This window comes from Nannobrachium achirus, assembly GCF_963921795.1.
Source record: "Nannobrachium achirus genome assembly, chromosome: 10".
NCBI classification, from domain to species: Eukaryota; Metazoa; Chordata; class Actinopteri; order Myctophiformes; family Myctophidae; genus Nannobrachium; species Nannobrachium achirus.
The window spans coordinates 4,065,315-4,188,591 of NC_137819.1; the positions used below are offsets into that span (position 1 = coordinate 4,065,315).

At 41.9% G+C, this 123,277-nt stretch overlaps 2 protein-coding genes across 2 annotated transcripts; one reads left to right on the forward strand and one right to left on the reverse strand.

Annotated features, from left to right (window-relative positions):
• Window positions 1-52,796: 52,796 nt before the first annotated feature.
• LOC308293325 (lens fiber membrane intrinsic protein-like) lies at window positions 52,797-57,947 on the reverse strand (the record flags this gene model as incomplete). Its single annotated transcript, XM_080735786.1, has 4 exons — window positions 52,797-52,858; window positions 53,347-53,481; window positions 54,843-54,992; window positions 57,773-57,947. 4 exons carry the CDS (start codon window positions 57,945-57,947, stop codon window positions 52,797-52,799), a joined length of 522 nt encoding a protein of 173 aa, XP_080591912.1.
• A 10,887-nt stretch (window positions 57,948-68,834) lies between these two features.
• Window positions 68,835-116,219, forward strand: LOC308293323 (ubiquilin-4-like). Its single transcript, XM_080735784.1, has 11 exons — window positions 68,835-69,058; window positions 73,242-73,393; window positions 76,210-76,361; window positions 82,220-82,482; window positions 88,647-88,805; window positions 92,543-92,765; window positions 93,465-93,604; window positions 98,853-98,936; window positions 103,996-104,111; window positions 109,277-109,463; window positions 110,447-116,219. Exons 1-11 carry the CDS (start codon window positions 68,849-68,851, stop codon window positions 110,597-110,599), a joined length of 1,839 nt encoding a protein of 612 aa, XP_080591910.1. The 5' UTR covers window positions 68,835-68,848; the 3' UTR covers window positions 110,600-116,219.
• Window positions 116,220-123,277: the final 7,058 nt, after the last annotated feature.

Genomic DNA, 123,277 nt, shown 5'->3' on the forward strand with positions numbered 1-123,277 from the left:
ATTTTCTCAGTTTTAACTTGAAGATTTTTTCAATTGAAGCGTGAATTGTTTGCCAAAAGGGTTTGATTTTGGAACAAAACCAGAACATGTGTGAATATGTACCCAAAGTTAATTTACATTTATTACATAATGGCGAATACTCCTGGGACATTTTGTTTAAACAAACTGGAGTTAGAAACGTTTTAAAAATACATTTGTAATTGTGTTCCAACACTCTAGCGGGGAGCGAAGATGGATTTACTTTTGCACATATCATTGTCCATGTTTCTTGCTCTATAGTTAGATTTAAGTCTAATTCCCATAGCCTTTTCAGAGGTTGGAAGGATGAGGTCACTCTACCATTAAGAGTTTTATAGATCTTTGAAGTAAATTTAGAGATAGATTGATTACTGAAAAACATTTTTTCTATTTCGTCTACTTGAAATCTAAATAAGTTTTTCTTAATCAAGGATTGTAAAAAGTGTCTCACCTGTAAGTACTGAAAAAGGTTTGTAGAGGACAGACCATATTCGTCCTTTACCTCTGAAAAGGATTTCATGTCTGTGTCTCTGAATAGACAACCCAGATTGTTAACACCTTTAATAGTCCACCTATGTAAGCCTATCTCACTTAAGCTTTCTGGAAAATCGGGATTATGAGACATGGGTGAAAGTACAGATATATGCTTGTTAATTTTGCAGTATCTCTTACAATTTGGCCAGACTGATAAGATACTATTAATTACAAAGGATTTGTTCGGCCCTGCCAAACTCTTGTTTATAAATGGAATAGTTTTTAGTGGAATTGGGTGACTGAATTGGGATTCTATTGGTTTCCAAAGAGAGTCTTCGGACTCATGAAACCATTCAGTCATTCGTTTAATTTGAGCTGACCAGTAGTATAACTCGAGATTAGGCAGAGCTAAACCTCCTTCTTTATAGGGTTTACATAAAGTGGCCAAAGAGATTCGCACTTTTTTGTGGTTCCAAAGAAATTTAGAAATATCTGCGTTTACATTTTTAAAGAATAATGGTGGAATGGGACAGGGTAATGACTGAAATAAGTAGTTTAATCTTGGTAATAAGTTCATTTTTACTACATTTATCCGACCTATAAGTGTTAGAGGTAAGTTGGTCCATACATCAATGTCCTCCTTGATTTTTTGCACAAGCGGTGTGTAGTTGCAGTTGAATAAATTATCAAGTGTTGGAGAAATAAACACGCCAAGATAGGTGAAGCCTTCTTTTGTATGTTTAAAAGGAGATAAAGTGGCGAGTCTGTCATCGTCGATATGGTTAAGTGGACAAAGAATAGATTTTGATAAATTTATTTTATAGCCGGAAAGGGAGCCATATAAGTTAATTACGGATAATACATTTGAAATCGATTGGTCTAAATTAGAAATAAATAGTAAAGTGTCATCGGCATATAAAGAAATCTTATGTTCGGAATTTCCGGCAACTATGCCTTTAATATTGTGATTCAGTCGAACTGATTGGGCAAATGATTCAGCGACGAGTGCATATAAAGAACCGGATAACGGACATCCTTGCCTAGTCCCTCTCGCCAGTTTAATTTTTTTTGAAAGAAAGCCATTGGTGAAAACTTGTGCTGTTGGAGAACTATATAATGTTTTTATGCAATTTATGAACATAGGGCCGAGACCGAAATGTGCCAGGGAGGAGAGGAGAAAGCTCCAGTCCACGCGATCGAAGGCCTTGTCTCCATCAAGCGAAATAATTGCGTATTCATCTCCACTCTTATTTGCATAATCGATTATATTTACCAGGCGGCGTATGTTATCAGCACCATGGCGACCTTTAACAAAGCCTGTCTGGTCATTTTTTATCAAAGATGGAAGAACAAGGTCCAATCGTTTAGCTAAAAGCTTGGCGAGGATTTTATAGTCTGCATTAAGGAGTGAAATTGGCCTATAGGATGAACATTCATGCATATCTTTGTCCTTTTTTTTAATAAGTGTGATAGCTGCCTCTTTCATAGAACCTGGGATAATATTGCAGTCAGCAAATTCCTTTACCATAGGCATAAAGAGTGGCTGCAATTCGGACCAAAAATGTACATAAAATTCTACAGGGAATCCGTCAAGGCCAGGACTTTTCCCAACAGGCATTGCTTTAATGATGTCATAGACTTCTTCAGATGAAAAAGCAGTATTTAAGAGCAAGCGTTCTTCAAGAGTAACCTTGGGTAGGTTAGCAGCTTGTAGAAAAGAGTCAATATTTTCACTAGCTGGAGAAATATGTGCTTGATAAAGGTTATTAAAAAACTTAAAAAAAGCGTCATTAATCTCAATCGGGTCATATGAAATTACTTGATTATGTGTCCTAATTGCTTTGATCTCACGTTCTGTTTGTTCTTTTTTAAGTTGATATGACAGCAATTTTCCTATTTTATTATTAAATTCATAGTGTTTTTGTCTAGAAAATAGCAATAACTTTTTAGTGTCATTAACATATTCAAGTTCCAGCTTAGCTTTAGCAATTGAGAAGGCCTGCCGGTTTTCATCTGAAGGGTTACATTTGTTAATTGCATCCAAATGTTTTACTTGGTTCTCTAGTATTATTCTGGCCTTGTGGGATTCCTTTTTTTTAAATGAAGCATATGAAATGATATAGCCACGAAAAGTAGCTTTTGCTGCGTCCCATAAAGTGGATGCGGTCACCCCTGAGTGTTTGTTATCGTTATAGAAATCAATAATTATCTTCTTAAAATATGAGTCAAAATCCGTGTCATTTAACAATGACGTATTAAATTTCCAGCTCTTAGCCTGGGGCTTGGGTTGGGTCAACTTAATGTTAAGAAAGATGGGAGCGTGATCCGAGATGATTATCTGTCCTATGTCACATTTTGATACTGAGTGGACCATCCTGCTTGGAATTAAAAAATAGTCTAATCTTGAGAAGGATTTATGTGGGTTTGAAAAAAAGGTATAATTTCTGGAATTAGGGTTGAGCTCTCTCCATGCATCTATGAGACCAACCTCCTCGCACAACCCGTTGAGGGCTGTGGAGGATCTTGATCTCACCGCCGCAGGAGGTGCCTTATCAATAAGAGGGTTCATAAGAAGATTAAGATCTCCGGCAATTAAGCCCACGCCTTTACAGTGATAGCTAAACAGTGTAATCATCTCAGCCATGAACTCAGGGCAATCCTCATTAGGTGCATATACATTCAACAGTGTTATATGCTGACCAAACAATGTACCAGTAATTAAAATGTATCTGCCCTCTGAGTCAAGTATTTGGGTTTCAAATATGAAGGGAGTTTGTTTATCAATAATAATAGCAACTCCTCAACTATTAGATCTAAATGAGGACGAATAAACCTGCCCAACCCAGCCCTGTTTAAGCTTTAAGTGTTCTATTGAGGTCATATGAGTTTCTTGTAATAAGGCAATAGAAGTTTTATGTTTTTTTTAGATGCGTTAGAACCGTTCTGAGCTTGATGGGTTGGCCTAAGCCTCTAACATTCCAGGATGTAATATTTAGATTAGACATATTGTACTTGAAGTAAGGTTAACTAATATTCGCAGCTGGCTAGTAGGAGTATATCGGCTGTCAATGGAAAATTCAACATCCACCTGGGGTAACACACAGCTATAATGTTTACATTCAGATTGATAGCAAAACCACTTGAAGTCAAAGAAAATTAAATAAAAGACACATTCGGGGTGGTGAGTAAAAGCAAACAAAAAACAAAACAAACACATAAACGTTACACAGAACAAACATGCAGACATACATTCATTTATGGTGCCGAGTAGCACCATGAGAACACAAATTTCTAAGGGGCTATGTCTCATTACCCGGGAAAGGGGAAAGAAACCCTATTTTTTTTTTCTTTTTTTCTTCTTTTCTTCCCTGAAGCACGTCACTTCCAAAAAGCAAAATAAATAAATAAAATAAATACTAATAAGGGTAATAATAATAGTAATAATAATAATGATTATTAAAAATAAGATAATAAAATCAAACGTTAATAATTAGTTAGATAATAATATAAATTAAATTGTTAGTAAGAATAGAATTTAAATAATAATAATAATGAAATAATAGTAATAAGGGTAATAATAATAGTCTAAATGCAAATCTTGCTTGTCAATGGCCTATTATGGCCTATATTTTCCTCTTCTGTATTTCATATTTCAGATCTTTAATTTAGGAAAACCTGAAGGGTGTCATTTACCAAAGCTTACCCAGGGAGGGTGAAATTAAATAGATCAATTTTAACCAATTACTCATCTTGCAGGAATCCTGAATCCTGAACAATTATTTTATTCAATGATATCAATAGGATCGAAACATAAAGGTAGAGTGGAGCAGAGCAGAGAGGCCTACCCACTCAAAATAAGCACTCAAACTTGATAATTATACAGAGCATAGACTGAGTAATTCATCTTCATCCAATTATGGCTTACAGGCTCTTCTCTTTGGTAGCTTATACAAAAATAATAAAAAAGACAAAATGTATTTATATATTTTTTTTTAGCAAAAAAGAAAAGAATAGGAAAAAAGGCCAGAGAGGAAGTAATAGTAATAATGATAGCCTTTACACAGGTTTGAAATGGTAAATATTCGTTTTGAGGACCATCTTAGTTAATGAAAGATGCAACCTTGCAGTATGTAAAGTCTAGACACTAAAAAAAGAAAAAGACCTCTGCCTCTGACAGTGCACAGATGCGCCCAGACAGGCCATTAAGATCCGCTTGGTTACGTCCATGCACTCCCGAGGCAGAGCACCATAAAAAGGAAATGTAGGAAAAAAAAGAGAAAAAATATATATATAAAAAAGAAAAGTGACCAAACTAAAACATCTATAAACCGAAATATATGTCAAGTATCTGTCACTAGTAGCTCAGTCAGTTCATTGCCAAAGTAGAAAGAAAAGTAGTAAAAATGATAAGCTACTGCATGGATAATAACAAAAAGAAACAAAAACAAAAAATAGGCCTATCTGTAAACAAGATTAGACTGTGGGGCACACATTACCACAATTCACAACTGCCCGTGAGATATAACGTGTGTGAATAAACAAACACGAAACATCTCATGGGACAGAGGTTGATCTTGCAGTTTATCCACATAAATAGTCACAAAGCATTTTCTTATATAAATGCCCCCATCATTTTCCTTGTCAATAAATGGAACGTAAAGGACAGAACGAAACACACACAAGGGCCAGGGATCCATACCACCAATGTCTCAGCTTATGTATAGAATGTGTATGAATAAACACGAAACGTTCCATGGGGAATGGGTTCATCCTGTGGTTTATCCACATAGTCAGACAGTAAAAGCCCTCGTCCTCTTCTTTATCCACGAGTGGAATATAACGTTCAAAGCGAAATAAAGCGAAAGAGGAGAGGGGAAATAAGGATTACTGTGGGTCGCGCCACTCGCATGGACTCACACGTATAACAGTAACAATGTCTCAGTTCTGATGAGTGGATCATAAGCGATAAGCCCAGCCATCGGTTCATGCATCAGACAGTCATATTAATTAAATGGATTGGGGCTTACCACCTCGAATGAGAGTGAAACTCTCTGGTGTGGTTCAGTTCAGCTATGGGCCTGAAGCGAAATCCAAGTCAGGGAAGGCGATTATCAATCCCTTCCTCGCTTCTTCTGGGTTCTTGAACGTGAACATCTCTGTGTCTATCCACACCTGTAACATTCCTGGGTTGCGAAGTTTGGTTTTAATTCCCTTATCGTGGAGCGGCTCTCTCAAAACCCAGTATTCTTGCTCGCGTCGTCTCATCCTTGCGGTTTTATCCGGTTTGATCTTTAGGAGCTGGCCATCAACTTTGATTTCGACTGAGTTTGCAGCCTTCAGAATGTCCAGCTTCTTTTGAAAAAGAAACATTTTGAAGATAATCCTCCGTGGTTTCCCCGTCTGTCTCGCCGCACCTACACGGTGTACGACCTGGATATCACTCTCCTGGATCTGAATTTGGAGCTTATCAGAAAGCAGGGTTGCCAGATATGAAATCATATTGTTTGCTTCACTTGCCTCTGGTGCGAAAAGCAACAATAAATTATTTTTTCTGGAGTGATTTTCCAATCTGTCGATTTCATCAATAGCATTCTCAAGTTTGGACTCCAAGGACTTAATTCGTGTGTCGTGTTGTTCAAGTTCAATGCCTTGGTCGTGCAAGTCTGCCCCCGCCTTCTCCACTGTAGTATCCAAGGAGCCGATCTTTTTCTCCACCAAATCAATCTTCGCTGAGAGTAGTTCTATCTTGTCAACTTTTGCCGACAGCAAGGCGACCTGCTTAACAAGTTGTTTATTCGATGAGACCACTTCTTCCATCATCTTTTCTAATCGCTCCATGTCCTTCTGGTTGCGTGTCATTGTTCCAATTGTTTGGTCGGCCTACTCCGCTTCATGGAGTGCCAGGTTCATTCGAAAAGTGCGATTAGTCCAAACTATATTAACATGGTTCAATTCAGCATCGGTTTTAGGGTTACAGCATGGACTTTAAATCGCAGATTAAAGGGAAAAATAAAGGTTTCTTAATTCCCGAGTAGGAGCCTCTCTCGTGCCTACTCACACCCGTCCGCCATCTTTTTTTATCTCGCAGCAGCTAAATTAAAAGAATTTAAAAAAATGTTTACATATATAAGCCGCACCTGACGATAAGCTGCAGGTGTCCTTCCTGCTTCCCACTAGGGCAGGGGTTCCCAAACGTTTTTGTCTCAGGGCACCCCATGAATATTTATTTAATCCGAGGCACCCTTACCAGCACCTTATATTTATAGCATATCATCGTTGTCGGGTGGAAACCTTATTATGTCCAAAACCGTTTGTTTTGTATTTATCATCTATAAAATGTACTAAACTAGTGAAAACAGCAGATCTACAAGCACACAGTGCTTGTTAGATCGTCTGTTTTTACTAGTTTTGTGCGACAGAGGTTTCTGCCTGACAGTAATGATATTTTAGTGATTATGTTGCAAGGAAAACGTTGAGATAATAGCCATTTTGGTTAGAACTGACTGAAAATAAGTGATGATCTCGCGGCACCCATGGATTGCCGTCACGGCACCCCAGGGTGCCCCGTCACCCACTTTGAAAACCCCTGCGCTAGAGTGCCCCTGGTGGCCGTTAGCTGTGTAAATCTATATAAAAATCCTTGTTAAAGACCATTGTAGAAACAACGAACTGGCCGTTAGCTGTAAAATCTTTATATAAGCCGCACCGTTGTATAAGCCGCAGGGTTCAAAACATGGGAAAAAAACAGCGACATAGTCCATAGTCCGGCAATTACGGGTACCAGGGGAAAATGTGAACAGTCAACCGGCTTCATTTGACTTACACAGTACGACCCCCACCAATGGTGTGTAACCAAAGAAGAAGCCTTTCGCGAGGACCTTGTCACAATCCGCCCAGTAAACGTAAGCCAGGGTAATGACGATGCCAGACAGATACATCTGGATGTTCCTGACCCACAGGGACGTATCGGAGCTCTTCACTACCTTCTCAGTGTACACACCTTCACCAGAGACAACACACAAGAGTTAACCACATTAAAGGCAGGAACACACTTAGTCAAGTCGCCTGTGTAATTTCGTTTTCGGGGGATTATGAAAAGTATATATTTTTGGAAACTTCAGAGTATAACAAATCAGAAAATCCATGATTCCATTTGCAAAATCCCTAAGGGAATTTTTGACAGCTGCTTAAAGTTTGGGTCCCATCCACTTACTAGACACTATACTACTGTATAAAGGAAAAAAATCTGCTTTAAGTAGCATGTGCATGAGGGGTCAAACTAGGGTTTTTTAATTATTCTGAATCCATTGCAAGCTTTTGTTTTGCATGAAAACATTCCTTGGGCTAAAAAAAGGCCCCACAAGACTGAAAAGTGATGATTCATCACTAAACCATAGTTTTGTTGGGGCCGCTTTTAGCCGAATTAATGTTTTTTGTGCAAAACAAATGCTTGCAAAGTCCCCTCAATATTTTTAAAATAGCAAATATACAAGCTCACAATGTGTCGCAATGTGACACATTGTAGCTTGCTGATCTGCTATTTTCAAATGTAAATGTAAATGTAAAGTAGTAAAACTGAGCCTAGTTGCTTCTATTGGGCTTATTTTTCTTAGACCTGGCCGCTTGTTTCTTTGGCAAAATCTGGCAACAGACAATTCCCTGTCACTTCCTTACTTGGGAGGAAGTGAAAAGATGTTTTTGAAGCAGCACACAGAGAAAAACTCTTTAGCACCCTCTGTAAAAGGCAATGGCAGCCTCCCTAGAGAGGGCCAGGAATAAGGTGAGTACAGTATTTTCTGGACTATAAGGCGCACCTGTCTATAAGGCGCACTGTCAATGAATGGTCTATTTTCAAACTGTTTTCATATATAAGGCACACCTGACTATAAGGCGCACATAATAGACGCTACCGTTGCGTTATGCATCAAACAGATGGAGCTGTGCTAAAGGGAATGTCAATGTCAATGAATGATCCATATATAATGCGCACTGGACTATAAGGCGCACTGTAGTTTTTTGAGAAAATTAAAGGCTTTTAACTCTCCCACCGCTTTGAACGTTCACGTTCGCCCGATTGCGCAAGACCTCTCCGCCAATACGGCGCTCGTTCGGTTCGTTCGTCTGATGACTGTAAGCTGATGAGGGGTCGCGCGGCCGTCTACTGTAAACACATTTTCCGCGGTGATGGTGTAAAAAATCCATTATGCGTTAGATCAACGGAGAACAATTCACTTCCTTGTTGATTTCCTCCGGCTGTAAGGCTCTATGGCCAGTGACTGGTCTTCTTCTTCTTCAACACATAACAGGCAAATTCACATTCATTCTCGCATGACGCCGCCCTCTGCTGCCTGGCAGACCAAAGTGCACTATTGCACAACCCAAAAAAATAAAAATAAATAAATAAATGTCTGTCTGTCTATCTACTATAACGTCGCAAAGGTAAGCCGCTTTTTGATGGCACCAGACCCAATAAATAAATAAATAATCTGGCAGTGGGAAAGTTAAGTGCGCCTTATAGTCCAGAAAATACGGTACTGTCTTTATGAACAGATTACGCTGTGAAGAACATACTACCTGCAATTCCAGAACACAGGGCAGCACCAAGAGTGTACAAGATCCCATAAAGATGGTTTTGCTCCATCTGAAAAAGACAGATGCACAGATAATATAATAATAATACATCAGACTTACCGTATATAGCGCTTTTCTATACTCAAAATCGCTTTACAGAACAAAATAAAAGTAAAAAACAACGTTATTAAAATCAAACCTGGTTCGAAGTGAAGCAGTGATTTTTTTATTCTATGTGTTCTAGAGCTATGAAATCTGTGTTCTAGATCTATACATTCTATGTTCTGGATCTATACTTTCTATGTGCTTTAGTTCTATATTTTTATGAATTCTGAATTCTGAATGATTTTATCTGGAGGGCCAAATTGTCATGTGAAGCTTGACCAATCCGCATGCATGGGACATGTACGGGACAGACAAAGCATGTTCATTCTGGACTGGAATGACCATATATGGACATGTACGGGACACACAAAGCCACTCCTTGGAAGCGGCTTTCACCGCTTCAAACATAGTTAAAATCTTAAAAGGCTAAAAAGGACACAAATTTAAAATAGCTCAGAGGGAGAGAAGAGTTAGGAAGGGAAAGCAAGTCTAAAGAGGTGAGTTTTGAGGGAAGCTTTGAACACAGCTAGGGTGGGGAGGGGGCTTTTATATGAGGTGGGAGTGGGTTCCAAAGGGCGGGGGCTGTCGCCCCAGGTGCGTTTATTTGCTTTATGGGTGGAGACCATGGCGGTGGAGGATTTGACCAAGGGGGAGAATGTAAATAATGAAAAGGAGGGGGCCAAGCACTGAGCCCTGGGGGACACCGTGAGTGACAGAGGATGTAGTGGATGTGCAGTTATTTATGGAGATGAATTGCTGTCTGTCAGATAGGTAGGATGTGAACCATGAGAGGGCAGTACCGGTAATTCCAAGGGTGGACTGAAGGTGGTAGAGTATGGGGTGGTGGATGGAGTCAAATGCAGCAGTGAGGTCAAGGAGGATGAGGATGTTGAGTTAACCTGTGTCGGAGGAGAGCAGGAGGTCGTTGGTGACTTTGAATAGGGATAAGGACAACAAAGGTATTACTATGAGCAAATTACACAACTATTACCAGTTGTTGCTTTTTATTAATGGTCTCTGCCAGGCCGAAAGGCATGGCCAAGACTAGGGGTGGGCGATATGGTGATAATTATCGTGGAGACGATACAATGTCTCCACGATATGCCTTTTCAGAGATATCGTATATTGTGATACAATTGAGGGAGCCTTGTAAAAAATCCTGTTTAATTGTTAATACAGAGGTTCATTGCAAAATTCAATTCAAACCTGCATTTTGGTCTAAATCAGTAGTTCTCAAACTTTAAGATGTCAAGGTCTCCACTTAACTCTGACAGTATACAAATGAAACCAAATGGACCCGTAACGGTCCATTTGGTTTCATTTGTATACTGTCAGAGTTACATACACTATGTACCTGTAAAGTTCAATGTAGACCTCCCAAAAGGAACCCAGAGAGTCTAGTTTTTGTCAAATAACTTGAAAAATAACCATCAAAACCAAAGTTTGCAGGATTGGTCCGTTTTGATTTGAACATTTATATCTATAGATATTGTTATTGTTAACATTCTATGACACCATGTATGTGTGTATAGGGCCTAAAGCTTGTCTATTGTGTGTCACTGTCAGTGTCACCTCAAAAAACAAGAAATTGAACAACAAACACATGAAAATAAAAAGTAAAGAAAAATGCTGCAGCCAAAAAGGTCTCTATTCACCTTAGCAGCCTTTTCACATGGCCTATGATAGCGCCACCAGGAGGCCACAATAACCTACATGACCTGGCGGATACCTGTGCTCGGAAGAGCACTGCTTCTAGTTTTATTTTATTTACAGGAGGACAATCTAGTGAGATGGGATGCTAAAGACAAAAGAGGGAAGATATTTAGCTTCAGCCAAAATAAAACCATGGGTATTGGGGACAATACAATATCGTCACAATACCCTTAGAGCCGGGGTCTTCAACATTTTCAGGCCAAGGACCCCTTAGTTGAGAGAGAGATGAAGCAGGGACCCCACAAGCTTTTCATATATTCCATAGTTTCATTGTTTGAAAGCATAATCATCAGTGTATTTTGGATTCATATCAATTTGTGTTTTTAGATATTTAACCACTTGAACCGTCAATACTTAATAAACTTGACCTTTCACTCTGTAATTAGTCTGCTCTTTTACACCAAACCTCTTGCCGAAATAGCAGATCTACAAGCTCACAACGCCTGCTAGGGATGCTAGGGTTCAAGTGGTTAATAGAAAAAATAGAAAAAAGGTTTCTATCACACAAAGACTTGGAGGACCCCCTGTAGTAACTCTGAGGACCCTCTAGGGGTCCCGGACCCCCTGTTGAAGACCCCTGCCTTAGGTATTTAGGTCAAACATATAGTGATTGGTTTTATCCATAATGACCAGCCCTAACAACACACGATCCGCTAATCTAACCATGCAGTGCGCCCCACCAATATTGACTTTTTAAACATGGCACTACCTGGGGGTCAGTGACATCTGCAGGTTTCCACTGGACAAGGACCACCCCCCCGCAGAGCACCAACACAGAGAACCACTGCCATGGGCTGAGTCGGCGACGCAGCATGAAGTAGGAAAGAACGGCTGTGACCGCGGTCTTAGCCTGGTAGGCTGCCTACACGCATGCACACACACACGCACGCACGCACGCACGCACGCACGCACACACACACACACACACACACACACACACACACACACACACACACACACACACACACACACACACAGACAGATAGACAGACAGACAGACATACAGCAGGGAAACCACAGAGAAACCAGTCAGAGCAGCTCCCCAATGCCATGAAATGGGCTTCTTCCAGGGACTGCCCATAAGGTGAACTAAAACAAGCGCTCCGGTCCCAATCTCACTGGTACCTCAAAAACACTAACACTGTAACATATATATATATATATATATATATATATATATATATATATATATATATATATATATATATATATATATATGTATATAATTGCAAAAGTAGCAGATCTAATTAAATTGTAACCTATTTTCCTAATTGATGTTATCAACAATTTTAAATAGAAACAACTAGGTGAAAATTCACAAACTCTCAAATGATGTCAACGTGGCATTCACTTCACACTCATGGGAAACTCTGAACGACACATGGGGATTAGCCACATTACCTGAAACACAGCTGCATCTAGGTTGCTCAGGGCCAGAAAGACCAGGTTGTTCTGAAGCGCATAGAGACAGGATGGAATGCTCAGTTTCAGCAACTCTCCGGGACTTCTAAATACATGTTCCACAAGGGAGTCCTTCAGCCTGCTAGGACTACCGGTTTCCCTGTAGCAAGAAAAATGGGGACGAACGTGTTAAAACAAAAGAATGCCATGGTTGAAAGTTTATATAGATAGGTCTATGCATGACTTCGAGCTATGGATATGGGACAAGTAAGGGCAAAACTTTGCATTTCCTGTACTTCAACATCAAAGGTGACTAAATTGTGCACACATCAAACAGAAATGGCCACAGAATAGCTGCATGTTTCTGCTCTCTTTCTCTTTTCCTCTTTTTCCAACCGATTCCATGATAGGACTTGCATAATATACATTCATTTTTAGCAGGGGCGTCAAGTGGGTATGGCAGGGGTATGCAGCTGCCATACCCTGGGTCCAAGTTACTTTTAAATATGAAACCATGAATATCTCTTTGTCTATCTGTTCTGGTTATTATGCTGTTAAATTACAGTAAAATAACTACAAATGCAAACTACAAAATGGTCACTTTAACAAGGTATTATAATTATATTCACACTTGTATTCTCCCCATCTTGACAAAATGGTATATTCCCAGGTTCAGCAGGTCAGCTGCACCGATGCATTATTGTTAATTGTGGCACGTTTACTAACATGCCAAGTTTAGCTGCACTTGAACAACCGTTCCAGGCTGCCATATCCAGCCCAATAAACCGTAGAAACAGGGGGAAAAATAGAATGTACTTCTTAAAATAAATGTAATGAATGGAAATTCAGATATATCGCAGCCCAACCCAGCTGCTTTATTATTTTTTTATCAGATTTAACCCAGCTGAACTCAACCCAGGGATGCCCACAAGGAGCACAAGGGGAACAGTGGTGGCTGGAGTGGGGAATCGTACCTGCGACTTCTGGGGCCTCCGGAGTCCTAGGTGTGGACACTAACCACTCAGCCACCACTGCTCTAAATGTATCATGCCTGTTGCTAAGGTATGGCAACATGACTGGTGTCTTGCACGTGCGCCTTCACACCAGTCATGTTGCCATACCTTAGCTTTTTCTGAACTGACGCCACTGGAGGAACTGTTTCATACACACACAACTGACACCATATACAGATTGCTTCCATTTGTTTCATACTCACTTTGCCAGCAACCCAAGGCTCGCCATTAACTTAATGACTTCAGCCATGCACACTACAGTAGTAGGGAAGTACAACTGAAGTCCCAAGGATGCAGTCCTTGTGTATCGCTGAGTCAGCGTCAGAGCCGCAGCAACTACTGTCATTACGGCCAAGCACACGGATTTGCACACAAAACCCACAGGTTCTGAGAGGAAAAGAGAGATATTGATGTAAAAGTAAATTACACTAAAAGCTACAAAAGCTACAATTCATCAAATATTCGAAAATCAAAGTCACTATTGTTCTCTTTAAAAAAATGTATAGTTTATAAAGCTTGGCTAGATAGGAAGTCATAAGAATGAGTTTATCAATGCCCCTGGTGGATGAATTTGTTAATGCTCTATACCAGGGCTTCTCAAACCTTTTTAGGCCGTGACCCCCAAAATAAACATATTTGAATCGGGGACCCCCACCCTGACAAGCACTTGGAATTGTAGGTATTACATTTAATGTGACTCGGTTCCACAGATAAATATTGTGAAAATAGCAGATCTACATGCTCACAACGCCTCGCGTTGTGAGCATGTAGATCGGCTATTTTCACAATGTTCGCCTCTTGCTTACTTAATATTTGACAGTTTGGCCAGTCCTGTAGAATATTCGACTATTCGAATACTTGGTTGAAAAATTCGAATACTAAAAATCACCAGGCCGTGTTTTTTCCATAACGTTTTCATGTATTTTTTATATATTCTTTTTGTATTTAATTTTTTTCCATTTTCCCTGCTCATGTATTAGGAGGGTAGTATGAGTCACCAGTAAAAATAATGGGTGTTTTTAATGAATCTATCGTGGTTAAAATGGAGTTTGAAGTTACAATGAGTGTGTGTGGGGAGAGGCCCTGAGCCTAGAGGGCCAGATAACATTTACATCAAATATCTAAATACTGAATGAAGACAATTAAAAACTGTTCAGGGTGTTCATACAAGCCTGATTAGACCATACAATGACAAAACGTTTTTCTGAAAGTGGAATATCCCTTTAAAGGACAACTTTGTTTTTTTACAACAAGGGTTCATATTTTAGATTGTAATTAGAGAAAAGAAAAAGTGAGTGTTAAAATGTTTTCATTTGCTTCATTCTATTGTTTTATCGCGTTTACCTTGCTAAAATGTGGGGCATGCGTACGCATGGGCGCATGCGTACAAGTGGCTATATATGTCTTTTTTGACACAATAAGCCAGCAGTTTCTTTATTGCTATTTACAGTAACACTTCTAGCCTCCATAAGTCACATCCAACCATGAAAGGTTGCGTTGTATCTTGGGAATGGGCTTATTCTGTGTAAAATGACATATTTAGCCACGTGTACGCATGCCCCCAACCACTGAAATGAGAATCTCTAAAACAATAGAAAGAAGTAAATGAAATCAATTTAACACTCATCTTTTATATTCTTTAATTACAATCTAAAATATGAACCCTTGTTGTAAAAAACTAAAGTTGTCCTTTAAGTACAATTTTGAGTACTTGAGTATTTCCCATTTTCAATAATTTGACTTCTACGCGCGTAGCCTAAACTGTTGCAAAATGTACACTTTTTGTTGTTTTTATCTGTTCACAATGTACCTTAGAGGGATATTTCTCAAGTCTTGTACCCCTATTAACGTGGGAGTGGAAAGAATATACTGGCTTTATGCAAAAGAATGTTAAACTTGTATTGGAAATCAATTAAAAAACCCAAATAAATCATAACGGTACGGCATCAAACAGGCGGCAGCACATGGGTATAAGGATCTGTTAAATTGACTTAGTAATATGTGTACGGTATATGTCCATTTTTAAAGTATAGTTTGTTGATTACTTTAAACAAAATGAACAAAAGAAACAAATAAACCATGCTAGAGGTATTAATAAAATAATTAAAAGTCAATAGAGTGTCACTTTAGAAATGTGCAGATCATTAAGCTGATCATTTGGGGACCTCCCAAAATACTTGCTGTAATGATAATAATGTTGAGAACCACTGTCCTAAACCACAGGTAGGCCAAATGGCTAAAATAAATAAATATGCGATACATGTCTCTGCTCATCTTCCTTTATAAACCTGTGATTTGGATATTCAATATACTGTACATGATCTATGTGGTATTCTTTGGGTGAAATTGCCAGAATGGCATTGTCTGGTTGCCTGTTGTCCAGTAACCAGGCCTATAAGTGCCCTGGTCACACATATATAAATGAATATATTATAAAACATAGTAGGCCCTATTTTATACCTAGGCCTGGGGTATTCAACAGGGGGTCCGGGACCCCTAGAGGGTCCTCCAAATCTTTGTGTGATAGAAGCTTTTTTTTATATTAACCACTTGAACCCTAGCATCCATATTCGGAGAACTTTCGCCGAGAATAGCAGATCTACAAGATCACAACGCTTCGCGCTACGAGGCGTTGTGAGCTTGTAGATCGGCTATTTTCGGCAAAGAGCTTTGGGGTAGAGGGGAAAAAGAGCAGACTAAGTACAGAGTGAAAGGTCAAGTTTATGTATTGACGGTTCAAGTGGTTAAATATCTGAAAACACAAATTGACATGAATCCAAAATACACTGATGACTGTGCCGTCAAACGATGAAATATGGAATCTATGGGTTGTGGGGGTCTCTGCTTCATCTCTCTCTCAACTAAGGGGTCCTTGGCCTGAAAACATTGAAGACCCATGACCTAGGCTATTCATGTTTCCATTCCGACACGAACCCTATCTCTAAACGGACTCTACGGAAGTGCTGCCACTCCGACAATAAGAATTCACTGTCGGGGTGGAGACATGTCGGAATGGAGAGCAGTCAATTATTTGAAAATAGACGATCTACAAGCTCACGTGTCGTGCTGCAACGCTAGTGAGCTTGTAGATCTGTCATTTTCAAACATGTACTTTTACTTGTTGTACTTTAAGTATATTTTGATGCCAACACTTTTACTCAAGTACATTTTTAATTCCAGACTTTTACTTGTAAGGGTGCCCACACACCAAAATACCTATGAGAGTGGAATCCGCGTTCCGCCAATGCATTTCAATGAGAAGGGGGCGTTTTCATGTCAGTGGAGGATATAGCGTTTATGCTGGAGCAAATAAATTCTCCACACAGATTCCGGTTTCCCCCCTCTGTCCAATCGGGTGAGTCGAAGGCGTAACGTTCCGAGACTCAGGAAGGGAGATGTTTCGTTTTGAAGAGTCTCATGCATAGTATAGGTTATAATTGTCGCCACCAGCCGAAGGCAGGGGGAGAGTATGTTTTTTTATATCTGTTGTCTCTCATGCACCCAAACTCATCTCTTTTTAGCTTGTTGTTGCATCTCCCCTTCCAATAAAGCAAGGGCGAGTACCCTTCGCCTGTCCATTATAGAGTTGACACATAAAGATGATGATAATAAAGGTTATTTACCCATTTAGGCCTAGAATTATTGAATGCTTTAACCAGTGAAAAATAGATATACAAGCTCATAGCGCGGCACCGAGTGCCGCGCTGTGAGCTTGTAGATCTGCTATTTTTGAAAAAGTTGTGAAAGTGTGTGCAAATCTTTGAATATATGTATTTTCAAAGCGAACGTTTGTAACTCAAATTTTGCTTCTGGGTGGTCCCTGGAACTAAATATTTTGAGATGGGGGTCCGTGGCCAAATAAATATAATTTTGGGGGTCGTTCACATGAAAAGGTTTGAGCACCGCTGACATAGTAGTCTCTCAAGAACAGACTAACTGAGCTCCATTTAAGTGAAAAAGACCTTTTCTTTGACGATGGCTGGCCAGATTGCTGACATAGAAACAGGTTTTTCAAAAAAAGATTCAAAAGACACTTATAGAATCGGGTCAAAATTCTTATTTTCACGATTTAAAAAAGAATTGCAGATCTATTATCTGTATATCTGCTATTCTTCAATAGTTAAAGCATAAAATAATGATAAACAATAATGTGTAGGCCCTACCCGTTCTAAATGGGTTAAATTGATAACCTCGCAAGTCCTCTGCAGACAAAGGATCTACCATAGAGTTATAATAATAATGGCTCATAGAGTTACGCTAGGCTACAGGGAGGGAGGGAGCCTGGCAACGTCAAGACAAGGCGGTGCGGGAAGTGAGTGACAGGTGCGTCACTGGCTTTGGGACTGTAGTAGAAATGATTTATACGACTGTCAATATGTAATATTGTGTATTTCCCAAACTTACTGTATGCTATATTAGATGAGTCACCTTCCACATAAGACTAACTCGACAGCAGCTGTGATACGAACAGCTGCCAAATGCTGACTGGCTCCTACGTCACCAGTCCATAAACGGAAGACTCTTCACAACAGAATTGTATCTTTAGACACTGTTTAGTAGACACCCTTTCACCTATTCTTGTCACACTGTCTTGTATAAATGAGAGACGGCCCAGAGAACGGGAGCGACACTAGCATGCGTGTTGTCTCAGAGCTCTTGATCTTGTTGTTAATAAATATATTGTGCTCATTGTCACTCTACCTTGTGGAAATTAAATTTCTATATTATATACTATATACGATCTGAGAATTTACATAACAGGACGGAATACGCTCTCTGCGTTTTTAGTCAGCTGTGCATCAAAAGGGTTTATCCGTTGCCGACCATATTTTGGTGTGTGGGCACCCTAACAGAGTATTTCTATAGGTCTAATGGAGTATTGATACTTTTCATTAAAGGGACTATGTCACCTTAAGGGTTACTGTCACCTTAAGAAATCATCTTAAAAACAAGTTAATATTTTTTTTGATGTCATTGTGGGAATGCACGATAAGCCAATCAAATTAATGAATTGACTGTTACTTACTGTACGTCTGCACAATGTACATTTTCTTCCCATTGCCCGCAGGCTCGCTCAGAAACAACTTCTCTGCTAGCTGGGCTAGCACTAAAAAGCTAAAGCTAAAGACACAAATTTATATATAAATCTGTGGATATAAAAATATATATATATTTCCGGTGGTTACTGGTTGTTACTTCCCCATTGTTCATGGGAATATGCTTGTTTATGTTTATTCATTGAAATGGAAAACACGATGTTTTCACTGAGTTGGGCAGCTGCGCTCGAACTGCGTGGGGCTGGCCAGTATAGATGTGACGTTCGCGAACGAATCAAGTCTTTTGAACGGCTCTTTGAAATGAACGATATGATTCGGTTCACAGTAGGGAGCCGTTCCTTTCTAATGAACAGTGGTGGGAAAAGTACTCAATTTCAGAGATCCAGCTGCTCACTTCAAATAGCCATAAATCCCATATCTGCTGGCCAGGCTGTCTCCTGTCTGTCTCTCTACTCCTCCGAGTGGAGGGGGCTGCGCTACGGGGGATGGGATCATTTGATTCAGAGATTTCAGACCGTTTTAAAAAAGACTACGTGACCTACTGTATCCTACTGTATCATACTATTATAATTTCGGGGCGTGACAGTGGATCTTTAAGTTAAAAAATCAGAGTACTTTTTCCACCACTGAGAGCGGAAACCAACCTCTTCACCCTCCCAGCCGTTCCCCCTTATTTTTTTTGCAGGCACACTTAAAGTTTCGTAGGACTTTTCTTTTCTAGTTCAATGCTAGCGTCCGTAAACAAGCCATCAAGCTGAGTTTCAGTGACGGTTAATATTTTGACCTTACCAGTTGTTGGTTCCTCTGTGGTCAAATCGACCTGACTTGACTCTGTGGTCATGGTGACTGTAGGTTCGTCTGGGGATGAAATTAAATAAAAATTGTACTTTTCAGGAATCCAATTAAAACACCTAAAAAATAAATCCAGATTCCAATTCCAGAATAGCCGATCTACAAGCTCAAAACGCGTCACAGCGTGACGCGTTTTGAGCTTGTAGATCAGCTATTTTTTGACTTGTGCATGCATCGTGGCCCTCTGGAGTGAACGTGGAAACATATTGGCCTTCTCCATCATCAAAGTTGCCCACCCCTGGTCTATATGGTATTCTTTGGGTGAAATTCCCTGGTGCCCTGGTCACACATATATAAATTAATTCCCTGGTGCCCTGGTCACACATATATAAATTAATTGCGACCGAAGGTCGCATATACCCTGAGAAATCTCGTAGCTTGTCTGACTGTCTGCACAGGAAGTGATGTCAGTGAGTCACAGTGATGTGGTACAGAATTACTCATATATGGGCATAAAAAGGATGTCACGTGATATCACTTCCTGTACTGAGAGTCAGACAAGCTTCGAGATTTCTCAGGGTATAAAAGTCCATATATGGTCATTCCCAGAAAAAGAAAAAACCTTTTATGCCCATACATGGAGATTTCTGATGTCATAAATCCCAGGCCGAAAATGAGAATGTTAGGGTACCCCCTTATGCCCATATATGGAGATCATCAAACCAAGGCCCTAACTCACCAAGGCCCTGCTTGGCATTACTAATTAACGTACGTTTTATGCCCATATGGAGATTCCTATATTGTCAATATTAAGGACATTATTAAGGATATTATGTTATCAATATTAAGGACATATATGGGAATGCCCATATTTGGTAATGTCCATATATGGGCATGTTTTGACCTAACATAACTATCATGAAGGGGTCTCCATATACCGGTTACCGGTATGAGTAACTGGTCCGATATACATCACTGGCCAGATGGCCAAGAACTCGCATGTCACCCTGAGGTCGCAAGTCACCCTGAGGTGTATATAGACGATCTACAAGCTCACAACCAGGGCAATATTAACCATTGGGCCACTGGGGCCGTTGCCAGGGTTCCTTGGCTCTTAGGGGCCCTTGGGGGAACTGGGCTACGTGATCATTAACAATTTCCTAAAGTTAAATGTATAGGTTAATTAAAAATCAAATGTGTGGGGCCCTCCTCTGTTGTCTACAGGTGCTTTCTTTGCCCACAGATGATCATCATGGCTTAAAATCTGAGCTGGGTAGTGCGAGTCGGGAGGGAGGGGGGGTTATAGTGGAGGGTAGGGGGGGCCATAAAAAAATATAAGCCAGGGGCCCTCACTGGGGTTAATCTGTCCCTGCTCACAACGTGTCGTGCTGCAACGCTAGTGAGCTTGTAGATCTGCTATTTTCAAACACTTTGTACTTTTACTTGTTGTACTTTAAGTATATTTTGATGCCAACACCAGACTTTTACTTGTAACAGAGTATTTCTATAAGCCTAGTGGAGTATTGATACTTTTCCCCTTATTTCTTTGCAGGCACACAGTTTCGTAGGACTTTTCTTTTCTAGTTCAGTGCTAGCGTCCGTAAACGAGCCATCAAGCTGAGTTTCAGTGACGGTTAACATTTACCAGTTGTTGGTTCCTCTGTGGTCAAATTGACCTGACTTGACTCTGTGGTCATGGTGACTGTAGGTGTGGGTGGTGTTGGTTCATCTGTGGAAGAAAACAAATAGAGGTATTAATAAAATATTTAAAAGTCAATAGAGTGTCACTTTAGAAATGTGCAGATCATTAAGCTGATCATTTGGGGACCTCCCAAAATAATTGCTGTAATGATAATAATGTTGAGAACCACTGTCCTAAACCACAGGTAGGCCAAATGCTTAAAATAAATAAATATGCGACTGATTGCGATTAATATATTATTGATTTCAGCTGTTACAATTCCAACCATTCAAACATGACTCACTTTAATTAGGCCTACTTCAGTCTACTGTATATTGGTAGCTTAGTCACTTGGCACAAGTCTTTGTTATGTCCAATGTATTTGAATTTAAGTTCATGAAGTTAGCATTCTATGAAAAGAACATTTTGAAAATCGCTGAACAAAGGGTAGCTATTAAATGTAGTATATCAAATAATGTAATATTAAAATATGTTTTCACATAGGATCAAATGTTTTATGGTCATGATTTACTGCCATCCTGGATGGCTTGGTTCTAGGCTTAACATAATTATTATAAATATTTTTGTAAAAGTCTATGGGGGAAATGAATGACGATTATTAAGTGGCACCAGTAAACCACTTCCGCTGCGATGCTCTATAATAGTGGTTCTCAACCTGTGGGGTCCCCAAATTATTTTGGGGGGTCCCCAAATGTGTAGCTAAATGTTAACATTGTTTTCTCACTCAACAGTAAACAGACCAACATAGAATATAAGTGTATACAGGGTATCTGCACATTTTTAAATGACAATTTAAGGATTTTAAGACCTTTTTAGTACCTCTGGTCAAACATTGGTCAAATAGTAAAATATTAGAGGCAGAAAATGTGAAAATAGCAGATCTACATGCTCACAACGCCTCACGATGCGAGGCATTGTGAGCATGTAGATCGGCTATTTTCACAATGGAATAGATGGGGTCAAACTAAATGTAATGCCAACTCCTACAATTCCATGGCTCGTCAGGGTGGGTGGGGGGGTCCCCAGTTAAAATGTGGTTATTTTGGGGGTCGCGGCCTGAAAAGGTTGAGAACCACTGCTCTATAATAAGAGATGGCACTCCTTAGATATTAGGAATCGCCACTAGATGGAGTGATGGCTCTGCTCTTAAATGAATTGTGTGTGAACAAAGTTTTCCAAAGCTGTCTTGATCACCCAGCACAGTGAAAATTACCATTGCTGTTACACATTATCATAGACTGCTAAACAGATCAATAGAAGCATAGAATAATAGTCACAATTTCAATTATGAGAAATAGTAAATAATTTAGAATGAATAATACATTTTGGATCGTTCTTTTTGTTGACAATGATTATTATGTAGGCCTACATATAGGTCTATGTAGGCTATCACGTGTTCGCTCTTAAGAAACAATTCCAAAAACAACTATTAAAAAGTACACAGAACCAAATTTAAGGAGAAGGGGATGTTATGTTGTGTCAACTTGTGTGTTACTGGCATATTGATGACTTGTCATTGCGGGCTCTGGACAAGAGGGGGCACAGTTACACCAGACTAGGGGCAAAAGGTAGCGAGTACAGAGCTGGTGTGTTGCTCAAGCAATAAACAAGAAGCCCATTATAACTCAAACCGTGTACTGTTGTCTTCACTATATATTATAACTAGTATTTATATTTATATTTATATTTAACCTATATGCGTGCGCAGCGCAGGTGCCAGGTAGCACCAAAGTCGCTGCCCATAGGATAGGCCTACAATAGCGGTCACGTTTAAAAAAGCATTCCATCAAACTTTCAGATGCTGTTTTTCTCCCAGTGTGGAGGACGAATGCTTAGGATTTTTGCAGTGATTTCTCACTGTTGAAATATAGGTCTAATAAGTTTCTGTTGATTGTAAACAATAATAGCAATTTTAAAACAGTTGTCCTTCACACCCCACCACGTCATGATCACCAGAGCGTCTGGTCGTCTACTGCTCGCCCAACTGCAGTCCATGTAACCTCGCGTCACCAGGCTTTCCGCTGACAGAGTGACAGTCCATGAAGCCTAATTTATGCTCCGTCCTGCGACGGTGTCGCGCGCAGACCTCCAAGCTCAGAACGGTTGCGTTGCATTGGTCAAAGGTTCTCAACCTGTGGGTCGGGAGCTCGGGACCAAATATATTTGGGGGGTCCCCAGATGATTGATTTGATGTGCAACATCATTTTCTCTCTCAACAGTAAACAAACTAACATAAAGCTTAAGCGTATGAGGGTGCCCATTTCTAAAGTGACAATTTAAGGACATTTTAAAACATCTAAAATGACAAATTAAACATTGGCCAACTATTGTGAAAAAAATAAAATCACAATAGAATCGTGTTCTACAAAATGTAATGCCTCAACTCTTAGTGCTCGTCAGGGTGGGGGGTCCGGTCCCCAGTTAAAATATGAATATTTTGGGGGTCGCGGCCTGAAAAGGTTGAGAACCACTGGCATTGGTGACGCCATGTGAGCTTGTATATCTCTCGACGCGCAATACCGTTGCGCAATGAAGTATAGACCTATATGTCTCGATAAGGGCGCACCCATGGGTGCACCCCATCTCACTAGCCAACACAGAATATGTTGAATGAACTGAAACCAGCGCTCCCCAAAACAAGAGTTTTGGGGATCTGTTGGGAATTGATTAGGCCTACATGAAACAGCCACCCAGTCTCAATGTTTGTAAACAAGAAATTGGTCTATAGGCTACTCTTTCATTGAGCAGACACATAGATGTTATATTTCCTCACTAGTTCAGCCAAGTTCTCCTCAAATATAAACTGATATTATCCTGACATCGATAAAGTATTATGTTCTATCCGTCTGTCTTTCAATGTTATGTGAGATACTTAAAGTGTGGTTCCTGTGGAAATAAGCCTCGGCTTTCTAGGATCTCCTTTTAGTTGACCTTGTACCAGTGATTTGCACTGTCATGAAACTGTACTTTTCAATCAATCAATCAATCATTGTGTTGGATGTTCGCGCTTTTTTCTCCTGCTCTCCCCTCACACCCTTTCTCGAACAAAAACAAACACTAAATTAATTACAAACGTAGGCTACTACTACTACTACTAAAAAAAAACATCACCGTTAACATATTTATGTATATAAAAAAGATAACAAAGTTACAACGTGGAGACTGTGGAGTAGAAGAAAAAAATCCGCTGCCAGCAACACCGCGTGATTTAGTGTCCGTGTGCGTGTGCGTGTGCGTGTGCGTGTGTGTGTGTCCAGTCAGCGCGAGGGTCACCTGACAATGCATTCGCTACAATGGCTTCGAGCGCAGTGGCGTCAGTTCAGCAAAAGCTAAGGTATGGCAACATGACTGGTGTCTTGCACGTGCGCCCCCGTGCGCGTGCAAGACCAGTCACGTTGCTATACCTTAGCAACAGGCACGATGAAAACTACATGTTATTATTTCCCCCTGTAGCCAAGGTGTGGCAGCTGCCATAGCTTGCCATACCCATTTGACGCCTCTGCTGCACAGTCTCACCTGCCAACCCAACCCTGAATACGGCCGCTGACAATATGACGATCGTCATGGATTAGAATTCACCTCGGTTGGCGGAGGCGAAGTCAAAAGCGTCTAAAAACTACACAAACATTCAAATTTCACAAACAAAGTAATTAATAAAGTCACAACCCATTGTGAATCTTGTCCGGCATTGTACAATTACCCGGAACCTCCGTGTTCTTTAATAAGAAGCCTTTTTATCCCATATTTTTACTGTTTTCCCATGAATTTCCTGGTGTTACGCATGCGCACCAATGCAATCTATTGAACACTGAGAACCAAACATGGGTCCGGAAATACATGGGATAACAGAAACATTTCGGATAAAAAGACTTCTTATTAAAAAAAACACAATGTCGGCCAAGACTTACAATGACTTTATTAAGCACTTTGTTTGTGAGATTTTAATGTTTGCGTAGTTTGTAAACGCTTTTGAATTCTCGTCCTCCAACCGAGGTGAATCTCATCCATGACATGTCATGTGAATGCGAATGAACAAATTTGCGAAAAGCGCTTCCCAAAACATTCATACACGCACCTTCATACCTGCGTATCAAATATTGGTAAACAAGCAATATGTTTATATAATGCTGCGCACTGTCTATAGGTCTATAGCCCATATAGCCCATCCAATTAAACAGGTGAGGGAACTTTGTTCCCCCACAAATTAAGCACTGATTATAGCACACGTGAACGATCTCCACTCACCCATTGTTGTTTTGTTGTTGTTCTTGTTGTTGTTGTGTCTTCAAGTCTGTTTTACTAGTAGGCTAGGCTAGGCTTAGAAGCCCTTTCAGAAGTTAATTTAATGTTTTCCTATATCCTCATCTTGCGCTAATGCACGCAACTGTTCCTCATAAACTCGCGACCCTCCTTGCCCATCGGCCCCCGCCGTTGCGCTCAGGTTCACCGGGAAAACTGCGGTTGCGTGTTGGTCCGTGCGGCCGCTCCCAAGGCATAGAGGGACGGACAGGGGTGTGCGTGCACACATAGACATCAAATGGTTCTTGAGCACCTGCCCTTTTAGTCGTCAGGAAAAAGAGCCCTTTTTCTATGGTGAAGGGGAAAAAAAGATACAAATGTTGCACTAGCTGTTGTGATGCCTAAAGTGGCTACAGAAGACCACTGTTTCCAAACACTGGGGTCGGGACCCATGCGTGGGTCGCGTTGCGGACACATTAGGGGTCCTGAAAATAGCAGATCTAGAAGTTTATATAATTGTTGTGTTATCAGTATTACATGAATGTGAATGTATTTGTTGGAACTGGCACATAATAATAATGATAGTGATTATTTTTACATCTGTAATGGGGCAGATGAAAGTAGTCAGATCAGAGTGTTATTATAACTGTTGTAACTTTTGTATGAATATTATTCAGTGTGTGAAGTAATCTTTTCAGTATAATCCTGAATTCCTAGTGTTATTTTAAAAGTCATTTTGGGGATGAACTACTCCTTTAAAGGAGTAGTTGGAGCAGTTCACCCCCAAAATGACTTTTTTTCTATCCATTATACTCACCCAATGGAGACTTGAGTTCAATAATATTGTTGTTTATGTCATTCCTAAGCCAATGATTTGATTATTATAAATGTACCCCCATTGATTCCGGAAGGAGACCCAAGTGCATTTGGGTCTCCATCCGGAATCAATGGGCCTACAAAGATTCTCCTCATATTATTGGCTTAGGAAAGCGAAAAAATACTAAAACATATTATTGAACTCATGTCTCCATGGGGTGAGTAATCGATAGATAAAATCAGGGACATGCTGGGCCCCTAATTCAGCCCGGGAAAAAGAGTTGGAGAGGCCCTCATTGCGCTCAAAGATTTGCCATTTCAGATCATGACAAGTGTCAAGCCAGTGGGCCAATTACATGAGTTATATTTCGTCATTGTCGGGTGGAAACCTTGTATGTCCAAAACCGTTTGTTTTGTATTTATCATTTAAAAAATGAATTAAACTAGTGAAAACAGCCAATCTACAAGCACACAACGCCTCGCACCGCGAGGCGTTGTGTGCTTGTAGATCTGCTGTTTTCACTACTTTTGTGTGACGGCCTTGTATGATGAAGCAGGGCTTTGCTTCACGAAAAAATTGACACATTTGAAACTTGGAGATACGAGGTTTCTGCCCGACAGTGACGATTTACTTTGTTGGCTGCCCAGCCCCCAAAATGGAACAAAGGCCGGCATTTTATTTTTTATTTTTTTCCTACTGGCCGGCCTGGACCGGCCGGGAATGAACCGGCCGTTCGGGAGTTTTTTCCCAATGGCTAGCACGTCCCTGGATAAAATGTCATTTTGGGGGTGAACTACTCCTGAGGACCCCATTCTATAAATGCCTTCGAAATCACCTGGTGGTTCTCAAACATTTTAAATCAAGGACCCCCAGAAGTATATTTGACCACATGGACCCGCATCTCAAAATATTTTGTTCCAGGGAGGGAAAGAAAGATTTGAGTTAGGATACAAATGGTTGCTTTATAAATAATTTATGTTCAAAGATTTGCATACATTTTCATGATCTACCACATACATGGGCAACTGGCGGCCCGGGGGCCACATGCGGCCCCCACCATCACTTATTGCGGCCCGCAGGTTGATATTGGAGTACTGATATATTATTGATTTCAGCTGTTACAATTCCAAACATGGAAAAAAATACCCACTTTAATTAGGCTACTTCAGTCTATTAGTAGCTAAATGACTAGTATTAAAATGTTATTGTATTTTTTATGTCCAATGTATTTGTATTTAAGTTCATAAAGTTAACATAAGAACATATAAATGTATTTGAAATTTAAAATAAAATAAAAAAAAAAGTTACTTTTCAGGATTCCAATTCAAAAATAGCAAAAATAACAGATCTACAGGCTCAAAACGCGTCGCAGCTTGTAGATCGGCTGAGTTAGGGCCCAAGGTGGATGGGCCCTTTAGATAGTGAAAAATACTCGCGCTTGTAGATCTGCTATTTTTGAAAAGTCGTGAAAATGTGTGCAAATCTTTGAATATATGTATTTTTTAAGTGAACATTTGTAACTCAAATTTAGCTTCTGGGGGGTCCCTGGAAGTAGATATTTTGAGATTGGGTCCTTGACATGAAAAAGTTTGAGCACCACTGGCACTGACAGAAAGATTACAAAAAAAAACCTTTGAAATATTCAGACTTTTCACGATTTTTCAAAAATAGCAGATCTTCAAGCTCGCACTCGGTGCCGCGCTGTGAGCTTGTATATCTGCTATTTTTCAATAAAGCAGTCCCCAGTTCCCAGTCTAAAGGGTTACACCCCCTCCTCCTATGAAGAACATTCATGGGGGGCCCGCAGTGGATACTTGTAGGCCTACCCAGGGTGTGACACCCCTGCACATCATGTATATAAGTAAGGCCTAATGCATGCTTTATGCTTACTTACGGGGAATTGTTTAAATATAAGCCGTGAAGCTTACTAGGATCTCCTTTTTGTTGACCTTGTCCCAGTGATTTGTGCTGTCATGAAACTGTACTTTTTTCCTATTGCAAACGTCTAATAAACTCTTCAATCAATCAATCAATCAATCAATCAATCAAACGTACTTGTTCTGCTCCTTTTCCTCTCCACACCAAGCCTCTTTGCCGAAAATAGCCGATCTTCAAGCTCACAACGCCTCGCAGCACGAGGCGTTGCGAGCTTGTAGATCTGCTATTTTTGGCTACAGTTCTCAGAATATGGACGCTAGGGTTCAAGTTGTTAATATAAAAATGTTTCTATCACACAAAGATGTGGAGGACCCCCTGTAGTAACTCTGAGGACCCCCTAGGGGTCCCGGACCCCCTGTTGAAGAGCCCTGTTGTGGGGTGCTCTGGTTAGATGAGTGGATAATGTCTTGTTGGGCTGGTCATTATGGATAAAACCAAATATCACTATATATATATATATATATATATATATATATATATATTTTTTTTTTTTTTTTTTTTTTAACAGAATGCCTCTAAGCCAGGGTATTGTGAAGATATTGTATTGTCCCCAATGCCCCTGGTTTGATTTTGGCTGAAGCTACATTACATGTCTTCCCTCTTTTGTCTTTAGCATCCCATCTCACTAGATTGTCCCCCTGTAACAAAATAAAACTAGAAGCAGTGCTCTTCCGAGCACAGGTCTCCACCAGGTCATGTAGGTTATTGTGGCCTCCTGATGGCGCTATCATAGGCCATGTGAAAAGGCTGCTATGTGTTCTTTGGCCTTTCACGGCAATTGGACGCTGCATTCATGATTTTCTTTGCAGAGGTCGACCTGCTGGTGGCACTATGGAGTGGCATTTCTTCCTCTGCCAATAGAAATGTGCTTGCAACACATCGCATGTCATAAGCTTGTAGATCTGCATTTGTTTTCTCATTTAAAATAACTAAATACGTTAAGGCATGTATGTGGGTTCTGTATAAATATTGGAACAAAAGTAAACATGAGCTTGTAAATAAAATAACTTCTAATAACATAATTATTATAACATATTATAACTAATAACATATTATAAATAACTACATAATAACATATCTGAATGTATTCTGCTTGAGGTGCATATACATGCACCTCAAGCAGAATACATTCAGATATATTATAATAGCAGTATAGAGACAAATAGCAGTATAGAGACAAATAGCAGTATAGAGACAAATTAAATCTCTTTTTTTTTTAAACAAGGCCACAGTCAGTGGTGGGAAAAGTACTCTCATTCCTTACTTAACCCTTAAGTGCTGTTCGGGTCATTTTGACCCGTTTTACATTTTCATTTGGAAAAAAAAGGTAGAAGTTGAAAATGTTTCCACCTGAAACTCACTGGCCTTAAAGATTCTTCTGAGATGAACATGTAAAAAAAATATGTTTGCACTACACCCATGCTACACCCCCCTCATATTTTTTGAACCTTAAGTGCTGTTCGGGTCATTTTGACCCGGAAGCACAGAAATACACAGTATTATGCCAAAACACAGACACACAGTCACCCCCACTTCTAACACCCCCCTTCCGAAGCCCCATTCCGAACCCTCCCCCCCTTCCTATAAGCATGAGCAATATTGCCCAGTATTAAATGAAGTAGTTTGTTTTACATGGATTTCAGCTAAATCAGTAAAAACGCCTAGCTCTTTCAGTGTTTAATGTGATATAGCAAAGCAGAAATGCAAACATTTACCAAATATATCATATGAATTGTTTGGTATTGAGTCAAAATCAATGTATCATGATGATTTGTTAAGTTAAAATTTATATTAGTGTTGTTTTTTTTAAACCAAATATCCACCGGGTCAAAATGACCCGAACAGAACGAAGGTGTAGTGAATCTGAACAGAACTTAAGGGTTAAGTAAAAGTATCAATACTGCAATATAGAAATACTCTGATAGGGTGCCCTCACACCAAAATACCTAGAGTGGAATCCGCCAATGCATTTCAATGAGAATGGAGCATTTTTTGCAGAAATCCTCTACTGGCAAAAAAACGCTCCCATTCTCATTGAAATGCATTGGCGGATTCCACTATAGGTATTTTGGTGTGAGGGCACCCTTACAAGTAAAAGTCTGTAATTCAAAATGTACTGGAGTAAAAGTACTAAAGTATTGGCATCAAAATGTACTTAAAGTAGAAGTACAACATGTTTGAAAATAGCAGATCTACAAGCTCACAACGCGTCGCATTGCGACAATCAGCTATTTTCAAATAGCCTAGTTATAAAATAAAGGCTAAAGTAATTTATGTAAGTTTTATAATATTATAATTTATATCTGCAAAGTAACTCTGAAACTGTAGTAACTGTAGTCGAGTAAAAGTAAAGAATTTGGATCCGAGATGTAGGGTAGAAGTAAAAGTATTGGAAATTGGAAATACTCAAGTACAAATACCTCAACATTGTACTTAAGTACAGTAGGCTACTTAAGTAAAATCTACTTAGTTACTTTACACCTCTGGCCACAGTGAACATGTGCTATCTGAAAGGTAGCCAGATAAGACGACCTCTTTTCAAGTCGACCTTAGTCGCGGAAAAGTCACTCGGGAAGTGTCGACCCCCATTCTAGGAAATCACGACCTAAAAAATTGGAAGTGTCAACCCCAGTATAGGGAATCCCCGACCTCATGAAAATCAAGAAAATTGGAAATCTCATCCCCCATTATATGAAATCCTGACCCGAATATTTTCTCCCAGCACGCAGCAGCTGTGTGAGACACAGAGGGGAGACTGAGAGGGAGAGAGAAGTTTAGGCGTTCTCTGTTTGAAAGAGAAAATATTATAACCTCTCTCTCTCCCCATCTTTCATTGCTGTGACTCATTTACAGCTTTTCACAGTTATTGTCCACGACATTGCAAGCGGCGCGAAGGCCAGTGGACCTTGCTCTTCGTCCTGCTCTTCGCCCCCGAGCGCCGCAGGCGCGAGTGGCCGCGAAGAGCGGGCCAGGGCCGCGCGGCCGGCGGAGCGCCGCGCGAGTTACGAAGCCGTGGTGAATGCAATCGTTATATTTATGCCCAGGCCGTAAGGCCTGGGCAAGCGCACGATAAACGCCATGATAATTGGGGTTTGGTGCACCTCGCGCGGTCCAAGGGACTACAACGGAGCGCTCCCTACGTCCGGTTCAGCCAATCACAAGCTCAAAATGAGCCCGGGGGCGTGGTTATCCATCTTTCCCAGTGGGATCCATAATCACGCGTCTCTCTCCCCCTCTCTGTCTCCCCTCTGTGTCTCGAAAATATTCGGGTCGGGATTTCATATAATGGGGGATGAGATTTCCAATTTTCTCCTGGGTGGGTTTTCTCTGGTCCTGGGATGACTTCTCCCAACCCTAGGTTGACTATTCCGTGCCCTGGGATGACATCTCCAATTTAAAAAAGGTATGACTTTGAAAAGGGATGACTCTTCTGGCATTCATCTGAAATTCTGCATGGCTTTGTGTCCTTGAGATAATCTCTACAGAGCTACAGTGTTTCTATTCCTGCACAGCAAACGGCTGGAAATAATATTACATTATTCTTGTTGGTCACACCAATACTGCTGAATGACCAGTGGTGTAAAGTAACTAAGTACATTTACTTAAGTACTTAAGTACACTTTTGAAGTATTTGTACTTTACTTGAGTATTTCCAATTTCCAATACTTTTACTTCTACTCCACTACATCTCGGATCCAAATATTGTACTTTTACTCCACTACAATTATTTGAAAACTTGTTACTTTGCAGACATAAACTAGAAGCAGTGCTCTTCCGAGCACAGGTCGCCACCAGGCCAGGCGTCCTGGTGGTGCTATAATAGGCCAATGTAAAAAGGGTGGCATGTGTTCTTCACCAAGAAACCACGAATCGGCCTGTTATAGCGCCACCATGAGGCTGATTTAAAAAATTTGAAGTGGCATTTCTTCCTCGGCCTAGTGGGAACGTGTGTGCGCAATTTCATGTTAATTGCACTCTGCGTTTGTGATTTGAGGCATTTTGTCCAAAACGGATCAATCTTACAAACTTTGAAAGCCAATCTCAGCCAATCAGGATGGTATATGGACAATCAGACAGATCCATGTCGATCACATGACTGTAGAGATACTGTCTACCGATTTGCGTGATTTTTGGACAAAATCTGTAGGAGTACTGGCCAAAAGGTAGTTTTGCACAAATTGGCCTCCTGGTGGCGCTAGAACAGGCCCATGTGAAAAATGTGGGGCAGAGGTTCTGAATTGGCATCCAGGGAGTGCGCTTACAAAGTTTAAAACTGATCGGTCTAGTTATAGGTAAAACCACAAATCGGCCTGTTATAGCGCCACCATGAGGCTGATTTCAAAAATTTGAAGTGGCATTTCTTCCTCGGCGTAGTGGGAACGTGTGTGCGCGATTTCATGTTAATTGCACTCTGCATTCGTGATTTGAGGCATTTTGTCCAAAATGGACCAATCTTACAAACTTTGAAAGCCAATCTCAGCCAATCAGGATGGAATATGGACAATCAGACAGATCCATGTTGATCACATGACTGTAGAGATACTGTCCACCGATTTGCGTGATTTTTGGACAAAATCTGTAGGAGTGATGTACAGAAATGTGTTTTGCAAACATCGGCCTAATGGTGGCGCTAGAACAGGGCCATCTGAAAAATGTGGGGCAGAGGTTCTGAAGTGGCATCCAGGGAGTGTGTGTGCTCATTTTGGCAGCAACCGGGCCAACGGCGCCGGAGATTAGCTGGTAACAAACTCGGAGGACGGACGGACGGACGGACGGACGGACGGACGGACGGACGGACGCACGCACGGACGGACGGACAGGGGCGAAAACATACTCTCCCTCTGCCTTCGGCTGGTGGAGACAATTATAATATTATAAAACATACATAACCACTTTAGCCCTATTTCATACCTAGGCTGTTTGAAAATAGCCGATCTGTAAGAGCCATTATGACTTGCTATATACTGTATGACATCACTGTGCAGGGAGTGGTCAAGGACAAGGTTGCCCTGGTTACAGCCAGGGTATTTAAACCACTCCCTAATCAAGCAAAGGTGTTGCTGATGGCAGGCACACAGTTTTTCAACTGTGTTTGTAGGCTGGTGGTCTGTATCGTTTGGCCCTATGTGCTTATTTATTGTATCTGTTTGAAGTATAAAGTATAGGGCTTTGGACTGCGAATAAATATAATTTATATGCTATATGGAAACGTTTGGACATCAGTTCTTGAGCACACGTCTGAACCTGAATCCCTAGCCATCGGCATCCGTGCTCCAGGTATTGGACCTGGGCACTACAAAAGTTGAAAAACTGCCTTGTTTCAACGGCGATTTGTATTGGCAAACAAATCAAACCAGCGGGGTTCATTTGGACACACACAGGCTGTGGCGTGGCGTGTGTTGGTGGTGGAGTGTGCTGTGGAGAGACCAGACGTACACAGCAGCGATCTTCTGAATCTGAGGGGGTCTTCTGGTGTGATCATTGCAACCCGGGGACAGAGCTATTGGGGCTCTTGCCTCCGGATCGTCTGCAAGCATCTTCTGCTGTTTGAGTGGATTGAATAGGAGCTATTGGGGCTCTTACCAAGGACCTCAGCAGCAGCCCAGCAGAGATCATCTGGACTTGACCCGGACCACACAGCGGACGCAGATCATCAACGCTAAGCTGACCAACATTCAATCATGTGCGGTATGTTCAGCAGCACCGGCGCAGCGTCGACAAAAACAGATACACACCACACTAAGTTTTCAAAACAAGCATCTCCTCAGAGACAATCCCTACATCCTGTCCTTATTGTACACCTGAGCATGCTTTGCAATTGCAATGTCCACAACTGGGGGGGAAAGGCACACAGAGAAGCTGGACTTTCTACAGGAGAAAGGCCTGTGTTTGGGTAGAATGTGCACAGGGCACATGAGCAAGAACTGCGACAGGCGCATTACTTGCTCACACCGCAACATACACCCCCCAGACCCAGTGTTCTAATAATCTGCATATCAAGAGGAAGGAAATGGGGATCATTTGAGTGGAGATGCCGGATGGACAAAATAAAATCAGACTTTGCCTTTAAATCAACTTGTGCCCATACAGGGGCCGGCAACAACATGGGCTCTTGTTCTGCACAGCTGGCAAAGAAGATGAACACTCATACACTGCCTTTTATGGGAAGGTACAGAAAGACAATTTGAGTGTGGGTTTTGTAATTATGAATATTGATTTATTATTGCATAAAAGCTGTTTTGTATTTTGATTTTGTTAATGGCTCTTTTGTAATTTGTTTTAGTAATTGCTCTGTTTCTTTTGTACCAGTAGCAATTAGGGGCCGGTGTAAGAGCCATTATGACTTGCTATATACTGTATGACATCACTGTGCAGGGAGTGGTCAAGGACAAGGTTGCCCTGGTTACAGCCAGGGTATTTAAACCACTCCCTAATCAAGCAAAGGTGTTGCTGATGGCAGGCACACAGTTTTTCAACTGTGTTTGTAGGCTGGTGGTCTGTATCGTTTGGCCCTATGTGCTTATTTATTGTATCTGTTTGAAGTATAAAGTATAGGGCTTTGGACTGCGAATAAATATAATTTATATGCTATATGGAAACGTTTGGACATCAGTTCTTGAGCACACGTCTGAACCTGAATCCCTAGCCATCGGCATCCGTGCTCCAGGTATTGGACCTGGGCACTACACGATCTGCAAGCTGTGCGACACGTTGTGAGCTTGTAGATCTGCTATTTTCAAACATTTTGTATTTTTACTTTTGGTACTTTAAGTACATTTTGATGCCAATACTTTCTTACTTTTACTTTTTTTTTTTTTTTTGTACTTTTTTAAGTACATTTTGAATTCTGGACATTTACTTGTAACGGAGTACATCTAGAGTGCAGTATTGATACTTTTACTTAAGTAAAACATGTGAGTACTTTTTCCACCACTGTGAATAACATACAGTAATGCAGGGGTGTCGCACCACATTCTGGGCCCTGGGTACAAGATTCACTGTGGGCCCCCCATGAATGTGGGGGGGGGGGGGCTGTTTAACCTATTTAGACCGGGAACGCATTATTACGCATTATTGTGTGTGTTAACCTTTGAAAAATAGCATATATACGAGCTTGTAGATCTGCTATTTTTGAAAGATCTTGAAAATGTGTCCTTGAATATTTCAAATCCTTCTAAGGCTTTCTGTTCCCAAATGGTTGGGATAAAGCTCAGACTATATATTCTTCACTAAGGTTGTTAACATTTGGCATATCTATAATTGTTTATTATTACAGGCAGTGACAACATAGTGACTATAATTACAACATAATCCTCTGTGAACCATGGCTTTAACATTTTCGGTCATCGGTACCATCTGGGGGGATTATTTCTCATAGTGATTTTTGGGAAGGTATACATCCCTAGTCCTATAGGAAAAATGTATAGCCTTGCATCTGTGGTAGATTTCTGTGTGTTATCACTCCATTTATAACAACATGCAAAAAGCATGTTTTAAAAATCCGAATGGAGCGTTCTACTTCAAACTGATGGTTCTCTCTTATTCATCCTATCTCTTTGAAAAATGGTTGGGTTAAAGTTCAGACTATATTTGTCCAGTAAGGTGATTAAAATTAGCATATCTAAAAGTATTCTTTATTATAGGCAGTGACATATAGGGACTATATAATTATGACATAATAGGCCAGGGCCCCAAATGTGGGGTCATCGCTACCATCTTGGGGGTAATGATTCTCATAGTGACTTTTGAGAAGGTATACATCCTTAGGACTAGGAAATATATGAGAACATTGCATCTGTGGTAGCTTTCTGTGTGTTATCACTTCATTTATAATCACGTGCCAAAACACAGTCTTTCAAAATCCGAATGAAGCATTCTACTTCAAACTGATGGTTCTCCCTTAGTATTGACCCTCTCTTTGAAAAATGGCAAGGATAAAGCTCAGACTAGTAGCATCTCTAGAAATGGTATCTATTACAGGGAGTGACAACATACTGTACTATAGTGTAGTGACTACATTACATAGATGTAATTTTGTTTTCATGAAAGATGTAACACAAAGGGTTCCTTCATAAATAACCTAAAGATTTTAAACCATGTTTACATACATATATTCGAAGGAAATGTATTGTGAAATTCATTAAACAAAATATAGTGCAAGTGAAAATATTCAAAATGCCCACTATTTAATCCGCTTATCCTAGTATAGAAAACCTGTGTAATCTCATGTTTTAGTTTTCATATGTGTAGAATCCATACCTCACATGTTAAGGGTCAGGCCAAGGTAACATTTGACCTCTGGGAGAACAACAAATAGAAACAGCTTGATGAATATCCATTAGCATGTCACAGAACTGGTATTCTACCACTTTTTCTAGTCACGTGTTCAAATACTGGATTGTGATTGGTTTAAAACAGTAGTAAATGAGACAACAATAGTCGTCTGGGTGAAAATGTCCGGATGTACATGGTAATGAGGCACATTTCCGAGATCAATGCGCCTCAGTGTACATCCGGGGACTTCAGGAGGTAGTCGGAACACCTTTCCCCCAACCAACAAATGACGCTCGCAACGGTCCTATGTTTACTAACGTGCGTACTATCGTCGCCGATTTATTTGGATCCAATGCAATCCGCCAACTTTAAAGCCCCTTTTCTCTGAACCTATGCCTTTCTGGAAGCGAACAGCCTCTATTTACGGCCGGAACGGTGCTTTTAACTGACGTTAGCTTAGCTGTAAGCTAGACATCTGTCTCAGCATGGAGTTGGCGCCATCTGGTGGTGAGTAGAAGATGTTGTTTTTGGAACTATTTGTTGTTATGGCGGAAGTTTTATAGGCAATAAAGGCCCATTCCCACTGGGCCAGATAACAGATATCTGGAGATATTTCTCCAGATATTTTTCCATTCAAAGTGGATGGTAGATACAGATAAAAAAAATATATACCACAGATATTTGCCACAGATACTTTTATCTGTGGCAAAACATTGTTTTATCTGTATCTACCATCCACTTTGAATGGAAAAATATCTGGAGAAATATCTCCAGATATCTGTTATCTGGCCCAGTGGGAATGGGCCTTAATGATTGTAACTTAAGATCCTTGCAAGTTACAACTATGTGTTTTCTTTCATGTATACGGAAAAAAGTGGTAGAAAAGCTATTTACCACTCGGGGTCGGACATTATGCTCTGATAATGTCCTGTGTGAGGGTGTTATCGGACTCGGCTTCGCCTCGTCCGATCACCCCCTCACACAGGACATTATCAGAGCATAATGTCCTCTCACTCGGGGTAAATTGCTTACTTTCTCATGACTGGCACACAGTAAGGATGAGGTTCCAGAGATGGTTACATCAGGGTCATAGGAATTTAGGAAATCTTGGTGATGTGTCTGCCTCATCATGATGTCTGCCTCATCAAATGCAGTATCTATCATCGTGTGTGTGTGTGTGTGTGTGTGTGTGTGTGTGTGTGTGTGTGTGTGTGTGTGTGTGTGTGTGTGTGTGTGTGTGTGTGTGTGTGTGTGTGTGTGTGTGTGTGTGTGTGTGTGTGTGTGTGTGTGTGTGTGTGTGTGTGTGTGTGCGTGCGTGTGTGTGTTAGGGCATTAACGAAAAAGTCGACAAGTCGACACAGTCGACTTCATTACACAAGTCGACTCCCACCAGAGAAAGTCGAAAGTCGAAGTTGAAAAAATAAAACCTCCTATCTGCAAAAATCACTTTGTTGGGAAAATGAAAAAGAAAATGTGTGTTTAATATTACAACCTATCAACTATTTCTAGTCACATGACATTTTTGGCTAAATGAGGGGCAGAACGATCTTGCAGACAGACTGACCATGTGCAGCATAGCCTATAGTACCCATTTCAAGTGAAATCCAAAAATCATAAAATTTGCAGATAGGAGGTTTTGCGCTTTGGCCCTCGTATACTTACTAGAAAATGTGAAAATAGCTGATCTATGTTTATATCACACAAAGATTTGGAGGACCCCCTGTAGTAACTCTGACGACCCCCTAGGGGTCCCGGTCCCCCTGTTGAAGAGCCCTGTTGTGGGGTGCACTGGTTAGATGAGTGGATAATGTGTTGTTGGGCTGGTCATTATGGATAAAAATCAAATATCACTATATTTGTTTTATCAGAATGCCTCTAAGCCAGGGTATTGTGAAGATACTGTATTGTCCCCAATGCCCCTGGTTTGATTTTGGCTGAAGCTACATTACTTGTCTTCCCTCTTTTGTCTTTAGCATCCCGTCTCACTGTAACAAAATACAACTAAAAGCAGTGCTCTTCCCCTCTTCCGAGCACAGGTCTCCACCAGGTCATGTAGGTCAGTGTTTTTCAACCACTGTGCCTGGGGACCTTTGGTGTGCCCCTGAGAAAGGGTCAAGTGTGCCCCTTGAAACTGCTTGAAAGCCAGTATTGTATTTATCATTTTAAAAATGATTTAAACTAGTGAAAACAGACGATCTACACCGCAAGGCAAAACGTTGGCCTTGCGGTGCGAGGCGTTGTGTGCTTGTAGAACAGCTGTTTTCACTACTGTTGTGCGACAGCCTTGTATGATGAAGCAGGGCTTTACTTTGCGAAGAAACGTACACATTTGAAACTTGGAAATACAAGGTTTTCTTCCCGACAGTGACGATATTTACACCCCCGTATTATGTTGGTATGCCCATGGATTCTTGGGACATGAAAAGTGTGCCCAAGCAGAAAAAAAGGTTGAGAAACACTGATGTAGGTTATTGTGGCCTCCTGGTGGTGCTATCATAGGCCATGTGAAAAGGCTGCTATGTGTTCTTTGGCCTTTCTTTTCCAGCAAGAGCCGCTGATACAAACGACCTACGGCCTGGTCGCGACTTAGGCCACGACTTGGAGGTCGTAGGTCCCGGTTCTGGAGGTTTTGCGCGATCTCGGTCGTAATTCAGCGACCTGGGAAGTCCGCGATCGAAACTCTACGCTTGCTAAGGGAAGGGACGCGAGTTTAGAAACTCTACGCTTGCTAAGGGAAGGAGCGCCGCGATCGAAACTCTACGCTTGCTAAGGGAAGGGACGCGAGTTTAGAAACTCTACGCTTGCTAAGGGAAGGAGCGCTCGTTTTCAACAGCGTCGGCAGGTTAGCTACTCAGTGTCGGCAGGTTAGGGTTAGGGTTAGGGTTAGGGTTAGGGTTAGAGTTGGGGTTAGGGTTAAGGTTAGGGTTAGAGTTAGAGTTGGGGTTAGGGTTAAGGATAGGTTTTGGTGCACCTCGCGCGGTCCAAGTGACTACAATGGAGCGCTTCCTACCTCCGGTTCAGCCAATCACAAGCTTCAAAAGGTTGAATAGCGCTGCTGCTCTAGAATATTCTGCAAAAAGACCTTTTAAATACGACCGCGGACTTCCCAGGTCGCTGAACAACGGCCCGATCGCGCAACAACGGCCCGGGGACGACCGAGGTGGCGCAACCACGGCCGGGGGTCGCGAAACTAGACCGGCCGCGACCTAACAAGTATGTACCGCGAACTACGACCTCCAGAACCGGGACCTACGACCTCCAGGTCGTGGCCTAGGTCGCGACCAGGCCGTAGGTCGTTCGTATCAGCGGCTGTCTCTCTTCTTTTCTTGCAGAGGTCGAACTGCTGGTGGCACTATGAAGTGGCATTTCTTCCTCTGCCAATAGAAATGTGCTTGCACAATTTCACCAAAATTGCCCACTGTGTTCATGATTTGAGGCCTTTTGTTCAAATCAAAGCGGACCAGTTCTGCAAACTTTGGAAGCCAATCAGGATGGAATATGGAGAATCGGATAGATCTATGTTGATCACATGACTTGAGGGACACAGATCTGTAGGAGTACTGTCAAAAAATGGGTTTTGCAAAACTCTGCCTCATGGTGTCGCTAGAACAGGCCCATGTGAAAAATGTGGGGCAGAGGTTCTGAATTAGCATCCTCCTAGCTGGTAATGGATGGATGGACGGACAGACAGACAGACAGACAGACAGGGTGCAAAACATCGTCTTGGCCATGTCTTTGGTCCTGGTGGAGACCAATGCATTAATAAAAAAGCAACAACTGATTGGTAATTGATGTGTAATTGCTCATATTAATACCTTTGTTGTCCCTATCTGTGCATCTGTTTTTTTTTTTCAGATTGAGCAAAACCATTTTGCTGGGTTCGTTGCCATTAGTCTGGGATCACTTCACTTTTCGGGGTTTGATCCGGTCTGGAGCGGAAACCACTTTACGTCATGTTGTAGTCCTAGACGGACTACACTTTGGCCAGAACTATCAAACCGGATTCAGTTTTAACTCAAAATATTCCCCTGCACCCAAGGACATACTTTTAGGGCCTACCTAATAAACTCCTTGATGCGGAGTAGTTTTGCTTTTGAAAAATGTGTTTGGTATATGCATTTTTTTTTTTTTTTTTTTTTTTACGTTTTTTTTTGGGGGGGGGGGTTTATGCCTTTATTTGATAGGACAGTGGACTGACAGGAAATGGGGAGAGAGATGGGGAATGACATGTGGCAAAGGTTGTCCAGATCAGGAATCGAACAGGCGACGCCAGCAGGCATCATAGCCTAGTATGTGCGCCTTGACCACCAGGCCAGCAGGCGCTCCGGTATATGCATCTTTTAGTCCAACTCGTAGCGACTGGCAAGACTACACTAGGCTACTCGAGCATTTTAATAGAGATTGGGGAAACAAACGGAGGGAACCAAATTAAAGCGACGCTGCTTCTTCTAGTGGTTTCTGCGTTGGGCGGAAACCAAACGGCCTGTTGTGAACGAACACCGGGCTTTCCCCCCAGAAAGCCTGGTAGGCGAGGTTAGTTGCCATTGCTTTCGCTGGGTAAAATGTAATTTGGTCGAACTCCCTTTGGTCCGACCACCTAAACCTAACCGTAACCCTAAACCTAACCTCAGTAAAACTATGCCTAAACCTAACCCTAACCCCAGTCGACCCAACGGGAGTTCGACCTATGGGGAGTCCTCCTTTTGCTGTCCTGTGTTCTGGATTTGCAGGTAGTTTGCTTTCACAGTGTAATCTGCTCATAAAGTACCTTAAAGCAGGGGTCTTCAACGTTTTCAGGCCAAGGACCCTTAGTTGAGAGAGAGATGAAGCAGGGACCCCCACAACCTTTTCATAGATTCCATATAGTTTCATTGTTTGACAGCGCGATCGATCATCAGTGTATTTTGGGTTCATGTCAATTTTTGTTTTCAGAATTAACCACTTGAAACGTCAATACTTAATAAACTTGACCTTTCACTCTGTACTTAGTCTGCTCTTTTTCCCCTCTACACCAAAGGTCTTTGCCAAATATAGCCGATCTAGTGAGCTTGTAGATCTGCTATTTTTTATTTATTTATTTATTTTATTTTGTATGTTAAGTTCTCAGAATAAGGACACTAGGGTTCAAGTGGTTAATATAAAAAAAAGAAGAAAAAAGTTTCTATCACTCAAAGATTTGGAGGACCCCCTGTAGTAACTCTGAGGACCCCAGTCGACTTCATTACACAAGTCGACTCCCACCAGAGAAAGTCGAAAGTCGAAGTTGAAAAAATAAAACCTCCTATCTGCAAAAATCACTTTGTTGGGAAAATGAAAAAGAAAATGTGTGTTTAATATTACAACCTATCAACTATTTCTAGTCACATGACATTTTTGGCTAAATGAGGGGCAGAACGATCTTGCAGACAGACTGACCATGTGCAGCATAGCCTATAGTACCCATTTCAAGTGAAATCCAAAAATCATAAAATTTGCAGATAGGAGGTTTTGCGCTTTGGCCCTCGTATACTTACTAGAAAATGTGAAAATAGCTGATCTATGTTTATATCACACAAAGATTTGGAGGACCCCCTGTAGTAACTCTGACGACCCCCTAGGGGTCCCGGTCCCCCTGTTGAAGAGCCCTGTTGTGGGGTGCACTGGTTAGATGAGTGGATAATGTGTTGTTGGGCTGGTCATTATGGATAAAAATCAAATATCACTATATTAGTTTTATCAGAATGCCTCTAAGCCAGGGTATTGTGAAGATACTGTATTGTCCCCAATGCCCCTGGTTAGATTTTGGCTGAAGCTACATTACTTGTCTTCCCTCTTTTGTCTTTAGCATCCCGTCTCACTGTAACAAAATACAACTAAAAGCAGTGCTCTTCCCCTCTTCCGAGCACAGGTCTCCACCAGGTCATGTAGGTCAGTGTTTTTCAACCACTGTGCCTGGGGACCTTTGGTGTGCCCCTGAGAAAGGGTCAAGTGTGCCCCTTGAAACTGCTTGAAAGCCAGTATTGTATTTATCATTTTAAAAATGATTTAAACTAGTGAAAACAGACGATCTACACCGCAAGGCAAAACGTTGGCCTTGCGGTGCGAGGCGTTGTGTGCTTGTAGAACAGCTGTTTTCACTACTGTTGTGCGACAGCCTTGTATGATGAAGCAGGGCTTTACTTTGCGAAGAAACGTACACATTTGAAACTTGGAAATACAAGGTTTTCTTCCCGACAGTGACGATATTTACACCCCCGTATTATGTTGGTATGCCCATGGATTCTTGGGACATGAAAAGTGTGCCCAAGCAGAAAAAAAGGTTGAGAAACACTGATGTAGGTTATTGTGGCCTCCTGGTGGTGCTATCATAGGCCATGTGAAAAGGCTGCTATGTGTTCTTTGGCCTTTCTTTTCTTGCAGAGGTCGAACTGCTGGTGGCACTATGAAGTGGCATTTCTTCCTCTGCCAATAGAAATGTGCTTGCACAATTTCACCAAAATTGCCCACTGTGTTCATGATTTGAGGCCTTTTGTTCAAATCAAAGCGGACCAGTTCTGCAAACTTTGGAAGCCAATCAGGATGGAATATGGAGAATCGGATAGATCTATGTTGATCACATGACTTGAGGGACACAGATCTGTAGGAGTACTGTCAAAAAATGGGTTTTGCAAAACTCTGCCTCATGGTGTCGCTAGAACAGGCCCATGTGAAAAATGTGGGGCAGAGGTTCTGAATTAGCATCCTCCTAGCTGGTAATGGATGGATGGACGGACAGACAGACAGACAGACAGACAGACAGACAGGGTGCAAAACATCGTCTTGGCCATGTCTTTGGTCCTGGTGGAGACCAATGCATTAATAAAAAAGCAACAACTGATTGGTAATTGATGTGTAATTGCTCATATTAATACCTTTGTTGTCCCTATCTGTGCATCTGTTTTTTTTTTTCAGATTGAGCAAAACCATTTTGCTGGGTTCGTTGCCATTAGTCTGGGATCACTTCACTTTTCGGGGTTTGATCCGGTCTGGAGCGGAAACCACTTTACGTCATGTTGTAGTCCTAGACGGACTACACTTTGGCCAGAACTATCAAACCGGATTCAGTTTTAACTCAAAATATTCCCCTGCACCCAAGGACATACTTTTAGGGCCTACCTAATAAACTCCTTGATGCGGAGTAGTTTTGCTTTTGAAAAATGTGTTTGGTATATGCATTTTTTTTTTTTTTTTTTTTTTTTTTACGTTTTTTTTTGGGGGGGGGGGTTTATGCCTTTATTTGATAGGACAGTGGACTGACAGGAAATGGGGAGAGAGATGGGGAATGACATGTGGCAAAGGTTGTCCAGATCAGGAATCGAACAGGCGACGCCAGCAGGCATCATAGCCTAGTATGTGCGCCTTGACCACCAGGCCAGCAGGCGCTCCGGTATATGCATCTTTTAGTCCAACTCGTAGCGACTGGCAAGACTACACTAGGCTACTCGAGCATTTTAATAGAGATTGGGGAAACAAACGGAGGGAACCAAATTAAAGCGACGCTGCTTCTTCTAGTGGTTTCTGCGTTGGGCGGAAACCAAACGGCCTGTTGTGAACGAACACCGGGCTTTCCCCCCAGAAAGCCTGGTAGGCGAGGTTAGTTGCCATTGCTTTCGCTGGGTAAAATGTAATTTGGTCGAACTCCCTTTGGTCCGACCACCTAAACCTAACCGTAACCCTAAACCTAACCTCAGTAAAACTATGCCTAAACCTAACCCTAACCCCAGTCGACCCAACGGGAGTTCGACCTATGGGGAGTCCTCCTTTTGCTGTCCTGTGTTCTGGATTTGCAGGTAGTTTGCTTTCACAGTGTAATCTGCTCATAAAGTACCTTAAAGCAGGGGTCTTCAACGTTTTCAGGCCAAGGACCCTTAGTTGAGAGAGAGATGAAGCAGGGACCCCCACAACCTTTTCATAGATTCCATATAGTTTCATTGTTTGACAGCGCGATCGATCATCAGTGTATTTTGGGTTCATGTCAATTTTTGTTTTCAGAATTAACCACTTGAAACGTCAATACTTAATAAACTTGACCTTTCACTCTGTACTTAGTCTGCTCTTTTTCCCCTCTACACCAAAGGTCTTTGCCAAATATAGCCGATCTAGTGAGCTTGTAGATCTGCTATTTTTTATTTATTTATTTATTTTATTTTGTATGTTAAGTTCTCAGAATAAGGACACTAGGGTTCAAGTGGTTAATATAAAAAAAAGAAGAAAAAAGTTTCTATCACTCAAAGATTTGGAGGACCCCCTGTAGTAACTCTGAGGACCCCATAGGGGTCCCGGACCCCCTGTTGAAGACCCCTGCCTTAAAGGTTTTGCCTATAATGAGCTCTGTGAAGTTGACACCCCATATTTTTATTAAGGATGAAAACATTAATAAAAATTGTGTAATTCTTTAGTTCTGGATTTGTGCTGAATTGTGCCGCAAATTTCATAATTTGTGCTGGTATACATTTTTAGATATTTTAAGTTATAGGTCATGAGCTTTTCTGAGCCTTGCACCTCCACTTTTTTGGCTCCAAATCAAACTAAAATGGTCTCATTATTTAGTGATATATGTGCTCTAATTTGTGCAGTTGAAATCACCAATTGTGTTTTATTTATTTATGTATTTGTATTAGGGCATTCACGAATAGTTATTTTTAGTATTCTAATTATTCTACCTCAAAGTATTCGAATAATCGAATATTCGACAGGACTGGCCAAACTGTCAAATATTAAGTAAGCAAGAGGCGAACATAGCAGAACATAGCAGATCTACATGCTCACAACGCCTTGCGTTGCAAGGCATTGTGAGCATGTAGATCTGCTATTTTCACAATATGTATCTGCGCAACCGAGTCACATTAAATGTAATACCTACAATTCCAAGTGCTTGTCAGGGTGGGGGTCCCCAGTTCAAATCTGTTTATTTTGGGGGTCACGGCCTTAAAAGATTTGAGAACCCCTGGTATAGAGCATTAACAAATTCTTCCACCAGGGGCATTGACAACCCATTCTTATGACTTCCTATCTAGCCAAGCTTTATAAACTATATATATTTTTAAAGAGAAAACAAACCAAAAAAATAAAATAAAAGCGAGGTCGAATAGTGACATTCGAATATATTGATATTCGAATATTCGAATATTCAAACATTTGGTGAATGCCCTAATTTGTATATATAAATATTGATCCCTGTGGGTGAGGAACCTGCAGATTTACCTGTCTGGCATCGTGGTCACCCTCGCTGGCGTTTACATGGCGGAAGGTGACAAGGTCCTCGTGAAAGGCTTCTTCTTTTGGTTGTGTCCATGGGTGTGGTTTGTAGTGTGTAAGTCAGAACGACTGTTCATCAGGCATGTACACACATAGACATCAAAGGGGGGCTTGAGCCCCTGCCCTTTTATCCGTCTGTAAAAAGTGCCCTCTCCAGACCTTAAATGCGGTTTTTACTATGGTGAAAGAAATGCAAATGCCCTCTTTCCATGCCATACCTGAAGGCAGCATCCAAGAGAATTGCCTTGTCCAAACTCTCCTGAACTTGAATGCAGCATCTTATGTTGAAAGAATTGCCCTCTCTGTGTAGAAATTCATGCCGTTACGCCACACCTCCAGTATTTACTTGATAATGCTTAGTTCAGCGTGGTATCAAGCACTGAAAATAGCCGACCTCCAAGCTCACAACGGTTTCCTATGGACACAATAGATGCTAGAAAGCTGTCCCTTTTCAATGAGTAGTTTGAAAAAACTACACAGTCACTGAAATCAATCATTATCTGGGTGCTGGAATATAAAGACTTTGATATGCAAATTTCAATGCCTGCCAAGTATGTCATACTGTGGATAGCACAGAACTCTCAACATGGAAGGACTCAGTCTTTTGTTGTTAAGTCATGTTACTGAATTGTGGACTGCCAGTATGGCTAGGCAATATATCTATTATATTGATATCATGATTTGAGACTAGATCATCTGGGATTTGAGATATTGTTATATTGTGATGTAGCAAAAGTGTTGACTTGTCTTGGTTTCAAACACTTGAGCCTTATTCTAGACACAGATTCTTAAAATAGATGCTTTGTCTGATATTATTGTCACAATATGATGTTATCATCACAATATCGATATATTTAGTCAAAATAATTGTGATATTTGATTTGTCCATATCACTCAGTCAGTGTCTTTTTTGCTGATCACTTCATGCTTTTTAGCCAACATCTGAATCATGTGAAGTGAATCACTTCAATCTTCGTGATTATCTGTTTTATCATGTTTTTTAACATGTCCATTTCAGTTTGAAATAATGATGTCACTGCTTTCATTAAACAATGATGTGTATAGGGTATAAGTGCAGTTTGTCGGTTCTACTCAGTAATTACACCAGTAAGACTCCCTAATCGGGAATAGGCCAAAAGTTTGTTTTACCAATTATCAAGACATACGGGCAGTTGACAGTTTGCCATGGTTACTCATTGAAGTTGAATCTCCATATATGGAGACATAAGTTGCTCATACCATAGCAACCATGTTTTTTACAGGGCCTGGGATTGATGACATCAGAAATCTCCATATATGGGCATGAAAGGGATTTTGTTTCTGGAAATATGTCTGTGGGGTGCCACATTTGGAATAAAACACTTACATCACACATCTGGATATCCATACAGCCCATCTAGTTTGCCTGTGTCCATTTATGCCCATATATCTGATGACATTGGGACAATGATCTCCATATATGGGCATAAAACTTATGTTAATTAGTAAAGCCTGGGGATCTCCATATATGGGCATGAGGGGTACCCTAAAAGGGCATCATCTGGGAATAGCAAATATAGTTATCCTAGAAAGTGAAAATCTTACATCAAAGGCCATAACTACCTACCTACCACCATACTGCATTCCTCATTAAACTACCTACCAGTAAGATGCCTATAGGGAGAAAAGCAAAGGGCGAGGTTGCACCATTTCTTGGTCTTCTGGCCAGTGATGTATATCGGACCATTTAACCATATATGGAGACATCTGGTACCCAAAGATATTCACAGATATGGGCTTAATATTGATGACATAAGGGATCTCCATATATGGGCGTAAAAGGGATTTGGTTCCCCTGGCATCACAGGGATCTCCATATATGGGCATAAAATGGATTTGGTTACCCTGGCAACACGGGGATCTCCATATCTCCATATATGGGCATAAAAGGGATTTGGTTCCCCTGGCATCACAGGGATCTCCATATATGGGCATAAAAGGGATTTGGTTCCCCTGACATTACAGTGATGTCAGTGGCTGGTTCTACAGAGGGGATCTCCATTTATGGGCATAAAAGGGAATGTATGTATGATGATGTCAGATATCATAGACGTCATAGGACTTTCACATAACGAATAACTGAGTAAGCATGTAAACCCGTAAAATCTATATTTGGGCATGGCTGATTTATGACCTCATCATGATGACACGAGCAAACACAGCTGAATTGTATAAATGATCAGTGCAGAAACCAACAGAAGTATTTGACCAAGACTCTTCGATTTAAACATCAACAAAGGTGTGACGTTTGTTGATGGTCACAAAGGTGTGACGGACGGACGGACGGACGGCCGGTGGAGGTTTTCATAGTAAACTGCTCCCTGACGGTCGCAATTACAGTATTCTGTACACCAGTAAGACTCCCTAATCGGGAGATAAGCGACCGTTGGTCGCTTATCTCCACAAATAGGCCAAAAGTTTGTTTTACCAATTATCAAGACATACGGGCAGTTGACAGTTTGCCATGGTTACTCATTGAAGTTGAATCTCCATATATGGAGACATAAGTTGCTCATACCATAGCAACCATGTTTTTTACAGGGCCTGGGATTGATGACATCAGAAATCTCCATATATGGGCATGAAAGGGATTTTGTTTCTGGAAATATGTCTGTGGGGTGCCACATTTGGAATAAAACACTTACATCACACATCTGGATATCCATACAGCCCATCTAGTTTGCCTGTGTCCATTTATGCCCATATATCTGATGACATTGGGACAATGATCTCCATATATGGGCATAAAACTTATGTTAATTAGTAAAGCCTGGGGATCTCCATATATGGGCATGAGGGGTACCCTAAAAGGGCATCATCTGGGAATAGCAAATATAGTTATCCTAGAAAGTGAAAATCTTACATCAAAGGCCATAACTACCTACCTACCACCATACTGCATTCCTCATTAAACTACCTACCAGTAAGATGCCTATAGGGAGAAAAGCAAAGGGCGAGGTTGCACCATTTCTTGGTCTTCTGGCCAGTGATGTATATCGGACCATTTAACCATATATGGAGACATCTGGTACCCAAAGATATTCACAGATATGGGCTTAATATTGATGACATAAGGGATCTCCATATATGGGCGTAAAAGGGATTTGGTTCCCCTGGCATCACAGGGATCTCCATATATGGGCATAACATGGATTTGGTTACCCTGGCAACACGGGGATCTCCATATATGGGCATAAAAGGGATTTGGTTCCCCTGGCATCACAGGGATCTCCATATATGGGCATAAAAGGGATTTGGTTCCCCTGACATTACAGTGATGTCAGTGGCTGGTTCTACAGAGGGGATCTCCATTTATGGGCATAAAAGGGAATGTATGTATGATGATGTCAGATATCATAGACGTCATAGGACTTTCACATAACGAATAACTGAGTAAGCATGTAAACCTGTAAAATCTATATTTGGGCATGGCTGATTTATGACCTCATCATGATGACACAAGCAAACACAGCTGAATTGTATAAATGATCAGTGCAGAAACCAACAGAAGTATTTGACCAAGACTCTTCGATTTAAACATCAACAAAGGTGTGACGTTTGTTGATGGTCACAAAGGTGTGACGGACGGACGGACGGACGGACGGCCGGTGGAGGTTTTCATAGTAAACTGCTCCCTGACGGTCGCAATTAAACACATGCTGTAGAGATGGTCTTTAACAGACATAAAAAAAACAGTATTACATTGGAAAGTGGAACTAATAGCCCACCGTTCATGAGCTATTTTGAACATTTACATCCTTAACCAAATGTGCCCCTGCACCAAATATCTTCATCAAAAATATCAGAACTACTTTTGCAGAATGGTAATCCCAGAATGGAGATGCTAGACGTGGTTCAAGCATGAAAATGTCTGTAATACAATTGATCACATTTCTGTTTGGTGCATTTGAAATTCTTCAAAGCTCAGTTGGCAATAATAGGCTAACTAGCTAGGCCTACTTAATGTGTAAATAATAATTCATTACTTGTGCAACATTGTGAGTACCGTACTCTCTGCATACTCTGCTGCACCAAGCAAAAATGCATTGACAGAATGAAACAATCCTTGGGCCAGGAAAGTGTGTCCAAGCGTGCCCTTGAAAATGTTGCATCTGTCACAAGAAAATACACTTGGTTTGGATATTATTCAGCTTCGGTCTAAGCTGGTCGGTCTGAAATCATTTGAAAGAATGAGTGAATTCAGTATCATATTAATGTAAACATTTTAGTAATACGTAGTAAGGACACACACACACACACACACACACACACACACACACACACACACACACACACACACACACACACACACACACACACACACACACACACACACACACACACACACAAAAACAGCACGCACCTGAGGGGGGGGCCTTTTGATTTGGTGAAGCATTTCATCCAATCAAAAGGCCCTGGGGAGGGTTACTCCGTTACTATGAATATCACTTATACCTACCTTTAAAGGAGTAGTTCACCCCCAAAATGACTTTTCTTCTATTGATTGCTCATGCCATGGAGACTTTGAGTTCAATAATGTTTTTTTAATTGTTGCATTCCTAAGACAAAAATGTGATTATAGTAAATTTACCCCCAATTGATTTCCGGATGGGGACACAAATGGATTTGGGCCCCCATCCGTAATCAATGGGGGAACATTTCTTGCAATCAAAATTGTGTCTTAGGCCTACAACAAAAACCCAAAAATATTATTGAATTCAAGTCTCCATGGCGTGAGTAATCAACAGAAGAAAAGTCATTATTGAATCACGGGTGAGTAAAGCCCCTATCATAGTAGGCACCACGGTGATAAGCTATCCACCGCGGTGTAGTCTTTTTAAGTCATAAAACTACAACATTGCGTCATTACTAGCGGTGAAGAGCTATCCACCACGAACCCCCGACACATCTCTCTGTTTTTACTATCAGACAGATCGGCCCATCACCCTGTTCACTGATTGGTCGATCTAGACCAGTCAGTCACGGTGATAGGACTTCACCGTGAGTGACTATGATGGCCTCCACTTGTTTTCTCACTTTAGGTGGATAGCTTATCACCTAAACTTTGCGGTGAATAGCTTTCACCCTGGACTCTGATAGAGGCTTGAGAAGATGGCATCCAGGAGAACGAGGCCCTCCCAGGGGTCATCGGCATGCATGCTGGCTTGTGGTGGACTACGGACATACAAAATGACTGGACAATACTAACACAAAGAGCTAGCTCCGAATGAGCGTTACGGATCTGCAACTCTGATTACGGGTCCATTTGTCTCCATTTGTAAAACGTGTGCCATAGCGTCGTAGTAAACAGGGGTGTTGCACCAAATTCTGGGCCCTGTGTACAAGTATTCACTGCAGGCCCCCCATGAGTGCATCTTCTTCATAGGGGGAGGGGGTTTAACCCATTTAGACTGGGAAGGCATTATTATGCTTATGCATTATTTTGTACTTTAACTATTGAAAAATAGCAGATATACAAGCTCACAGCACGGCACCGAGTGCCGCGCTGCAAGCTTGTTGATCTGCTATTTTTTTTTAATCTTGAACATTTTGTGCAAGTCTTTGAATATTTCAAATCCTTTTAAGTTTCTTTCTTTTTTTTTTTTTTTGGAAAACCCTATGTTTCCCATCTCAAAATACTGAGTTCCAGGGACCCCCCTCAGAAGCAACATTTGAGTTACAAATGTTCGCTTGAATACATATATATTCAAAGATTTGCACACATTTTCACGACTTTTCAAAATAGCAGATCTACAAGCTTGCAGCGTGGCACTGTGAGCTTGTATATCTGCTATTTTTCAATAGCTAAAGTATTAAAAAAAATAAGGCCCCTCCACCTTGGGCCCTCGTAACTCAGTCCCACTTTCCCCCCCAGTGTGACTGGGGTAGGAAATAAATGTCATACATAGACTTGACATTCAGTAACTGGGTCTTATAAAATAAGAACATTATAATGTGGTGTGCAAAAAAGAAACAGAAACAGGCAACACTCAAACACACTCTTTACAATTGAGTACCTGAGACGAATAACAGTCTAAGTCCATATTTTTGAATATATACTGTATTTCTTTTGATTTACCAGACTGTAAACCACAAACTAGTCATTTTTAATCTGTAAAATGTTAATGCACTCACCCCCTCGTTTTGTTCAATTGTCTGTTTTAATGTTATCTGCTCCCTTCGTCTGCTGAATATTTCTTGTACGAACTTATACTGTTGTTCCACAAACTGTTGGAGATATACTGTTTTTCCACTTTCCATAAGTATTATGTCTTATAATTCCTAATATATATGAGTTAAGTCAAACTAATCTAATTCAACAAAATGAGGGGGGAGTGCATTAAGAATGTAACAGATTAAAAACTTCGAGTTTGTGGTTTACAATCTGGTAAATCAAAAGAAATATCTATATTCAAAAGGTTAAAATATGGACTTACAGTAGATTGTTTTTCATCTCAGATACTCAATTATCAGTGAAACTGAGCCTACGGCTGACCTCTAGTGGTGTCACGGGGTATTAAACAAATCACAATAAAGACAATTTGATGGGCAACTTTATTGAAAACTGTGTCATTTTAACATGTTTCAGATTGGTGATAATATTTACCCTTCACGTATTTTTTTTTTTTTTTTAATGATCCTGAAAGAAAGCAGTGAGGTCATTTTAAGGTAAAAACAGTACTATATTATGAAGTTGTTCTTCATATACTATTATCACAAACATGACCTTAATGAAATCACGAGAAAGGCCCAAGGAGTTTTTCTGGATCGGTTGCTGGTCTCGGTCAATAGGCTATACGCACAGAGGCCATTTTGGAGAGAAGTTGGGCCTCTTCTCACTTCCTTCACAGGTGTTACTAATGATACTAATGAAGGCTCTGTTCCATTCTGGTCAAACAGAGCCAGGGTGCTGATATTGAGCATGTTGGCTCACTGGAAACACTGCTACACCGGTGGGTCCCAAAGTGTGGTCCAGGGTAACTTGCGGGTTCCAAATTACCCCTTAAAAGGTGTGTAACTCTGAGAGCATACAAATGGAACCAAATGGACCCTTACGGGTCCATTTGGTTCCATTTGTATGCTCTCAGAGTTATGGGAGTCCTTGAAATGAAAGGTTTGAGAACCACTGTGCTACATGAAATGTAACAGAGCCTTCATTAGTATCATTGGTAACACCTGTGAAGGAAGTAAGAGTCCCAACTTCTCTCCAATATGGCTGCTGCGCATATAGCGTCAGACATCATCTCTCTGGGTTCTAGATCAGTTCTGACCACTTTAGAATATATTTCTGTCTCCGGACTGGCTTCCATTCCATGAAGCCCAATCCTCTTTTATTTCCTAAAAAGAAGAAAGTCTTGGGTTTCCGTCTAGCGCGGGCCAGTCCCCCTCCTGCATTCATGCATTCTGTAGGCACACATGTAAAAGATACCTGCAACAGACAGAGGGGGGCAGTGTTCAGTCATCGATGCACACACACTGGGGCCCAACAGGGATAACTTGTATAGCCTTAGCCCAGTGTTTCTCAAAGTGGATTCCAGGGACTCTGTGGTTCCTTTTAGGGGGTCTAAATTGACCCATACAGAGGTCTGTAACTCTGACAGTGCACACATGGAACCACATGAACAGGTTCATTTTTGTCTACACTGTCAGAGTTAAGGGGAGACCAAACTTTTTTGTCTCTATCGCCGACCCCACCTAGGGTGTGGGCACTGATGACGCGGAGGGAGACACGCCACCAGCACCCACAACGTCCCCCGGCAGGAATCGAACACAGGACCTTCTAGCTGTGAGGCGAAGCACTAACCACTGCGCCACCTTGAAGCGCTAACCACTACACCACCGGTTATGTAATAATAATTATGTAATAATTGTGACAGCCCTACGTGTATGCGTGGGTTCTCTTCTCTCGGTCCTTACCTGCGAAGAAGGTCATGAGCAGAGCCACCCAGCCTAGTATGTAGGACCAGGAGAAGCGCCAGTCGCCGAAACGCCTGCCCAGGAAGTTGACCGTCACGCCGGTGTAGATGGCCATGGCCAGCAGAACAAAGAAAGCTGGGAAAGGTGGGAGATCAGAGTACTATTCATGGTGCAAGGGTGTGTGTGCATGCGCGGCGTACGTGTGTGCATTAGGGCATTAACGAAAAAGTCGACAAGTCGACTTCATTACACAAGTCGACTCCCACCAGAGAAAGTCGAAAGTCGAAGTAAAAAAAAAAATCCTTTGTATTTTTTTCTATCATTATTTTTGCTCCATGTGTGCGTCTGTACAGCATTCAAACAGTAGCATTGCTTATTGTCAAGGAAGGAATGATCCAATATTATAGTGCTACATTACATTTGGTATAACATGGTTCTATTGTGAAAATAGCAGATCTACATGCTGAGCATGTAGATCGGCTATTTTCACAATTTCTGCCTCCATATATTTGACAATTTGGACAATGTTTAATTTGTCATTTTAGAGGTATTAAAAAGTCCTCACACTTGAACTTTATGTTGGTTTGTTTACAGTTGAGTGAGAAAACAATGTTGCACATTAAGTTAATCATCTGGGGACCCCCCCAAAATAATTGGGGGGGTCGTGTGTGATGTGATGACGTCATCAAACGATAAAGTCGACTTCAACTCAACTTTTTACTCACGTCGAGTCGACTTGCAAAAATCACAAGTCGTTAATGCCCTAACGCGCGTACAGCATTATGTGCGCGTATGTGTATGTTTGTGTAACCCTCTGTTTGGACCATGTCCAAAAGAGATGGACAAATCTACGCCCATTTACTCAGACGGTAAATGAAGCCGATTTATTAGGGGTGTAACGATATAGTAACTGCATTGAAATGTCGTTTTTAATTATAAGTATAGAAGTATATCGAAATGAAAACAGCTAAAATCGAAACGTATCGTTTGACTTTGTATCGGCAGTGCAAATAATCGATTGTATCGATACCTACTTGGGCATTGAATTTAGCAATTTTTAAGAAGAAAAAATGAAAAGGGGGCGGGGGGGGGGTTTAATTACTTTTCCTTTCCATATAGCTACACTGGTCTATCAATAAATGTGTGTATCATATGATGCATTAGATGACGCGATATCATGCTACAAAGCATCATATGATGCTTTGTAGCATGCTGAAATACTAAAATATCTAAAAACACAGATTGAACACAGAAAATAACTCAGGATTGTGTTGATCGTGTCCCAAACAACAATAAAATAAGATCTGGTTGTCCCAGAGGTGAAGTGGCCCTTTAAGTCTCATAATATCACCTCAACTGCAAGGCCTTGGTTTAAAAATGCGTCGCCTCTTACAGTGCACTGGTGCATTAACACTTTGGATGCGCGTGCGCATGTGTGCGACTGTGCGTGTGTGTGTGTGCGTGTGTGTGTGTGTGTGGTGCGTGCCAAGACTCACTGGAAACGAAGAACATAATCCCTGCAGCGAACGAGCGGTTGAACCTCTCAAAGGAGGAGAAGTGGGCAAAGGACATGATGCCAGCGATGATGCCAGAGAAGCATGCCATGCCCGAGAGGATCATGAAGGCCCTGGTGGCATTCCAGTACGCTGCACGGGGACAGACAGGAACAAACCATGAGGAATGACGTCTCCCTGACATCTGTATGTGGCTTATCCATCAGCCTGTCTGCACAGTGAGGCCCATTCTACAAATGTCTTCTAAAATTTTCAGGGGTTCCCAAACTTTTTTGTCTCAGGGCAACCCATGAATAATGTTTTAATCCGAGGCACCCCTACCTTATATTTATAGCATATCGTCGTTGTCGGGTGGAAACCTTGTATGTCCATAACCGTTCGTTTTGTATTTATCATCTATAAAATGTACCGAACTAGTGAAAACAGCAGATCTACAAGCACACAACGCCTCGCATCGCGAGGCGTTGTGTGCTTGTAGATCGGCTGTTGTCACTAGTTTTGTGCGACAGTCTTGTATGATGAAGCAGGGCTTTGCTTTACCAAAAGACGTACACATTTGAAACTTGGAGATACGAGGTTTCTGCCCGACATTGACGATATTTTAGTGATTATGTTGCGAGGAGAATGTTGAGATAATAATAATTTGGTAAGAACTGACTGAACATAACTTTGTACTTCAAGTTTAAAATGATACTAAATATTTGTTCAAGTGTCCAAAAAAATTCCAAGTATTATCAAATGATCTCGCGGCACCCCTGGACTGCCGTCACGGCACCCCAGGGTGCCCCGTCACCCACTTTGAAAACCCCTGTTCTAAATCATTCTAAGGTTTTTTTGAAAAAACACATGTTTCTAAGATCAGTGGTTCTCAAACTGTGGTTCTGTCAAGGACCCCTGAATATGTGGCCACGGACCTCCAGCTCAAAATATGTTGTTCCAGGGACCCCCCAAGAAGCCAAGATTTGAGTTACAAAAGTTTGCATTAAAAATGTATATTCAAAGATTTGCACACATTTAAAAAAAATAGCAGTCCCCATCTGGAATCAATGGGGGTAAATGTACTACTAGTAAGACCCCTCAGGGTGACATGCGATCTCGCCCCAAAGGCGAGGTCGCGCCAATTCTTGTCCACATCTGGCCAGTGATGTGTATCGGACCAGTTACCCATATATGGAGATCCATGTACTGTATATAGTATATCCCTTTTATGCCCATACATGGAGATCCCTGTCTGAACAAGCCGCACAGATATGGGTTGTCTTCCTTCATATATGGACATTCCCATATGAAGTTCTGTTAGATATGGGCTTAATATTGATGACATCAGGGATCTCCATATATGGGACATAAAGGGGATTCTGTTAGAGTGGTTACCATGACATCACAACATACAATATATTTTATGCCCATACATGGAGTTCCCTATCTGAACCAGCCACACAGATTATGGGCCATGCCTTGCCCATTTGGCCAGTGATATCGATGACATCAGGGATCTTCATATATGGGCATAAAAGGGATTCTGTGGAATACCCATATATGGACTTTTAAAAAGGTGATGTCACCAGTGATATTTACTATAATCAAAGTCTTGAGAATGCGAAAAAAAGTAATTTTGGGTGGTGAACTATTCCTTTAAGTAAGAATTGTGAGTGTAAGTGAATGGGTGGAGGGTCCTCTTACCCAGAGGCGTCAATTGGGTATGGCACAGCTGCCATGTAGCCCTTGGCTACAGGGGGGGGGGAATAAATGTACTTCTGGAAATAAATTCATCATGCCTGTTGCTATGGTATGGCAAACATGACTGGTGTCTTGCACGCGTGCCTTCGCGCACGTGCAAGACACCAGTCATGTTGCCATACCTTAGCTCAGGGTTCCCCAATAGGCGGCCCGCGGGCCATTTGCGGCCCGCGGGGGGCCACTGTCAGGCCCCCACCAACCCCAGTAATAATGGTGGTATAAGAGCAGCAACAACACTAGTATATCACCGTTGTCGGGTGGAAAACCCGTATCTCAAAATGTGTACGTTCCTTCGCAAAGTAAAGCTCTGCTTCATCAAACAAGTCTGTCGCACAAAAGTAGTGAAAACAGCAGATCTACAAGCACACAACGCCTCGCGGACAAGCACACAACGCCTCGCACCGCGAGGCGTTGTGTGCTTGTAGATCGGCTGTTTTTACTAGTTTAAGTCATTTTTAAAATGATAAATGCAAAACGAACGGTTTTGGACGTACAAGATTTTCACCCGACAACGACGATATCAGAACTGTCGCTGGAGTAGCGGGAACGCCGCCGTCCCCCCTGCAATGTTGTGGCCCTTGGCTTGGTACCCTAGACATGATTTGGCCCTTGGGGAACCCTGCCTTAGCTTCTTTCTCTTCTATAATTTTTATCCCACGATTTTGCAACCCATTTTTCACCCAGTGCCAATTGCCTATGTAATCCTGGGCTCTGCTCACCCTCTGCCGCGCCTGGGGAGACAACGGACTGACCTCATGCTTCCTTCTATGCATGAGGAGTCCAAGTTGTTTCTTTTTACCTGACAGGGGGGATTTCCCCGGGATGGACGTAGCACGTGGAAGGAACACGTTATTCCAACCAGTTCCTTTCCCCTCCATCAAGCGCCCCGGCTGGCCAGGGGGAGGCATTATTGAGACCAGGATTACTGCATGTTTTTGTGAGGGTATCAATCCTAGGAGACACGGGGAGAACATGGAGACTCCACACAGAAAGGCCCTATCGCCGACCCCACCTAAGGGTGTGGGCGCTGATGACGAGGAGGGAGAAACACGCCCCCAGCACCCACAGCGTCCCCCGGCGGGAATCGAACCCAGGACCTTCTAGCTGTGAGGCGAAGCGCTAACCACCGTGCCCCTTAGCTTCTTTCTGAACCTGACGCCTCTGCTCCTTACCTATGCTGTCGGTCTGCATGTAGCACTTGTTGGCCATGCAGTACCTCCAGAGGCCCTGGTGGGCGTAGCTGCCGGACAGCCGGTACTGCATCCAGTAGTCGGTGGCCGTGGACACCACCAGCAGGATGTTGCCCACGATGGCGCAGAAGAGGCCCCCTCCCATGAAACTGTACATCTTGAGCTGAGATAGAGGGGCTGCCGCGGAGCACCTTTCACTGTCGACAAAAACAACAACGTCAGGAGATAGACAGATAGGACGGATTAACCCATTTAGAACGGGTACACATTATTGTGTATCATTATGCTTTAGCTATTGAAAAATAGCAGATACACAAGCTCGCAGCGCGGCACCGAGTGCCGCGCTGCGAGCTTGTAGATCTGCTATTTTTTTTAAATCGTGAAAATTAAAATTTTGACACGATTCTATTAGTGTCTTTTGAATCCTTCTAAGATTTTTTTGAAAAAACCCATGTTTCTATGTCAGCAATCTGGCCAGCCACCACTTAACTGGAGCTCAGTTAGTCTGTTCTTGAGAGACTACTATGTCAGTGGTTCTCAAACCTTTTCATGTGAAGGACCCCCAAAATGATATGAATTTGTCTACGGACTCCCATCTCAAAATATGTTGTTCCAGGGACCACCCAAAGAAGCAGAAATTGAGTTACAACTGTTCGCTTTGAAAATACATATATTCAAAGATTTGCACACATTTTTTACGACTTTTTCAAAAATAGCAGATCTATTGCGAGTGTGTATATCTGCTATTTTTCACTGGTTAACGCAGTCAATAATTCTAGGCTTAAACATGAACATAAAGACATGTTAAAGGAGTAGTTCACCCCCAAAATGACTTTTTTTCTATCGATTACTCACCCAATGGAGACTTGAGTTCAATAATATATATCGTCGCTGTCGGGTGGAAACCTTGTATGTCCAAAACTCTTCGTTTTGCATTTATCATTTAAAAAATGATTTAAAGGACAACTTTGTTTTTTTACAACAAGGGTTCATATTTTAGATTGTTATTAGAGAAAAGAAAAAGTGAGTGTTAAAATGTGGGACATGCGTACGCATGGGGATGCGTACAATTGGCTAAATATGTATATTTAGACACAATAAGTCAGCAGTTTCTTTATTGCTATTTACAGTAACACTTCTAGCCCCCATAGGTCACATCCAACCATGAAAGGTTGCGTTATATCTTGGGAATGGGCTTGTTCTGTGTAAAATTACATATTTAGCCACTTGTACGCATGCCCCCAACCACTGAAATAAGAATCTCTAAAACAATAGAAAGAATTAAATGAAATAATTTTAACACTCATCTTTTATATTATGTAATTACAATCTAAAATATGAACCCTTGTTGTAAAAAACGAAAGTTGTCCTTTAAACTAGTGAAAACAGCCGATGTCACATTCCTATGCCAATAATTTGAGGAGACTCTTTGTGTCTCCATAGGGAACAAAGCAGGCTCTTTGTGTCTCCATAGGGAACCACTGCTGGTCATAGAACTATTGGCTAAGGAATGCGACAAAAACAAAAAAGATATCCATGAATTCAGTTCTCTGTGGGGTGAGTAATCAATAGAAAGAAAATAATATTTTTTCGGGTGAACTATCCCTTTAACACAAATCACTGTAGGCCTAAATATGTTTTAAAACAAACTATAATATAGAGAGTCAGCCAAAAATGTAGCCAAAACTAAAGATCAAGCAGATATTTAAAGAAGAAACATGGCATCAGAAACATCACCCAGTATGAACTAGGGCATTCACGAAGAGTGATTTTTAGTATTCGAATTATTCGACCTCAAAGTATTCGAATAGTCGAATATTCAACAGGACTGGCCAAACTGGCCAAAACGGTCAAATATTAATTAAGTAAGCAAAAGGCGGACATTGTGAAAATAGCAGATCTACACGCTCACAACGCCTCGCAAAACGCGAGGCGTTGTGAGCGTGTAGATCTGCTATTTTCACAATGTTTATCTGCGGAAGCGAGTCACATTAAATGTAATACCTACAATTCCAAGTGCTTGTCAGGGTTGTTATGGCTTCCTATCTAGCCAAGCTTTATAAACCATGAAGAAATATACATATATATTTTTTTTTTTAATATTTTTTTTAAAGACAAAACAATAAAACATTTAAAATAAGCGAATATTCGACTTCGGTGAACAACGTGGAATAGTGACTTTGATATATTCTAATATTCAAATATTTGGTGAATGCCCTAGGATGAACATTCTGCAAAAAAAAAAAAAAAAAAACATGTTCAGGTTAGGAACTAAAGAGCAAATCCTGCCTAATAGCCTCCATGCGGCGAGCAAAGCATTTCCAAACCAAGCCCAATCAAAGCAGGTCTACAAACTTTTCAACAGCCATATTATGTTTGCTTTTATCCAGATGACGTGGAGCCCGCAGCACTCAGAGAAGAAGAGTTGACCCAGGTGTTAACTTATACGTAAAGCCCCCGCCGGGCAGGTTGAAAACCTTCTTTATACAGAGAGCTTGTTTCATCCTCACCGTCGCAGTGATGATGCCAGCCGAGCAACCAATGGAGTAGGATCGTCTTAACTCTGGGTGTTCCACTTAAACATTAAAGGACAACTTTAGCTTTTTACAACAAGGGTTCATATTTTAGATTGTAATTAAAGAATATAAAAGATGAGTGTTAAATCGATTTGACTTCTTTCTATTGTTTTAGAGATTCTTATTTCAGTGGTTGGGGGCATATTGCGTACAAGTGGCTAAATATGTCATTTTACACAGAATAAGCCCATTCCCAAGATACAACGCAACCTTTCATGGTTGGATGTGACTTATGGGGGCTAGAAGTGTTACTGTAAATAGCAATAAAGAAACGGCTGGCTTATTGTGTCTAAAAAGGCATATTTAGCCACTTGTACGCATGCCCCCATGCGTACGCATGCCCCACATTTTAAGCGCGATAAAACAATAGAACAAAGCAAATGAAAACATTTCAACACTCACTTCTTCTTTTCTCTAATCACAATCTAAAATCTGAACCCTTGTTGTAAAAAAACAAAGTTGTCCTTTAAATATTAACGGTACCGTTCCGACACGGCGGGGTCTTCTTACCTTGTTTCTTCTGGAGATGCAACCCTCTTGACCAAACCGCTGCCGCTGGTTCAAGGAAAGAGAGGGATGCGAGGGAGGGATGGATGAGGAGAGAGATGGAGGGAGCGACGCTTCCGACCAAAGAGGGAAGAGAGAGAGAGAGAGAGAGAGAGAGAGTCAGAGAATTCTCTTGGGCCGAAATCCAAAAAGTCACACACCCATTTTTTTTCTTTTTTTTTTCCTGTTGACGAAAGCAAAATCCTTTCGGGCGACAATTCAGTCACCACTGTGCGGGGGGGCTGCGCACTTGAATGAGGTTGGGGGGATGGGGTTGGGTTCGGGGGAGGGGGGGGGGGGGGGGCATGGGGGGGGGGGCACAAACCCACCACCCAACCATGTTACCTCTGTCCGTGTCAGCAGCAGGGGCGTCAATTGGGTATGGCAGGGGGGAAAATAAAAGTTACTTTTAAATATAAATCCATGAGTTTCTCTTTGTCTATCTGTGCTGGTTATTATGTTGTTAAATTACTGTAAAATATCTACAAATGCAAAATGTAACAAAATGGTCACTTTAACAAGGTATTAGAATTATATTCTTCACACTTGTATTCTCCCCATCTTGACAAAATGGTATATTCCCAAGTCAGTAATTGTGGCACGTTTACTAACATGCCAAGTTTAGCTGCACTTGAACAAACCGTAGAAACGGGGGAACATTGAATGTACTTCTTAAAAATAAATGTATCATGCCTGTTGCTAAGGTATGGCAACATGACTGGTGTCTTCGCGAGCGTGCAAGACACCAGTCATGTTGCCATACCTTAGCTTTTTCTGAACTGACGCCACTGGTCAGCAGTGGTAGAAAAAAATACTCACATTTTGTACTTAAGTAAAAGTATCACTACTGCAATGTAGATGTACCCAGTTACAAGTAAAAGTCTGGGATTAAAAATGCACTTGAGTAAAAGTACGAAAGTATTGGCATCACAATGTACTTAAAGTACCAAAAGTAAAAGTACAAACTGTTTGAAAATAGCAGATCTACAAGCTCACAACGCAACGCGATGTGAGCTTGTAGATCGGCTATTTTCAAATAGCCAAGGTACAGAATAGGGCCAAAGTGCATTAATGTATGTTTAATAATGTAATAATTTATATCTGCAAAGTAACTAGTAACTGAAGGTGTATCCAAGATGTACTGGAGTAGAAGTAAAAGTACTGAAAACTGGAAATACTCAAGTAAAGTATATAAAATCTCAAAAGTAAAACTGCTTAAAGGAGTAGTTCACACTCAAAATGACTTTTTTTTTGTCTATTGAAAATTAGATTTTTTTTGTTTTTATCGCATTCCTAAGCCAATAATTTGAGGAGACTCACCTCTCCTTCCGGACTCACCTCTCCTTCCGGAATCAATGGGGGTAGATTTGTTATAATCAAATTATTGTCTTAGGAATGCGCCAAAATCGAAAAACTATTATTGAATTCAAGTCTCCATGGGGTGAGTAATCGATAGTGTGAACTACTCCTTTAAGGACAGTACTTAAAGGGATATTTCACTTAAAAAAAAAAAACATTTGGTAATTTTATCGTCTAATCAGGTTTTTATGAACACCCTGAACAGTTTTTAATTTGCTTGATTCAATATTTAGATATTTGATGTAAATGTTTTTTCGATAACTTTTTTCATTTATTTTTAATAATAATTTTTCGTATTTCATTTTTTCCATTTTTCCAAATAATTATTACAAATGCATGAAAAAGGTTAATGAAAAAACACGGCCTGCTCACGTATTAGGGGGGTGTTTTTAATGAATCTATCATGTTTAAAATGGAGTTTGAAGTTACAATGGGTGTGTGTGTGTGGAGAAAAGGTGTTTCCCTGTTGAAAGTGGAATATCCCTTTAAGTAAATGTACTTTAGTTACTTTAGACCGCTGCGTGTCAGCGGCGGTGCCTGTGTGGGTGGTGGTGGGACTGGGCTGGGGGTCCATGTTTCCTTTTTTTTTTTGTTTAGTTTTGTTTATTTGTAAATGGTGTATTCTGGAGCTTGGGGGATATGCCACGGTATGCAGTACTCTCGTGGTGTCAATACAACATGCTGACACGGGTGGTTTTCTTTCAGGGCCTGTTACACTGTGGCAGCACGTGAGGGTGGGGGGACCCACATATGGTGGGAGCTCTGTTGTATAGGATTATCAGCGCTTATATATAATGCATGTCAGGAGTTTCTTTCCTAAAAAGGCGGGCCACGGACCACGTTGTCCGCCTATGTGTAGAAGGTTGTCATATATAGGCTTGCTTTAACCACTTGAACATTATATCGTCATTGTCGGGTGAAAGCCTTGTACGTCCAAAACCGTTCGTTTTGCATTTTTCATTTTGAAAGCTATTTAGACTAGTGAAAACAGCCGATCTAGGCGTTGTGTGCTTGTAGATCGGCTGTTTTCACTACTTTTGTGCGACGACCTTGTACGATGAAGCAGGGCTTTACTTTGCGAAAGAACGTACACATTTGAAACTTGGAGATACGAGGTTTCCACCCGACAACGACGATATACATTTTGTTGACCGGTGTCCCCCAGGGGTCTATACTAGAGCCTAGGTCCTCTACGTTTTCCCTCTCATACCAAATCTCTTTGCCAGAAATAGCCAATCTGAGTTGCGTTGCATTATAAGCTTGCAGATCGGCTAATTTTGCTGAAATTTCACGACAGAATAGGGACACTATAGCATTCATCTGGTACACATTATGTACTCGTGCTCAGCCTCAGACACACACAAAACATAAAATGTCTAAATGACAGTAACAAAAGGGGATGGTGTTGCAAAATTGCAGCTGGAACAATGCATCTGGTTCGACCAATGTGGTGTGATGTCCATGTCAAACAAAACAACACAACACAAAATAAACCCACACTGTGTCATTTTACATATCAACCTATCAACCAAATCAAAAAGCAAGCTATTAAGATATTAAGATGTGTTTGTGCATTAAACATTCAGCATCAACATGTTAATCACATGCAGATAAGATGATCTTTTTTATTTTTATTGATTTAATACTTTATTAGTCAGAAAACAGCACATATGGTACAGTCAGATGTTAAAGGAGTAGTTCACCCCCAAAATGACTTTTTTTTTCCTATTGATTACTCATGCCATGGAGAGTAGAGTTCAATAATATTTTTTGTTTTTTGTCACATTCCTAAGACAAAAATGTGATAACAATAAATTTACCCCCTTTCATTCCGGATGGTGACCCGTTTCGAAACGGGTCCCCATCCGGAATCAATGGGGGTAAATTTACTCAAATCAAATTTTTGTCTTAGGTATGTGACAAAAACCAAAAAATATTATTGAACTCTACTCTCCATGGCATGAGTAATCAATAAAAAAAAGTCATTTTGGGGGTGAACTACTCCTTTAAGGCTAAAAGGATAACACCAAATCATTCCCGGGGACTTGTTTCTTGATGGCTCCAGTCCAATTGTGACAACAAAGTTAGACAAATAAGCGATCATAATTATGATTATAGTTGACTAAATGTACAGTTGATTTTGTCGATGAAAAAATATATATTTTGGCGGGCCTTGGTGGCGTCATAACGGCTGATTTTACTCTTGGTTGAATGCTGAAAATAGCCGATCTACAAGCTCACAACACGTCACAGCGTCACCATGCAATACCATGGTATTGCATGGTATTTTTCCTCCCATTTGTTTATCAATGTCTAATCTAATTGTATAATCTCTTTATGTTGCTACTGAGGTATGGTTTCATCTTCATCTAAATCCAGAATAATAGTCATCTGATTAAACAATACATCATTTTTTCATTGTCTTTGTTGCGTTAAACTTTACTACCTTAAAGAATGGAAAGGGTTTGTGAACATTCTAGGACAGTGGTTCTTAACCAGTGGTCCAGGGACCACCAGTGGTCCTTGAGGGGGTTCCAGGTGGTCCCCAGCTAAATAATAATGGAGAGTTGGTAACTGTGAATATCTTACGCCCTCAAGAGTTAAATTATTGTTAAACATTGCATTACTTAATTTACAAGAAGTCTAAACAATTACAGAATGTTTTTTTTTTTTTACCTGTTATTAGAGCTCTCAAATTCTGCCCGAACCCGACCATACCCGAACCCGACCCGACATTTATGGTAGGGTAGGGCCCAAAATGTAGGCTAACTAGAGGGTCGCGGCCCTTCGGGCCGCTCACATCTAGTTAAAAAAAAAAAAGTAAAAAAAAAAAAAAAAAAAAAAAAAAATTAAATAAAAAAAAAAAAAAAAAAAAAACTTTAAAAAAAAGGAAAAAAAAAAGTTAAAAAAATAATAATAATAAAAAAAAAAAAAGTAAAAAAAAAAAAAAAAATTGACTGCCGGACGCACTTCCGGTTAGGAACTCCGTGTGCCACGTGATCAGTCCTAGCCAATTGGAGTGCTGCATTTGGTCTGTTGGTCCTACCAAACAAAAACCGCTGGCTGCAGTTCTTAAATGTATGTATAGATTAGTCAGTTCGGGTAGGGCTTAGGGCTCAATGAAAAAACTAAATATATATTTTTTATCATTTTATTACTATTACTCTGTGATAGACCCGACCATAACCGACCCGACGTTTTCGGGCCGGGTAGGGCCTAAAATGTATGCTAACTAGTCGGGCCGGGTAGGGCCTCACGCCTGCCCAGTTAGGGCTGGGCCTTAATTTTCAGGCCCGTTGAGAGCTCTACCTGTTAGCATTGCTATCATATGGTACCCGCATGGAATTGTGGAGAAAATCCTATTCAACAATAACACAATATTCTAAGTTTTGGGTCTGAGAGGTTGAATCTCTTCAAATGGGGGTGGCTCAAATGCAGAATAAATAACCACCGTTCTAGGATATAGATTTTGAAATTTGATTTGATTCAGCACATTTTTAAAAACAATACAATAAAAATATTCCACAAAAATAGAAAAACAATCAACGTGCTAGGAGGAGGCTTATACGCCTCTACCTATAACAGATATTGCCTGTGAGTGTTCCAAACGGTAATACAGCTTTCAGATGCGGGCTGTAGGCTACTTCTGTTTTGTGTCCAAAATAAAAACCACTACGTTTGGTTATCTGCTTTCATAGACACCCACCTACCTGTAACTTCAACAACGCTTAGTTATTGTGGTAAAAATCCCAGGACAAAAATCTACCTGTCCAAGAAAATTCGCCCTCCTGGCCCTCAATTCCCTAACTGCCCAACGGACTCACTCGCTAGCTTCCGCCGTGGCCCATAGCACTTACTGTAGCACTCAAACTTGCCACAGTGACAACTGATGAAGTGTTTAAAAAACTGAGTGCCCTACCTCAACACAAGGCCACTGGCCTTGATAAAATTCCAGCTAGATTTCTCAGAGATTCAGCCGCCACCATTGCTCCAATAATTACCCACATAATTAACCTTTCCATCGAACAGGGTCATGTCCCACAGGACTTCAAACTAGCAAAAGTAACCCCCCTGCATAAAAAAGGTAGCAAACTAGACCCTGGAAACTACCGTCCCGTTTCCATTCTTAGCTCCATATCCAAAGTCATGGAGAAAATAGTCTACGAACAGATAGCAAGATATCTCGATGAGAATAATCTGATTTACGAGTTCCAATCTGGATTCAGAAAATCTCATTCCACTGACACATGCCTTCTCTATTTGACTGACCAAATCAAACGCGAAGCGGATGACGGCAAATATAGCGGCATGGTCATGATGGACCTCCAGAAGGCATTTGACACCGTAAATCATTCTATTCTGATTGAGAAACTAAAAGCCATCGGTCTTGACAGCGCAGCAGTGAGGTGGATGCAGTCTTACCTGGTGGGGAGGGAACAGGTGGTGGAGATTAACGGTACCCTGTCCCCCCCCCTCCCGGTAAACTGTGGTGTTCCTCAAGGTAGCATACTGGGACCTCTGTTGTTCCTAATATACGTGAACGACATGGCATCTGCTTGTGACTGCAACCTGTTCCTGTTCGCGGATGACTCGGCTCTCCTAGTCTCGGGCAAGGACCACTTGCAGGTTGAGAAGACACTTAACTCTGAACTAAGTAAGATCTGCACATGGCTTAACGACAACAAATTATCAATTCACCTGGGTAAAACAGAGTCCATCCTCTTTGGATCAAATCATAACCTCAAAAAAGTTGATAACTTCACAATCAAAGTGGGTGACAAGGTCATAACACGAAAAAACGAAATCTCTTACTTAGGATGTATCCTTGAAGCTAATCTTTCCAGTGAAAAGATGACTTCTAAAGTAATAAATAAAATCAACCAACGAACTCGTTTCCTACAGAGGATCGCCCCGATGGTCAATTCCAACACACTGAAGACCATAGCTGGTGCAATAATCCAGCCCCTCTTTGACTACGGAGTCCACGTATGGTATTGTGACGCCCCACAAGCCCTGAAAACTAAACTACAAACAGCCCAAAATAAACTAATTAGGGTCCTGCTTAGACTTCCCTATCAGACTCACCTCACCGCTACTCACCAGTTAAGAGTGGGGTGGCTCAGAGTAGTTGACAGAGTACAGCAACTTGCAATGGGCCTGGTGTACAAGATACACTACACCACTATGATACCCAAGTACCTGTCAAAATACTTTATAAACATTAAGGATGTCCATAATTACAACACCAGAGGCAGCGCCACAGATCACTTTCAACCCAGAGTCAAAACCAACAAAGGGTCAAACTCTTTTTTCTGCTATACCACCAAAATGTGGAAAGCCTTACCGAAGGCCACAAAGGAGTGTGGATCACTAGCATCCTTTAAAATTGCCCTGAAAAACCACTTACAGGCAGCAGCCGTTCGCAACTGGTAAAAAAGAATCTAGCCCAACCCTACCCTCCCCTGCCCCTTCTTATACTGTTTGTTTTGACTTACTGTCTTCTATTTTGTTTTTCTTTACATATCTACTGCATAGTACTGTGTTCTATTTGTCTGTCATTCAATGTTATATGAGATACTTCAATGGTTTCCAGTGGAAATAAGCTTAGTCTTTTCATGGATCTCCTTTTAGTAGACCTTGTACCAGTGAACTGTACCGTCATGAAACTGTACCTTTTCCTATGCAAACTTCTAATAAAGTCTTCAATCAATCAATCAAACCTCACCTCGCGTCACCAGGCTTTCTCTGAGGAAAGCCTGGTATTCGTTTACAATGGGCCGTTTCATCCGGCCTAGGAAAGCTTTCCACCTCAAATTTGCGGTGGATAGGTCTCCACCGTAGACTCTGATCCGGGCTTCAGCCCATCACTTACCATAGCACTCACCTACCCCATACCTACCACCATACATGAAAGCTAGATAGCTTGTTCATATAAAGCTTTTTACTGATTAGGTGCTTCGCTCGGTCAACCTACGTTATTTTTCTCTAGATTGATAGCCTATTTCTATGCATTTGATGTAGGCATATTGATGTTAATGTATTGATGTATGTATTACCTTGCTTATTGTATGTAACCTTGCTATTGTATTGATATATGTATTACCTTGCTTATTGCAAATCGTTCTGGATCAAGAGCATCTGCTAAATGCCTAAATTGTAATCTGGGAATATTAACCCATTTGGTTAAAAGGGGAAAAAAAAAGTGGGGCCAAAAACGTTGTAGGCCGGCCAGATGTAGGCCACGCTTCAGAGCCCGGACAATAAACTTTGAGCCATTTGTAACAAGATGTAGGCCTGATGTAGGCCACTGACATGTTAATTGGGGGCCCTCCCCGGACAAAGCCAGATGTTGGAGCTTATGTCATTCCCGTAGCACCCCTCAAAAATATCAGATGTTCAGTCAGTGCTTGACTAAAGAACCTCTAGGAACTCAGATTGGTGCTTGACAGCCGTTTTTATTTTATTCTCCTCCTTCTGGAAAGAAACCGTGACCTCGTGCGAACCGGAAGTTGACGCCAACAACCCCCCTCCTCCCCCCTCCCTCCCTGTGTTCCATCCATCCATCGGAGGAGTAAAGATGGCTGACAACGGCGCCGCGGATCCCGCTAACAACAACAACAACAACAACGACGACGATGAGACAGAAGACGCCGCCGCCGCCAGACCTAACCCCGCAGCGGCGGCGGAGGAGTCGCCGGAGCAGGGAGGAACCATCATCAAGGTGACGGTGAAGACGCCCAAAGACAAGGAGGAGATCGCCATCTCGGAGGATGCGTCTGTCACTCAGGTGGGTCTGGGTGTCGGTGTGTGTGTATGTCTGTCTCTCCCTCCCTCCCTCAACACACACTCACTCTCACACACGGATCTCCGCTGCTTACTAGCGTCATACACCCACCCTCAGTCCTCACGCTCCCTGCCCATGTTCAGCTGCTGTTCAGCGGCATGTCCCCAGCCGCCGTGCCGGTGCCGGCCAAACCCCCCCGATGCTAACGTTAGCACAGGGTGCCATGGCATTGGTCCCAAAGTCCATTAGTCCGAAGGTTCATTAGTCTGAATCTGTTAAGAATACTACGCTTAACCCTATCCAAATTCGGACTAGCGAACCTTCGGACTTATGGGCAGTCCCCTAGCATAGGGTGTCGCGTTTGTGACCGGCACTGGATGCATGGGTGGATGGATGGGGATGGGGCTCACGTTAGCATGTTAGCCTAGCCGCCACGGAGATAGCTGGGGCTGCTAACCGGGTCTTTTCGCTGTGACATAGCTATGTTTACACAATGTTGCCCCCCTCCCTCCAACTGTATACACGTTACCCGTTTTCAACAGTTTTTTTGTATTATATATTGACGCTCGTTTTGGCCATGTAAACGTACGTTTGCTCATGCCAGTAAAGCTCAGTTGAAAAATAAAATAGAATTGACTGCGTGCGTGTGTGGGAAGCCTGGTTTCCATGTACCGCTCGGTGTTCAGATCCGGTCCAGAGGCCCCGCCCTACTATAACTGTATCCGGTGGTTCGTACGCACACATGTACATGCGAAGCGCACTTTAGAGTGTTTCCGTATCCGCCCCTTATAGACCGGATGTGTAACCTGCGAAAGCGAAACGACCCCCCCATAGCATGTTGGCCACAAGGAGCTAGTTAGTTAGCCGTGTTTCTTTCCAAGTTCTGACTGCTCTAGCATGCTTAGCCACCACGGCGCTAGTTAGTTAGCCGTGTTTTTGTAACTCTGCTTGGCCGGCTGTTGAAATGGACATGCATAACATGTTTGTATAATTGCAGATAGTATGTAAATGTAAATACTATAAACAACGGCCGGGTAGAGTGGAGAGGGGGGATGCTAGGCTAACCGGCTGCTAGCTAGGGTTCACGCCTAACTGTTAGCCAAACAAGTGTGTCAGCTGATGAGTTTGCGTTTGTTGCTTCCATATGAGCAATATAGGCTGCCTGGTTGTCCAATATTAAACCCCGAGACCGTATTTTTTATCTTTAGGCTCAGCCTAAAGAATAACAGAGCCACAACAACAAGCTTAGTTTTCGCTTTCGCAGTCTAGAACATTCTGCCATGCTAGGCTGATAGCCCCCTGACCCTGTGTGCTCTGACCAATACTGTGCTCTCACAGGTTGTTGTCTCCAAACGCTTCTGAATGTAGTATCAGTCACAGTTGGTTTTGGCTACACTCTAGTGCAGTGGTTCTCAAACCTTTTCGGTAAGAACCCCTAACCCTAAGTTTACAATTATCAGCCCACGGAATATGAAGATGTTTACAGCTCTAGCAGTGATTCCAAACCACTTTAAAATGTAATATCTTTCTAAAAATCAAGAGCGGTGGTTCTCAGGTGCCATGGCATTATTTGGTCCGAAAATTACCGAAATCTCATTGTTCCTACATCCCATTAGTCAGAATCTGGTGATGTTAACCTGGTGAAAAATACAATGCCTAAACCTAACCCTAACCTCAGTAAAACTATGCCTAAACCTAACTCAAACCCTAACCTCAGTAAAACTATGCCTAAACCTAACCCTAAAACCTAACCCTAACTAAATTCGGACTGAGATGAGATATAGGACTAATGAGATATAGGACTTTTGGACAGTCCCCCGTTCTCAAAGACCATTTCAAAGACCCATATAATAAAGGGACACATAACAGGGCCATACATTCTCATTCTCAGAGTTAACAGACCTGTATAAGGGACCAGAATTGGAACCCCCCTTCTTTTTTTTTAACCACAGGGTCCACTGATCCCACTTTGAGAATCACTGGTCAAGATTATATATATATATTCCAACTGTGTAACCGTTATGGCATACATATACAGTTTTCTAAGTTGTCTTTACATTGGGGTGTTTGAATCTTGTAAATGTATTCTTGTGGCTGAAGTGGAGAGACCTTCTAGCACCCCAGCTTGTGTTAATGAGGCCGGTCTACACTAGAGGTGTACATATGGGCGGCGGTGGCTTAGGGGTAGAGTGGCCACTTGGGAACTAGAAGGTTCCCAGTTCGATCCCCGGCTCCCCCAGGGTTGCTGTTGAAGTGTCCTTGAGCAAGACACTGAACCCCTAGTTGCTCCCGGTGAGCAGGTTGCTGCCTTGCATGGTTTCCTCTGCCATCGGTGTATGAATGTGTGATTGAATCATGAGTGTAATGCATCATTGTAAAGCGCTTTTGATAAGGCTCTATATAAATGCACCATTTACCATTTACATAGTTGAGCCATATGGCCCCAATTCCAGGCCTGCCTAATAGTGCCTATAGACCGATTTCTCAGAGCAGCAACCAAAACTGCGGTGTCAAGCAACCTGTGTGTGTGTGTGTGTGTGGCTGTACGCCGACACACGTGCACAGCTACACGGCAGCGCTCTGGAAAAAGGTCTATATGCATAATACGTTTCATGGCCTTGTTTGTGTAGTAATTTCACAACGATACTGTTTACTGGGTCATAGTGGACAGATTGTTATGGGGGCAGACCTCCATTCAGAAACACCCCCACTTCAAACATCCCCATTCCAGGGTTCCCACGGTCATGAAATTCCTGGAAATATTTTGAAATTAGATTTTTTTTTTTCCAGTAATGGAAAAGTTTTGGAATTGATCAAGGGTCCTGGAAGGTCCTGGAATGAAAATAGCCGATCTACATGCCCACAACGCCTCGTTGTGGGCATGTAGATCGGCTATTTTCACAATAAAACTGTGTTATACAAAATTCCTCTACTCTTAATGCTCGTCAGGGTGCCGGGGTCCCCAGTTGAAATATGATTATTTGCGCATAGGAGTAAGCGACTCGTTATTGAGCTGAATTATTGTTATGTAGTCCTGGAAATCGGGTTAAGTATTCTGGAAAAGTTTTGGAAATTAATTGGTAAAGATGTGTTGGAACCCTGCCATTCAGAAATACCCCCACTGAGGTTAGGGATACTTTGTACACTACACACAGACAACTTTTGTTACATGTTTGTTTTGCAATCACCTTTTTTTTTATATAATTACAGAATAATCTGTTCCATAGATGGTTTATTTACTTGCATGACCATTGACCACTCTCATACTGTTGTATTCAGAATAGATGAACATAAAATATCTGGCCTTGAAAGAATTGGTCGCAGGCTTTTCCATTTTCAAATTACATTTGAAAGGTGGTCCAGGGTGGCGTGGGGAAAGGGGTCTGTTAGTCTTTTCACGAGTCAAGCTTTGGCTGTTGGGCAATTATTGTGGTGGCAATAGACCAGTGCTAATAGGATAAGTCAGGGGGAGTTTCTTAGACATGAGATATTTGAAACCAGAGGGTTACAACAGAACAAAACCAGATTACCCAGCCAGGGTGCTGAGGACATCTGTCCTCATTTCCATCTGTCTTGTGTCTTCTCTCATCTTTCTCGCTCACGCACTCTCTCCCTCTTTCTCTCTCACACTCTCTCCTTCTCTTTCTCTCTCACACACTCGTCTCTCCCCCTCTTTCTCTGACACACTCTCTCACCCTCATCTTGCCATCTAGCCTTCTTGTCCCTTAGGCCAGTGTTTCTCAACCTTTTTTTTCTGCATGGGCACACTTTTCATGTCCCAAGAATCCATGATGGGCACACCAACATAATACGGGGTGTAAATATCGTCACTGTCGGGAAGAAACCTTGTATCTCCAAGTTTCAAATGTGTACGTTTCTTCGCAAAGTAAAGCCCTGCCTCATCATACAAGGCCGTCGCACAACAGTAGTGAAAACGGCTGATCTACAAGCACACAACGCCTCGCATCGCGAGGCGTTGTGTGCTTGTAGATCGGCTGTTTTCACTAGTTTAAATCATTTTTAAAATGATAAATACAATACTGGCTTTCGAGCAGTTTCAAGGGGCACACTTGACCCTTCTCAGGGGCACACCAAAGGTCCCCAGGCACAGTGGTTGAGAAACACTGCCTTAGGCTCGTACACTCATCCCGTTTTGTCTCTCTCTCTCTCTCTCTCTCTCTCACAGTTTAAGGAGGAGATCTCACAGCGGTTCAAAGCCAAGCAGGACCAGCTGGTTCTGATCTTCGCGGGGAAGATCCTAAAGGACGGCGACAGCCTCAACCAGCACGGCATCAAGGATGGCTTGACCGTTCACCTCGTCATAAAGACGGCACACAAGTAAGTAAGGCACACATCTTCTGAGTAGGGCTGTCACGATTATGACATTTTACATGACGATTAATTGTCATTCAAATAATTGCGAGTAACGATTTAGTAGTTTTTTTGTCATTGACAATTACATTTCTATTTGGCTTGTAGGCTTTGAAGTTGCACATGGCAGATATGACACATAACCTAAATATACAAAGAAATTAAGGACATATTTGACAACTTTACACTTTAAAAAGAACGTTGATAGTGGAAATAGCCGATCTACAAGCTCACACCGTGTCGCATCATTTGTAGATCGGCCATTTCCACCTTCTTTTTTTAATGTTTGAATGTTATGTCAAACAATTACGATTAGACGATTATGTAATACAGGGTTCCCACGGTCATGAAATTCCTGAAAATATTTTGAAATTAGAAAAATATTTCTCCAGTACTGGAAAGGTTTTGGAATTTATCAAGGGTCCTGGAAGGTCCTGGAAAAAATAGCTATGCATTGTCTTTGGTTATTGATTGTGTTAATACCTCTGAAATGACAAATTAAATATGGGCCAAATTGTCAAATGTATAGAGGCAGAAATTGTGAAAAGTTGCGAGGCGTTGTGAGCATGTAGATCGGCTATTTTCACAATAGAACCATGTTATACAAAGTTCCTCAACTCTTAGTGCTTGTCAGGGTGCCGGGGTCCCCAGTTAAAACATGATTATTTCGGGGGTCATGGCTGAAAAGGTTGAGAACCACTGGCATACACTACCTGTCTTTGGGCATTGCGCATAGGAGTAAGCGACCTGTTATTGAGCTGAATTATTGTTATATAGTCCTGGAAATTGGGTTAAATGTTCTGGAAAAGTTTTGGAAAGGTTTTGGAAATTAATTGGTAAAAATGTGTGGGAACCCTGGTAATAATTGTGACAGCCCTACTTCTGAGTGGCATCAATGGGTCTCGTCGAGTTCGGCAAATCGAACTCTCTGTTTTTGACAGATGCCAACTAGAAGCTGTATATTGGACTGTGCAAATGTTCCATTTGTGAGGCGTAAGCGTAAAACTTGCATGCACTAAGATGGCGTGGCTTATTATCAACATTGTGTAGCAATATTATCTAAATTAAAGTGTTTGTAAGTACAAGATAATTGGGTATTTATCAAATCGTCAGGCTTTACCTCCTGTAAAGCCTGTGTTGTACTAACCTCGCGTAGCCAGGCTTACTCGTCTGCGAAGAGAAAAGCCTGGGCGCGATATGAGGCAGAGAGGCGACCGCGGTTTTCCCGGTGAACCTGAGCACAACGGTGGGGGCCGATGGGCAAGGAGGGTCGCGAGCTTATGAGAAACAACTAAAATAAGACCTTAAAATCTGGCGAAAACAGTTGCATTAGCGCAAGATGACGATAAAGGAAATTATTAAATGGAAAACATTAAATTAACTTCTGAAAAGCCTACTAGGCTTTATGGCGAAAACAGTTGTGTGCATTAGCGCAAGATAGATGAGGATAAAGGAAATCATTAAATGGAAAACATTAAATTAACTTCTGAAAAGGCTTCTAAGCCTACATTAGCCTACAAGTAAAACTAGTGGAACCGCAAACTTGCCACACGTGAATAATTGTGGTTGTAAACAATAACACAGACAACATACATTTCTAGTAGTGGGAAGAAGAGGTTATCATCATGGCCCCAAATAACTTTTACAGACTGTATCATGCAATTGGTGACGAGTCTCTTCCGGAATCGGCAAGAGTGCCTCTCAATACATAGGCCTATATACCCTCTCCATCATCTGCAATAGTCAGTGGTGTGTGTTCCCCACACTCCCGCGCCCCCACCGTTGCGCTCAGGTTCACGGGGAAAACTGCGGTTGCGGCAGAGAGTGCATAGGATGGCGGGGCTTCAGCCGGGTGAATTTTCCCGGAAGTTGTCTTGTTTGGGACAAGATCAACACAATCCTGAGTTATTTTTTGTTAAATCTGTGTCTTTAGATATGTTAGTATTTCAGCATGCTACAACTGGTCATAATATTGCATCATCGAATGCGTCATACGATGCAAAATGCATCATATGACCAGTTGTAGCATGCTGAAATACTAAAATATCTAAAAAAAAAAACAGATTGAACCCAAAAAATAACTCAGGATTGTGTTGATCGTGTCCCAAACAACAATAAAATAAGATCTGGTTGTCCCAGAGGTGAAGTGGTCCTTTAAGAGCTACAATCAGTTTTAGTTTGTTCCGCTGGGGGATTGTAAACAGACCCACACCTTTCCTTAACACAACGGCTACCGCCATTCACTTACGCTTTCTTTTGAAGAGCCCCTGAAGCTACGTGCGTGTGTGCACATGTGTGTACACTGACGATCCAGGAAGGAGATCTGTTTGTTTACAAAAACTAAAATCCTAACCGGGGCCGACCATCACGGCATAGTGTCGCCGTGAAAACAAGCGGATCTCGGCCTCCTCTGTGTTAGTTGCACCTTATTCAGAGATACAGCCGTTTTTATGTTTCAGCATAGAATAGGTGTCGATGGATAATGGCCGCTCTCCGTTGCTTCTTGCTGCGTTGCTTGCGTCATGACGTATGCAGTTTTTTCTTTCACCAGCACCCGTAGCAAGCGTCTGTTGCCTGGTTACTAAGTTAACCCTTAACTCGTCTGTGGACGAGTTTGGCTACCGGGGCAGCCGTTGTGTTAAACGCAGCACTTCCGCCACTTCAGTTCATGCAACGCACAGCACATATATAGCGCGCGTCTTGCACAGAAAGTAGCAGATCTGCAGTACAAGCTTGCAACTATTACGAGCTTGATCTAACGCTGGCGGTCATTCCTCCTCCAGGGCACCAGATGGCGCTAGCTCCTCGTCCTCCAACTCCTCCTCCACCCAGGCAGGCGGCGCCCCCAGTCCCAGTCCCGCCGCCAACCCCTCCACCACCTCCGCCTCCAGCGGCCCCGGAGCCCCTCCACCCACACAGACACCCAACCTGCTGAGTGAGTCATATACACTGGACTACACCACACACTACACCATGTGGGTGACAGGGCACCCTGGGGTGCCGTGACGGCAGTCCAGGGGTGCCGCGAGATCATTTGATAATATTTGGAATTTATTTGGACACTAAAAATACTTAGTATCATTTTAAACTTGACGTACAAAGTTATGTTCAGTCAGTTTTAACCAAAATGGCTGTTATCTCAACGTTTTCCTCGCAACGTAATCACAAAAATATCGTCACTGTCGGGCAGAAACCGCGTATCTCCAAGTTTCAAATGTGTACGTCTTTTGGTAAAGCAAAGCCCTGCTTCATCATACAAGACTGTCGCACAAAACTAGTGAAAACAGCCGATCTACAAGCACGTGCTTGTAGATCGGCTGTTTTCACTAGTTTAGTACATTTTGTAGATGATAAATACAAAACAAATGGTTTTGGACATACACGGTTTCCACCCGACAACGACGATATGCTATAAGGTGCTGGGAGTGAAAATTATAATGTAGGGGTGCCTCGGATTAAAACAAATATTTATGGGGTGCCCTGAGACAAAAAATCGAACCTCTGTTCGAAGTGGAGCTGTGTGTGTGTGTGTGTGTGTGTGTGTGTGTGTGTGTGTGTGTGTGTGTGTGTGTGTGTGTGTGTGTGTGTGTGTGTGTGTGTGTGTGTGTGTGTGTGTGTGTGTGTGTGTGTGTGTGTGTGTGTGTGTGTGTGCAACAGCGCCCCTCCCTTAACATGTGTGGCCACTGGCCAGAAAAGGTTACTGCAGGCTACATACCCGGAGACAGACAGACAAACAGACAAACAGACAGACAGACAGACAGACCCACACACACGGCCACGTATAGGGAGCTCCACACAGCTCCAAAAAAGATTGGGAACCCCTGCTCTACACCACCCAACCTGCTGAGGCGAAAATCATTGATCATGCAGACTAAAATCCTTGATTATATGGGCAAAATCCTTGATTATATGGGCAAAATCCTTGACCTTGCTCTGAAATATGAATGGTTTTATGTTATTCTATGCGGGGAAATAGCGGAAAGTTGGCGAAATATGTGACATGCAAAATATACCGAATGTGAAAAGATGCGAAATATGCAGTGGTTTATGTGATTTCTTTATGCGGTGAAATATGCGGTTAGTTCCGAAATATGCGGGCGGAAATATGCGATTATGCTGCCTTTTTGAAAACGTGTGACCACCACATAATCTGCGGCAATTGGCTGATTATGTGGGAAATTATGCGATCGCATAATCGCATCTTTCTGGATGGTCTAGTGAGTTGCGGTTGTGCTCAAAATTATTCAAGAGCAGAAACATGTACAAGGAATGGTCAGAAAAGTTCAGGGAAGAGATTACTGCTTTTTACAAAAAAGGATATAAAACAATTGCAAAGACACTGAATGTTCCAAAAAGTAAAATTTTAGCATAGTTCACACGTTCTAAGTCAAAGGAACAGTGGCTACACTAATGAACACATTTGTCAGAGGGGGTTGAATAATTTCGAGCACAACTATACACTACACCACCAAACCACGCAGGCACCCAGCCTACTGAGTGTTACTATTAGTTGCATTTCACTCTGTAGTTTTTTATTCCTGGTTGCCGTCTGACGTAATCCATCTCTCGCTGCCGCTGGTTGAGACGCGCTGTCTGCACACACAGCACAGCACAGAGCGTGTGGCGACACACACTGGTGTGTGTGTGTGTGTGTGTGTGTGTGTGTGTGTGTGTGTGTGTGTGTGTGTGTGTGTGTGTGTGTGTGCTCGCACGCTCGGCGCACGCAGCAGTCTCACACAGAGAGAATCCCTCGTCTCTACTCGGTGCTCGTTGTTGCGTTATTGTCGTCGTTATTTATGTAAGCTAAAGACTCGCCAGTCGCCAGGATGGCATGTGTGGAACCGTCGCAACCCGTTTCGATTGTAAACAAAACGCAGTGCTGTTTGGACGTACTATGGAGTCCAATGAACACAGACAGGACAGCCACCAAACTGTTTGCTGTGCCAACAAAAGGAGCTAACACGACCAACTTATTATCAAAGCACCTCCAAAAACATGCACAGGTTGTTGGACAGAAAATTGCGCTAGATATGCTTTAATAGTGACATGTGTGCACTGTGCAGCCCATGGTGGTGCAGCCAGCTAGCGTTCATGCTAACTTCCAAACAAAACAACGATGTATCTACCCTGCGTTGCCATGTTCTTTTTCTGAGAGAGAAACAAGCAACCAGGTCTATGAAAATAATAAGTCCAAATTAGGCAACTGAGGCAGTTCAGTCAAAATTTATTGTCGAATATTGTCAAGAGTAGTGGTTCTCAAGCATTTTCTTGTAAAGGACCTCCAATATCTTAAAGCAACTTCAGATTTAAAAAGAACAAGCCCAAAGTAGCTTGTAATAAGCAGACATGGCAACACTCTATAGGCTTTTAAAGGGACAGTACACACATTGCCTTCTGTCAGCTTGACAAACATTTGGAAATTCTAATGCCTAAGTTTATGAAATAGTTTATTAATAGCCTAAAATGTACATTTTAACACAAATCTTTGCCAAATTAGCTAACAACTACCAACAATAGAAAAGGATTTATAGTGGGACTTGTTAAACATGGGTACAACATTTCCCCTAAATCTATCTGAGATATTGTGCCTTTTTGTTAATGATAAATTGGTCTTAAATCTGTCTTGCCTAGACCTGCAGATATCCTGTTACATGTATTTTTCAGAAGGACAACATTATTATTTTTTTAAATCCAATGAGATCATATTGACATCAGTTATATCTGCTAATAATAATCTAATAAACACTTAATGAAGAAAAAAAAAAACGCTGGGCAAAGGACAAGAGAGGAGATCTTAGCCATAGATGGTGAAATTGATAAGGCAGTTGAGCTACGACACATGTCATGAAGGAAATCGTGTCCATGTAATAATTGTGACAGGCCTCTCCCCCTCTCTCCATCCTCGCTGATCTCTCTGGTAGAAATGAAATACAGCGTATAGATTGTTAATTGTTAAGATTGCTGTTACTAAAATTAATTGAGAGAGATGTTTTTCTTTTGGATTTAAAAGGTCAAAGCTACAGTGAAGGTCAATATTTGCCCACATAATTGTTGAAGAGACCAGAATAAGAATATTGGTTGGCCAGGTTTGCATGTGCATTTGATTATTCCTACTGTATATGCGGTAGCTTTTTACTGACACACTGCTTTGTCTCTGATTTATGAATGTGGCCTTACATTTGTCAATTCCTTTGCCGCGGTAATGGTATTGAATTTGTCATTTTAGAGGTATTAAAAAGCCTTAAAAAGTATTGAATTTGTACTTGGGAAATGTGCAGATACCCTGAGTACAGCAGTGTTTCTCAACCTTTTTTTCTGAATGGGCACACTTTTCATGTCCCAAGAATCCATGGGCACACCAACATAATTTAAGAAACCTTGTATCTCCAAGTTTCAAATTTGTACTTTTCTTCGCAAAGTAAAGCCCTGCTTCGCACAACAGTAGTGAAAACAGTAGTGAAAACAGCAGATCTACAAGCACACAACGCCTCGCACCGCGAGCGTTCTGTGCTTGTAGATCGGCTGTTCTCACTAATCATTTTTAAAATGATAAATGCAATACTGGCTTTCAAGCAGTTTCAAGGGGCACACTTGACCCTTCTCAGGGGCACACTTGACCCTTCTCAGGGGCACACCAAAGGTCCCCAGGCACAAGTGGTCGAGAAACACTGGCCTAATGTGTACATGACGTAACAAAAAATGATAGATGTACAAGCTAACAACAAGTTGCATGGTGATACGTTGTTGGCTTGTAGATCTGTTATTTTTGTCATGTGACGCCTTCGCTCGAGTCTGTCTTGGGGCATTGATGGCACACAGGTGTATTGCACCGTGTGGGCTTGTGAATTATATACCGAATAGGCCTGGAAATGGGGGAAAGGTTTTGAAAATTAATTGTTAAAAATGTGTGAGAAACCTTGATTTCAGTCGTTTGGATTCCATACAATCCTGCATGTTTTCCACGGGAGCATGTTGCACAGCGACATTAGCAGATCTACAAGCTTGTAGATTGTCTATTTTCGGTTATTATCAGCCCGTCGTGTCCATATAAGCCATGATGACCGCGCAGCAAGACGCTATAGCACTTATTACCCGGCTAATAAATAAAATTAATACTTTTTTTTTTTTATCCCACGATTTTTGTAACCCATTTTTTCACCCGCTGCCAATTGCCTAAGCTGTGATCCTGGGCTCTACTCTCCCTCTGCCAACCTGGGGAGGGCCCTGAACTGAGCTCATGCTTCCTTCAATGCATGAGGAGTGAGCAGGCCGCTTCTTATCACCTGACAGGGGGAGCTTCCCCGGTTGGACGTAGCGCGTGGAAGGAACACGTTATTCCAACCAGTTCCATTCCCCTCCATCAGGCGCCCCGGCTGGCCAGGGGGAGGCTTTATAGAGACCAGGATTAAAATTAATAATTTGACTCAAAACTAAAACCAAAACAAAGTATTTCCTTGTTTACAGACGGCTGAAAGTGCGTCCCCCCGAGCGCAACACGGTCGCCTTGGAAAACAAGGAAGTGCTGATCAAATAGAATCCATTTTCTGATACTGCATCGTCTATTTCTCGCCTCATATGTTTTTTAAAACATTCTTCAGAGCAACGTTTGGTTGTAAATGACGCGGTGTGTTTGTTTACATGGAAGGCATGTTGGATACGGCACTAAATCCACGCCGTGCAGCCTGAATACAGCAGCTGCTCTGAGCCTTTGATTAGGCAGCGGTGAATTATAGAGCGGAGCGGTCATTATGCGCCTATAATTCACCGCTGATTTCAGCGCTCGACCAATCAGAATCAAGCATCCAAACAAGCCGGGTAATAACATAAGATAAAAGCGGGAGAGTATATGAAGTGATCAAACTATAGCAATAGATAACATGTTTAGAAGCAACTTCCATAAACATGAATGGTCTCAGAAACGTCATTCTAAATGTAAAGGTTTTTTCTTCTGTGTGGAACGGCAACAGCAGCATCATCATTTAAAACAGGGGTCTTCAATGTTTTCATGCCAAGGACCCCTTAGTCGAGGAAGATATGAAGCAGGGACCCCCACAACCCATAGCTTCCTTATAGTTTCTTTGTTTGACAGCACAATCATCAGTGTTTTTTGGATTCATGTCAATTTGTGTTTTCAGATAATTAACCACTTAGTCTGCTCTTTTTCCTCTCTACACGAAAACTCTTTGCCGAAAATAGCTGATCTAAAACCTCTCTGCGCTTGTAGATCTGCTTTTGTTGGTTAACGTTGTCAGAATATGGACGCTAGGTTTCAAGTGGTTAATGTCAAAAGGGAGAAAAACAATTTCTATCACACAAAGATTTGGAGGACCCCCTGTAGTAACTCTGAGGACCTCCTAGGTCCCCCTAGTCCTTCAAATGAAAAGGTTTGAGAACCGCTGACATAGTAGTCTCTCAAGAACAGACTAACTGAGCTCCAGTTAAGTGAAAAGGACCTTTTCTTTGACAATGGCCAGCCAGATTGCTGACATAGAAACATACATTTTTAAAAAAAATCTTAGAAGGATTCAAAAGACACTTATAGAATGGGTCAAAATTCTAATTTTCACGATTTTTCAAAAATGGCAGATCTACAAGCTCGCAGCGTGGCACTCGGTGTCGCGCTGTGAGCTTGTATATCTGCGATTTTTCAATAGTTAAAATAATAATACTCAATAATGTGTACCCGTTCTGAATGGGTTACAATGTATCGTTACACGCCTAGTTAAAACGTTTCATTTGTGAGATTTCTTTTTCTTTTCTCCATGTTGCTCTCTCTTTTCCCCCCGTGGGCAGCCGGGTTCGGGGACCTGTCCAACCTGGCGGGGCTGGGCATGGGCTCGGCCAACTTCATGGAGCTGCAGCAGCAGATGCAGCGGCAGCTCATGTCCAACCCGGAGATGCTGTCGCAGATCATGGAGAACCCGCTGGTGCAGAACATGATGTCCAACCCGGACCTGATGCGGCAGATGATCGTGGCCAACCCCCAGATGCAGACGCTGATGGAGCGCAACCCCGAGATCTCCCACATGCTCAACAACCCCGAGCTCATGAGACAGGTGAGGAAGGGGGGGGGGGGGGGGGGGCGTGGTATGTCCAAACACCTTGCATGTCCAAAACCGTTCGTTTTGTATTTATCATCTATAACATTTACTAAACTAGTGAAAACGGCAGATCTACCAGCACACAACGCCTCGCATCGCGAGGCGTTGTGTGCTTGTAGATCGGCTGTTTTCACTAGTTTTGTGCGACAGTCTTGTATGATGAAGCGGGGCTTTGCTTTACCAAAAGACGTGCCCATTTGATACTTGGAGATACGAGGCCACATGCTCAACAACCCCGAGCTCATGAGACAGGTGAGGGGGGGGGGGGGGGGGGGGGGGGGGGGTGTATGGGTGGTATGTCCAAACACCTTGCATGTCCAAAACCGTTCGTTTTGTATTTATCATCTATAACATTTACTAAACTAGTGAAAACGGCAGATCTACCAGCACACAACGTTGTGTGCTTGTAGATCGGCTGTTTTCACTAGTTTTGTGCGACAGTCTTGTATGATGAAGCGGGGCTGTGCTTTACCAAAAGACGCGCCCATTTGAATCTTGGAGATACGAGGCCACATGCTCAACAACCCCGAGCTCATGAGACAGGGGAGGGGGGGGGAGAGCGTGGCATGTTTTGTCGGGACTGGACAATATGAAAAATGTCATTACAGGGGTTGACACTAAAGCCGGCCATACATTACACGATAATCAGGCCCAACTGTTTGTCTGTGTCCCTTTATGCCCATTATGGAGATCTCTGTATCTGTCTGTAGTGGCGTTTCCATAAAGCTACTTTTTGCGCATTAACGGCTTATTCGCAAAATGTTTTTTATGGAAACACTTCAAAATGCGAATAAACTTTCATTATCCGCAAAAAAGATTATCCGCTTGGAGGAGGAGGATTTTGAGGCTTAATCGAATAAACTAAATGCGCGTAAGTGAATGGAAACGGGTCAGACAATAAATGCGAATAATATATGACGTTCTGGTCCATATCGTCCTCCTATAACACTTTCCCCCGCCGCTTAATCAACGTCCATTGCATAGCGTTTGCCTACAAAACAAACCGGTTGTTACACACGGAGTGACCCTTCGTCATCACACCGTGTTGCGCAGGCCAAAAGTGTCTGTACAAGCTCACATCAGCTCGCATCTGCGACGCTGCAGGATGCAGTCTGCCCGGAGGACTCAACCGGGCGGCGGGCCGGCTGCCCTCGGCTCGGGGGGGGGGGGGGGGGGGCGCCGCGGTCGCTTGCTCTGTGCTCCCGCCGGCCGCACTTTCTCCGCGGCGGTGCGTCGCGACCAGCTCTGGGTCGGGGATGCGTGTGCAGCGAGTCACAGCAGTGCCCTCACGTTTCTCGGTCTGAAAAATTCAGCCCACTGCACTGTGTGCAAGCCCGCGGGAAGTGTTTACAGCAGGTCGGTCAGACGGACCCAGGCAGGATCTCCCAAGAATCGCATTTCACCAGTTTAATGGAAACGGGCTAAATTCGCTTTGTCTTAAAGCGCATTTCTGATAATTCGCTTCCCTAATTCGAATAAGTTTATGGAAACGCTTCTTGTGCCTCCGACTGTGTTGCAGACACAGTGCCGGTTCCCCCTTTAATGCAAACCCCATTATACCTGTTGTCATAGGACCCGTTTTGACCATCTGCTTGCCTGTGTCCATTTATGCCCATATATGGAGTATCTGTCTGTGGCTCCGACTGTGTTATAGACACAGTGCCGGTTCCCCCTTTAATGCAAACCCCATTTATACCTGTTGTCATAGGACCCGTTTTGACCATCTGTTTGCCTGTGTCCATTTATGCCCATATATGGAGATATCTGTATCTGTCTGTCTGCGTCCACTTTTGCCCATATATGGAGATCTTTGACCATCTGTTTGCCTGTGTCCATTTATGCCCATATATGGAGATATCTGTATCTGTCTGTCTGCGTCCACTTTTGCCCATATATGGAGATCTTTGACCATCTGTTTGCCTGTGTCCATTTATGCCATATATGGAGATATCTGTATCTGTCTGTCTGCATCCATTTTATGCCCATATATGGAGATCTATGCAGACACAGTGCCAGTTCCGGAAAATCCTGATGTCAGACATCAGAATCCGAACCTTTCGTGCTGGTTCCAGAAAATCGTGTATCGGGTCGAGGCCGAGCACTGCACTGCGGTGGGGGACGCGCGTGCCGAATTTGAAATAAGGAATGAATGCCCCACCCTTTAATGCAAACCCCATGAATGCCCCACCCTTTAATGCAAACCCCAATATACCTGTTTGCCTTTGTCCCCTTATGCCCATATATGGAGATCTCTGCACACACACAGTACCGGTTGCGGAAAACTCTGATGTCAGACATCAGGCATTCATTTTATGCCCATATATGGAGAACGCCCGTGCCGGTAGGAAGAACGGTTCTCGAGATACGCGGATTACATACATACATACCCATTCACAGAGATTTTTTGTTGACTCGTGTGGCGTACGTGATGTCAGAGCCTTTTATGAAGTGATGTCACAATGAGTCAGCGCTTGCGCCGATTTCCTCCGGAACAGCCTGATGTCAACAATCAGCGCCGCATAAGGAGATTCCGAACGTTTTGCGCCGGTTCGGGAAAACCGCGCGTCTGAAGCCGGTGTGACTAACGGTTCTCGAGATACGCAGATTACATACACACAGACACGCAGACAGATTTGTTGCATTTATAGATAGATTAGAGGCAGAAATTGTTAAATCTACATTTTCACAACGCCTCGCGTTGTAGATCATCTAGTTTCACAATAGAACCGTGTCGTACAAAATGTAATGCCTCAAGTCTTAGTGCTCGTCAAGGTGGGGGGGATCCCCAGTTAAAATATGATTATTTTGGGGGGTCGCGGCCTGAAAAGGTTGAGAACCATTGGTTCTAGAACAGGGGTTCTAGAACTCAGGGCACAATCCGAGGCACCCCTACATTATAATTTTCACTCCCAGCACCTTATATTTATAGCATATCGTCGTTGTCGGGGGGACACCTTGCATGTCCAAAATCGTCCGTTTTGTGTATTTATCATCTATAAAATGTACTAAACTAGTGAAAACAGCAGATCTACAAGCACACAACGCCTCGCGAAAACAGCAGATCTACAAGCACAAAACGCCTCGCATCGCGAGGTGTTGTGTGCTGCTGTTTTCACTAGTTTTGTGCGACAGTCTTGTATGATGAAGCAGGGCTTTGCTTTACCAAAAGACGTACACATTTGAAACTTGGAGATACGAGGTTTCTGCCCGACAGTGACGATATTTTACTGATTATGTTGCGAGGAAAACGTTAAGATAATAGCCATTTTGGTTAGAACTGATTGAAAATAACTTTGTACTTCAAGTTTAAAATGATACTAAATATTTTGTGTCCAAATGAATTCCAAATATTCTTGTATGATGAAGCAGGGCTTTGCTTTACCAAAAGACGTACACATTTGAAACTTGGAGATACGAGGTTTCTGCCCGACGGTGGCGATATTTAGTGATTATCTTGTGAGGAAAACGTTGAGATAATAGCCATTTTGGTTAGAACTGACTGAAAATAACTTTGTACTTCAAGTTTAAAATGATACTAAATATTTTGTCCAAATGAATTCCAAATATTATCAAATGATCTCGCGGCACCCCTGGACTGCCGTCGCGGCACCCCAGGGTGCCCCGTCACCCGCTTTGAAAAGTAGATCGGCTGTTTTCACTCGTTTTGTGCGACAGTCTTGTATGATGAAGCAGGGCTTTGCTTTACCAAAAGACGTACACATTTGAAACTTGGAGATACGAGGTTTCTGCCCGACAGTGACGATATTTTACTGATTATGTTGCGAGGAAAACGTTAAGATAATAGCCATTTTGGTTAGAACTGACTGAAATTAACTTTGTACTTCAAGTTTAAAATGATACTAAATTTTTTCAAGTGTCCACATGAATTCCAAATGTTATCAAATGATCTCGCGGCACCCCTGGACTTGCGTCACGGCACCCCAGGGTGCCCCGTCACCCACTTTGAAAATTCCTGTTCTAGAAGGTACTCTGGCTGTCACTTTTTTTATGAAGGCGTTCGTTCGTACCACTCTGGGAAACGACACATTTCATCAGGTCGTCTGACTGACTAAACTGGTGTAACAGCACGGTGTCGTAATTAGCAGGGCTCGGTCGCTGTCACCCAGCCGTGACCGTGTTCAGATCCTACCGGCAGATTAACGCAGACTGCGCATCTGACTGTCTGTCGCCCAGTTTTATTTATGGCTAAGGGGAGGGGCGTCTTGACTTGCCTTTTCTCCTCTTCGAAGCCACGTTTACACACAGAAAATCACACCTAGTGTGAAGTGAGCGGTGCTATTCATGAGTTAATTTCATCAAGTGTCTAACTCAGTGGGGGCAAACTCATTTTGGGGTGAGGGCCGCATTGGACGAAAGGTGACTTGATGAGGGCCGCATCGGTGTAACAGTCGTGGATCGGATGGCATGCACACTCGCGCACATGTTCACTCTGTTTTTCTTCCTGTTGTCTCAGTCACTGCTATAGCTAGCAGTATAGCAGTATATCATTTTACAAATGTTGTTAATTATTAAGTAAAATAGCTACTTTCATTATTGGTATTACAGTTGCAGCCTACAAGAAATATGATAGGAAAAATGCATTTTTTTAAGTGCCAATGAAAATAAATCATTTTATAATAGAATAATTCAATTCCTGATACTGTCCCTGCTATAATTTGTAAATGGGTACAAAACATTTCGTTTGATGTAGGACAAAACATATTTTTATTTTATTTTTTATTTGGAGTAATGAACAATAATGGAATATTCAGAAAATATCAGTGAATAATAAAACTTGTATTCTTTTTCAAAGTTTTGAAAAATAAGTTATTTTCTTAACATTCATTTCCATGCCTAATATGTGTAATCTTTGAGTACAGTTTGGAAATTGCAGGTATGTTCAGGTATATTCATAGCCATAGCCATAATTTGTTGAATTCAAGGGCTTTATTTGCAGTGAAATATAGATAAATGATTGTATTTACAATCTGATCCATGCTCAGCCCTGCCACATTCAAAGTCACTGGATCGTAGTTTAAAGATGGGCACTCGGGGGAGTTAAGATTTGAGAACCTCAGCAAAAAAGCCCACTGGTGTCTGCATGACAAGAAAGAGACACCGGTGTCTACTTTCTACAGTACATATTGACTAGAAAGAGACAGAGGAGAAAGCGGTACTAGTCTGGGATCACTTCACTTTTCGGGCTTGTAACCGGTCTGGAGCGGAAACCACAAAACGTCATGTTGTAGTACTCAAAGGACTACAATTTGGCCGGAACTATCCACCGGAATCAGTTTTTAACCAAAATAATTCCCCTGCGCTCAAGGACATACTTTTAGAGCCTACCTAATAAAGTCCTTGATGCGGAGTAGTTTTGCTTTTGAAAAATGTGTTTGGTATATGCATCTTTTAGTTCAACTCGTAGCGACTGGAAAGACTACACTAGGCTACTCCAGCATTTTAATAGAGATTGGGGAAACAAACGGAGGGAACCAAATCAAAGCGACGCCGCTTCTTCTAGTGGTTTCCGCACTTTAGGCGGAAACCAAACTGCCTGTTGTGAACGAACACCAGGCTTTCTCTCAGAAAGCCTGGTGAGGTTAAAGCGGTACAGTCAGCTGGGGTATTAAGGCCACTGTGGCCTCAGGTCATGCCATTGGTTTGAGAGGCACAAGGCCAAACTGAGGGGCAACGTCAAAATGACAAATTAAACATTGTCCAAATTGTCAAATATTAGAGGCAGAAATTGTGAAAATAGCCGATCTAGTAGCCGATCGGCTAATAGCTGATCTAGCAATAGATCTGCTATTTTCACAATAGAACCATGTTATACCAAATGTAATGTAGCACTGTAATATTGGATCATTCCGTTCTTGACAATAAGCAATCCTACTGTTTGAATGCTGTACAGACACACGCATGGAGCAAAAATAATGATAGAAAAAAATACAAAGGTTTTTTTTTTTTTCAACTTCGACTTTTCGACTGTGGGAGTAGACTTGTGTAATGAAGTCGACTCAGTCGACTTGTCGACTTTTTCGTTAAAATGCCCTAGTGCACAACGATGTATATCGAGGCCTTTAATGTCCACTCACTCCTCCCTCCCTCCCTCCCTCCAGACCATGGAGCTGGCCAGGAACCCCGCCATGATGCAGGAGATGATGCGGAACCAGGACCGGGCCCTCAGCAACCTGGAGAGCATCCCGGGAGGCTACAACGCCCTGCGCAGGATGTACACGGACATCCAGGAGCCCATGTTCAGCGCTGCCAGAGAACAGGTAGGGCTGCAGTAGCGTCAGAAAAAGCTACGGTATGGCAACATGACTGGTGTCTTGTATGCACGCCTTCAGTCATGTTGCCATACCTTGGCAACAGGCAAGATACATTAATTTTAAGAAGTACATTCCAATGCCCCCCCCCCCCCCCCCCCCCCCCTTTTCTACTGTTTCTTGGGCTGGATATGGCAGCCTGGAACGGTTGCTCAAGTGCAGCTAAACTTGGCATGTTAGTAAACGTGCCACAATTAACAATAATGCATTGCACCTGTGCAGCTGACCTTTCGGAACCTGGGAATATACCATTTCGTCAAGAGGGAGAATACAAGTGTGGAGAATATAATTATAATACCTTGTTAAAGTGACCATTTTTTAAATTTTGCATTTATATTTATTTTACTGTAATTTAACAACGTAATAACCAGCACATATAGACAAAGACACATTCATGGATTTATATTTTAAAAGTAACTTATTTCCCCCCCTGGACCCAGGGTATGGCAGCTGCATACCCCTGCCATACCCAATTGACCGCGATTATAACATTTTACGTGACGATTAATTGAGTACCTGAGACGAATAAAGTCCATATTTAAATTCTTTTGATATAGATATTTTTTTTCATTTACCAGACTGTAAACCACAAACTAGACATTTTTAAACTCTTAAATTGTTAATGCACTCATCCCTCATTTTGTTCAATTGTCAGTTTTAATGTATCTGCTCCCTTTGTCTGCTGAATATTGCTCGTACAGACTTACTGTTGTTCCACAAACTGTTGGAAATATATACGTTTTTTCCACTTTCCACAAGTATTATATGAGTTAAGTAAACAAATCTAATTCAACAAAATGAGGGGGGAGTGCATTAAGAGTTTAACAGATTGAAGTGGCTGATATTAACCCCCAACAAGTTAACCAGCCGGCAGGCTAAGCCTGGGAGATAAAAACTGTAATGACGCGCATAACTAAAATCACTCACATGGAAACAATTGCTCATACGTTTAAAATGATTTACTTACCGTAAATCACCAATTAGTAGCCCGGGCGTTTATTTCGCAAAATGGGGTCGGACCCCGGCGCTTAAAAGGGACCAGGCGGCTATTGGTAACAGGCTTTTATTTATTTTGGCACTGGCCAGCACTGGGCCATTATTTGGTACATTTTTCTTTCTCAAACTATATAATAGTAATAATAATCTAAATGTTATAATAAATGTTATAATTATTATTATTATTATTTTAATTGTTATGAACACCCAGAAAATAGCACATTGCGATCTATTAGACCAAACCTCATTTAAAAAATATCAAGAGTGTATGAAAGCCTTTTAAAAAAAAATATATACTATATTTATACTAAGGGAATCTTTCTCCAAAATAATCTATTACCGCATACCAGCAAAGACGCATCTAGGTCAAGTTCAACGAGTCAACGACCCAATTAGCGCAGAAGTCCTGCAGCTGGTGCTGGACTGGACTCGCTGACATGACCACTGAACAGCTCCATCCTGACATTAAACCATTATGGTATTTATAGCATTATGATGAAGCTTTCTGCATTCCCCTTGCACCTCAAAATAATGGATTACTTCTTCAAAATGCGGACTGGATAACAAGAGGCAGCAACAGTAGGTAATGAGTCATTCTGATCCAGCTGGTCTTTATATTGGCCAGTCTTTCTCCATCACAACGTTTAAAGTAGCCTATACTCACGCAAACTTTGCATTGTAGCAACGTTTTAGACAGTAATGAATGATGGTCAGTGCGCAGAGAGCAGCAGACTCCTTTTCTTTTTTTCCTCTCTCTTTTTTTGGTGTCCTTTACAATCTGTTCCCCGACGCACAGTGCGTCCTGCGCGTCATGGTAGCGCAGCACTGGGCTGTGCACCATATAGCCTACATTTGGCTTAGAAGTGTCTGTCCACAGGGCTGTGAGCTTGTAGATTTGCTGTTTTCGGCGCACTCCACCGTGACCGTCATGCAACATATGACCTGTAGCAACGCACAGCGAGTGCGGTGCGTTGCAACATGCTGTCACAGCACTGCTGTGAGCTTGTAGATTTGCTGTTTTCAGCGCACCACTGCCATGCAACATAAATGACCAGTTAAGTTAAATAAATAGCAAATAATACCAAACAACCAAACAAATAATAGCCCGGGCTCTTACATAAAACCTAATAAGGATAATATTAATTGCAAATAACGGCCCAGGCGCTTATATGAACCTTGCGCTTATTTGAAACAGGCGTTTATTGCGCAAAATGGGGGCGGCAGTTTGCCACCGGGCGATTAATTGGTGATTTACGGTAATTTCAGTGACCAATCATTACAAGATACAATTTCCAATAAATTGATATGCAATAAATATGTCAATTAGTAAGTTTAACAGTGAGCAAATAATACAATGTGAAAGTGCTATAGTGCGAAAATGCGCGTCATTACAGTTTTTATCTCCCAGGCTTAGCCTGCCGGCTGGTTAACTTATTGGGGGTTAATATCAGCCACTTCATAGTCAACAAAATATGTCTCTCCCAGCTCACCCTGCCTTCCAAATATCAAACCAGCCATGGAAGTGAGCAGGTGAGAGGCATCAATTTATAGCCGCTGGAGGCCACCCACAGCGACACACCCATAATGAGGTGCCAATGTGGTGCCTCTCTCAATCACCAATTAATCAACCCATTATCATCAGTGCAAATACAAAATAAACCCTGTTTGGCTCCTACACAGATTAATAACGTCCAGTTTGTGGTTTACAGTCTGGTAAATCAAAAACATATCTATATTCAAAATTTTAAAATATGGACTTGTTTTTCATCGCAGGTACTCAATTGTCACTCAAATAATTGCGATTAACACATTTAAGTTTGGCTTTTAGGCTTTGAAGTTGCACATGGCAGTCATTTCTTTGTATATTTAGGTTATGTGTCATATCTGACATATTGGGCAACTTTATACTTAACCTGCTTGGTTACTCTGGTTTCCAGAGTTGTCCGTTCTTTGCCCAGCCGTTAGAATGGCGCCCGATGTGTGGTAGGGCATTAAAAAAAAATTGACAAGTCGACTCAGTCGTGAAAAAAAACTTTTTTTTTCAAAAAACGTTTTACTTTTTTTTTTTCATTTTTTTTTTCTCAAATTTTTTTTTTTCTCAAACAAATTTTTTTTTCTCAAAAAAAGAATTACCCATATTTGGCCATTACACACACCACACTGCCGCAACATGGCGGTGAAGGCCGCGCAGCGGCCTGAACTCTAGACTCGGGCCGCAAACTTCTAGTATATATACTTTCTAATTTCTGCCTCTATATATTTGACAGTTTTGACAATGTTTAATGTGCCATTCTAGAGGTATTACAAAGTCCTTAAATTGTCACTTTAGAAATGTACAGATACCCTCTATACACTTAAACTTTATGTTGTTTTGTTTACCGTTGAGTGAGAAAACAATGTTGCACATTAAGTTAATCATCTGGGGACCCCCCGAAATAATTGGGGGGTTGTGTGTGATGTGATGACGTCATCAAACGATAAAGTCGACTTCAACTCTTTTACTGAGTCGAGTCGACTTGCAAAAATCGCAAGTCGTTAAAATTTTAATCATAACTAAAAGTGTGTGTGTGTGTGAGTACCTGCATATGTTTGAATGCACTATAAATGTGTGTACTACTGTGTTAATTGCCATATACCTGTCTGAAGGCCTGTACAGTACCTTAATAATCCTTGTCCGTTCTTTTCCGTAGTTTGGCAACAATCCCTTCTCTGCCCTCGGGGGCAACACCGACCCAGGCGCCCAGCCGTCGAGGACGGAGAACCGCGAGCCCCTGCCCAACCCCTGGGGAAACCCCGCCTCCGCCAACCCCTCCGAGGGAGGCGGCGGCACCGCGGGAGGCACCGGCACCGCCGCGGGCACCAACCCCAGTGTCTCCAACCCTCTGGGCATCAACGCCGCCAGCCTGGGCAACGGTACGACTGACCACCACAGGGGGCCGGGGGGGCCCAAAAGAAATGCCTTGCGCAGTGTTGATTTTGTCAATTGAAACTATGGCGATAAAATGTTCGTCGACTACCTAAACGGCCATGTTGAGGACCAAGACGGGTGTTTCAATTTGTCTGATTAGCATAGAACTAAATGTTCTACGCCCATCAGAACACCTGTGTTGGTCCTCAACATGGCTGGTGTAGGACTACAAATGCAACCCATGAATTTTCACTTACGGATTCTAAATAATAACGAAATAAAAACTGTGCCATGATGACAAAGACAATTTCGCGTGGTGCGCTCTGAAAATAGCCAATCTACAAGCTCAACGCGTCGCAGCACGACACGTTGTGAGCTTGATGATCGGCTAAAACCAGGTGTTACGAGTCACATTGCCATCAAGGCCTGCCAACATACATTTTCAGCAAAATCAACTGTAGATTTAGTCAACTAAAAACGTATATTTAGTGACTAAAATGAAATTTTACTCAAAAGACTCGAAATCAAAATGTGCTGTCAAAATCAACAGTGATTGACTGACATGCGTCGCACGCGCACACGCACACGCACACACACACACACACACACACACACACACACACACACACACACACACACACACACGCACACGCACGCACACGCACGTACGTCACACTAACGGCTGTCCTTGGCTCCCCGTGCAGGCATGTTCAACAGTCCAGGCATGCAGAGTCTGATGCAGCAGATCTCGGAAAACCCCCAGCTCATGCAGAACATGTTGTCTGCTCCCTACATGCGCAGTATGATGACGTCACTGTCCCAGAACCCAGAGCTGGCCTCCCAGGTCTGTACGCACGCACGCGCGCACAGACACACACACACACACACACACACACACACACACACACACACACACACACACACACCTTCTTATTCTGTTCCTGTTCTGCGTGGAGGACGGATTGTGTCTAATACAAGGGTCTTCAACAGGGGGTCCTCAGAGTTACTACAGGGGGTCCTCCAAATCGTAGTGTAATAGAAACTTTATTTTTCCTTTTTTATATCAACCACTTGAACCCTAGTTTCCATATTCGGAGAATTTTAGGTACTGTTAAGGTATGTACAGCCGGCGAATTAGCGAAAGCGACGTGAATTAGCGAACCAAAAAAGCAAAGTATTCGCGATTCGCCTTTTTCCATACACACCAAAAAGCGACTTGAATATGCGTATAACATTCGCTTAATTCGCCTAAAAACGACTCGAGGGGGTGATATCCTGTAGCCACAGGAGGAGAAGAAAGGAGAGAGAGGAGAACGGAGACAGGGAAACAAATAAAACAATGGAAACTACGTCCTCAAGTGATGATGACCTGGCCGTGGTTGTTTGCCTATTAAATAAGAAAAAGAACAGAGGAGACAACACGTGTTCACCGTTCCCCCTCCCCTCAGCTCCGGGGGCAGACTCTATTGCTCAGACAGGCAGCAGCAGTGTAAAGTAACTGAAAGCTACATTTACTTGAGTAGCCTGTTCAGTGATGTCATTACGTGCGCATCCCGCATCAAAAACTCATTCAAGTCGCCCAGGGACTCATTCATGTCATGGTCCTGGGGTCCCGGGGATGCGCCTCCATTGGAGTCCATGTTAAAATAGTTTACTTCTTCTACTTAAGTTGCTATATTAGTTTAGATAGTTTAATTTTTTTTCTTTTTTATGTATTGTGTAAGATAAACACAGTAAAGATTTATTATCAGTTAAACCTGGAACAGCTAAAAACTATTTTCACTAGTGGTTCTCAAAGTGGGGTCCTGGGTCCTTGAGGGAGTTCCAGGGGGTCCCCAGATAAATGATAGTAAGGAACCAAATAGAACTTTATGGGTCTGTAACTCGGTGAACAAATGAAACCAAATGGACCTGTTCCATTTGTACTCTAGTATTTTAACATTTAATATAAATTGGGGTCCCAGTGATATAAATATAATTAAATGGGTATCTGTAGCCTAGTGTATTTAGAAATCCTAGTTCTAAGTTCAAACATTAGGCAAATTGTAAAATAAATATAAGAAATAGGCAAACATTTTGAAAATAGCCGATCTACAAGCTCACAGCGCTCGAAAACATTGTATTGAGGACTCATAAAACTTTTCTGGGACCCATTTGAATGACCACCTGTGGGTCAAAGGGACCCATTACATTGAAAACCTAGTAACATCACTGCTATATTGCTTGTAGGTATTTGTACTTGAGTCCAATTTCTAGTAGGCTACTTTCCTTCTAATCCACTACATTTCGGATCCTATTGTATTTAACACCCTGCAATTTATTTTGAAACATTAGTCTTTTTGCAGAGATATAAAGTAGCCTGCAATAACATTTAAATCATGCTTTTACCAGTAAGACATTCAAGTGCTTTTTCCAAGCAGCCACACAGACGAGAGACACGGAAAAGGAGAAACAGCGTTCCCCTCTGCCTCAATGCAAAGGGAAGGTCCCTCGACCATATTCTCTCTCTCTCTTTAAGTAGGATAGAGTGAGCTTGCTTTGTTACAGAGAGAGAGAGGAGTTCACCAGCGAATGTTCGCTAAATTCGACACAAGGGCGAATACAAAACAGACGCCTTTTTGCTTTTTCAAAATTCGCGTTTGGTGTGGATGCTTCCATTGACTTTATAAGGTTTTAAACAAAAAGCGAATTATACGCTAATTCGCTATTCGCCAATTCGCCGGCGGTGCGTACGGACCTTTAGACTGAGGATAGTTTCATGATTTACCTACTGTATGATTCCTCAACTTCCACAACCTCACGTGTCCGGAGGAATGGAGCAGGTTGGACTGAATAGCCACATTCCAACGCTTACCTATCTGCCTACTTGTCTCCTCTCTAGGGCTGTCACAATTATTACATAATCGTCTAATCACAATTATTTAAGTTAATTGCAATTATTTTGCATAATCGTCATAATCGTTTCCATGTTGAGAAATGTTAATAATATAGTTACAAACACTTTCAAAAAGTAGTGGAAATAGCAGATCTAGCAACGCGTTGTGAGCTTGTAGATCGTCCACTATCAATGTTCTTTGGGGTCCAGGGGAAAAATCTGCCTAAAATGCATGCCCAAATTGGAACAGTTGTGGACACAAAACTACAATGATTGTGGCTACTCTTGACCCACCGAATGTAAGCTAACCCCTGAAAATTCACAAATGCAGTGTAAAACATCACATTTCTTTTACCAAATTGTCCTGCTGTGATCACTTACTAGGGAAAAGAGGATTGAAAAAGACCTCCGCCTATGTAAATTTGCATTCTGAATAGGGAAAAAGACTCAAGACCTCATTGGAGACATATATAGTGAATAAAGAAGTTGTCCATTAAGGTGTCACCAATTGATAGGCAAAATCTTATGAATATATTTCAAACTATGTAAACTCTACAGATGTTTTAGTGCGAGTAGTGCTCTAATATTAGTAATGTAAAAGTATAGGGTGAGTAATGATAAAAACAAGTAAAAATAAGGTGTAATAATAATGTTATATGAGTAATGCATGGATGAAAAATACAATGGCAGCTGATTATATGTGCTCTAGGGGCCAAATCAACATTGAAATTGTAGTTTGATTTAGTTTCTATTGATTTATTGACCTCTGAACAGTTTGGTGACTGGTCATGGGAAGCCGGCTTCCTATATGGGGCTTAAGTGGAATGGTCAAATATGTCAGTAATTTCTTTGTATATTTAAGTTATGTGTCATGATTGCCATGTGCAACTTCAAAGCCTAAAAGCCAAACAGAAATGTAATTGTCAACGACAAATACACAATTAAATTGTTAATCGCAATTATTTGAGTGACAATTAATCGTCATGTAAAATGTCATGATTGTGACTGCCCCACTCCTCTCCTCTAAGCGATATTATCGTTTATCGTGATAAAAAAAAACTCACGATAATCGTATCTTGGAGATTTAATTTATCGTGATATCGTCCTCCGTCATGCACTGGGATCAATTCATCTTTTATTTGCCGAGCTGCGTATCCGGTACAACCTTCTATAATTGGTAAAAGCTACTATGGCGAATATACTTACTTGTCTTTTTTTTCACTCTCCATCAAATGTCTTCCCCCCAAAAAATAGACGATCTACAAGCTCACAACGCGTCGCAACTGAGCTTGTAGATCGGCTATTTTTTGGCAAATGTTCCGCCACCAGGATAATGGATTTTGATTATTGCGATAATATCGTAAATCGCGATTTCCTTTGTCACAATAATCGTGATATGACATTTTCATATTGTCCTGTCCAGTCATGTTGTGTCCAGGGGCATAGTTCTGCCGATTTAAAATGACTCCAATACGGAAGTAAAACTTCCTATGATTGGCCGCTAGTTGCGCTGTTTTACCCCCCGGCCGATCGCAAAAAGAATTGTGCTCCATTGGATCCCATTAATTTTCCCCTTTCGTTTTCTAACCTTAATTAACATTTTCTTGAATACTGTATGGTTCCTATCGCTAGTTAAAAAATGCCTTTCAATCACCATAATTTTTTGTCGAAATGTGGTCCAATTTATTTTAAAATAAATGATAAAGTTGCGGGGGGCGTGGCCAAATAAACTGATACCAGCCGGCTGTGTTCTTCTTCGTGTGCTGTATTTCGGGAGGCTCCGACCACATTCTCCCATGCATCCCTGCGGTTGCACGTGACCGTTGGCAGCCAATAGCATCTCTGATGCCTTTACAATTCTATGATGGCGACCACCCATTCCAAGGGGTAGAAAAGGGCCATTTGCGCTGCATAGAAAACAATGGCTTCGCATCGTCCACATTTTTCTACAGTCTATGGTTGTGTCAGACACTGTATTTCTCACCCAGTTCAACTGGAACTCACACGTGACCTGAACATGCTCTCTCCTCCCCCGTCTCTCAATTATCTCCTTTCACTGATTGTCCTACTATACATCCAGTCTACTGTTAGATTAACCCATTTAGGCCTAGGATTATTGACTGCTTTAACTATTGAAAAATAGCAGATATACAAGCTCACAGCGAAAGCTTGTAGGTCAGCTATTTTTGAAAAAAAAAACATGATTTTTTTTGCAAGTCTTTGAATATATCTACCGGTACTTAAAAGTGAACATTTGTAACTCAAATATTTACTTCTGGGTGGTCCCTGGGACAACATATTTTGAGATGGGGGGTCCGTGGCCAAATACCTGTAATTTTGGGGGTCCTTGACATGAAAAGGTTTGAGAACAGCACGATTTAGAGGAAGGATTTAGAAGTCGGGTCAAAGATCAGGTCAAAGATATTCAAAGACTTGCACTCATTTTCACGTATTTTCAAAAATAGCAGATCTACAAGCTCGCTGTGAGCTTGTATATCTGCTATTTTTCTAAAGTTAAAGCTTAAAATAATGGTTAAAGTGGTTAAAATCTAACGTGACTCGGGCGCGTTCCAGGTATTTGAGAGTTAAGGATAGGTTCAGGGTTTACCTATGATTCTAGATGACTATTTCTATGTATTAGATGTGTTCTTATCTTGTGCCGTCTTTGCTTATTGTAAATCGCTTTGGATTAACCCATGTAGACCATATTAGTATTGTATGCTTCAACTATTAAAAAAATAGCAGATCTACAAGCGCACACTGCGAGCTTGTAGATCTGCTCTTTTTGAAAAGTCTTGAAAATCTGAATTTACCCGATTTTGACCCGATTCTGTAAGTGTCTTTTGAATCCTTCTACGTTTTTTTTGAAAAACCCTTGTTTCTACGTCAGTGCTTCTCAAACCTTTTCACGTGAAGGACCCCCAAAATGATATGTATTTGGCGCACGGACCCCCATCTCAAAATATTTAGTTCCAGGGACTACTCAGAAGCAAACTTTTAGTTACAAACGTTCACTTTAAAAATACATAATATTCAAAGATGTGCACACATTTTCACGTGTTTCAAAAATAGCAGATCTACAAGCTGGCAGCGGTGTGAGCTTGTATATCTGCTATTTTTCAATAGTTAAAGCATTCAATGATTCCAGGTCTAAATGGAGTGTCTGCTTCATGCCTAAATTGTAAATTGTGTCCGTCTGTCTTTCTTTCTTGCCCAGGTATTGATGAATAACCCTTTGTTCGCTGGTAACCCACAGCTGCAGGAGCAGTTCAGATCCCAGCTGCCTGTTTTCCTACAACAGGTATAACACATACTGTACTTACTGTACATCCAGCACAAGGCCATGAAAACCTCTCGGCCTCAGTGATCGAGTGCAGTCTTCTTCTTCTGTCGTATGTCCTTAGACCTTCAGCTCCGTTTTAGCAAGCCAGTCCAGTGTGTCATTGTCTAGGTCAGTTAAGCCACGGTCACCATTTGGTGGCCGGTATATGGGGCAGCTAGTCATCACATGTTCCACAGTCTGTGATGGATCACCGCATTCGCAGTGGGCACTGCCTGGGAGACCCCACTTGTGCATTGCTGCACCGAAACGTCCCACACCTGTCCTCAGACGATTGAGGGTTGTCCACTCCTTACGAGGAAGGTGCTGGCCAGGAACATCTGTAGGATCCTCAATGAATTGATGGAGCCTGGATGGTTCTGCTGCCTTCCACTGTTCCCTCCATCTTGCCTTCACCCAGGAAGCCTTGGAGGTGTCGGCTGATGTTGTGCAGAGCAATTCCTGGGCCTGTGTGGCAAAGGGGCGCCGGGACTTCAGACGCGTGCGCTGTGGTGTCTCCGTCACAACCTTGTGGAGGAGGTGGGATTCACTCATCTGTGCCTTGCGAGCGAGGGCCAGCGTGGCCGCGTCACGTCTGACTTCGGCTGGAGCGATTCCAGCGAGGACAGGTAGTTGGTTTGTTGGAGTGGCTCGAAGACATCCGGAGACAGTCCGTAGGGCGGTGTTGAGGGCAGGGTCCAGCTTCTTGGCATGGGGGCTACGGCTCCAGACTGGGGCACAGTACTCAGCGGCGGGGAAAACCAGAGCCTCGGTGGAGATGCGCAGTGTCTTAGTGGTAGCTCCCCATGTGGTACCGGCTAGACGCCGTATCAATGCGGCACGGGTGGTGGTCTTTGCCTTGACATCGAGTGCAGTGTTTCTCAACCACTGTGCCTGGGGACCTTTGGTGTGCCCCTGAGAAGGGTCAAGTGTGCCCCTTGAAACGGCTTGAAAGCCAGTATTGTATTTATAATTTTAAATATGATTTAAACTAGTGAAAACAGCCGATCTACAAGCACACAACGCCTCGCGTTGCGAGGCGTTGTGTGCTTGTAGATCTGCTGTTTTCACTACTGTTGTGCGACAGCCTTGTATGATGAAGCAGGGCTTTACTTTGCGAAGAAACGTACAAATGTGAAACTTGATGATACAAGGTTATCTTCCCGACAGTGACGATATTTGCACCCCCCGTATTATGTTGGTGTGCCCATGGATTCTTGGGACATGAAAAGTGTGCTCATGCAGAAAAAAAGGTTGAGAAACACTGATCTAGTGCTGTCCAGAGATTCCGTTAGCCGGTATTTACCGGCCATTGGCCGGTTAAATGTTTAATTGGCCGGTAATTATAAAGTCCACCGGCCACCGTGGCCGGCTGGGAAAATGCCTCTTAGGCTATTTTATAATTTAATCTTATTATTCACATAATTATTTGTCTAAAGGTAAAGCAGTAAAGCTACAACCATTAAAACCTCTATCATAATTTTAAATTTGTATCATGTTCTGTGAGTCTGACGACAGCAGAGCTCACCGCTGCTGCTGCTGCTTCATGCTGCGCTGTGCGCATTAGATCAGTCTATATTCGTCGTACGATGGTTTTGCGCATTGAAAATATCAGAGCTTCAAGCTCACAACACGTCAGCAACGTGCCGCGCTGTGAGCTTGTATGTCTGCTATTTGAGATACGCAGGACGGCCATACGGAGAAGCACACATCACGTTTAACAGCTGACAATTCCAGCAGCTTGTCCAAATCAGCGCTATACAGCGTGGGTTTAGTGTTATGATCCGAACAGAACTGGGGTTCTTCCGAGGTAATCTAGACCAAGCTGGACCCAGTAGACGATAATAAAAAAGGGACCCGAACTCTGTGGAATCACATGGATTATACAAGCACGCAAATGACTTTCTGATCGCATGGATGTGATGCCACTGTGGTGGTCAAAGCAACAGACAACAGAGGCAAGTCAACCTTCCTCCTTGCGCCATCATAACATAACATTAACAAAACAAAACAAAACAAAGGTTGTATGTTTGCATATTAAGGTTTAATGAGACGTGAAGCCAAAATCATATACTATTAACTTATTAATTTTTAGGCCACTGTGTGGCAGGGCACGCAAACGGTTCGCTTGAGTTGCGTCCACTTTAACTAGTATTCACTTCTTTTTTGGCAAGCGATCTAGGCCTACATAAGTAGATAGTTTAGGCTATTATTTCAGGAAAAGATTGCAATTGCATCTGTAATAAAGAGGAGCCCAGCGCTAACATAAAATAGTGTAATTATCAGTTGGGTGCACCATGCACACGCACATACAGTATCTCATCTGCAAACACGTATGTGACGTTCATTATAATATGGCCGATAAATTAATTGATTGGCCGCTAAAATATAATCGTGCCGGCCAACGTGGCCGGCCCCAAAAATGCCTAGCGGAAACCCTGGTGCTGTCCCGTTAATTTCAGTGAACTAATCATTTCGTTCACAGCACTGATCAGTTCAAACGGTTCGTTCGCGTTCACAGCGTGATCGTCCCGTGAAAAACACTAGCCGATCTACAAGCTCACCTAATTTCCACTATTTCTGACATTTTTCAACATTCACGATTATGACGATTATGACAAAATAGTTGCGATAATGTCAAATCACACAATTAGACGATTATGTAATAATTGTGACAGCCCTACTCAGAGACCACACGTAGAAGCTTATGCACATATGCGTCACCATATTTTGCCATGTCTAAGTGATCAGGCACACGCATATTGGTGCAATTATGTAAATGTGATGTAAACATATAAAGAATGTTATTACTTGTGAGCAGGCCTGGAATTTCGTCAGTTTAGGGGCAAGGCCAATTGGCCTTTGGTGTTGTCAAATTTTTGAGGGCACAAAGGCCAAGTGCCAGGGCAGGAAGGCCATCAATTAAAACAATGATTTTAAGTCCACGCCACAGTCATAATTAATTTAGCTTAAATGTTAAGGTTTAATGTAATACCTTTCAATTAAATAAATATCAAGAACCTGTTTATTTCTGTTTTGCCATGTGCAGTGGTGTAAAGTAACTAAGTACATTTACTTAAGTATTGTAGGCCTACTTACTACGTAATTTTGAGTATTTCTAACACTTACTTCTACTCCACTACATCTCGGATCCAAATATTGTACTTTTACTCCACTACAATTATTTGAAACCTTTAGTTACCAGTTACTTTGCATATATAAATTATAATATTATTAAACATACATGAACCACTTTAGCCCTATTTAGGCTATTTGAAAATAACCAAGCTTATAGAAAAAATAGCAGATCTACAAGCTCAAGATGTGTCGCATAACTATGCGTTGTGAGCTTGTAGATCTGCTATTTTCAAACATTTTGTACTTTTACTTTTGGTACTTTAAGTACATTTTGATACCAATACTTTTGTACTTTTACTCAAGTATATTTTGAATTTGAGGACTTTTACTTGCAACCGGAGTATTTCTACATTGCAGTAGGCTATTGATACTTTTACTTAAGTAAAACATTTGAGTACTTTTTCCACCACTGGCCATGTGTTGTGCACGCACGCACGCACGCACACACGCACACAAACTCCTCCCTCCCGTTCGCGGAGTGATCCTTTCTCAACAATAATGTACTTTCTGACAGCTCATCCTCTTGGGGAAAGAATAGCTTTTGGTTCCCTTAGTGCTGCATTTTGGTTGTTGTCCTGAGCTCAGCAGAGCTCCGTTTGAAAGCATTCGTTCGCACATTCGGATTTATTCAACAGGCTGCGTTAGATGTAGTCTAACTCCCGTTTAGCCCGGTGATGTTTTTGTGTTGTATAAACACTGTGTCGCGGGACTCCGGCGGCTCCACTATGCGGCGGCTGCTACTCTATGCTGCTACTACGAGCGTAAATGGAATCTACTACTGGTCATGTGAGGAGCTCAGCCAACCACGCACTGCTGTTACCGTAATGACTGGAAAATCGCGCAGAGGAAAAAACGGTAAAAAGCAGTTAATGGACTGCTGTGGGCGCCGGGGCACCACGGGCACTGTGGCCGTTTGGGCATGTCATTGTTCGAGGGGCACACGGCCAAAGAGAGGGGCAACGACGGCCATGGCCGTCGTGGCCGCCGTGAATTTCCTGCCCTGCTTGTGAGGGACTTACTTGATTACCATTTTAACACATTGGCTGCCATCAAAGGCTTAAAGGAGTAGTTCACCCCCAAAATGACTTTTTTTCTATTGATTAGTCACGCCATGGAGAGTAGAGTTCAATAATATCTTTTGGTTTTTGTCACATTGCTAAGACAAAAATTTGATTAGAGTAAATTTACCCCCATTGATTCCGCATGGGGACCCGTTTCGAAACAGGCCCCCATCCGGAATCAATGGGGGTACATTTTTTCACATCACATTTTTGTCTTAGGAATGCGACAAAATCAAAAAATATTATTGAACTCTACTCTCCATGGCGTGACTAATCAATAGAAAAAAAGTCATTTTGGTGGTGAACTACTCCTTTAATGGAAATTAACCAGCGCGCGTGCGTGCATTGTGCGTGCAGATCTCGGCGTGTGCAGTGACGTGCGCACAGGCGATATTTAGTATCATTTTAAACTTGAATTACAAAGTTATTTTCAGTCGGTTCTAAACAAAATGTCTATTATCTCAACATTTTCCTCGCAACATAATCACTAAAATATCACTGTCGGGCAGAAACCTTGTATCTCCAAATTTCAAATGTGTACGTCTTTTGGTAAAAAAAAACAGCCTATCTACCTATCTACAAGGTAGATCTGCTGTTTTCACTATTTCAGTACATTTTATAGATGATAAATACAAAATGAACAGTTTTGGACATACAAGGTTTCCACTCGACAACGACTATATGCTATAAATATAAGGTGCTGGGAGTGAACATTATAATGTAGGGGGTGCCTCGGATTAAAAAAAATATTCATGGGGTGCCCTGAGACAAAAAACGTTGGGGAACCCCTTGCTCTGTGACCTGACAGATGGATTGATCATAATGTCCGTGTTGCTCTCCAGATGCAGAACCCTGAGGCGTTGTCAGTAATGACCAACCCCCGGGCCATGCAGGCTCTCATGCAGATCCAGCAGGGCCTGCAGACGCTGCAGACAGAGGCACCAGGACTTATGCCCAGGTACACACACACACACACACACACACACACACACACACACACACACACACACACATATAGGGCTGTCACGATATGACATTTTACATGACGATTAATTGTCACTCAAATAATTGGCGATTAACGATTTAATTGTGTTTTTGTCGTTGATAATTACATTTCCGTTTGGCTTTTAGGCTTTGAAGTTGCACATGGTAGATATGAGACATAACCTAAATATACAAAGAAATTACTGACATATTTGACAACTTACTACTTAAAAAATAACTTTGATAGTGGAAATAGCCGATCTACAAGCTCACAACGCGTCGCATCGCGACGCGTTGTGAGCTTGTAGATCTGCTATTTCCACAATTTTTGACATTTTTTAAAATATATGAACTAGGGATGGTCCGATCAGGTTTTTTGGAACCGATCAGCGAGCACCGATCACAAAAGTTTGATCACCCGATACCGATCAATCACCGATCCGATCAAGTTATTATTTATATTTTCTAAATGTTAATGTTTTAACTTTAATTCATTCATTCACTCATGAATTCATTTATATATTTGCCTTATAGTTATTTACCAGCATTACTATGTATTTATTATCATAGCAGTAACTAATTATTCCTTCAGCACTGTGGAAATCAATACCCCAAAATGGCCTCAAGTGGGCATACTGAACGGCTGGTTGATCGGATGCACCGATCCGATTGGATCGGTGAATTTACCTTTTGATCTAAACCACCGATTATCGCCGATAACGCTTTGATCGGCCCGATCCGATCCATTGCCGATTGATCGGTAACATCTCTAATATGAACATTTTTCAACATGGAAACGATTATGACGATTATGAAAAATAATCACGATTATTTAAAAAAAAATCACGATTAGACGATTATGTAATAATTGTGACAGCCCTACACACACACACACACACACACACACACACACACACACACACACACACACACACCACACACACTCTCCAAAGTGGGGTCCAGGCACGTGCACACATAGACATCAAATGGGGCTTGAGCCCCTGCCCTTTTTACCTGTCTGTAACAAAAGTGCCCTCTCCAGAACATGAATGCAGTTTTCACTATGGTGAAAGAAATGCAAATGTCCTCTTTCCATGCCATACCTGAAGGCAGCATTCAAGAGAATTGTCTTGTCCAAACTCTCCTGAACTTGAATGCAGCATCTTATGTTGAAAGAATTGTGTAGAAATCCATGCCGTTACACCACATCTCCAGTATTGATTTGATCATTGGCCGGGGACCCAGCCACCAAAATGAGAGAGGACCAGTGATGTTCTGCCGTAGTTTAGATTTCTGTTTTATCCATTAGTTTGGTCATTAACACATTCCCCGCCATTTTAACATACCTTCGTACTCTACGGTGCCTCTGGTCTCCATAGACTTCCATGTAATTCATAGTGCACGGATCATGCACACCCATGCCTAGATAATGCACCACGTGTGTCCACATTGCTCACAGCTTCATGTCGTTTTTTTTTTCAAACAAAAAAATCCGAATGGAAATCCGTTCAGGCATTCATGAGATAGAAGCCATTATGTTTTCCTAAAATGTAAACAAAGATGGCTGCCATGTTTGATAGATGGGGTTGCTATGGGGGTTAAACATGCAATTTCGCGATTTCTATCATGCCTACTACATTTTTTGGGGTCAGAAAAAAAATTTGAAAACATTTTTTTTTTGATTTTTTTTTTTTTTTTTTTTTTTCAAAATGGCGGAAATACTCGGGACTATCGGGCCTGGCAGGGAAAGACATTGAAATAATCTCGGGACTATCGGGCCTGGCATGCAATGAGTTAAGGTCCACAGAATGAGAGGCCTGCTCTGCCGAAAACATCGCGAAAAAAGGTTATGGTCATTTGTATATTCACTGTCCCATTGACTCCACTAGAAATATAAAAAAAAAGAAAAAGGGGTCAAACTAGGGGTTCTTTATCATTCTGAATCCATTGGAAGCATTTGTTTTGCATGAAAAACATTACTTGGGCTGAATTTCAGCACCCCAAAACTGTGAAAAGTGGGAAAAACATTACTTTTTCACAGTTTTGGGGTGCTGAAATTCAGCCCAAGGAATGTTTTTCATGCAAAACAAATGCTTCCAATGGATGGAATCATGAAGAACCCCTAGTTTGACCCCCCACATGCTACTTAAAGCAGAATAATTTTTCCCTTTGTTTAATGTTTCTAGTGGAGTCAATGGGACAGTGTTCAGTAGTTCAGTGTGGTATCTAGCACCGAAAATAGCCGACCTCCGACCACAACACGCCGCGACGCGTCGTGAGCTTGGAGGTCGGCTATTTTCGATCTTTTCACCAAAAGGCCCTTTTAGAAATTTCAGACCCTGCACGTCCCTGCACACACACACACACACACACACACACACACACACACACACACACACACACACACACACAGACTCCAACACTCTGGCGCAGTGGGAAAGTATCGGTGTCCACCACCGCGGAGTCAAGGGGTTTGAAGTGGGGAGTGTTGGGGCGTAGTAGTAGAAAAAAAATGTATGCGCAACACTGCTCATCGGCCTACTTCCTCTTTACAGGGTCTTTTTAACACTTTTGCTTGGTGCCTTGGTGCCGCACCGCTTCCTCCGTAGGCCGCCGCTATTATTTTGAAGGGCCCGGGCGGGGTTGTTTTTGCGCCGATGGATTGTCACGTTACTTCAACGTTTACGTCATCTAGTCACACGACGTGTGTCATGTGACAGTGTGTCATGGCGGCCGCCATCCGAGCCTAGTTGTGCTGTAAACAAGCCAGCTTTGGAATTTCTTTTGAGTAAATGAAGTCTCTTTATGGGTCTCTCAATGGATCTGCTATGGAGGAGCTTTAACTTCGCGTGCACGCCCAACGTGCGTTGTAAACAAATCGCGGACATTACCGATCTTAATTACTTCCTGTGAACAGAAATTCAAAAAGTGATGACATAGATAGAGTTTTTGAATATAAATGAACCTTTGATTACATTCACCTGTTTGTTTCCCATTGGTGGCTCCCATTACTCCCATTACTTAGATTTTAAATCTGAGTAAACCAGCCTGAAGGGCTGGTCCCCTCGGATTGGTTCAGAAACACACAGGCTTCCTTTTCAAACTGAAACTTCAAAATAAAATACCCCAAATAGTCATTTCATTGGGTCTTTAACTATTGAAAAATAGCAGATCTACAAGCTTGCGAGCTTGTAGATCTGCTATTTTTGAAAAAAACTTGAAAATGTGTGCACGTCTTAGAATATCTTTGACCCGATCCTTGAACCGACTTCTAAATCCTTCCTCTAAATCAGTGGTTCTCAAACCGTTTCTTGTCAAGGACCCCCAAAATTGCAGGTATTTGCCACAGACTCCCATCTCAAAATATGTTGTTCCAGGGACCCCCAGAAGCAAATATTTGAGTTACAAATGTTCGCTTTTAAATAGATATATTCAAAGACTTGCAAAAACAATAGCAGATCTACAAAAATAGCAGATCTACAAGCTCGCAGCGCGCGCTGTGTAGGCCTGTCCTCTAAAAATCGACGAATCGACGCGTCGTTTTAAGCCCCGCGAATCGACGCCAATTGTTTGAGTCGAAGCGAAAATATATATTTTTTTTTATATCACCAGTTAGCCAACTACTGCGGTGCACTGCTGGACTGGTGAGGTGTCATGTACTTCCAATGAGAAGTAGCAATTGGCGAACAGTTATTTATTGTCTCGCACCAGCGTATAGGTGAAAGTGAGACAGAAACGGCCAGAACGGTTCAGAACCGCCGCCTCGTTAAAACATTCGGAGCCAGGACGGTGTTCCGTTAAGAGGAGGAAGCACGCTGTCAAAATCCCATATTAAATAACCTCCTGCACAGCACAAACGCACGTCCACGAAGTAAACACTCTTCTAAAGTCAAATTAACATACACAAGTGTAGGCTACAAGTTACGTTTTCTAATTAAAGTGCTTCTGAATTGTTCCAGTGTTGTAATCCATGATGAATGATTGTGTTTCGCTGCGTTTGCGTTCATGACAAGTCCACGCTGCTGGCTCTGGCCGGGAGCTATGCCTCCCCTTTTTTATGATCCGTTTCTGAAATGAATCCGTTCTCGACACTGACTCATTACTCTGTCAGTGCTCTGTGTCCCGCGACTGCGGACTGGATCCCATCGTTCATTTAAAAGAGCCGTTCAAGAGAGCGGAATCGTTCGCGAATGTCTCATCTCTACTGCACGCTGCAGAGAGACGGGGCAGGGTTGAACAGCGGAGATGTTTTATTTGTTTTAACGGTGTGTTATAACTCTATGGTTGTACACTGCTATGCAGATAACATTTGTGCTCGCGCACCGATATCACCGAAAACACTGTGTATTCAATTCATCTCTTAATGTATTATTGTATTATGTAGACATGGTTTAAAGCAACACTTTTTCTTTTTTTTTTACACAAAGTAGACTATAAAACGATTCGTCAACGCGTCGGATTAACCCCCGCGACTCGAATCGACTCCATAAATCCTGAGTCGAGGACAGGCCTAGCGCTGTGAGCTTGTAGATCTGCTATTTTTCAATAGTTAAAGCATTCAATAATTCTAGGTCTAAATGGGTTAATACCAAAAGGATTGGAAGATTTGGAGGAACCCCTGTAGTAACTCTGAGGACCCCCATGTCGAAGACCCATGGCCTAAATCAGGGGTCTTCAACAGGGGGTCCGCGACCCCTAGGGCGTCCGCGGAGGTATTGCAGGGGGTCCGCGAAATTATTGCTTAAAAAAAAAGATTTCAAAAAATGTTTTTTTTTTTTTTCACATTTATGTAAAAAAATAAATCATGATTCTATCCATTTTGAATAGCTTGAATACATGATTACTATGCAATTGACAGATTGTTGATATTATTGACATTGGTTCTCAGTTAATAAATAGTATGTTTAGAAATGGTAGTTGTACGGCCCACCCTGCTCGCTGTAACTTGTACATCTTTAAAATAAAAAAAATATGTGGTAGCCCTGACCCACCCACCCTACGAGGTGGTAGGGGGTCCCTGCTCCATCTCCCCATCAGTTTGGGGGTCCCCGGCCTGAAAACGTTGAAGACCCATGGCCTAAATTGTAATGTTCTACTGACTCTTTCTACTGACTCTCTCTCTCTTCTCTCTCTGGTCAGTCTGGTGCCCGGCGGTATCCCCGGCATGCCCGCCGCCGCGCCCATGCCCGCGGGTGGGGGCGTGGCCCCGGAGAACCCCGCCCCCTCGCCCAGCGCGCCGGCGGGGACCAGCGCCGCCCAGCAGCAGCTCATGCAGCAGATGCTCCAGATGTTTGCTGGGGGGGGAGGAGGAGTGGGGGGAGGAACGGTACGTACATGCACGAGTAGTCCACAAACGCGTACGTAAACCACGTACATGCACGAGTAGTCCACAAACGCGTACGTAAACCACGTACATGCACGAGTAGTCCACAAACGCGTACGTAAACCAGTGATGATTTCGTCGACCAAAAAACCATGACGAAAAATGTTTGTCGACTGCGCTTTTTTCACTGACGAAAACTGAATAAAAACTAAGCTGTGATGGACTAAAACTAAGACTAAATGTATTGACAATTTCGTCAAGCAATTTCGTCAAGCAATTTCGTCAAGCTGTGCGACGCGTTGTGAGCTTGTAGATCTGCTATTTTCAGCACACAACCAAGTGTAAAATCAGTCATTACGATGCCATCAAAGCTTTCCAAAATGCATTTTAGTTGACTAAATCAACTGTAGAGTCGCCTAAAATCGTATGATATTTAGTCGACTAAAATTAGACTAAAACTTCAAACTTTTCAGGTGACTAAATTATGACTAAAACTAAAAGACATTTTATTCAAAAGACTGACTGAAACTAAATCATTTTTTTTTCATGGTTTATAAAGCTTGGCTAGATAGGAAGTCATAAGAATGAGTTGTCAATGATCCTGGTGGATGAATTTGTTAATGCTCTATATCAGGGCTTCTCAAACCTTTTTAGGCCGTGACCCCCAAAATAAACATATTTGAACTGGGGACCCCCACCCTGACAAGCACTTGGAATTGTAGGTATTACATTTAATGTGACTCGGTTGGTTCCGCAGATAAATATTGTGAAAATAGCAGATCTACGGGCTTGAGCAAGTGGATCGGCTATTTATTTTATAATGTTCGCCTCTTGCTTACTTAATATTTGGTCAGTCCTGCCGAATATTTGACTATTCGAGTACTCCGAGGTCGAATAATCGAATACTAAAAATCACTATTTGTGAATGCCCTACTGTGGTGTAACATTATAACCCCCCCCCCCCCCCCCCCCCCCCACACACACAGACCCAGACCCCAGAGGTGCGGTTCCAGTCTCAGCTGGACCAGCTGAACGCCATGGGCTTCATCAACCGCGAGGCCAACCTGCAGGCGCTCATCGCCACGGGGGGAGACATCAACGCCGCCATCGAGAGACTGCTTGGCTCACAGCCCTCATAAAGACATATTAACGCACACACACACACACACACACACACACACCTATACGTTCATCCACACACACACACACACACACACACACACACACACACACACACACACATTCATCACCAACCAACCACGCAGCATCTCGCGTCGAACCGAGAACCGAAAAGAAATAATCGATCCCAAACTGACAGAAAGAAGAAGAAGAATCTTGGGCAGGATATGTATGACCCCTCCACCCCCAATTCTACTGCTTTCCTCTTTAGATCGCTATCCCGTTCCGCCACCGCCGCCGCTAGCCCGCTATTTTGTCTTCTCGAGTTCGGGCATCATCTAACACGGTGTTTCTCAAATGTCAAGGTCTCCCCTTAACTCTGACAGTGTACAAATGGAACCACGGGTTCATTTGGTTCCGTTTGTACACTGTCAGAGTTACAGACTTGTATGGGTCAATTTAGACCCTCCTAAAGGAACCCACAGGGTCCCTGGAATCCACTTTGAGAACCAATGATCTGCCAATAAAGGGCAACAGAATTGTTGCAGAGTTTGGACTGAACCCACTCCCACGGCTCGTTGCGGGGCTGCTCCCGACTGTTTTCAGTGGGCGAACGGAAGAACCAACCGCCGTTTTGACGTCGTCCCCTCCTCCGAACGCAAGATTTGCCGCGGTCAAGACGGAACGGCCCGCCGAGAGGGTTAGTTTCGCAAGTACACGATGAAAAGTGTCGGCCCCGCCGTGCTTGTAGACCAACTCGTGGAGGTCTGGTACAGGCACCGATGGAACACAGAAGCAGTCGTTTTCTCCCCCCGATGCGTTGGATGGTCCGCTGAGCTGACTAACCCACTGGAAGACCTGCTGACAGTCTTAGTAGCCAGGGATCCGGTCACCAAAATGGGAGACGACCTTTGATTTTCTGCCACACTTTTTATTTCTGTTTTATCTATTAGTTTGGTCATTAAGGTCCACAGAATGAGAGGCCTGCTCTGCTGGAAACATCGCATAAAAAGTTATGGCCATTTGTATATTCACTGTCCCATTGACTCCACTAGAAATATATTAAAAAAAAAAGAAAACAAATGCTTGCAATGGATTCAGAATGATGAAGAACCCCTAGTTTGACCCCTCACATGTTTTTTTTTCCTTAGATTTTTTTTTAATATTTTTAGTGGAGTCAATGGGACAGTGAATATACAAATGGCCATAACTTTTTTCTTGCAATGTTTCCGACAGAGCAGGCCTCTCATTCTGTGGACCTTAATGACCAAACTAATAGATAAAACAGAAATAAAAAGTGCGGCAGAACATCACAGGTTCAACCCTATTCCTTGAGCTTTTGGGCTTGTGGATCCCCGACTATAGGGGAGCTTTGTGGAGAAATCACTATTTAACTCGGAACAGCCTTGTCAACGCTGTGCAGATACACAAGCTCACGGCGCGGCACCGAGGGCCCGGCGCTGTGAGCTTGTAGGAAAACATGAAAATGTGTGCAAATCTTTGAATATGTTTTATTTATTTTTTAAGCGAACATTTGTATCTCAAATATTTGCTTCTGGGGGGGTTCCCCGATACATACTATTTTGAGATGGGGTCGACATATAGAAATGTGCGTTTTTTTCCAAAACCTTAGAAGGATTTAGGAGACATTTATAGATTTGGGCCAAAAACATTCAAAGACTTGCACAAATGTTCACATTGTTTCCCAAAGAACATTAGGTTAACTTTTTCGCCGCCGTTGACAGTCCTCACCGTCATTGAAAGGGTTAATACCATGGCGCCGTTGACGGTGAGGACTGTGAATCTTACTGTATATACAGTAAAGATATTATTACTTAATGTCGCTCCGGTCCCGCTCGCATCGGTAATGTCGGCGATTTGTTTACAACGCACGTTGGGCGTGCACGCGAAGTGAAGCTCCTCAATGTTAAGTCAATGGAGAGGCCCATAAAGAAACTTCATTTAAACAAAATAGCCATTTTGAGACATTTTGCAGCAGATCTAAATGTAAACAAGGCACAAGGCAGGGCGCAGCCATCTTGCCTCTTCTTGTCCCACACTGTCATGTGACTAGATGACGTAATCGTTGCCGTCAAGTGATAATCCAAAAAAACAAAAACAACCCCCTTCCGGCCCTTCAAAATAATAGCGGCGTCCGACGGAGGAAACGACGTGGCGCCGAGGCACCAAGCAACCTTCAGATTAAGAGGCAGTAGATGTGTTAAGAGATGGGATTGCAAAGACGATGGATACGTATCGGTCGTTCCTCGTGAATAAGACGGGTCCCTGGTTCACACGGCGCGGTTTGGTTTTACGAAGACGCCCCCACCCCACCCCACCCTCTGGAGCAGTGTTTCTCAACCACTGTGCCTGGGGACCTTTGGTGTGCCCCTGAGAAGGGTCAAGTGTGCCCCTGAGAAGGGTCAAGTGTGCCCCTCGAAACTGCCTGAAAGCCAGTATTGTATTTATCATTTTAAAAATGATTTAAACTAGTGAAAACAGCCTTATCTACAAGCACACATGTGCTTGTAGATCTGCCGTTTTCACTACTGTTGTGCGACGGCCTTGTATGATGAAGCAGGGCTTTACTTTGCGAAGAAACGTACAAATTTGAAACTTGGAGATGCAAGGTTTCTTCCCGACAGTGACGACATTTACACCACCGTATTATGTTGGTGTGCCCATGGGTTCTTGGGACATGAAAAGTGTGCCCATGCAGAAAAAAAAAAAAGGTTGAGAAACACTGGTCTGGCGAACTACGCTGCAAATCCTGCCCGGCGACAGCAACAACCCCCTCACTATTTATTGCAGAGTGCTTGAGGAGCGTCCTCTTCTCCGTGCCCCCCCACACTTCCCTAAAGTTGAGATGTTGTCATTCCAGATAGTCAGGGAATTTGAATAAAACCCTGGGAATAAATTCCTTACCAAACAATTTCTTCACCAATGTGTTTGTAAAAGGTGTCTAGTAACACATCTAACACAGATTGAAATTCAACATCCCTAGCAAAATGTTTGACACCTAGGGTAATTCTGGGTCTCATTCACTTACTATACACTGTACTATAAGGGAAAAAAAAAAAAAAAAACACCTAGTTAGAACCCTCACATCCCACTTAAAGCATATTTTTGGAAGTGATTTTTTCCCTTATAGTACATGTATAGTAAGTGAATGAGACCCAGAATTACCCTAGCTGTCAAACATTTAGCTTGGGATGTTGCATTTCAATCTTTGTTAGATATGTTACTAGACACCTTTACGAACACGTTGGTGAAGAAATTGTTTGGTAAGGAATTTATTCCCAGATTTGACAGGTATTCTGCTCATTTCCCCCGACTAAGATTAAGGGAGTCTCTCAGCCGAGAGCGAGAGCTCTCTCTCTTCCTCCCTCTCTCTCTCTCTTAAGGCTGTCACGATTATGACATTTTACACGGCGATTAATTGTCACTCAAATGATTGCGATTAGCGATTTAATTGCGTTCCAGTCGTTGACAATTACATTTCTGTTTGCCTTGTAGGTTTTGAAGTTGCACGTGGCAGATATGACACGTGACCTAAATGTACAAAGAAGTTACTTAACATATTTGACAACTTTATACTTGAAAAAGAACATTGATAGTGGAAATGGCCGATCTACGAGCTCACAACGCGTTGTGAGCTCGTAGATCTGCTATTTCCACTATTTTTGAAAATGTTTGACAATATGAACATTTTTCAACATAACATAACCGTAAACGATCATGACGAAATAATTGCGACTATATCAAATAATTGTGATTTAGACGATTGTGTGATAATTGTGACAGCCCTACTCTCTCTCTCGTTCTCTCCCTCCTCTCTTCTTCTCGAGGCACTGCTACTGTGCCTTCCGTGCTCTCACACCTTTAGAAGAGTACCACTTTCGTCAAATTACTCTCCCCCCTCTCCCCTCCCCTCCCTTCGGCTCCCACCACCTGTGATGTACCGTTGAGCCTCGTAGCATAATTTGTAAAGATTTCAGGTGAGACTAAAATAAAATCACTGTCTTGCCACCCCAAAAAAAATAAACATGGAGTAAAATTATTTTCCAACTAAAGGCAAACACAAATAAACAAAAAAAATATATAAGGATGCATCACACTTTATTTTCTTTTACAAAAGGTCAAATTAACTCAAGAATACAAATTGTTTCCAGTACACGGATGTATCTACATTAACAGGTATTTACCGTTCACAGCAAACTACAGTTTTGCCAGACATGTTCCATTTTACTCCTTTTGGAAAAAAAGCTAATAAAAAAAAAAGGGAGAAAAATAATCTGTGGTCTGGATTGAGTAAGACCTAGATGAGTTGGGAACAAAGTAAAACAAAAACAAAACTTTTTTCAGTCACGTTTATCTGCCTTTCTGACACTGCTGAGTCATCCTGCCTTATTGCCAATGTTCTCAGCCTATCAGAATGCCCGTTACAAAAAACAAACGCTGTCGAGAAGTTGACTTAAAAGTCAACAAAGTGGATTTCAGGGACCCTGTGGGTTCCTTTAGGGAGGTCTAAATTGACCCTTACAAGTATGTAACTCTGACAGTATACAAATGGAACCAAATGGACCTGTTAATGTCAAAGTTAAGGCGTTGACGTTCGAGAACCAATGGTTTTAGGACATGGTCAAATTAACCCATTCAGAACGGGTACACACTATTGTGTATCGTTATTTTATGCTTTAACTATTGAAAAATAGCAGATATACAAGCTCACAGCGCGGCACCGAGTGCCACGCTGCAAGCTTGTAGATCTGCTATTTTTCCAAAATCGTGAAAATTAGAATTTCGACCCGATTCTATAAGTGTCTTTTGAAATCCTTCAAAAATAGCAGATGTGAGCTTGTATATCTGCTATTTTTCACTGGTTAAAGCAGTCAATAATTTAAGGCACAATGATGCAGCATTGTTTGGAGAGTAGCGATGGGCAGAAATGTCAGTTTGGCCCAAAAAACGACTTGTGCAATTATGCTATGAGGCTAGCGATATACAATCCCAGCGTCCATTATTTGTCCAGTCCGGAAAAGCATCCTTTTCCTCCATGAATCAGTTACCAGAGTAAACCCCCCACCACCCCAACACCACAAGCAGAAGATGCAGGCAGAATTCATGAAAAGAAATGTAAAAAAAAAAAAAAGAAAACAGAAAACGAATGAGCTTTTTTTTTTCTTTTTATCTGATTTATCTCTCTTAATAGGTTTTCTTCTTTCTTTTCTTTTCTTTCTTTTCTTTATTTTTTTGGTGCAAGACAGAGAGATGATCATCGTATCGAAAGGAAGGAAAAAAATAAAAATTTGGAAATCATTGAAATGCTACATTGACGAGGCTTTACATTCTTCTACTGGCACGGTCCTAACCGATCGTCCATCTGTAAAAAGATAAATACAATTGATGATAATTTTAGTTTTTTTTTTTTTTTTTTTTCGCTTTTGAAAATCTCAGAATTGTCGTTGTGGTGAACCGTGGCAACGGGGCTCTGTATAGCTTTGCTTTGTCTATTGACCGCAGCTGGAACAAACAACAAAAAATAAATACAAATCCATCTCCCAAATTCAACATGTCGGAACTAACTTTTAACAGTACTGTACTAAAAAGAATAAAACAAAAAACTTGGTCAAAAAGAGACGGTTTGCTTTGTGTCCGTTCATTCATTGATTTATTTGGGGAAAGAGAAACTGTTGCCGTGAGGTAGGGTTGGGGATCCGGAAACCGGAGGAACCGGATCTGGACCTCCCCCAAGGAACGGGAATGGATTCCATTACATTTGGAACCGGTTTCCCCTTAGTTGAGAGAGAGATGAAGCAGGGACCCCCACAACATGTTCATAGATTCCATATAGTTTCATTGTTTGACAGCACAATCATCAGTGTATTTTGGATTCATGTCAATTTGTTTAACCACTTGAACTGTCAAACTTGACCGTTCACTCTGTACTTGGTCTGCTCTTTTTCCCCTCTACACCAAAGCTCTTTGCCAAAAATAGCCGATCTACAAGCTCGCTTGTAGATCTGCTATTTTTTGGCTAAAGTCCTCAGAATATGGACGCTAGGGTTCAAGTGCTTAATATAAAAAAAGAAGAAAAAAAAGGTTTCTATCACACAAAGATTTGGAGGACCCCCTGTTGAAGACCCCTGATCTACACTGTTAAGCTGGATGTACACTGTTGCGTTTTTTTCTTTGCGAAATGTGTTTTTCAGGGCAAGGTAGAGATGGAGAGAGCAAGGGACCCAGTGGACGAAAAAAACAAAAAAAAACGAAACGGGCGGCAGTGTGCAAACGTGCTTGACATAAATTGAGGTTGATTTCTTTATTTGCGTGCTCCAAAATTCGCTCCTATATTCGGCCGCAGCAGTGTGCAACGACCTTTAGAGCTCGTTATGTGGACTTCGCGTCTGCTGTGCGATTACAATACCAGAGGTTATCGAGCGTTTTAATCTCAAGGACCAGAATAACGCTACAAAGTGTGCAAATGGAATTACGGGTCCATTTGCACACTCCCGAGTTACAGACTTGTCAGGGTCCATTTGGTTACATTTATACACGTAACCCAGAGGTTCCCTAGACCACTTTGAGATCCACTACAATAATATGTATTGCAGTAGGGCATTCACCAAATATTCGAATATCAAAGTCACTATTCGACGACGTTCACCGAATTCGGATATTCACTTATTTATTTTTTTCTATTTTCTCTTTAAAATAGTTTATAAAACTTGACTGGATAGGAAGTCATAAGAATGAGTTGGTCAATGCCCCTGGTGGATGAATTTGTTAATGCTCTATACCAGGTGTTCTCAAACATTTTTAGGTTGCGATTCCCAAAATAAACATATTTAAACTGGAGACCCCCACCCTGTCAAGCACTTGGAATTGTAGGTATTACATTTAATGTGGCTCGGTTTTCCCAGATAAATATTGTGAAAATAGCAGATCTACATGCTCACAACGCCTCGCAACGCGAGGCGTTGTGAGCATGTAGATCTGCTATTTTCACAATGTTCGCCTCTTGCTTACTTAATATTTGACAGTTTGGCCAGTCCTGTCGAATAATCGACTATTCAAATACTTTGAGGTCGAATAATTCGAATACCAAAAATCACTATTCGTGAATGCCCTAGTATGCAGTACTTATGTATGCTTTAATATTGTGTTTATCAAAAATGATTGTTTTTGAACGTGTGAATTGTTAAAAGGTAACGGACCAAATCGGCCCGCTAGGGAAGGAATCGTTAAAAACCTACCCATATGTGTGAGGTACGTCTTCTTCTGAAACGAATTCTGCTGTGTGTGTTTGAAGTGGCATTTTCAAGTTTGATGCAAACTCATTACAAAGGGAACCAAATGACACTTAATTGTGAATGTCTGGCCATTTTTGTATTGTATGAAAACGGTTGATTACATAGTCAGGGGACCCACCCCTACAGGATGTGAGATGACCTGGGATTTTCTGCCGTACTTTTTATTTCAGTTTTATCTATTAGATTGGGTCGACAGAATGAGAGGCCTGCTCTGCCAGAAACATCGCGAAAAAAAGGTTATGGCCATTTGTATATTCAGTGTCCCATTGACTCCACTACACTGTGACTACACAGGAAAAGGTTTCTTCTTTTTTTTTTTAAATATGCTTTAAGTAGCATGTGAGGGGTCAAACTAGGGGTTCTTCATGATTCTGAATCCATTGCAAGTATTTGTTTTGCATGAAAAACATTCCTTGGGCTACATTTCGACCCCAGAAAATGGTGAAAAGTGATGAGTCATCAAATTTGAAAAATAAAATCCATTGCAAGCATTTGTTTTGCATGAAAAACATTCCTTGGGCAAAAAATCTGACCCAGAAAACGGTGAAAAGTGATGAATCATCACCTTTTAACTTTTTTGTTATGACTCATCACTTTTCACAATTTTCTGGGGTCGAAATGTAGCCCAAGGAATGTTTTTCATGCAAAACAAATGCTTGCAGTGGATTCAGAATCACGAAGAACCCCCAGTTTGACCACTCACATGCTACTTAAAGCAGATTTATTTCTTTTTTTAATATGTTTCTTTTCCTGTGTAGTCACAGTGTAGTGGAGTCAATGGGACACTGAATATACAAATGGCCATAACTTTTTTTCGCGATGTTTCTGGCAGAGCAGGCCTCTCATTCTGTGGACCTTAATGACCAAACTAATAGATAGAACTGAAATAAAAAGTACGGCAGAAAATCACAGGTCCTGCCCTATTCTTTGAGCTTTTGGGCTTGTGGGTCCCCGGCTAACATGGAGTTTCCAGAATGGATCTGTGCATCCCTTTGGCTCTAATCAGTGTTTTTGACCACACTCTTTGATTTAGTTTTAGTCATATAGTCTTTTTAATTACATTTTCGTTTAGTTGTTAGTCATTATTTAGTCCTCTGAAAAGTTTACTAAAGTCTACTAAAATGTATTTTGGCAGGCCTTGATGGCAGGGAAAGAGCCTACAAAACTGGAATTGGAACACTGTAATTGAAACTGATACATCATGGTTCTCTTTTCTGATTGGATTAAGTTGGTGACCCACTTGAAGATCATGTATTCTTTTTTATCATTATAGAGCTGCAGAGATGGCAAGACTGTTACTGATCAAACTGTATGGGTGCTAGTGCTATACTAGAAATGATTACTATTGGAATATAGTAGGGCATTCACGAATAGTGGTTTTTATTCGAATTATTCGACCTCAAAGTATTCGAATAGTTGAATATTCGACAGGACTCGCCAAACTGTCAAATATTAAGTAAGCAAGAGGCGAACATTGTGAAAATAGCAGATCTACATGCTCACAACGCCTCGCAACGTTGTGAGCATGTAGATCTGCTATTTTCACAATATTTATTTACGGAACAGAGTCACATTAAATGTAATATCTACAATTCCAAGTGCTTGTCAGGGTGGGGGTCCCCAGTTCAAATATGTTTATTTTGGGGGTCACAGCCTAAAAAGGTTTGAGAACCCCTGGTATAGAGGGGCATTGACAACTCATTCTTATGACTTCCTATCTAGCCAAGTTTTATAAACTATATATTATTTAAAGAGAAAACTATTTAAAAATATATATATAATAATAATAAGCGAATATTCGACTTCGGTGAACAACGTCGAATAGTGACTTTGATATTCGAATATTTGGTGAATGCCCTAGAATATAGAGGTTTAACTTTTTACTCAGCACCTTTAACACGTTATTTTAACAAATATGTATTTCAGTGTTAAAGTTAGGGTATAAGTGAATGACTCTTCTGAGAGAGGGGTCTCTCCAGAAAACTATGGGTTGCCAATTTCAGCCATTTCATCAGCTTCAGTTGTAGGCATATAGTGTTCTCCCATTCCAATTGTGTTTGCCCATTTCTGTCATCTCCTTCTATTTAGAGATGTGACGATATGAAAAATTCATATCACGATTATAGTGACAAGAAATCGCGATTTACGATATTATCGTGATAATCAAAATTAATTATCCTGGGGCGGAACATTTGCAAAAAAGAATTGCAGATCTACAAGAGCTTGTAGATCGGCTATTTTTTGGCAAAGACATTTGATAGAGAGTGGAAAAAAGACTATCAAGTACATATATTATAAGTACCTTTTACCAATTACAGAGGGTTTAAGTGGTACCAGATATGCAGCTCAGCGAATAAAAGGTGAATTGATCCCAGTGCATGACGGAGGACGATATCATGAGTATTATCGTGAGTGTTTTTTATCACGATAAACGATAATATCGCTTATCGTCCCATCCCTACTTCTATTTCAACTGATTCTCCTGTATGATGAAATTGAGTTCTCTTTTCTGATGATAGGATAACATTGGTATCCCGTCCTGAAAATGCATTTTTTTTCTGTTTAATCATGGCCTGCAGCAGCGCAGTGGATGTACTCTGCCTGTATATCATACATGGGCAACTGGCGGCCCGGGGGCCACATGCGGCCCCCAATGCGGCCCGCAGGTTAATATTGGAAAACTGATAGACTTCAGGTATTCATTTACAATTCGAAACGTGCAAATATGACCCGCTTTAGTCTATATGAGTAGCGTAATTACCAGTACTAATCTTTTGTTTATGCCTAATGTATTTGTATTTAAGTTCATAAAGTTAACATATATAACATTTTAAATTAAATATTTTCAGGATTCCAATAAAAAAATAGCCAAAAATAATTCAGGATTCCAATTAAAAAAATAGATCTATAAGCTCAAAACGCGTCGCATTGCGACGCGTTTTGAGCTTGTAGATCGTCTATTTTAGATATTTTTGACTGTATGCATTGTGGCCCTCTGGAGTGAGTGTGAAACTATAGTGTCCCTCTCCATCATCAAAGTTGCCCACCCCTGCTGTATGTTATTGTAGGCCTATTCATGGCAGCTTGGTACCGGGGGCTTTTAAGCGTGACATCATTTTGTAGTCAGACCTCCAAGCAGATTTATTGTCAATATCTGTCCCTCGCTATTTCAACAGATCCGAGACAAAAATAACGACTAAAGTATAATTCTACCACTTTCCTTTCAACAACAAAGAGAAGAAAAATTAGTAAATTGTAAAAATAGTAAAAAGATTCCCTTTTTTGGGGGGCAAAAGTTCTCCTCCGCCTACAAAATGATGCCAGACTTAACAGCCCCGTGAAATGAATGGGGATTGAATCAGGGAGGGAGGGAGGGAGTTCCCCAACGCACCCACGTGGCCTCAGGTAATGGATATACGCTGCTGTGTAAGTTAACATAATATACTCTAGTTCCTGGATGCACCTGCTAGGTGAGACTCACCCCAAACCTCCAACAACAGCCTAAACAAATGGACAGGGAGAGAGAGGGAGGAGGGACCAGGGACGTGCAGAGAATGTTAAGAGGGGCAGGGGCTAACATTTCTTAAAGGACAACTTTAGTTTTTTACAACAAGGGTTCATATTTTAGATTGTAATTAAATAATATCTATTTATTATTGTTTTAGAGATTCTTATTTCAGTGGTTCATGCGTACAAGTGGCTAAATGTGTCATTTTACACAGAATAAGCCCATTCCCAAGATACAACGCAACCTTTCATGGTTGGATGTGACTTATGGGGGCTAGAAGTGTTACTGTAAATAGCAATAATCTGCTGGCTTATTGTGTCTAATACATATTTAGCCACTTGTACGCATGCCCCATATTTTAGCACGGTAAACGCGATAAAACAATGGAACGAAGCAAATGAAAACACGCATTGTGAGCTTGGAGGTCGGCTATTTTCGGTGTTTGATACCACACTGAACTAAGCATAATCAAGTGAACACTGGAGAATACTGGAGATGTGGCGTAACTGCGTGGATTTCTACACAGAGAGGGCAATTCTTTCAACATAAGATGCTGCACTCAAGTTCAGGAGAGTTTGGACAAGGCAATTCTCTTGAACAGGGGCGTCAATTGGGTATGGCAGGGGTATGCAGCTGCCATACCCTGGGTCCAGGGGGGAAGATAAAAGTTACTTTTAAATTTTACAAAATGGTCACTTTAACAAGGTATTATAATTATATTCTCCACACTTTTATTCTCCCCATCTTAACAAAATGGTATATTCCCAGGTTAGGTCAGCTGCACAGGTGCAATACATTATTGTTAATTGTGGCACGTTTACTTGCCAAGTTTAGCTGCACTTGAACAACCGTTCCAGGCTGCCATATCCAGCCCAAGAAACCGTAGAAACGAGGGGAAAATGGAATGCACTTCTTAAAATAAATGTATCATGCCTGCTGCTAAGGTATGGCAACATGACCGCTGTCTTCTAAGACACCAGTCATGTTGCCATACCTTAGCTTCTTTGAACTGACGCCACTGCTCTTGAATGCTGCCTTCAGGTATGGCATGGAAAGAGGGGCATTTGCATTTCTTTAACCATCCTCCTCCGGCTCTGGGGCGTTGGTAAAAGAGGACTGGCAAGCTTCTGGAATTCACAGAATGGGAGGCTCGGTAGGCCAATCAGATGCGGGACTCCCTCTTTCCCACAGCAGGGGGCAGAGTGCCTTCCACAGTTACGCACTTCCGTCAGTCCTGTTTTACCAGTCGGCCCAATGAACTGCAGCGGCGGATGAGGTGTCTTAGCTTTTTATATCTATGGTCTGGATAGGGCACTTTTTACAGACGGATTAGCCTTCCATAAGACGTTTCTGCCGAGACTTCCGCATTGTGACGTTGGGGAGACGGCAGATGCGTCTTACCAACTTGTCAGACAGGTCGGGGGCATGGTCGGCAAAACTGCAATAGCGGCTCTACACATGCACACATGCGAAATATAGGACTCCGTAGAAGTTCTGCAAAATGTATGCGACTTCTTAGGAAGCCTTGTTTAATGTATTAGTCCTAATTTTTAAATAAAAAGAGTTTTTACCAAGTGTACTGCTTTTCCTTGTTTGCTGCAATGTTAGTTGCAACAGCGCCTGTTGGTGGCTGGGAAGCATTATTGTGCATTCCGTACATCATGTCCTTGTATGAGCGAATGGGGGACTCGATCAACTTCACATGATAAGTGCAGCCATGTTTAACCAAACCAGTGACACTCCAACCCACACTTGGTAAAACATTTTTTTATTGGAAAAATACGGACTAATAGGCTTCCTAAGAAGTCGCATACATTTTGCAGAACTTCTACGGAGAGCTATATTTCGCATTTGTGCATGTGCAGAGCCGCTATTGC

Coding starts and splice junctions, on each gene's coding strand:
- LOC308293323 (XM_080735784.1), top strand. CDS start 68,849: ATGGCTGACAACGGCGCCGCGGATCCCGCTAACAACAACAACAACAAC. Junction 76,362..82,219: donor ACAGACACCCAACCTGCTGA/GTGAGTCATATA, acceptor CCCCGTGGGCAG/CCGGGTTCGGGGACCTGTCC. Junction 92,766..93,464: donor CGCCGCCAGCCTGGGCAACG/GTACGACTGACC, acceptor CTCCCCGTGCAG/GCATGTTCAACAGTCCAGGC.